This window comes from Aotus nancymaae, unplaced genomic scaffold (assembly GCF_030222135.1).
Source record: "Aotus nancymaae isolate 86718 unplaced genomic scaffold, 86718_ANA_hifiasm-v0.15.2.pri h1tg000062l, whole genome shotgun sequence".
In the NCBI taxonomy this organism is placed as follows: Eukaryota; Metazoa; Chordata; class Mammalia; order Primates; family Aotidae; genus Aotus; species Aotus nancymaae.
In genome coordinates, this window is record NW_026988476.1 from 25,100,421 (window position 1) to 25,244,599 (window position 144,179).

At 40.9% G+C, this 144,179-nt stretch overlaps 2 protein-coding genes and 1 pseudogene across 5 annotated transcripts; 1 reads left to right on the forward strand and 2 right to left on the reverse strand.

The window, feature by feature from the left end:
- Positions 1-39,792: 39,792 nt before the first annotated feature.
- Positions 39,793-48,528, forward strand: LGALS3 (galectin 3). Its single transcript, XM_012451007.2, has 5 exons — positions 39,793-39,814; positions 40,470-40,868; positions 42,784-42,872; positions 45,105-45,270; positions 48,229-48,528. The coding sequence occupies exons 1-5, from the start codon at positions 39,797-39,799 to the stop codon at positions 48,382-48,384; spliced, it is 828 nt and encodes a 275-aa protein (XP_012306430.2). The 5' UTR covers positions 39,793-39,796; the 3' UTR covers positions 48,385-48,528.
- Positions 48,529-51,852: 3,324 nt separating this feature from the next.
- On the reverse strand, positions 51,853-96,936 carry DLGAP5 (DLG associated protein 5). Of its 4 annotated transcripts, XM_064365887.1 has the most exons (21): positions 96,812-96,936; positions 94,021-94,256; positions 89,674-89,867; positions 87,158-87,220; positions 85,985-86,069; positions 85,426-85,548; positions 84,079-84,149; positions 81,048-81,322; positions 79,825-79,952; positions 79,224-79,350; positions 75,971-76,056; positions 74,410-74,570; positions 67,926-68,030; positions 63,744-63,963; positions 59,868-60,057; positions 59,043-59,096; positions 56,617-56,677; positions 55,731-55,977; positions 54,705-54,754; positions 52,313-52,402; positions 52,041-52,194 (listed from the first exon to the last, which is right to left on the reverse strand). In XM_064365887.1, the coding sequence occupies exons 2-20, from the start codon at positions 94,253-94,255 to the stop codon at positions 52,325-52,327; spliced, it is 2,553 nt and encodes an 850-aa protein (XP_064221957.1). In that variant the 5' UTR covers position 94,256; positions 96,812-96,936; the 3' UTR covers positions 52,041-52,194; positions 52,313-52,324. The 4 variants fall into 4 exon arrangements, with proteins under 4 accessions (XP_064221956.1, XP_012306427.2, XP_064221957.1 ...); XM_064365886.1 differs by lacking the exon at positions 52,313-52,402 and having other exon boundaries at positions 51,853-52,194; XM_012451004.2 differs by lacking the exons at positions 52,313-52,402; positions 59,043-59,096 and having other exon boundaries at positions 51,853-52,194.
- A 34,461-nt stretch (positions 96,937-131,397) lies between these two features.
- On the reverse strand, positions 131,398-132,229 carry LOC105716455 (large ribosomal subunit protein eL8-like; annotated as a pseudogene).
- Between the last annotated feature and the right edge of the window lie 11,950 nt (positions 132,230-144,179).

The window sequence follows — 144,179 nt, forward strand, 5'->3', positions numbered from 1 at the left end:
GCACTTTGGGAGGCCGAGGTGGACAGATCACTTGAGGTCAGGAATTGGAGACCGACCTGGCCAACATGGTAAAACCCCATCTCTACTAAAATACAAAAATTAGCTGGGCACGCTGGCACATACCTGTAATCTCAGCTACTCGGGAGGCTGAAGCAGGAGGAGAATCGCTTGAACTCGGGAGGCAGAGGTTGCAGTGAGCCAAGATCGTGCTGCTGCACTCCAGCCTGGGTGACAGAGTGAGATTCAGTCTTAAAAAAATAATAATATATATATGTATATGTATTTATATATATGTGTGTGTGTGTGTGTGTGTGTATATATATATTTATACGTATATACCATGGATTATCACACAGCCGTGAAAAGGAATGAGGCAGCTCTATATTAACCACCATGGAAAGAAGTCCAACCTATATTGTCAATGATAAAAGCAAGTTGGAGAAAATACATATAGCACAATCCCACGTATGAATTAAAACAATTTGTATGCACACACACACTGTTTCACAAGTTAGACTTCATAAAATGATAGAAAAACTTCTAGGAAGAAGGAGGAGGAGGAGGAAGAGGAGGAGGGGAGGGGGAGGAAGGTCTTGAAGGATACACACTCTACTATTATCAGGTTATTTCTGGGCAAGGGAGTGAAAGTGGGGGTCGGTGAGGAGGACTTTCCAATTTTGCCATATTTATTTCTCTGTTATTTAGGATGTACCAATAGTGCTTCCCTATAAAAACTATGGGGATGGAGTATGGAGGAGGCATGGAGGCACATTTAATGGGGATGTTAGCACAGCCAGAGGCTTCTAACATCCACAGTCAGGGCCAAGGGTGGGAAGCAGACGAAGAGTTGTGGGAGAGGCTCTAAGCTCCTGACCATGCATGACATTGTCCTTTTCTTGTTCTGTTTTCCCTTTCCTGGGTCTCTTTCCAAACCCAGGCAGCTAGAGAAGAACCCCTCCCTAGGAAAACCCAGAGAGGACAGCTTGGCTTGGCCCCAGGCCTTAGCAAGAAACCTCTTCTTTCCCCTAGTGCCCATTTCCTCAGTTTTTTTTGTTTTTTATTTTTTGTTTTTTTGAGACAGGGTCATACCCTGTCACCCATACTGAGTACAATGGTGCAATCACAGCCCACTGCAGCCTTGACCTCTTGGGCTCAACAGATCCTTCCACCTCAGTCTCCTGAGTAGCTGGCACTACAGGCACACAATGAGATCCCATCTCTACAAAAAATAAAAAATTATCCAGGTGAGGTGGTACGTGGTAATGTGTTGTGCTACTATATTACAATAGCTCTGATGTCACTAAGCAACATAGTGAGACCTCAAACTCCTGGACGCAAGTGATCCTCTTTCCTCAGCCTCCCAAAATGCTGGGATTACAGGCACATGCCACCTTGCCCAGCCTTCCTTGGGGTTCTCTTCCTGGGCCTTTTGCTATCACAGCAAACGATCTCCAGGGACTGAGGAAAAGAGGCTACAATAATTTGGCTGGCTTCCAATGGAGACCACTGTTGTTTTCTATCCAGACTCCTTAGAATTGCCTGGGGAGCTTTAAAAAAATATGTAAGGCTCACGTACAGTCATGCATCACTTATAAGAGACAGGGATGTGTTTTCAGAAATGCATTGTTAGGAGATTTCATCATTAGATGAACATCACAGAGTGTATTTACCTAAACTTAGATGATATTGCCTACTAAACAGCTAAGATATACTATAAAGCCTAATCTTGCTTCTAAGCTATAAACCTATACAACATGTTAGAGTACTGAATACTGTGGGCAATCCTAACACGATGGTCTTTGTGTATCTACACACATCTAAACAGAAAAGGTAATGTATTGTGCTACTACATTACAATAACTATGACCACACTAGGCAATAGGAATCTTTCAGCTCCATTATAATCTTATGAGATAACCATTGTATATGTTGTTCATTGTTAACCGAGATGTCATTTACGCTGCTTAGCATATAGACATATACAATGAAGTATGGAATAAATGTTTTATTTTAGCAAATATCCAATGCTGGATAAATAGAACATTTCTTTTATTCTGGAATGAGTGTAAATTGGTTAGGAACATTTTGAAAAGCAATTTGACAATACCAAAGTCTAAAATATATTTTTGTTTTTTTTTTTTTTTTGAGATAGGGTCTCGCTCTGTCACTCAGGCTGGAGTACAGTGGCATGATCATGGCTCACTGCAGCCTCGAACTCCCAGGGTCAAACGAACCTCTTACCTCAGCCTTCTGAGTAGCTGAGACTATAGTCACATGTCATGATGCCCCACTAATTTTTTTTTTTTTTGGTAGAGATGGGGTTTTACCGTGTTGGGCCAGGCTGATCTTGAACTCCTGGCCTCAAGCAGTCCTTCCATCTCAGCCTCCCAAAGTGCTGGGATTATAGGCATGAGCCCCCTTGCCCAGCCAAATATATTTTTGTACCATTTTGTTCAGCAATAAAACTTATCAGAATTTGTCCTAAGGAAATATATATATATATTTTTAAGACAGGGTTTCACCATGTTGGTCAGGCTGGTCTTGAACTCCCGACCTCAGGTGATCTGCCCGCCTTGGCCTCCAAAGTGCTTGAATTACAGGCGTGAGCCACCACGCCCGGCCTGGAAATATTTTTTAAAGAAAATGTGTGACAGTTGCTCTCATGATTCCTTTTATAATTGCTAAAAATTGGAAACAAATTAAACCTTCAACAAATGGCAGGTCTTACTACATTGGACATTTTGCAGCAATTAAACTGTAATGAAAATTTGTAACAATATGTAAAATATCCTGACAATGAACTTGTAACTTTCTTTTTTACTTAAGTGCTTTTGTGCTTTTATGAAAGTTCATTTCAAAGGAAAGAATAAGCATGCTTAGGCCTCATCCCAGTCTAATTAAATCAAAACTCGGGGAGTAGGTACTGGTCATTGGTATTTATTATTTATTTATTTATTTGTTTATTTTTTATTTTTTTGAGATGGCGTCTCACTCTGTTGCCCAGGCTGGAGTGCAATGACGTGATCTCTCAGCTCACTGCAACCTCCGTCTCCTGGGTTCAAGAGATTCTCATCCCTCAGCCTCCAGAGTAGCTGGGATTATAGGTGCCTACCACCATGCCAGGCTAAATTTTTTGGTATTTTTTGTAGAAATGGGGTGTCACCATGTTGGCCAGCTGGTCTTGAACTCCTGACCTCAAGTAATCTGTCCACCTCAGCCTCCCAAAGTGCTTGGATTACAGGTGTGAGTCATTGCACCCAGCCCTATTTATTTTATTTAAAAAAAAATTAGTTGCCAGGCGCGGTGGATCACGCCTGTAACCCCAGCACTTTGGGAGGCCAAGGCAGGCAGATCATGAGGTCAGGAGATCGAGATCATCCTGGCTAACACAGTGAAAACCCATCTCTACTAAAAAAAAATACCAAAAATTAGCCAGGCATGGTGGTGCACACCCGTAGTCCCAGCTACTTGGGAGCCTGAGGCAAGAGAATTGCTTGAACCTGGAAGGTGGAGGTTGCAGTGAGCCGAGATCGCACCACTGCACTCTAGCCTGGCAACAGAGCGAGACTCTGAAAAAAAAAGAAATTTGTTTTAACACAGCAAAATTTCATCATGAAACCTTGGTAGTTTTTGAAGTTCCCCAGTTAAAATGATCTAGGGGGAGCTTTAATTGAAGCCAAGGTTGCGAAACAACCATTAGCCTTGGATCCAAATAAGATCCCCCAGTTCAGCAGTGGCCCCATCTAGCTTGTTTGGATGGAGTTCTAAGTAGGGTACTAAATGGTCTGTTTCTCTAGCCTTGTCACCTGCAAATACCTCTCAGGGACTAGTGGGGCCAGTGGTGGTCCCAGTAGGAGGCTAATTGTAAATTTAGGATCATGGCCAAATGGATTTACATCTTACCACAGCCAGCAGCGGGTAGACTCATTAGGAAGTAGGTGTTAAAATAATCTAGGTAAGAGTCAGTGAGGGCTAGACGGGCGGGTCAGGGCAGCAGAGGAAGGCAGGCAAAGGCAGAACCTGCACCACTGAACACTTGAGCAAATCTAGGATCTACAGAGTGGGAACCAAATTCTGGAACGACTCTGGCCTGTCATGGAGGGGACCCAGCCGTACAGAGGCCCTGGTTGCTTGCCTGCTAGTGTCTGCACAGTCTTGCTAGAGGAGATAAAAGCAGAAAGCTTGGAGGGTTTGCCACTAGGAGATCCTGGCCAGAGATGCCGCTGTCTGTGGGGCTCTTTAGAGGAAGGTGCTGCAGCCAATTTGCTGTTGGACCAAAGGAAACAACGAAAATTGAATAGGAAAGAAAAGAGTCAAAAGAGCAAAAGAGGACCATCAGGAGAATATAATGATCCCTTTATGGCCCAACATTCTGATTACCTCAGGGGAAGAGGGACACAGGTGATACGGCATGACTGGCAAGGCAGCAAAGAGCCCCCTGCTCATCAAAGTCCTCCCCCCTGCTCCCTATTACCTGTAATTCCACCACTGGGTCCATTCTACTTGGATTACTAAGCATCACCCATTCATTATTGTCATATTCTAAAAGCAGACTCCCAAAAGGGCTAACAATTTGACTCAGCAACAATTTAGTGGAATTGGTTTATGATGCATTCAGCCAGTCTGAGTGTCTACTGAGAAGGAAGTCAGATACAGTAGAAACAGGAACTTGACAAGGGAACTAAGAAGACTCAATTCAATTCAGAAGTATCTACTAGACATTTCCTGGTCACCTGACAGGGTAGGAAAACAGAAAAATGCATGACACTGTCACCCACCTCAAGGAGCTTTTAGCCTTGTTGGGAGGAATTCAAGCACGCCAAAGCCACAGACAGAACAAGCAACTGCTTATTAAACGGCTAACACAGTGAAGGGCCAACATGAAGAGAAGAGCTAAGTGCCTTCATGTCCAAGAGCCTTTTCAAAAGCTCCCGTGACTGAACCACACTGACCCTTTTCAAATAAGCTATTACAACCCCACTGATCTCTAAATATTATCCTGGGTGTAACTTCCTGGTTCTAAGGAACCTTCGTTTCTACCCTGCACCATAGAGGTCTTGTCTTTGCATTACTGAGAGTCATTCACAAGCATTTCAGGGTGCGTAGGAGCTCACCTAACTTCTCTCTTTGTCCTCCCAACTCTGGCCACTTGCCACATCTTCTGGGTATGCTGAGTGATTTCACACTTACTAATCACCCATAAGACACATGGTTCCTGTCTACCCCCACAGTCACGCTCACAAAGAACCCTTGTGAGAAAACCTCATCACCTCCTGTCTCAGGCTGTCGCTGGAAGAGAGGACCGTAACCATCATGAAATTGGAAAAAAAGAAGGAAGATTTAGGCAGGGCATGGTGGCTAGCACCTGTAACCCCAGCACTTTGGGAAGCTGAAGCAAGAAGGATTGCTTGAGTCTAGAAGTTTGAGACCAGCCTGGGCAATATAGCATGAACCCATCTCTACCAAAAAAAAAAAAAAAAAAAAAAAAGAAGAAGAAAGAAGGAAAGAAGGAGAAGGAAAGAGGAAGAAGAGGAGAAAGAAGTATGGACCAGGTGCGGTGGCTCACGTCTGTAGTCCCAGCACTTTGGGAGGCCAAGGCAGGCATATTGCTTGAGGCCAGGAGTTTGAAACCAGTCTGGGCAACATGGTGAAACCCCATCTCCACAAAAAATACAAAAAGTAGCAGGGTATGGTGGTGTGCTTCTGTAGTCCTTGCTACTCAGGAGGCTGAGGTGAGAGGATCACCTGAGCCTGGGAGGTAGCGGCTGCAGTGAGCCATGGTCAACCACTGCACTCCAGCCTGGGCACAGAATAAGACCCTGTCTCAAAAAAAAAAAAAAAATGTATAAATCACAAGAGTGTATCTATTTATAAAAAATTATTGAATTGTATCCTTAGGACTTGTGTATTTCAATATATATAAATTTTACCTTTAAAAATGTGAGCAGGCCGGGCATGCTCATGCCTGTAATCTCAGCACTTTGGGAGGCCAGGGCGGGTGGATCACCTGAGGTCAGGAGTTCAAGACCAGCCTGGCCAACATGGTGAAACCCCATCTCTACTAAAAATACAAGAAATTTGCAGGGCATGGTGGCGGACACTTGTATTCCTGGCTACTCGGGAGGTTAAAGCAGGAGAATCACTTGAACCTGGGAGGTAGAGGTTGCAGTGAGCCAAGATTGCACCATTGCACTCCAGCCTGGGCAACAAGAGTGAGACTCCGTCTCAAAAAAAAAAAAAAGTGAGCAAATTGAACTTACTTTTAGCAGTGCTATGGACTAGTAATTCTGAAACTACATCCTGTATATTCTTGAGCTTAAGGGTAATGGGAACCAGATTTTTCACCGTTAGGAAAGAAGTTACAAATATGGAAAGTTTACTGCATCAGAAATGTAGTTAATCAGTAGGAATTCGTGTTTTCTAATATACATCTATGTCTCTATAGCTATTTCTGTGTGTGTATAATCTATTACCTAATCCTGTCTGCTGAGAGGGCCTACAAGCAATGACACACCAATAGGAATGAGCATGATGAGCACCCAGGTCTTGCTTTCCAAATGCCATTCTTCACTAAAGGAACCAGGGATCTTTGAGAAATGGCTTATTCCAAAGCTGGAGCAGGAAAAGCTGGAGAGGATTAACCTGAAACATCTTGGCCAAAATGTAAAGAAGTGCTCCAAGAAAAATGGGATGTTGTAAGGACCAGAAGCCAATTTGGAGAGGCCAAATCTGAAACAATTTAAGTATCAAAATAAATAATATTTGTAATGGGTCTTATCCCATTGAATAAAATAAGAATCCATATGGATATAAACAAATAAATGCAGTTTTTAAATAGAAATGAGGGGAAATCTCTTCTTCCTTCGTTCCTTCCTTCCTGCCCTTTCTTTCTCTCTCTCTTTCTTTCTTTTTTTGAGACAGGATCTCATTCTGTTGCCCAGGTTTGAGTGCAGTGGCACAATCATAGCTCACTGCAGCCTTGCTCTCCTGGGCTCAAGTGGGTTCTCCTCCCACCTTAGCTTCCCAAGTAGCTGGGACTACAAGCATGTACCACCATGCCTGGCTAATTTTTGCTTTAAATTAGTTTTAGAGACAGGGTCTCACTATGTTGCCCAGGCTGATCTCAAATTCCTGGGCTCAAGTGATCCTCCTGCCTTGACCTTTCGAGGTGCTAGAATTACAGATGTGAGCCACTATGCCTGGCAGAAATCTCTTCATTATGGTAGAATGCCAACTAATAAATATAGAAGGAATGATGGAGGGAGAAAATCATCAATAAATGCTAAAACTGGTGAGTACATGTTTGATAAGAAATAGGATATACAGTTGCAAAGTATGCTCCCACAAATTACTTATTTATTACAAGGGAAAATAATAACTCCACAGTGGCAGACACCACTTTAATAAAGTCATCAAAGCTTAGATCACTATATTGGCATAAACCAATATACAATATCCAATATCATGTGCCTTCCAGTAAGATGCTTGGAGAAGGAAATTAAATAGACGTGGCAACTGAATGCTATTGTGTGATCTTGGACGCAGGAAAAGAAAGTAAGAGCCCTGTCAGGGCAATGGATGAGATAGATAGTAGCACTGTATTAATGCTTAATTCCTGATTGTGTTAATTGTACCACATAAGAAAATGTAAGGGAAGGTAAGAGGATGTCTTTGTTCTTGGAAAATGCACACTGAAGGCCAAAGCAGGAGAACAGTTTAAGGCCAGGGGATTGAGACAAGCTTGGGCAACATAATGAGACCCCGTCACTAGAAAAAAATATAAAACTTTCCCAGGCACAGTGGCAAGTGCCTATAGTTCCAGCTTGGGAACTTGGGAGGCAGAGGCAGGAGGATCACTCGAGCCCAGGAATTTGAGGTTATAGTGAGCTAGGATTGTGTTACTACACTCCAGTCTAGGCGACAGAGTGAGACTCTGTCTCTAAAAAAAAGAAAAGCACATTTAAGTTTTTAGGTGTAAAGGGGCGCACTAGCTCCAAGTTACTCTTTTTTTTTTTTGAGACAGGTCTCGATCTGTTGCCCAGGCTAGAGTACAGTGGCACGATCATGGCTCACTCTGCAATGCAACCTCAACCTCCTGGGCTTAAGTGATGCTCCCACCTCAGCCTCCTGAGTAGCTGGGACCACAGGTACATGCCACCACATCCAGCTAATTTTTTTATTTTTGGTGGAGACAGGGGCCTCCCTATGTTGCCCAGGCTGGTCTCGAACTCATGGCCTCAGGCAATCCTCCTGCCTTGGCCTCCAAAAGTGCTGGGATTGCAGACATAAGCCACTGTGCCCAACCAATAATTTACTCTTAAATGGTTCAGTAGGCTATATATATATATATATGTGTGTGTGTGTATATATATATATATATATATCACACATACATATTTATGGATAGAGAATAAGACAAAAAAATGAAAACCATCAGTGACTCTGGCTAAATGATTGTAGGAATTCCTTCTATTGTTCTTGTAATTTTTTTGCAAGATTGAAATTATATCAAATTAAAAGGCCCTCCCCGAACAAAACAAACAGACCTATGAGTGTGGCCAGGAATCAGGCAACAGTTTGGCATGAGGAACCAGGAGGCCTGTGCTTCCTGCTGGGGCCAGAGCCAGCCCAAAATATGTCCACTCCAGGGCCTGCAGGAGGGCATGAATATCCACCCTGCAGGGTAGGCCTGGTTGGCAGGAGCACGTATTATGCAAATTCTGCCAACAACTAGACCACAAACTGGGTTGCAGTTCCTGGTAGAGCTCACGATGTCCTTAGAGCAGAGAGGCCTTACAGCTGTTTCGTGTTAGATGATTCACAGACAACGTGCAGCAAACGGAAGAATCATTGGTGAATGTGTGAATTGCACTTGTATTTTATCTCTTTTCATAAAAGTAATTATTAAGTCTGCTTTTGTTACAGCTCATTAATAAATGGAATGTATTTGCATTTTTGCAAGAAGGCCTGAATTTTTAACATCTAATACTCTTTACCAAAGAATAAGAATCAGTTAGTTTTCCCATTTAGCAAGAGTAGTAATTAACACATACACCTTCCCTAAGCAATTCTTTTTCAAAGAGAAGCATGCATTTAAAGAGAATTCATCAGTGTCTCTTCTGAGGCTGTTTATCCAGTGTCTGGCCTTTTGTCACGGCTCTAGAGCACAGGGGTCTCTTTTTCTCCTCCATCTCTTTTTTAGCCAGTCTCTGAGAATCCCTGAATTGCTAAGTATTATATGTTTCTTTCATTTTTACCCTCAGAAGCTTCATAGTCAATTTTTGATTTTTTGGCTTTGTTTTTTGAGCAACTTGGATGTCCCACACATCAAAGGCCAATTAGCTAAAAGACAGACTTCTTCACACAACTCCTATGTGATACCAATTGTCTTTTTCTCAAAGCAAGAGGAAGCCAGGTGGCCAGCTCTAAAACCAATCCCACCACGTAAGTTTTTCCTAACCTCTGACTTACACCTCTGGGTTGTGCCTGGTTAACCTTCTTGTTTTCCTCCTGGGGCCAAGAGTGAGCTGCTCAGGAATGAAACAGACAAAGCTCCACGTTCCTCTCCTGCCGCCTATGGGGAGCAGTTTTTAAACTCCCATCCCGGCTCATGCAGGGGCAGGGCAGTGCTGGCATAGGGAACACCTGGCCAACAAGGCTGAAAAGGCCCTGCCCAAGAAAGGCCTGAAAAACATTCATTAAAGCTAGGGCTGAGTCATTTGGGTGTGGAGGCTGTTGGGTCACATTCTTGCAACATAACAGGCAAACCGAGGACAGGCAGAGAACATCTAGACTGTGGATTCTGTAAAGCTTTTACAAGGCCAGTTCACAAAAGCATTCCCTACTCTGTGAGCGTGAAATAAAAGGTGAGTGCAGCCCCAGTGCCAGAACGCAAGGCCAATCAGCGCTATATAGGCTCAGCTTAGCCCTGGGCTGACTCTTAAGATCAGAGAAAAGTGATGGGGAAGTGACTCCTCAGCAAGTCTTTTCTAAGTTTCTGGTCTCTTCGAACTCCTAGCTGAACAGAATTTATCAAAGCAGAAGGTAGCTGTTCATACCCTGGATTACCCAGGCAAAGAGGAATGCATTGGAATTGAGATATTTTCAGGGCATGAGTGGTTTAGACCTGTGAAACTGGAAGACGAAAATCCAGGTTATTAGAGATCAGCAGCACCCGAGAGGCAGGCTTGCTGACACCTGAAGACTCGCAGACAAGTCTTGGAAGCCTGGCTTGTTTTCCTTGCAGCTTAAAGCCATTTATTTGAGGTCATGATGTGAAAGGGGACACAGAGCCCTGAGACCTAAATTCTGGTCCCTATGAGTAAATGCTTCTGATAGATCAAGTCGGGGAACCCACGCTGAAGAAGACTGAGACTAACACCTTGGTGTGATAGCCACACCTGTCTCCAAAGTGGACACACCGCCCCACCAGGACATCACCAATCTGACATTTAGCAATGAGACACTTGTTTTCACTCCTGTGGTCGAAGTATGGGGAAATAGATGCTTTCTGTCTTCTTGCCTTTGGCTATTTTTTCTCCTGCTTCCTGAGCTGGGCTGGGAGGGACAGAAAAGAGAAAAGGAGAAACCCAGGGAGGCAAGAGCAGTTTATTCTGTGTTTTGACACATATATGTTCTGCTCCTGTACTGGTGGAAGCAGGCCATAGGATGGCTGGTCTGCTCCACTCACATTCTGGTCATTTTCTCTACCAGGCAAGGATGGCTAGCATCTCCAGTTGTGTGGAATGTTTCTCTCAGGGGCCTGTGTACAATATCATTGATATCTGGAATGTATCATTCAAGCAAGGAGGGCCAGGTGTGGTTGTAGATGGTGAGATGAAAATTCATCTTTGCCTCTGGAAAAACAGTCAAAAGGTATGCCTTCCTGAAGGTGGGTATATCTTCTCTAAATCCAGCATATTGTAGAGCATTATGGTGTAGAGCTGAAAAGAAATCTAATATTTGGCTGGGGGCTGGCTAACTGTACTGGACATTTTAGCTATGTTCTCAATCCCCCACCATCTCTGAGGCACATAGCCTTTCACCTGTTTTACAAACAAGGCAACTGGAGCTGTGGATTTAACAAGGCACTAGTTGCAGGACCTCAGGTAACTGGCAGAGTTAGGATGTGAACCTCGGGTGGAACCTACTCATCAAGCCTGCGTGTGCTCCATGGGACCAGGCATTCTGTGCTTGACTTTCCCACTGGTTTGATATTCAAGTCATTTGTTCATCCCTTGCCACCTACCATTTCTTCAGTTTTCCACGATTTCTTGAAGACTGCCAGGAGTGATTGTGAGGTCACTGGTGATTTGAAGTTCATTTTTTAATATATTTGATTTGAGTTTTATATTTAAAAATACTTGAATTTCATTAAGAAAATTTTTTTAACTATAATTAAAAACAGACTGGGTATGCTGGCTAATGCCTGTAATCTCAACACTTTGGGAGGCAGAGGTGGGAGGATTACTTGAGCCCAGGAGTTCAGGAGTTCAGGACCAGCCTGGGCAATGTAGGGAGTCCCTATCTCTGTTATTTTTATTATTTTATTATTTTTAGATTTTAAAACTAGAGATAGGATCTCACTATATTGGCCAGGCTGGTCTCAAACTCCTGGGCTCAAGTGATCCTCCTGCCTCAGCCTCCCAAAGTGCTGGGATTATTGGAGTGAGCCACTGCACCCAGCCTCCATTATTTAAAAAAAAAAAAAAAATTTTTTTTTTTTTTAACCTGGTGGCTCATGCCTATAATCCCAGCACTTTGGGAGGCCAAGGTGGGTGGATCACTTGAGGTCAGGAATTCGAGACCAGCCTGGCCAACATGGTGAAACCCCATCTCTACTTAAAAAAATGCAGAAATTACCCACCCATGGTGGCAGACACCTGTAATCTCAGCTACTTGGGAGGCTGAGGCAGGAGAATTGCTTGAACCTGAGAGACTTGAGAGACCCTGTCTCAAAAAAATAAACAAATAAAAATGAAAATAAAAAAACTTAAAAACCTATAATTAAAAGCACAATGTGTAGTCGTGCTAGGTACCAAATTATAATAATGCTGGCACATAACTTTAGCTGGCAGTCTTTTGAGCGAATCTTGGATTGAAGCTTTCTGAGCCCTTCCTCCTTCCCTCCCTGCCTCTCTCCCTGTCCCTCTCTCTTTCACTGACTCATTCAGCTAACAGGACATTGAAATATAATTAATCTACAGCAAAATGCACAATTCTTAAGTGCACAGCTCATGAATTTTCCCACATATATACTGCATATAATTACTACCCATATCAAGATGATATAGACAAAGTCCCACACTCCGGAAAGTTTCCTTGTGCCCCTTTCAAATCACAAGCATCGACTGTTGTTACTATTCTGACTTCTAGCACCAAAAATCAGTGAGTGGTGCCAGTGATTTAGGAAGGTTATGGGTCTGCCCTGGCCTTTTCTATCTGTTCCTGCAGCAATGTTCGCAAGAAGACAACTGCTGCCCAAGCTCAGGATTTTTGGTTCATATTCTTGTCATGCCTGAGTTGTGCTATGAGGCTCTACTGCTTGTGAAAAGTTTTGAGTACTTTGTGTCTGACTTTTTATTTAGGACAAGAAATTCAATAGACTACTTTTTTTCTTTTTCTTTTACTTTTTTGAGATAAGGTCTTCCTTTGTCACCCAGGCTGGAATGCAGTGGCCCAATCTAGGCTCACTGCAGCCTCTACCTCCCAGACTCAAGTGATCCTCCCACCTCAGCCTCCCAATGACCACATCCAGCTAATTTATAAACTTTTTTTGCAGAGAGAAAATCTCACTATGTTGCCCAGGCTGGTCTCAAACTTCTGAACTCAAGTGATCCTCTCGAGTCAGCCTCCCAAAGTGTTGGGATTACAGGCACGAGCCATGACACTCAGCTTCAATAGTCTTAATAATTCACTTTGAAAGTTAAAAAATGTCTGGTATTCCTTTTTCAAATTGGATCAGTTTAAAGATCAGACAGATGACAAGGCAAGCTGTTTTTAAATATTTGTTTACCTTTTGCAACTAAAACAATATATGGAAGTAAATTAAATGCTGAGCTTGATAAAATATTGCAATGGTTATGCCTATATTTCAAATTTTGGTGTTCCATCAAAACGGTACTTTTTCTCATAGATTGACTGTATAAAAAGTGAATGCACCAGGCTCAGTGGCTCATGCCTGTAATCCTAGCACTTTGGGAGGCCGAGGTGGGTGGATCACCTGAGGTCAGGAGTTCAAGACCAGCCTGGCCATCATGGTGAAACTCCATCTTTAAAAAAAAAAAATTAAAAAAAAAAAGAAGTGAATGCTAAATGGATTTTAACTTAAATGTATATTCATAAATTATTTCTTTTGTGTTTTTATCTTTTTTTTTTTGAGACAGAGTCTCACTCTGTTGCCCAGGCTGGAGTGCAGTGGCGTGATCTCGGCTCACTGCAAACTCTGCCTCCTGGGTTCAAACAATTATCCTGCCTCAGCCTCCTGAGTAGCTGGGATTACAGGCACCTGCCACCACACCCAGCTAGTTTTTGTATTTTTAGTAGAGACAGGGTTTCACCATGTTGGCTAGGCTGGTCTCGAACTCCTGACCTCAGGTGATCCACCTGCCTTGGCCTCCCAAAGTGCTGGGATTACAAGTGTGAGCCACCGTGCCCAGTCAGTATTTTTAAATTAGAGTTCTTACAAGATTTATCTGAAAAAGCTATACTACTAAAAAAAATTGCAACCCACAACCAAGGACATAATTTGGCCCTTCAAGTAGCTGGATGAGCTTTTCTCAGCGTGAGGTTCATCTCCAGTTTACAATCTTCTTGACTGCCCTTGTTCCTTTCCTATCCTATTTGAAGTAAAATGGTTAACATTCCTTCACTTTCACCAGAACAGCCCTATTTGCCCTTTCCTTGTCTTTGTAAGCCTGGTTTTATAAAGCCCCTTTTGCAGGGGTGGGGACGGTTCATAGCATTGGAGATTGTCCCTTGTTCCCTGTAAGTGAAAAGTATTTTTCTGTTGTTTGAAAACAAAATCAAGACCATTCTCGAAAGTCATTTCCTGAAATAAAGCGTGGGAGGAAGCCATGGGCATGAGGATGAGTCATCAACAGCAGCACGGGGCTGCAGGCGTGAGTGAGCAGGGAGGCCTGGCTTCATCCTCCACAGGCTCAGATCCCTGAGCTGAGCAGGCCACTGGGGACCTCTGCCGTGAGAAGAGACCTACTGAGAGGCAGGGGTTGGTGGCGGCGGGGGGGCGTTGCTTCTGACCTATAGGATGGTGGTCAGCATGGGTAGATGGAGGCACAGGTGAATGCAGACAGGCCCTGAGTCTTAGGGCCACTCAGCTGCTGGAAAATGAAGTTCAGAGTTGTTTGGACTACCTAAAGTAGGATGGAACCTGCCTTAGCCCTGGTTAAGTAACATGCCAGAGGCACCTAAGCAGAGATGTGAACTGGACCATGGACTTCCCAGCCAGGACTTCCATGGAGGAGAGCCAGAGGAGAGCAGCGAGGGAGCAGAGGGCAGTTCTCCATCAGCTCAGGGGCCTCAGGCCCGAGATAAGTCCAGACTGCAGCTGTATTCTCTTAAAGCAATTGCTGAGTAGGAGAGTCTCCAGCCACTTGAAAACTGGGAGGAGGCTCTGAAAGGCTGCTGGGGGCAAGGTCCACAACTAGGGTAATCCAATTTCACCTCAGGCTGCATGAGAAATTATGACTCTAGCAGCCAATCATGTGGGCAATGAGAGAGTGGGAGAGAGATTTTCCAGATAAAAGTCCCACTAGAGCTTTTTTTTTTTTTTTTTGGGAGACAGTCTTGCTTTGTTGCCTAGGCTGGAGTGCAATGGTGCAATCTCAGCTCACTGCAACGTCCCTGCAACCTCTACCTCCTGGGTTCAAGCGATTCTTCTGCCTCAGCCTCACGAGTAGCTGGGACTACAGGTGCACGCCACCACGCTCAGCTAATTTTTGTATTTTTAGTAGAGACCAGATTTCACCATGTTGGCCAGGATGGTCTCAATCTGAGGACCTTGTGATCTCCTCACCTTGGCCTCCCAAAGTGCTGGTATTACAGGTGTCAGCCACCGTGCCCAGCCCACAGCTTCTAAGAGAAGAAATTAGGGAATTGGGACCATGAGAGGCCTGGTCCCACTCACAGTGTGCAACATCACCAATGACATACTCTAAGTTTTGCTACTGTGACCTGCCTCAGCAACATGGTGAGACCCCCTGTCTCTACAAAAAAATAAAAAATAAAAATTAGCCAGGTGTGATGGCACACACCTGTGGTCCTAGCTACTCAGGAGACTGAGGTGGGACGATCACTTGAGCCCAGGAATTCAAGGCGTCAGTGAGCTGTGATCACACCGCTGTACTCCAGCCTGGGTGAGAGAGCAAGATCCTATCTCAGGAAAAAAAAAAAAGATGGGACCAACTATATGGTAGACATATCTGTGTATGGGAGACACACCTGACAGCAATAATCTAAGCATTGCTGAGAATGACTCTGTATGGCAGATGCACTCTGTGTTCAGAGTGTCAAGCATGGTCAACTTGGAGATTCATTCCTTATCTATGAGGAACATCTGAGCTCTTGTCCTGCCCTGGCAGGTTGTAGAGGAGATCAAGGCCCTTTGTGTTGGGTTAAGTCAAGGTCGCCAGGTGGTGGTTGTTAGGGAGAGGTTGTTAAGTGAAAATGCTCTATAAACTGCATGTGTTTTGTCAAGTGGTGGCATTCTCCTGTCCAGCTCAGCTCCATCAGACCACTCTGCATGTAAGTGCCCTTCAAAAAACCCTGTGCTGGCTGTGTGCAGTGGCTCATGCCTGTAATCCCAGCACTTTTGGGAGGCTGAGGCGGGTGGATAATTTAAAGTCAGGAGTTTGAGACCAGCCTGGTCAACATGGTGAAACTTTGTCTCTACTAAAAGTACAAAAATTAGCTGGGCATGGTGGTGCGTGCCTGTAGTCTCAGCTACTCAGGAGGCTGAGGCAGGAGAATTGCTTGAACTCGGGAGGCAGAGGTTGCAGTGAGCTGAGACCACGCCACTGCACTCCAGCCTGGGCGACAGAGCAAGACGCTGTTTAAAAAAAAAAAATGGTGAGGTTGAAGGCTGATGTACCTTGAGCTGGAGACATAAGAGTTTACTTCAGTAGTAAAATGGACACCACCTGGATATAATTAGTATCAGGCCAGACCACGGATGATCCTAGAAATCCAGGCAGGTTGCATCTGGGGTGTTTGACTTTGGCTACAGATGAGTGTGCTAGAGAGCAGGATGGACACAGTCTGGAGGTAAAAGGGGCAGGTATGAGCAGAGAGTGCCTGGATGGAACACAGTGCAGGGACACTGCCAGGGACTGGGACTTGGGAGCCGGAGGTCATCCCTGGGAGGGCTGATGAGAGCTGAGCTTCTGACAGCAAATAAAAGGTGTTACTCTTTACTCAGTGCCTGCTGTGATGGGTTCCTTAGAGTGCTCTCTAGGGAACCCATTGCTTGCCATCCATCTGTCACCAAAACCTAAACTCTGAATGATGCCAAACTACTATCAAGGTCTCTCAGGGACACATGCCAATTCTCTCTCCTCCTGGGACCTAGCACAGTGCTTGCACAGAACAGGACTCGACAGGTATTTGTTGGGTAGAATTGCAAAGGAATTATCATTGTTATCATCCCATAGAGAACACTGCTTCTCTGCCTTCATGGATGACTTTTTTTGTGTCCTGGGCTTGAACTGTCTTCTAAATACTAGAGCTCTGTGGTTGATTATGTCCCTATTCTGATTTCATTAACCTAAATGCAGTTTTAGATGAAAGCCTTGATAAGCAGCTTCAACAACTGGTGACAGTGTGTGAACTGGCAAGCCAGCAGCGTTACTGTGCTTTCATCCCAAAACCCTTGAGGAGCACTGAGAACTCATCACTGTGGTGAAACAGTACCTGAGAATAGTCATGAGACTCGTTTGCTCCTGGTGCAGAGGAAGAAACTTACCAAGCTAGGGCTGGAGAAGCCAATACTATGGCAATGGCTTTTGAGATAAGAAAAACCCTTATTGTGAGTTGACTGGTGAGGACACAGGAGGCAACATTCAACTCTATTGTCAGGATCTGGGTGGTTGGGTGAAATTTTTGTGGCATTTCTAAGTAGTCCCAATCCCCTATAGCAGTGGGTCTGCTATGCTGGCAGTGCTAACAATGAGGAGGGTAAGTCCTTCCCATGGCACATACCAGGGCAGTTTTGACTGTGTGACATGCTCAAAGGTGAGGCTGGACACCCTAACAGCTGTTCAGCTGTCGCCGTAACAACTTAAGCAATAGTTAATTGGTTTGAGCTGTTCCCATGGTTACAAATCCAGCACTATTCTTTTTTTTTTTTTTTTTTTTTAATAGAGATGGGGTTTCATCATGTTGGCCGGGATGGTCTCAATCTCTTGACCTCGTGATCTGCCCACCTCGGCCTCCCAAAGTGCTGGGATTACAGGCACGAGCCACCGTGCCTGGCCAAATCCAGCACTATTCCTTCTCTTTTCATTTACTCTCTTCTACATATGCCATAAACATCCTGGTCCCTCCCACCCCACCTAGGGGTCAAGGGGCTCAGTTGCTGGGTGGGTCCACTCAAGGAGCAGTGTGAGGAGGAAGCTGAGTCCTGGGCTGGAGCTCTTGCTTCTGTGTGGGTCCCACTGTCATTTTGGCAGCCCTGACGCAGGTCGGGGAAGGTGGCTGGGGTCTGTTTGGAGCAGCATACTCTTGGGTTGAAGAGGGAATGTATGACTGCTAGGAAAAGAGTGTAAAGCACTTTCCCTTGGTAATCTCTCCATGAGCATGGATTTATTCAGAATCCATGAGTCCTGCTTATTCATTAACACTCACTAAAAGCTCCTTTGTTAGCACATAACCTGTTAACAAAGGCTGGCCCATTCCACTTTCGAGGCACATAGCATACAAAAAAAAAAAAAAAAAAAAAAAACCAGTAAGGCCGGGCGTGGTGGCTCACGCCTGTAATCCAAGCACTTTGGAGGCCAAGGCGGGCGGATCACCTGAGGTCGGCAGTTCAAGACCAGCCTGACCAACATGGTGAAACCCTGTCTTAAAAAAAAAAAAAAAAAAAAAAAACAGTACAAATGGGCCTGGCACAGTAGCTCATGCCTGTAATGCCAGCACTTCGGAAGGCTGGGGTGGGTGGATCACTTGTGGTCAGGAGTTCAAGACTAGCCTGGCCAACTTGGTGAAACCCCATCTCTACTACAAATAAATATAAAATAGCCAGGTGTGGTGGCACGTGCCTGTAATCCCAGCTACTCGGGAGGCTGAGGCAGGAGAATCGCTTGAACCTTGGAGGTGGAGGTAGCAGTGAGCCAAGATCATGCCACTGTACTCCAGCCTTGGCGACAGAGCGAGATTCCATCTCAAAAAGAAAAAAGTGCAAACAGCTAAACAACATTTTTAAATTGTGGTATATTTTAACGTTTGTTTTTTAAAATTAAAACTGTATAATTGAGCCGGGCGCGGTGGCTCACGCCTGTAATCCCAGCACTTTGGGAGGCTGAGGCGGGTGGATCACGAGGTCAAGAGATCGAGACCATCCTGGTCAACATGGTGAAATCCCGTCTCTACTAAAAATACAAAAAATTAGCTGGGCATGGTGGCGCGTGCCTGTAGTCCCAGCTACTCAGGAGGCTGAGGCAGGAGAATTGCCTGAACCCAGGAGGTGGAGATTGCGGTGAGCCGAGATCTCATGCCATTGCACTCCAGCCGGGTAACAAGAGCGAAACTCCATCTCAAAAAAACAAAACAAAACAAAACAAAACTGTATAATTGTTGTAACCGAGTGAGCTCGAAATCACCACTGAGACAAAGACTAGGCCAATTACAGGGTCTTTATTGCTGGTGGCCACGGAGGACTTGCGTCTCTCTAACCCGTGGCCCTGAAAGGAGGGTGTCAAGACCTTTTATGCCCGACCAACTCCTGGGCAGGGTGAGGGTGAGGGGCTTTGGACATTCCGATTGTTACTTAAGTGGTTCACAGAAGTCAAGATAAGCATTAGTTTACACATTGTCTGAGTAGGTAGAAATTACAGACCTTAGTTACTTATTACAAGTCTTAGTTTTTCTTAAAATGGCACAGGGGCCAAAATGGCGTTGGTTTGGACTGCTTGCCTGTCACATTAGGGTTACAGAGAGCAGTTTCAACAGAAAGCTGAGGTATGGTCAAGGTATGCAGTTTATGGGGCAATTACCATGTCACATAATGAATATTGCCTTTCCCTCCTATAGGTATAACTTTGCGTCTGAGTTAATAACCTCACTTGCAGATAGCTCAAAAGCCCATATTTGAAGCCCTTTATGAATATGGGGACCGGATCTATCCCCACCCAGGGCTGGTCTTTTGTCCCCATCCCCCGTTATCTCCCCTGCCATGTCATGATGCACAGAGGCCTGAACTGTGGCTTATTACGTATGGCTTAGACTAATACTGGACTATCCACTCCTGTTCAAACAGAGGAGACTCCCTTTGACTTCAAATTGAGCCTGGAGCTTTGATCTGCCCTGAGAATCTCACTCTCAGATGCAGGAGTCTGTTCTGGTCTAAAGCAACTCTCCTGGGTTGGGAAAGCCTTTCCTGCCCAGCAGACAATAAACCATGCTATTTGGCTTGAGTTACCCCTATGGTTTTCCCACATGTACTACAACTGTGGGAACACCCTCTATGTATATGCTTGGATATGCTCATCTGCAGCAACAGGGGAAGAAGGGATTCCCCAGGGAGCCTCTTTTGCTCAGACATGTGATGAATGCTTCTAAAGCCACAGAGTCAGGAATAGGAAGTGCTGTGATGTCCAAACACAAAAGCACATGATTTGATTTCCATTGTGATAATATGAGGAACTGTCAGCGCTTTTTTTTTTTTTTTTTTTCAAAAACAACAAAGAGACCTAACCCAAAACATGAATACATTTACTGAATTTTGGTTTTAGGAAACAATGGATCTGAGACTCATTTCTTTGGAATCTGCTTCTTCTACAGCTTGGGGTTTGTAGCCGGGGGTGGGGGGTATGGGGGGGTGGAGGGGTGGGGGACAGGGAGGGACCAAAACTGGGGCCTCCTGCAAGGCCAACCAACCCCTGAGGCAAAACCTTGCTGGGTTTCCTTACTAAGACCTTTTTTCTAAGAATTTCAAATTTGTTTTGAGAGACTTAAGGAGTTAGGACTTCCCTGACAACCCCCACAAAGAAAAGGCTTCTGTCTCTTGTGGAAGTGGAAAATCTGAGCCCTGTGGCCTGTTCCATGTCCTTGGTAGTAGACTGATTCCTGCCCCAGATTTCACTGACAGCTGAAAATGTGAAGAGATGCTGAGGAAGAGGGGGTGACACAGTTAGAGAGAGCGCTCTAAAGAACTTGGGAACCCAGAAAGTGTTCATGTGTAAAAATGCCTACCCGTCAGAAAAAGCAGATGAGAAGGAGCAGGCAGAATAACACAAGAGTCTCTAACATTGCTTAAGGAATAAAAATACTTCTTTTATATCAATTTCATCTTAATTACAAAGATGCATGAACGCAATGATGTAGCTGTCAATATTGTGTTTTCTGGCACACAGCTATGTCATTTTGTTTCCTCACAGGCTTTTAGCAAAGGAGAAACACTAAAAAAAATTAAATCTCAAGGGGAAAAAAGACACTAGTGGAAGGAACATTTTTTTCTTCAGACCAGATCACACTTGTATTTGAAAAAGTAGCACATCTCAACATACTTATCTTAGGAAGTTTCCACCCTCCCAGGAGAAAGCCTAGAAACTATGGCCAGTTACTTTGTGTTTATCTTGGGTGTTAGCTCTTGAAAGAAGATAAAATTATAATGGAAGTACCAGCCTATCATTAATGACTGAGCTTCAGAAACCCTGTCACATGACTTGCAGTGTGTCCTTCTAAAGGAAATAATGACCATGGCCTTCACTTCCTTACTTTGCCTTTAAGAGTAAACATTCTGGCATAGCTTTTATATGAATTCTGGGGAATTTGATCATGACTATAGCAGTTCCTTCACTCTTGTCTCACCACCCTTTCTCACCAGCTAAAGATGATTTTCTCCATCCCCTACCATCAAGAACATTGGCAGACTGGGCAAAGTGGCACAGGGTGTAATCCCAGCCCTTTGGGAGACTGAGGCAGGAGGATCACTTGAGACCAGGAGTTTGAGGCTGCAGTGAGCTATGACTATATCACTGCACTGCACTCCAGCCTGGGCCACAGAGAAAGATCTGCCCTGTCTCTAAATAAATAAGTAAACAAATAAATAAATAGAACATTGGCCCTGATGACTCCTTCATATCTAGGAAAAAGATATTCTGCCATTTATTCACTTTATTTGGCAGGTATTCATTCAGAGCCTGGTATTTTGCTAGGCACTGGGGATAAAAGAGTGACCAAAAAAGGACAGAGCCCCATTATTAAGTAGTAAGAATCATAGCAATACATATGAAATGACACTCCATGACAATCCTTTTTCCAAGAAGGAATCCTCCTTGTTCCTAGCTCATTCCTTCCTAACCCCCTTGTCCCTCTCCAGCTGCAGCCTTAACCCGTTCACCTATCCTTCTTCCTAGGCAGCAACATGCTCCGGTTTCCCCTTTTAACCCTGCCTCCAAACAGTCTTATCTTTCTCATCTTCTTTTTTTAAATTTTTTAAATTTTTGATACAGTCTCACTCTGTTGCCAGGCTGGAGTGCAGTGGCGCAATCTCAGCTTACTGCAACCTCCCGGGTTCAAGAGATTCTCCTGCCTCAGCCTCCTGAGTAGCTGGGCACGCACCACCAAGCCCCGCTAGTTTCTTGTTTTTGTTTGTTTGTTTGTTTGTATTTTATTAGAGACGGGGTTTCACCATGTTGGCCAGGATGGTCTCCATCTCCTGATCTCATGATCCACCTGCCTCAGCCTCCCAAAGTACTGGGATTACAGACTTGAGCCACTACACCTGGCCATTCCTCACCTTCTTTTTAGCCAACAAATCCTGTAAGTTGGCGGCCACTGGCTTTCTCCAGCCTACTGAAAATGCCCTCTCAGGACTGGCCGCAAGGGTCTCCCTGTTACTGAATCCTCACCGCAGCCTTCATCGTTGCTCCTGACCTCTCCACAGTGTCTCATGCCCTGACTACCTCAACCTGGAAACATTCTTCCCCCATCAGACAAGCCTGTCTTCTTTATCCTTATACCACATAGGGACTGGTGTTCCCCAGGTTCCGGTCTTGGCCCTCTTCTGTCTTCTATCCATTTTGGGAGATGGCATTGAGTTTCAAGCCTTCAATGACACCCTCCCCTACACCTCCAATTTGAGTGTCTCCTGAGCTCAGACCCATGTTTTCATGCCAGCCTTTATTCTTGGATGCCCTGTTGGTCTTCAAATCTGAAGATGTGCAAAACACACCTTATGGTTTCCAACCCCAACTCACTCTTTCTCTGTTCTTTGTCACAATCCACCGCATGACTTTCCATTCAGAGACTCATGGCAGAAACCTCCAAGTTGTCTGTGACTACATTATTTTCTACCTCATTGGGACATTCTATCTGCCATCATGTCTACCTGGAAATGTCTGTCACAATGAGAGATGACAAATAGATTTTATCTAATCTAGCAGCTGTGACCAATTGGCAGTGGCTGCCTGGAGCACTGTGTTGAGAAAGATTCTGAGGCAGCATCTGACCTCAGCAAGAAAAAATAGGGTGATTTGTTACCACCTCTGCCTTGGGTGGTGGAAGACATGCCAGGTATTTGCCACCTGGCTGCAAACTTCACCAGTAAGAACATGGAGATAAGTCCCTCCAGGTCCCATCGCCATTGCCCTGGGTTCTCTCTCAGAGTGTTGCAGTAACCTCTCTTGGTCTTCTCCTTTCTCTCTCTCTTCCTGTCCACTCATCCAGCCCTTGCACTATCCCTCTAGAGCAAATTTCTCATACTAGGTTAAAGCACATGGCATTAAAGGCCATTGAGAATCTGCCTACAGTACCCCTCCCTACCTCCATACGTCCTGTGTGCTCCCGGATCAGGTAGTATAGCATTGTGGTTCACAGCATGGACTTGAGGCCTTCCTGCCTGGTTTCAAACCCCAAATCTGACACTAACTAGTTGTGTGAACCTGATTAAGTTATTTGACTCTCTGTGCCTCTGTTTTCTCAGCAGTAAAATGAGAATATCTACCTCATAGGGTAGTTGTGAGCATTAAATGAGTTAAAGTATAGAAAATACTCAGAATATCTGTGGGCATATGATAAACCCAATGTCAATGTTCAGTCTTATCGCTACCACACCCACACCCTAATCCTCATTGGCTTTGGTCAGGCTGTTTCCATGGGCCCTGCCCCACCTTCCCCCCTCCCAGGAAGAACGAAGTGATCTTTGTGTTGTCCTTCCATAGCCTGTTTCATATTCTTCTACTCCAGCAGCTGTTGCATTGCATTGGAGTTAGTTGTTCATGTGTGTGTCTGATCCAACAGTTGGCGGATCCTTGAGGGTAGGGAACATGTCTTTCCTTCTTTTGTGTCCTCTCCTTTTTTTTTTTTTGAGATGGAGTCTCACTCTGTCACCCAGGCTGGAGTACAGTGGTACAATCTTGGCTCTCTGCAACCTCCGCCTCCTGGGTTCAAGCAATTCTCTTGCCTCAACCTCCCTAGTAGCTGGGACTACGGGCACTTGCCACCATGCCTGGCTAATGTTTTTGTATTTTTAGTAGAGACAGGGTTTCACCATGTTGGCCAGGCGGATCTTGAACTCCTGACCTCGTGATCCACCTGCCTCAGCCTCCCAAAGTGCTGGGATTACAGGTGTGAGCCACTGCGCCAGGCTTGTGTCCTCTATTTCTATTTCTACCAGAGTAGAAGTCTGAAAAGCAGTAGATACGATAATGTCTGAATGATGACATAATGAATAACTGGATGAATAAATGAATAAATGAATTAATGAATTGGCAGTAGAGGCAGAACAAGCACTGGGTGCCAATAATGGTTATAGTGGAAACTTGTTTATCTCCAAGGGAGATAATAAACAACAGTTTACTTCCTGGAATACTATCTCCATAGCAGATAAATTCTTTCTTGAATATATCTCCAGGAATCAGTTACCCAGCTCTGGCTTTTCCTTTGCCCCTAGAAAAGGCTTTTATCAACTTAAATGTAATAGAGTTCATTCTCATCTCTATAAACATAAAGTGCACTTTTTATGGCCTAGTTCCTCCCCCACCTGGAATTCTATGCTAGGTATAGAACAAACAGGAAGTTCTTACTTGATTCTTAGACCTCTGACCTTTACTCTCAATGGCACCACAAGCTAGTAACGCTGACGACTAACGCTGAGGATTTCATGATTGCTGCTAATGATAATGAGGCATTTGGAGAGCTCTGACTTGCAACCTGGATGAGAAGGAATTTAGCTCTTTTCTGAAAAATACCTGCCACCCTTTGCTGCCTCATGCTCCTGCTATGATTTAGATTGTGCATTTGCAGTCAATAGACTTCCACAGTTTATAGTAAACAGCCAGACTTAACTACACATCTCTTAGCTTCTCTCTGAGGTTTGCAACCTTGGTTCTGCCCTTGGCAGAAGCACGTGGCACGCCCTTCTAAAGTGCAGAGAGGGGAAAATTCTCCTCCATGTTCCCTGATTTTCTGCACGAACCAGATCTCCCCAGCTCATACCACAGAGATATTTATTATGGTTGCTGGCTAGCAGACGCATTGAAAATATGCGTGGCATGTTGCCAGTGTGCAGATCTGGAAGAAACAGGAGCTTGTCAGTCCTGTTCCACCACACCCTGCCACAGCCCTGGCAAGTCCCATGGGTCAGTTTGCGCCGTGAGTACTCCCACTCCATTGCAGGAGGTGCTTATCAATAGCGGCCCTGGCCTCCTCCCTCTGCTCTCTCTAACATAACAGGCTGGCAATGCCCAGAGAGGATTTTGACCATTTCAGTTTTAGTAAAAGGCTGGGGAAAATCCATATCAAGCAAGCCTATTGTTCCCGGGGAGAAAAAGAGTATGACTTTGGGGTAGAGAAAAGAGAAGGACAGAATCTACAGAGGAACAGGTAGGAAGCAGGATGACAGTCCTGGAGAATGCCATGGGTGGAGGCCGGGACATGGTGGATCCAGGCAAATCTGAGCTGACAGGGGGCCAGGATGAGCTGCCTTGCAGGGAAGGTGCAGCCTAACCCCAGCTTCCCAGGAAAGACTTCCCCCTGCATTGTGGGCGGGCAGTGTGGGATTCAGTGGGTGGGCAGTGTGGGATTCAGTGGGGAAATCCTACAACATGAGTCAAAAAGCAGTAACCATAGTGACAACACTGAAAGCCAGCTCTCTCTGGCTCACATCTCCACCAACAGACACAGGACCCAGCCCTTCACAGTCATGTGGGCTCCAGTGAGGCCCCATGCGGGTTTATATTTTGTATGAGGGCTTCTTGGTAGTCAGTGACAGAGACTGGCCTCAGCAAGCCTGAGCAGAATAAGGATGTGAAAAAGGGAGTTGGGCTGGATGCGGTGGCTCACTCCTGAGGCTGCAGTGAGCCGAGATTGTGCTACTGCACTCCAGCCTGGGCAACAGAGTGAGACTTTGTCTCAAAAAAAAAAAAAAAAAAAGCAAATAAGCTATAAGTCTGCCTTTCTTTGTGATCCAGGACACATGGCCCTCTTGCACAAATAACTCACAGTCTTCCTGCTCCCAGCTATCTCCAGACCCTTGGCTGATAGAAAACAAAATTCAAGTTAGTTCACTGCAACCTTGGCATCATCAGTACTGCACAAAGCCCTCTTCAGCACACAGCACAAGCCCCATCCTGTAAAATCCCCAGCAAGCCTTCATCTCCTTTCACTCAGCTCCTCTTTTGCTGGCCAGCCCATTACTGTCTTGCAACATATTTTTATACTTTCTCTAATAAATCTGCCTTTCTTTACCTACAACTGTCTTGATAAATTCCTCTTACCCCCACGCCACTTGCCCCTGATAGTCACTCACGGCTCAACCTGCAACAAGAATCAGAAAGAACTCCTAATGCAGCTGAGCATTTGGTTTCTCTCGCCTGAAAGCTTGAGTTTGGGACCCTGATGGATTGTGCATCAGTGGGTATGTGTAGCTGCCTCTGCACCATGTTAGCCTGGAAGCCATGCACACCCTGCCATGAGAAAGGAAGAGTAGCCGGGCGCGGTGGCTCACGCCTGTAATCCTAGCACTTTGGGAGGCCGAGGTGGGTGGATCACCTGAGATCAGGAGTTCAAGACCAGCCTGGCCATCATGGAGAAACCCCATCTTAAAAAAAAAAATTTTTTTTTTAAATTTAAAAAAATTAAAAAAAAAAGAGAAAGGAAGAGTAGAGAAAGCTGGTCTGCAGAGGTGAGTTGAGAAGCTGTATAGAGCGAAGGAACAAGGCAGAGAGAGTGCAGAATATTTAAATTCCTGAGGCCTGGTCTCACATCTGCATTTGGATTTTGTGTATTGCTCTTGCCCCCACACCCTTCCTCTCCTTTTCCTCAGATTCTAAATCCAGCGAATCCGACCCCAACTTCACCCAACACTTTTTTTTTGAGACAAGGTCTCACTCTGTCACCCAGGCTGGAGTGCAGTGGCGTGATCATGGCTCACTGCAGCCTTGACCTCCTGGGTTCAAGTGAATCTACCATCTCTGCCTCCCAAGTAGCTGGAACTAGCCCAATCCTCCACCCTCCCCTGCCCCAGTTAGGACTCCACAGTTCTCTCAACTCTTTTTAAGGTGAGAAGTCATGAAGTGCTAGCTTGGTTTTCAAGCCACCTTATGAGGATGGCAGGGAGGGGATTCTGAGAGAAGTGGGCGGGAGGTGCCCCATGGGTGTCTTTTCTGGCTCAGGTCCCTGTTGCCACTCATACTGCTCTTCTTGCCATTCCCACTTTCTCAGATCTTATTTAGGTCTCAGGTCAAATACCACCCCCTTGGAGAAATCTCTGTTGACCACACTTGCTGAAGTGACAATCAGCTCCTCCCCTGCCCTTCTCTGATATGAGAGGAATTGTGTCCCTCTCTCCTTGCAAAAAAATTCATATTGGTACCATCCTAGCCCCCGGTACTTCAGAATGTGACCGTATTTGGAGACGGGGTCTTTAAGGGGGTAATTATGTTAAAATGAGGTCTTAATCTATTATGACTGTGTCCTTCTAAGAAGAGGAGATTAGGACACAGACAGGCATATAAGAAGGACCATGTAAAGATATGGGGAGATGTACAAGCCAAGGAGAGAGGCCTCAGAAGAAACCCATCCTGCCGACATCTGATCTGGGACTTCTGACCTCCAGAATTGGAAGAAAATACATTTCTGTTATTTAAGTCACTTGGTCCCTGGTGCTTTGTCACAGCAGCCTTAGCAAGCTTGCACACTCTCTACCCCTTTCCCTGGTTTTATATTTCCTCAAGAGGCAGGTTAACGCTGTAGCGTGGTTAAGATCATAGCTCTGTGGTGTGGTTAAGAGCATAACCCTGGGTGTGCCTGCAATAAGGGCAGTAGTAGTGGCAGCATCTGTTACGTGCCTGGCGGGTGTGCCGAGCCCCATAGATAGGCGAAGTGACTGTGGTAGGAATGTGTTTGGTGTGCCTAGCGCTGAAGACAGGCCTGGGTTAGGCTTGAGGGACAAACAAGGAAGGTTAGGCTGAGGTGGCCAGGGCTGAGGCTGGGCTGGGGAAGGCGCTTTGCACCTGTGGTGGCACCTGGGACACCTCTTCTCCCTGGTGCTGTTGGCCTCCTCATCCCAGGCAGGAGGGGCTCCCTTCTAAGCAGGTTCTGGCTCTCACTCTGTCCCCCAGGGACTCTAGTTGCAACCCAGGTGGTAAGGCCTTGTAAACCATCATTGGGCACATCACTGCCACCAACCCTATTTCATTTGTTGACCAGGTTTTGGTGAGCCTGTTCATTCAGTGAGCTAGAAGGGGTGGATTTTGCAAAATAGTTGAGGCATATATTAGGCCCCCACTAAAGGCCTTGGATATGAGTAAGTATGTGCAGACAGCTGGGGCTAGAAACAGCGGACAGCCACAATCATTTTGTTCTAGAACTGGAAATTGCTTTGTCTTCAAGGTATAAATGGGTCCTCAGAGCACTCAGTCTCTCCTTCAGTCTGTAAGTCTGCCAGCCACCCAGAATCCAGTTGTTGGCACCAGAAAGACCAAATGCCCTGAGATCTGACTCAGCTCTTCACTTGTCACCCAGATGCGTTAACACCATGTAGACACAGAATTGCCAAACTTGCCTGGGCTCCCCAGGGTCCAAATGTGAAACCTGGAAAGCTGCCACTTTGCTCTTTTTTGGCTGTTCTGTATTCTGCCATCTACAAGACTTAATATCAAGATATTTTTGTTTATATTTCACAAGAACTTCAGCTTTTGTGAGACATTCTTTCCTTATCTGGCCCACTATAATGCTAATTTCTCGGAAATTTCTCTTCTCTTTTCTGGCTTGTTCCAGGTTCACTCGCTTTTTATATTTCCATAATTATTCTATTCTCCTTTCTCTTTCCTTTCTCTCTGGTTCTAGTTTCCTATTTAAAGATGACTTAGAAACTTTGCTCTGCTTTCTCCTCCAGTTACTGTCTTTCTCATTTCTGCTCACGCTTAAAGACTTTCCCTTTTTATTCTCATCTTCATCTCCTACTCTCTTCTGGCTCTAACTGAAGGTCTTACCCAGCTTCCTTCCTGACCTTCTGGACTGCCACCTGCTTTCTCAAAGTTCCTCCTGTCCCTTCTACAGAGATGCCTCTCTTAGGATCCTTGCTTTTATCAGGGGCTTACAATCTCTGCATCAGTAGAAGGCAGACAGTCTATTTGCTTGGGGGCTAACACTTGCCTTGTCCCTGATTTCAAACAACATATTGATCTGTATATAGAAGTTACTCAATGGTATCTTAATTGATTTTATTAGGTTCCTTTTTATGTTTATCTTAGAAGAGGTATATGACTTTGAATTGGGTAATAAAGAGCCGTTTATTGCATGGGTACAAATTATAAGTTCCCAGGCACACCCTGATCATAGCAGGATCCTTCTGTTAGCTTCATGGGGCATGAAGTTGGCACCAAAGTATTTGTGGGGATGTGCAAGTAAGGAAATGAAGCCAAAAGGATGTCTGATCACACAGTCAGGTGTAACCAAGCCCACTAAGTAGCCAGGGCGTGAACTTTGTCTATCCCTGAAATGACCAAAGATTGACCAGAAGAAAAGGCACAAGTGTGATTCATCCCTTGCCTCCACAGCAATACTTTTGGCTATCTACTTTTCTTATTACCAGTGGCTAACCCTCTAAGGTTACCACGCCTGGACATGTGGCCTCATGATTCAAAGTCTTAAGATTTACAGCATTTTCCTTGGAGACCAAGGGCATTCCCGTGGGTGATACTTTTTTAATACCCAGAGGTTAGTCATTTACTATGGGTGATCCATTCAAGTAAACTGGTTGCCAGGCTACCTCTTCAGGTGAGAGTTCATATTCTCATAACTAATCCCCAGCCACACTGTGACTTCTATGGGCAAGCCTAAAGGGGACAATGGTTGCAGGAACAGTGCCAGCCACTAAGACACTTTCAAATTTATCCTAGAGAATGCTAAGACAGCTTCTCAATTCCATCAAATGAGTCCTTCACAGGAACATTTCCCTAGGCTGAAAAACCGTGTGAAATAATTTATCTTTATGTTATTAATTAATTGGTTACTATAAGGGTTACAGGAATTATTTAGGAACCTCATACCTGGTTTTCTCCATAGTTTACATAAGCCAGTCCTTGCAAAGATTCTTCCCCGCCTCCTTAATTTTTTTTTTTCCTCAGAGATCCTTGTTCTGACCTGCAAGGATTCTTTGGCCTGGTGCTTTTCCAGATAAGGTGTAAGAGTCAGGATTTCTGGATTGTGTTGCTAGACATGAATGAGCTTGGATAAGTAAATCACTTTCTCTTTTAGTCTGTTTGGGCTTCTGTAACAAAATATCATAAACTGGGTAGCTTCTAGGCAATATACACTTATTTCTCACAGTTCTGAAGGCTGGGAAATCCAAGATCCAGGTCAGCAGATTTGGTGTCTGCTGAGGGCCTGCTTTCAGGTTCACAGAGGGCATCTTCCCGCTGTGTCTTCACATGGTGGAACTGGCAGGAGGTCTCTCTCCAGCCTCTTTCATTAGGGCACCGATCTAATTCATAAGGACTCTGCCCCTATGACCTAATCACCTCCCAAGACCTCCACCTCCTAATACTTTACCTTGAGGGTTAGGATTTCAACATATAATTTTGCCGGGATATAAACATTCAGACTATAGCACCCCGATAGTAAAAATGAGATAATAATACTTATCTCTTTCTTCCAACAAAAAGATAAGGTGAAGTTAAAAGGAGAGTATATATATATAATGTGAATTTCCTGTGCAAAATGTGTTTAAGAGTTGTCCAATTAATTGCTTCATAAGGAAATTGCTTTGAGACTAGGCCTATTGATCTAGAATAAGTAGTCAATTTGTAGTCAGTTCCCTAGGGAACAGACATTGAACAGATTTTTGGTTTTGTATTCTACAAATAAAGCAACCTATTAATTGAATTCCCCTCAGTTAATTCTTCACTCAGGTGACTCTGGAGAAGGCGGGGGACAGACGCGGCCGCAGCCCAGGCCCCAGGAGCGCCGCGGAACCGAACCGGGGCGGTGGAAGTCACGCCCCTCGCGCTCTCCCCGTCTGGAGCGTCCCGGTCGCCCCCGCAGCGGCGGCTCGGGGTGTCTGGCGGGCGCGGGGCTCGCCCAGTTTGGTCCGGGGAGAGGCCGGGCTGGGCAGGGGCGTCGCCCCGCCTCGGGAGAGGCGGTCCGGGCGGGTCCCGGCATATATGAGGCTCGGAGCCACCGCCCCGCCCGCGCCCGCACCTCCTCGCCTGCAGCCGTCGGGAGCGAGCTAGCGAGTGGTGAGCTGCGCGGGGCGCGGGGGACGCGGCACCGGCCAGGCAGGGGCGAGGGCGCCCGGGCGCTGCTTGGGGCGCGGCCCAGAGGGCGATCAGCTCCCCAGGACTGGGACGGGGCGCGGGTGGAGAGTCCCACAGTCCGTGCTCTGCCCTCCGGGTGCGGGGAGGCGGGCAGCGATCTGGGCCCGGGGCGGTAGCCTTTGATTCTCGAGGGCGCTGGCGCTCGGGGAAAGCTGGCGGCGCCTTCCGAGACCCACACACGTCCCCGGGGCGGCAAGGGCCACTCTCTGCGGAGCCTCGGGGCCTCCGCCGCCGTCGCACCTTCGCCAGCTGCGCTCTGCGGCCCCGGGGTGAGCCCCACCCGGTGACGAGCCACCGTCCGGTCGCCGGAGTCCCGACAGGTCCCGCTGCGAGGGGAAGCGGAGGGGCTCGCCGCGCAAACAAGGCGTCCGCTCCGGCTTCTCTAACTGGGATCGAAGTCAGGTCACCCTTCCCCGGCGCACGGCCGCGGGGGAGCCAGGGGACTTGCCAGGACTGTGTAGGGCGCCTCCCGGGACCCACAGCTTGGCTGGCTCGGCCCCTTTTCAGCATCAGCTGAGGCTGGATTTAGAGGAGATCTCGCTGTGGAGCGCGAACGAGTTCTTCCACCAGGACCAGCTGCGGCCAGGGCTGCAGCTGCTCTCTGGTTGCTGACCCCACAGAAAATGGTGCTTGCTCCATGGCCTGAGTGGGCATGACCTGGCTTAGCAAAGACTACAAACTCTTAGCTTTTATGAATCAAATGCCCCTCCCTGCCCAGACTGTGCCGAGGAAGTGTTGGGTGTGGCAGAATGTTGGTCCTAGTGTGCAGAACCCTGGAGGGGGGCTTCTCAAACATGTTTGCGGGTTTATTCTGAATGATCGGGTGCTCAAATAAAAACGCTAAAACGATTGCACTCTGAGAAGTACGAGCTCGGTGCTGGGGAGTCGGGGACGCGTGGGTTGAGGCTGGGACTTGGGCTTCACCCTTACCGTCAAGTTAGCCATTCCGATTCCAGACACTGTGGAAGGTTTGTAAAGTGACTCTGGGAGTTGGGTTGCTGCACAACGAGGACACCTGGACCTCAGTGACCCAGGCTGTTTCTAGGATTCTGGGAAAGGAATGGGAGACAAGCTCAGTTAATTCTGAAGAAATGAGAGTGATACAATTAACTACTTGGGCACAGAGCCTGGGAAAAAGCTTTCATCAGCTCCCAAAGTTCTGATTTGTTTACCTCAAGTTTATAAACCTTTCACACTAGGAAACTACGCGTTTCCATAAAAGTTAAAGTCGAATAAGGATCATTTACTTTTCTACATCAGTAGTCTCCCGTTTAGACATGGACTTTCAATCTCAGGGTAGGCTCTCTCATTCGAAGGATGATCATGCCCCATCCTTGATCCCTGGGAGACTTGAGTAGCTTCCGAAATTCATAACATTTAGAGGTGACATTTAAAATCAGCACATAGTCCAGATTCTGGGGAGAAGTTTGATTGCTGGTCCTTGACTATGTAGCGCTTAGAAGTGCTAGGAAGATGCCTCACTAAGTTACATAAGAAGCAGAAGAGGACAAGAATTGCCTGAAAACTCATTGTGTGCAAATATAATAGGTGTCTGGCTCTGCTAAGGGCTCTTTAATCTATGATAGTTCGCTGTGCTACAAATATGCACAAGTACTTTATAAAGACTTTTCACTTAGTGAGGTCAAGAGGCCAATGGTGGTCTCAGGTATAATTTAGGTACCTTTTTACATAGAACCCTCATTAGCCAAACTCTAAACCTTATCTGCAGCCAAGTCCTATGTTCATGTAGTATGCCTTCAGAATTTCCTGTTGACCTTAAATGCCAAGGGGCTTGTGAACTTACGTACTTGATACTTGTGTTAACTGATCTCAAACATAGCCCTTCTTTCCTGTGATCATTTGGGACACAGGCTCCCACTCAGGACAGCTGGGTAGCTCCGTGTGTCTGGTGCCTGAACTGGATCTTCTCATTAAATTCTGAGTGGGTAACCTAAGAGCCAGTCTAGGCAGTGCTTGCTGTATACTTACAGTTTGCTATTGACTAAGTGTCATGTGTTCTCTTTTGACCTCTGTTCAGCTTTTCCTTAGTGGGAAAAGTCAGTCACTGAGAAGCAGAAAGTAACTTTAACTTCCTTGATGCCAGGGAGCTATGATGAGAGAGAAATCCTAGGAAAGGATTTCTTGATTCCAACTTGGCATCACTGAATTTGTCTTTTTAAAATGGACTTTCCTCAAGTCCTGCTCTGTGTTTTAGCAAGGACAGGAAGTAGACTGGCTCTTGTGTTACTTGAGGAGCAGTGTGGGGCAGTGCCTAGGGGCTTGGGAAATAGTCTACTTCTGTTATGGCTTGTGTATAGGTCAAGGACCTTTATGAGCACAAATTTCAGAAGTGTTCCTGGGAATCTGAACAACCGGACTGATTGCTGGGTGGGCCTAGAATAGCACAGAGCAGTGGATAGCTACTCTTTATTAAAGGGAAAAGCTACCAATTAATAGCCAATTAAAATGGTCTGTATTCTAAGTCATGTTTAAATTCCTTATTCCAAAGCTACACTGAACTGCTTACTGTAGGTGTTTACAAATGTGGAGACCCAGATAGTATTTCTCTACTTTTAGTTTATTCTTTGAAGTGTTTTTTCCCCGCCTCTGGCTCTTCAAAATTTTCTGATCCTGAAAACATCAGGATGGAGTTCACATATCTGTAGTGTTTGTAGAGTAGGAAGATTTTTGACATTTGATTGTATGTCTCTCTTTGTAAACTACTCATCTGAAAAGAAAAATTCGGGCAAACAAGGATATTTATCTCAATAGATGTCTTTTTTGTTTTTCTGAAAGTTTTGAGGTTGATAATCTTGATTTCGAAAGAGCATCAGTTATAATGCTTTTCAAAAACGAAATCTGATGGTTGGAAGTTGACATAATCAAAATGGTGCATACCCAATTTTTGGAAAAGTACACTTTGTTGGTTAAGATGTGGTTATAATTAGCAAAGTGACTGTACAAAATGGATTATATTCAGTATTTGGTATTATTTTGTGCTCGAATGAGTCACCCAGATAGTTTTCTGACCAAAAACACTATAGTTTTAAAAAAATTTGTTTACAGTATCGGTGTGTTATGTAGTTACAGATGAGTAAGTCAGATAATTAATTTCCCAATGAAGTAATTAACACTTTCAAAAGACTATACTTTAAAATTTCAAAGTGTAAGGTTTTCTATTGGTATAGAATGAGCCTGAACAAGCAGTAAAAAGCCATGAGGGGTACTCCTTCATCTGCCAGTCACAGGATGACTTTGGGCCACCATGTTAGCTCTCAGAGCCTTAGTTTCCTTATGGTGAGAATACAGTAGTCTCCCCCTTGTTTTCAGGGGTTGCATTCCAAGACCCCCGTGGATGTCTCAAACCATGGATAGTACTGAACCCTATATATACTGTTTTTTTTTTTTATCTGATAACCAAGTCTGTTACTTAGTGACGAGTGGGTGAGTAGCGTCTACAGTGTGGATAGGCTGGACAAAGGTATGATTCCTATCTCAGGTTGGACAGCGAAATGGCAGGACAGTGCAAGATTTCACATTTCTCAGAACAGTATGCAGTTCAAAACTTATGACATTGAGTGAAGTGGCCTGTGCCTGAAGTCTCAGCTACTAGGGAGGCTGAGGTAGGAGGATGAACTGAGCCCAGGAGTTTGAGTCCAGCCTAGGCAACATAGCAAGACCCCACCTTAAAAAAAAAAAAAGTAAAAAAGGCCAGGCGAAGTGGCTCACATCTGTAATCCCAGTACTTTGGGAGGCCAAGGTGAGTGGATCATGAGGTCAAGAGATCAAGACCATCCTGGCCAACATGGTGAAATCCCATCTCTATTAAAAATGCAAAATTAGCTGGGCATGGTGGTGCACACCTGTACTCCCAGCTGTTTGGGAGGTTGAGGCAGGAGAATCACTTGAACCTGGGAGGCGGAGGTTGTAGTGAACCGAGATCGCTCCACTGTACTTCAGCCTGGCGACAGAGCAAAACTCCATCTCAGAACAAACAAACAACAAACAAAAACCATGAATTATTTCTGGAATTTTTCATTTAATATTTTCATACTGTGGTTGACCTTAGGTAACTGAAACCATGGAAGAGAAACTGCAGAGAACAGGCAACTAGCTACTGTATTAATTTTTTCCTGTCATTCTTATAAAGTTGTCATCATAACTAAAATAAAGTATGGGAATGTGCTTTATAAGCTGAAAAGCACCACACGAATGGCAGGTTTTGTTCTAGTGGCTTTGTCTAACGTGTCGAGACACAATCTGAGGTGGTGTGTGAAACAGTGGAAATGCAGTGAGATCTGCTTTGTTTCCCAAACTATTTGGTTAGATTGGAAAATAAACTAAACATGTTTGAGCCGAGGCTTTGAAAAGAATAAATATTAAATTGTGGAAATGCCCTCTTTATTTGAATTTCTGGTTGCAATCAGCCTTTAAACACATCTTAATTTGAATAGACTTATGTTAGGACCAGGCAAATTCAGCTAGTTTTAACAATGGAAACTACCTTTTTGGTTTCTGTTGACCCACTTCTGTACATTCATGTAGGGATACACATGCTTACTAGCTAGATTAGTGGTTCTCAACTAGCCATGATTTTGCTCCCAGAGGATATTGGCAATGTCTGAAGACATTTTTTTTTCTTTCCTTTTCTTTCTTTCTTTCTTTCTTTCTTTTTTTTTTTTTTTGGTAGAGACTGGGGTCTCACTATATTGCCCAGGCTGGTCTTGAACTCCCGGACTCAAGCAATTCTCCCCACTCAACTTCCCAAAGTACTGGGATTACAGGTGCGAGCCATCACACCTGGCCTTGAGACACTTTTGGTTGTCACAAGTTGGAGTGTGGTGTGCTTCTGGCAACAGATGAATTGAAGCCAGAAATGCTGCTGAACATCCTATAGTGCACAGGACAGCGCCCTGAAGCAAAGCATCTGACCTGAAGGGTTTACAATAAGCTCCTATGCAATGAAGACATTTACAAGATCAAAATGTTGATAACATTGTTGCTGGGTCTCTGATATTTTGCCTTGGGGTGGAAGAAGAGTGTGTAATTAAAGGAACTAAGCTTTCTGCCCACCTTGAAGTTCAAGGTTGATTACTACTGGCATCCAAAATGAGGGAGACTTTCTTTTCTTGAATTAAAAATTTCCCTTTCTTTTCCTTCTCTGTAACAACTCTTCTCTCAAGTTCCCCCTGCAGTAGCAGCACAGTTTCCTTCCATAGTAGCGTGGCAGTCTTTTGCAGAAGGAGGCACATACAGAGGAGCTAATGACTTTTGCTCTAAAAAGCCAAGCACTATAGGATGTAAAGGAAATGAAAGATGCAGTAACCTCTGGGAGTCACCAGGACTTCCCTGTCAAGCTGCCAGCAGTTCCCTAGGTTGGAAAATGGGCATGGTCATAACCTAACCACTTCTGAATAGGTTTCAGAATGACCATGTTCAAAAAGAGATGTGTGGTTAGATGCAGTGGCTCATGCCTGTAATGTCAGCACTTTGGGAGGCTGAGGAGAGGATCACTTGAATCAGGAGTTTGAGATCAGCTTGGCAACATAGTGAGACCCTGTGTCTACAAAAAAATAATAATAAATAAATTAGTTGGGTGTGGTGTTGTGTGCCTATAGTCCCAGTTACTTGAGAGGCTGAGGTGGGAGGATCACATGAGCCTGGGAGGTGGAGGCTGCAGTGAGCCCTGATATCATGTCACTGTACAACAGAAGACCCTGTCTAAAAAAGAAAAGAAAAAGAGATGTACAAAAATATTTTAGTCAAAGGTAATGTCTATGATATAAATAATAGCAGTATAGTACAGGATGAGCATCTGCAATGTAAAAGTCTGAAATCTGAAATGTTCCAAAATCCCAAACTTTTTGCATGCCTGCATGATGCTCAGAGGTCATGCGCTAAAGAAATGCTCACTGGAGATTTTGGATTTTGGCTCTTCAGATTAGGTATGCTTAATTGGGTATATGCACATATTCCAGCATCCCCACCCCCCCAAAAAAAACAGAACTCAGAAACACTTCAAATCCCATTTTAAATAAGGGATACTCAACCTGTATAAAATATCCAGTGTACGTAAATAAAGCATATGTTAAGCCCTAGGAGGAGCTCTGCCTGTTTGAGTTTTACAAAAAAAGTAATACTTTGCGCCTTTCTTTTCTTTTTTTTTTTTTTTTGAGACGAGGTCTCATGCTGTCACCCAGGCTGGAGTGCAGTGGTGCAATCACAGTTCTCTGCAGCCTTCACCTCCTAGGCTCAAATGATCCTCTCACCTCAGCCCCTTGAGTAGCTGGGACTACAGGCATGTGCCACCACACCCAGCTAATTTTTGTATTTTTCATAGAGACAGGGTTTTGCCAAATTGCCCAGGCTAGTCTTGCACTCTTAGGCTCAAGCGATCCACCCACCTTGACCTCCTAATGTGCTGGGATTACAGGCATGAGCCACCACGCCCAGCCAATATTTTTCATTTGGATCACGTAGTGGACATTTATTGGATCCCTTGGGGACAATGTCATTTCTAAAAGTGATTGAGTAAATATTACAAAGGGGCAAATCAAGGAGAAGGATATTCTGATTGTTTCAAGGTCCAGGTAATTCAGGTCATGGCACAGGTGATCCTGAGCTTAGGAAGAACTCACCCATGCCTCAGGGGCCCAGCTGCCCTCCTCCCCTCATGGCTGGAGCACCTGCAACAGCTGCGAAGCATCTGGTGCTTTTGGAGACTTGACCTGGGAAGGAGCAGAAGAAAGCAGGAATGATGTCTATAGACCACCCCTTGTGGCAGCTTTGGGCAAGGCAAACCTTCTTTGGTAGCATCCTACACCCAAATATGTTTTTCCTTCACTTAGCTTGATTTGTTGTAATGCCAAATATTTTATTTGGAATAACAAGTACCTTTAAAAAAAAGCACATACAAACCTCAGCTGCCCTTCGAGGCTTAGCTCCAATAGCACATTTCCTTTCCTTCTTAGAAGTAAGCTTCTTTGGGAGGCTGAGGCCAGTGGCTCACCTGATGTCAGGAGTTCGAAACCAGCCTGACCAATATGGTGAAACCCTGTCTTTAAAAAAAAAAAAGAAGAAGAAGTAAACTTTCTGGATTTGAAGTCCTGCAGCACAGTCTGACTCATAGCATCCGTGGCTTGTTATTTCACATTTCCATGGATGCATCTTATCTGCCTTGCTAGACTGTGAGCCCTACAGCTTTTGTTTTGTTTTTATTTTATAATTTTTTTTTTTTTTTTTGAGATGGAGTTTCGCTCTTGTTACCCAGGCTGGAGTGCAATGGCGCGATCTTGGCTCACCGCAACCTCCGCCTCCCAGGTTCAGGCAATTCTCCTGCCTCAGCCTCCTGAGTAGCTGGGATTACAGGCACGCACCACCATGCCCAGCTAATTTTTTGTATTTTTAGTAGAGATGGGGTTTCACCATGTTGACCAGGATGGTCTCGATCTCTTGACCTCATGATCCACCCTCCTTGGCCTCCCAAAGTGCTGGGATTACAGGCATGAGCCACCGCGCCCAGCCCTATAATTCTTAACCTTTATGGGTAAATAGCAGGGGTGTGTGTGTGTGTGTGTGTGTGTGTGTATATATATATATATATATTTTTTTTTTTTTTGAGATGGAGTCTCACTCCAGTCACCCAGGCTAGAGTACAGTGGCATGATCCCAGCTCTCTGCAACCTCCACCTCCAGGGTTCAAGTGATTCTCCTGCCTCAGCCTCCCGAGTAGCTGGGATTACAGGCGTGTGCGACCACGCCCAGCTAATTTTTGTATTTTTAGTAGAAATGGAGTTTCACCATGTTGGTCAGGCCAGTCTCAAACTCCTGACCCCATGATCCACCTGCCTGGGCCTCTTACAGTTGTGAGCCACCATACCTGGCCAGGTATATATATTTATGGGGTACATAAGATGTTTTGACACAGGCATGCAATGCATAATAATCACATCATGGAAAATGGGGTATCCATCTTCTCATTTAGCTTTTGTGTTACAAACAATCCAATTATACTTTTATTTTCAAATGTACAATGAAATTATTGACTATAGTCAACCTGTTGTACTGTCAAATACCAGGCCTTATTAATTCATTATAATTTTTTTAAAATCATTAACTACCCCCACCTCCCACCCTCCCTGACTACCTTTCCCAGACTCTGGTAACCATCCTTCTACTCTATATCTCTGTGGGTTCAATTGTTTTGGGTTTTAGATCCTGTGGCCCCTTTGACCATGCAGATCATGGCCTATTCATCTTCACACCTAGAGGAGTCTAGGTCTGTGTCTGGATTGTCTTTTCTATCTTAGTGGGAATCAATCAACACTGCTTTTCTTAAAAAACCCAGAGGAGGGGATGGGGCTTTTAGTGGGGACAGAGGGTAGATGGGCAAGATGAACACACCAAACCCTTTATATGGGGTGGTGGAAAGAGTATAAGGAAGGAAAGCGAAGAAGAACCAAAGAGAAACCATGATTGTTAACATTTTTCACCTGGAAAAGGGACAGGATATTTTCTTTTTCCTCTGCCTCCTCCTCCCTCATGCATTGTGTGGCCTCTTGGTCTTAGGATTCAGAGCACAAGCTAGTGTGATGGAAGTTTTAGGGTTCAGCGATCTAGCTGGAAAGTATCCCTGCCCTTGAAGAGACGTTTGTGTGATCCCACACTACTCACTTAGGCATAATGCCCAGAGAGTGACTAAAGCTGCCCAATAAACTAGTGGTAAAGTTCCATTTAATGGAAATCGGTGAAAGCTTTTAGGATCAAATGATAACCTCTGTCTCTTTCTTTCCCTCAGGAAAATGGCAGACGGTTTTTCGGTAAGTGTTTTATGCCTGTTTTCTTGCCCTCAATCAACTCCACATGGTTGAGGGTTGGGGATTTTGTTTTTACCATGACTTTTCCTTTTCACTCTCCCACTGCGTGGCTTTCCCTGGACTCATTTGTCCAATGAGAGCTTGCGAGCTGGAGCCTTGTTTTTCCAGCAGCAGATTTGGGAAGAAAGCCAGGCAGAGCGAGGCCTGGGATACACTCACAGTAATCCTTTCACCAAAAGGCCCCGGGCAGAAGGGAATGGACTCTGCCGGCAGGAGCTGAGAAATCCTCTGAGTAGAGGGAAGCGCGGTACAGTCTGGGCATCCTGATGTCTGTGATTGTTTTTCTCATGGTGATTAAAAAGTATGAACTGTAAATAGAGGAGTGTTAGCTCCTGACTTGAGCTAATTATGAAAATGCAGCCCTCCCTGATCTGAGATGTTGGGAGGCAAGAATAAAGTAAAAAAGCATGTATAATCCCAATATCTAGTTTTAGTCTTTGAAACTCAAAACTATTAATAAGTGGAAAAAATTTATTGATATGCATGTAATGCCTTCACCATATTCCTCTCCTTCCTAGATCACATATTCCCATTTTCCTGAAAATTCTGCTTTTGAGAATGCTTTCTGTCCTGTAATTGCTTATGTCTTTCTTTCCAGCTCAATGATGCGTTAACTGGTAACCCAAACCCTCAAGGATGGCCTGGGCAGTGGGGGAACCAGCCTGCTGGGGCAGGGGCCTACCCAGGGGCCTCCTATCCTGGGGCTCACCCCGGGCAGGCACCCCCAGGCCCCTACCCTGGACAGGGACCCCCAGGCCCCTACCCTGGACAGGGACCCCCAGGCCCCTATCCTGGACAGCGACCCCCAGGTCCCTATCCTGGACAGGGACCTCCAGGCCCCTACCCTGGAGCACCTGGAGCTTATCCTGGAGCACCTGCACCTGGAGCCTACCCAGGGCCACCCAGCGGGCCTGGGGCCTACCCACCTCCTGGACAGCCAAGTGCTCCCGGAGCCTACCCTGCCGCTGGCCCCTATGGCGCCCCTGCTGGGCCACTGGTGAGATGGCATTCCTCCTTTCATGTATTTGACATGCAGAGGGCTTCAGGGAGACTCTGCGCTTTAAACCGGTGGCTTAGAGCCACTACTCAAGGGCCAGCCATGGGTGTGAGTTGGTAGAGTCGAAAAATTAAGTGTTCATATTGAGTTTATTGTGTGTGGTTAGTATGAACAGAAGGTAATGCATATTTTGAAGGCATTGATAAAGCTGCTTATGAATATAAATCAAGATTGTTGTAATGGAGAACATGTTGGTTATTAACAAACACTGAGTACACGTCAGTAATATGCATCTATATGGATGATCTCATTTAACCCCATCACCACCTTATAAAATACTGTTAATAACCCCATTTTATACATGGGGAAACAGGACAATAGAGAAGTGATATAATCTGTCCAGGATCTTTGAGCAAACATGTAGAGGAAACAGGGTAATCTGGTTTTGAAAAACCTTCTAAAGATAATTTTGTGATCTAAAGGTTGAATTTTCATGCAAATTAAAATGTTTTAGCAAGTGAATTCTAAATGTAAAACATAATTCTGTGGGGGATCCAGATGCATCTCAGCCACAAGATCCTTTCTTTCCAGATTTATAATCTAGTTGGATGATAAAACATATAATAAATTTGAGGAAAGAGCTAAGTAACAGTGTGTGATTAGAGCATTTCAGAACTATGCAGAAGATGATACAGGGAGCACTGTCGCCTTTTAGGTCAGTTTAGAGTAGAAAGACTTGGGGGAGTGGGTGGCATTGAGTTGGGCCTAGACTAGAGATGGTCAGTCAATTGCAGAGAGAGGGGGACATGAAGGCTGTGGAAAGGAGCAGGTAGATGTAAAAGAGATTACAGAGGAAGAACCCCAGAATCTACTGATTATGTCTTACGAGTCACAGATGACTCTGACTTTTCAAGGCGGACCAAGTAGAGCCATCAGCAAAGCTTCAGCCCAAACTGGGAACTCATTAAGAGGAACTGATGGGGGAGGAGGCAGAGGAGACCATTCCAGTTCACACTTGTTGAATTTGAGGCACTAGTAACAAATCCAAGTTGGAGGAAGTACAGGGCTAGTACACATCAGGCCTAGAAAGAAAAGATTTGGATAAACTGGGTGTGGTGGCTTCTGCTTGTAATCCTAACACTTTGGGAGCTGAGACAGGAGGATTGGTTGAGTCCAAGTTGAGTCCAAGAGGTCGAGGCTGCAGTGAGCTATGATTGCGCCACTGTACTCCATCATTGACAACAGAGACCTGGATTTTTGAGATCCAGTCTCAAAAAAAAAAAAAAAAAAAAAAAAGCGATAAACCTGGGGAGAACCCTCAAAAAGGGAAAGAAAAGAGGCCATAAATAAATAGAGCTTTGGGGATATTCACAGAACCTCGAATGTAGATGGTCAATAAACATTTGTGGAATGAACCTCACAGTATTAACTAAACAGTGTTCATTGTAGAAATATTGAGTATCTGCCATGTGCAAAGCACTCTGCTGGAGCCATGTGAGTACAGAGCGTATGAGAACCCACAAGCCCAGAATGTGGCATGATGCTTGCCCCAGGAAGCAGAATAACCACAGTGAAGCATGTTACGTGACAGGACCTTAAGAGTGATACAAAATGTTAATGTTGATCACAAGATCTAGCTTAAGCCTTTCCAAAAAATAGTCAACATGAATGAGTGCAGATTGAGATGGCCGTAGTGAGACTTATTGATGGTTTTATTTTCAGTTATTATTTGTGCATGTAGGGAGCCTTATCTCTTTGGACCCTGGGCAAAGTGGCCTGAGAGCCTCGACAGATAGCAATATACTAGAGTTATGTTTTTCACACATATTAATAGTGATGGAACTTCAGCAACATCATTTTCTTTCCCCACAGAAACATGCTCCTTATTGACACATATGTACTTGTTCATTCCCAGGTTGTGCCTTATAACCTGACTTTTCCTGGAGGAGTCATGCCTCGCATGCTGATAATAATTCAGGGCATGGTGAAGCCCAATGCAAACAGGTAAGGAAAGCAAAATTAAGCCTACCCTATTTGTAGATTGGTTTTTGAATAAAGAAAAGCCTATTTTGAATTGTTTTTTCTTGCCCTGTCCTATGGTGCTGTTTTGAATTTTAGTAAGATTTAAAAAACTACATATTTAGAATCTTGGCTATACTGTCATATAGGATTATCCCATAAATCCATATGTATTCCCAAATAATTTTGCTAAACATCAGGGGCAGTCATAGTAAACGGTAATGCACCTTATTCTATAGTTTGATATGTATTATATCAGCTAATCCTCATGGCTGAAGGCAGGATAAAGAATATTGCTCTTTTTATAGACAAAACTGAGGCTCAGGTTCTACAGATGATCAGTGGCAGCCCTGGGAACCTGTCTTTTTAGTAGATACTATTTGCTTACAGGTTTGGAGATTCTACAAGTTAAAAATGTCATCAAAATAAATCAATCTTTGCTATTGGAAGTGGTTTGATTGAGGCGGACTAGGATAGGGTGAGGCTTTATTTAGGAAAATACATGCTTAATTATAGCTGTACTGGGCCACTTGGCCCTGGTTGTCAACACTGGTTATGTAGTACTTACATATCATACAAAAAAGCTGGCCCTGTCCTGAAGCCATCCAGGATGCCTGCCCCTGAGGTTAGTGAAACTGTGTTTCTAGGTCTTATGGACGGTACCCAGATGATAAAAATTCAAGCCATGTACACAGGTTTATGCAAGAATCCATAAATAGTCTCAGTGTCTGTCACCTTGCTCCACATCCTGTCATCAAGAGATGGACTCTGCTTCTGATCTGATAATTTTACATTCAAATGCTCATCCACTCCACCTCAGCCAGCCTCCTCTGGTTCTGCAATGGTAGTCACTACCCTAAGCCAACCTGTCTTTTCACACAGCCTAGACAATTTCTGTAAGCAAATAACTTCCCCACACAATGCCTGTCTCACAGCAAATTACAAAATATATACATCCTCTGCCTATGTCCTTATCCGTATTTCCTCCTAATGTAACACAGAACCCAGCACACTTTATCCTGTGCACACAGCATTCATGATTTATTAATATTTGCTCTCCTCCTCCCACAACGCCTAACACACACTGAATACCCAGTGTGGTATCCTCGTCTTATTAGAGTCATTTCACTGGAAAATTTAGTTCTAATAATGCTAGAGATGTAGATTGAGACTGGCAAATTAAAACTAATTCTGGCTGAAATGGTTAATGGTAGTAAACTAAAAAAACTGTTGCTTAGTCCTGCAAATTCTGTATGACAAACTGCATAGAAAAAAAGTGTGCTTAAGGTGACAGAGATGACAATATCTACCTTTCCAATGCAGAGAAAATAGAGTCGTATATTTAGTCAAATACAAATTCTATTGCTATTTTTTCCTTACAAATGTAAGCACTGGAAGATCATTTGTGGTTGAATGTGACTGTTACTGGGTGAATCAAAATACACAGAGAATCTTTGTTAGTTGGTCCAGAGTGCAGACCTGGTTTTAAAATAAGAACACATGCTGATGATTCTGATGTTACTGCTCTATAGAGCACACTTTGAGAAACTCAGGGATGGGGTTAGTCAGAGGACTGGTGTTGGCATTAATATCTAGGAAGAAGGAACAGGGTCAAAAAGTTAAACTAGCAATTTCATTAGTTCCAGCTCACATCATAGAATGTTTAACATATTTACTGTCAAGACTTTACAACTTAACATGATATTGAATATTAACTACATTATCTCATTCATGCTATTTTAGAGGAACTAGGACTTCCACTTAATTATGAGGAAGCCAGTATTTGGTGGCTGTCAACTACATAGCTGGCTTGCCTTTATCAGGTATTGAAAGCAACCTGGAAGACCAGGAAACAGATAATCATTATCTATAGTAAGGCATAAAGTATCCTCAGAGTGGCTCTGTAAGAAAACCTCAAAGGGTTTTCATGAGTCTGTAAAGAGGGCATTATAGATGAATGGAAATATGATCAAAGACAACGAGGCAAAAAAATTCAACACATATTCCTTACCTTTAGATTTTATGGTAGTACATAGAATATTGGGCCTAGGATACTTTCTAGTTTGAACCCATTCTGATTTATTTGCTTTCCATTCAGAAAAATTTCCTAGGTACTGTATTATGAAGTTATTTGCTTTTTAGAAAATTATATGTTCTTCATTTGGTACAAATGTACAGCTTTAATCATTTTAATAACTGGTCTTTGGTTTAAAACAGAATTGCTTTAGATTTCAAGAAAGGGAATGATGTTGCCTTCCACTTTAACCCACGCTTCAATGAGAACAACAGGAGAGTCATCGTTTGCAATACAAAGCTGGATAATAACTGGGGAAGGGAAGAAAGACAGTCAGTTTTCCCATTTGAAAGTGGGAAACCATTCAAAGTAAGTTATTGCTACTATTTTATATTGATAATGTGTATTTCTCATGAGGAATCACTCTAAAACCACAAAACACTTGAAATGAGTTTTTATCACCTGTCCTAAGATATGCCCAGCCAGTGTATCTTCTCCCTGCTCAGGGGACTAGGCTCAGCAGGCTGAGAACATGGCCAGGAGTGGCACACTCCCCAGTTCCTTACAGGCACCTCGTAATCATCACTGCTGCCACCCCTCTGAGTTTCAGTCTTTCTAAAAATGAAAAGAATATAATTTTTAACAAAAAAGGCAGTGTCTTTATGGTACAGGTGTAGTGTACTGGTTAAAACAACATAGTTGGCATAGAAATCAAAACTAAATGTTTTTTATTCTAAAATTAATGTTTTATAAAAAGTTTGTAAGTTTTTTTTTTTTGAGACAGAGTCTTGCTCTGTTGCCCAGGCTGGAGTGCAGTGGCATGATCTCGGCTCACTGCAACTTCCGCCTCCTGGGTTCAAGCAATTCTCCTGCCTCAGCCTCCCGAGTAGCTGGGACTACAGGCATGCACCACCATATGTGGCTAATTTTTTGTATGTTTAGTAGAGACGGGGTTTCATCATGCTGGCCAGGCTACTCTCAAACTCCTGACCTTGTGATCTGCCTGCCTCAGCCTTCCAAAGTGCTGGGATTACAGGTGTTAGCCACCTCACCCGGCCAAAAGTTTTTAAGTTTTTAAATTAACAAAGTTTCCTATCTTTTACTCCTCATCCTCACAAAGGTTGCGATTTAATGAGTATCTTCCCAGTATTTTCTGACATACAGCACATTTTTTATTTGTAAGCACTGCTTCAGCAAATATTTATTAGGTCCACAGCACTGGGTTAGGGCTGATTGTAGAGTGGTCAATAAAACAGCTGGACTGTAAACTCAACAGCAGGGGCAAATAAGGACCACAGTCTACATTTGGTGGACATCTTTTCATATCGAGTATTGTTACTTAAGAGCATTTTTTTTTTGAGATGGAGTCTTGCTCTGTCACCAGGATGGAGTGCAGTGGTGTGATCTCAGCTCACTGCAACCTCCATCTCCCAGGTTCAAGCGATTCTCCTGCCTCAGCCTCCTGAGTAGCTGGGACCACAGGTGCACGCCACCACTCCCAGCTAATTTTTGTACTTTTAGTAGAGATGGGGTTTTACCATGTTGGCCAGGATGGTCTCGGTCTCTTGATCTCGTAATCCACCTGCCTCAGCTTCCCAAAGTGCTGAGATTACAGGCGTGAGCCATGGCATCCGGCCAAAAGTATTTCAATTTTAGATATGTGATAAATTAACTAGTACCCTACTGATGAAAATTCAGAGAATAGAAACAAATCTGGAAACATTTTGCTAAAATTCTGTAATAACTATCCTCATAAATCTTTGCTTCCTAGAAGCAAATCTTCTAGAAATCTTTAATTATTCACATTTATAATTGAGATATTGCCAAATTGCTGCTTCCAAAAAGATGTAAGGGCCGGGCGCGGTGGCTCATGCCTGTAATCCCAGCACTTTGGGAGGCCAAGGCGGGTGGATCACGAGGTCAAGAGATCGAGACCATCCTGGTCAACATGGTGAAACCCCGTCTCTACTAAAAATACAAAAAATTAGCTGGGCATGGTGGCGCATGCCTGTAGTCGTGCCATTGCACTCCAGCCTGGGTAACAAGAGCGAAACTCCATCTCAAAAATAAAAAAAATAAAAAATAAAAATAAGATGTAAGGATGGACATCCACTAACTATTGGAAGAGTAGATTTCTCCTACCCGTGCCAAAACTGATTATCATCAATCTTCACAACATTTGCGAAAGGAATTCTACTTTTTTTTTTTTTTTTTTTGAGACAAAGTCTCACTCTGTTGCCCAGGCTGGAGTGCAGTGGCATGATCTCAGCTCACTGTAACCTCTGCTGCTCAGGTTCAAGCAATTTACCTGCCTCAGCTTCCTGAGTGGCTGGGATTACAGGTACCTGCCAACATGCCCAGCTAATTTTTATATTTTAGTAGAGACAGCGTTTCACCATCTTGGCCAGGCTGGTCTTGAACTCCTGACCTCATGATCTACCCGCCTCAGCCTCCCCAAAGAGCTGGGATTACAGGCATGAGCCATCGTGACTGGCTAGGAATCCTACTTTCGTGTTTATTTTTTTAGATGTTTTAGGCCATACCAAAACTTTTGGTTGAGACAGGGTCTCACACTGCCACTCAGGCTGGAGTACAGTGGTACAATCACAGCTCATGGCAGCCTATCAACCTCCCATGCTCAAATGTTCCTCGCACTTGAGCCTCCTTAGTAGCCAAGACTACAGACATGTGCCATGCCTGGCTAATTTTTGTTTTTTGTAGAGATGGGATTTCACTATGTTGCCTAGGCTGGTCTCAAACTCCTGGGCTCAAGAGATCTGCCTGCCTTTGCCTCCCAAAGTGTTGTAATTACAGGCGTGAGCCACCACACCTGGGCTCTTTTAAGTTTTTATGGAGGTAAATTCTTAGCCTTCACCTTACGACTTCACTTATGTAACCTAATAAATTTGTTGCTTTAAAAAAAATCTGAATAACTTGGAATTTTTGCTGTAGTTACTTTCTCTGGATCTTAACTGGTCCCACAGATGATAAAGATGAAATGTTGGATATCCTGAGCTCAGGCCAGACTGGTTTGAAATAAATTAATGGGCATTTTTTCCCCTTTATTTCAATTGACAATTTGTTTCTATCGTGCACACGAAATACGTATATATTGGGCGGGGCGTGGTGGCTCAAACCTGTAATCCAAGCACTTTGGAGGCCAAGGCGGGCAGATCACCTGAGGTCGGGAGTTCAAGACCAGCCTGACCAACATTGTGAAACCCCGTCTTTAAAAAAAAAAAAAAAAGTATATAATGTGGAATGGCTAAATCCAGCTAACTGACATATACATTACCTCATGTAACAGTTACGTATATGTCATTTCAGATACAAATACTGGTTGAATCTGACCACTTCAAGGTTGCAGTGAATGATGCTCACTTGTTGCAGTACAATCATCGGGTTAAAAACCTCAAGGAAATCAGCAAACTGGGAATTGCTGGTGACATAGACCTCACCAATGCTTCATATACCATGACATAATCTGAAAGGGGCAGATTAAAAAAAGATGGAATCTAAATCGTACCTATGTAAAAGCTTCATGTTCACTGTGAGTGAAAATTTTTACATTTATTCATCAATATCCTTCTTGTAAGTCATCTACTTAATAAATATTATGCTGAGTTACTTGTCTTATTATGTCATTTAATTGGAGTTTATTCTAGATAATGCATAATGGAAAAAATATGTAGCAATATTAATACTGCATTAGGGCCTCAAGGTTTCCTATACTTGTTAAAATATTTGTCTTAAGGAGAAAATAAATACTACCTCAAAATTATCTCTTCCAGAATTTCATAAAAAGTAAGATGTTTCAAGGAAATTCTTCTCTCATTTTCTTAAGGAAATATAATAGGTTCAGGAAATGAGAATAGCAGAAAGAAAAAGCTTACCTATAGATGACCTATGACCCATAGACAATTATTGTTAGGAATCTGGTATACTTCTTGACTGCTTTTTAATCCTATTTTCTAAACTATAGTTCACTACTTTCAAAGCAGTAATTTGACACCACTATAGGACCATCTCCCTGGTTTTTATGAATTTTTTCTTTTGAGATGGAGTCTCGCTCTGTTGCCCAGGTTGGAGTGCAGTGGCACAATCTCAGCTCACTGCAACCTCCGCCTCCCGGGTTCAAGGGATTCTCCTGCCTCAGCCTCCTGAGTAGCTGGGATTACAGGTGTCTGCCACAGCGCCCAGCTAATTTTTTGGATTTTAGTAGAGACGGGGCTTCACCATGTTGCCCAGGCTGGTCTTGAACTCCTGATCTTGTGATCCACCCACCTTGGCCTCCCAAAGTGCTGGGATTACAGGCGTGAGCCACTGCGCCTGGCCTCAAATCTCTTATAGAGAAAAAGGGTATCTTACATAGTTAGCTTTCAAAATTTGTTCCCATCATCAACATTCTTACCCATGACTTTCTACCCTTATTACCAGCAAGCCCAAAGATTAATAAAATTCCAAAAGCAGGATGTGGCAAAACCACTTCATCTTATATAAGACCAAAATTTTTTGAAATGGAGTCTCACTCTGTCGCCCAGGCTGGACCACAGTGGCACGATTGCTGCAACCTCCACCTCCCCAGGTTTAAGAAATTCTCTGCTTCAGCCTCCTGAGTAGCTGGGATTACAGGCACCTGCCACCATGCCTGGCTAATTTTTGTATTTTTAGTAGAGATGGGGTTTCACCATCTTGGCCAGGTTGGTCTTGAACTCCTGACCTCGTGATCCATCCGCCTTGGCCTCCCAAAGTGCTGGGATTACAAGTGTAAGCCACCATGCCTGGCCCAAAATATTATTTTATACAATATGATCTTTTGAAATCCATTAAATTAGTAATTGTCACAGGTTGGGTTTCCCAGGAAGCAAAGAGATTAGAACTCAAGAGGGAGTGTACCTGCAATCAATACCTGTGGGGATGGGAAAGAATGTGATTGGGTCAAGGAAGAAGTTGAGCAGCAATAACTTAGCCTACCCTAAGGGAGTTCTGAAGCTGGGATTATTCTTCAGAGCTGCAACGGGGCCAGGCCTTTTTCTATCCCCACTTTGGTCAGTCACTGACTATAGGACACCTGGGGAAGAGAATGTAACCTGAGGTGAAGTGGCTGTCTTCAGCTGAGGCAGCACAGTTCTCACAAGGGATGACAGCAGAGGGCTGCCTGATAGCAGCACTTCCTGCAGCTCAAGGAGTAAGTCCTCCATCACTAAAGAGGGATGTGGGGAGCATATCATAGCATATTTCAAAAAATTCCTTACCCTAACATTCTGGTCTTGACTGCTGTCTTATTAAATGGAAGAGCACAGCTTTGGAAAAAAGTGAGAACTTGGATTACACAAAATTACTTAAATCCTCTGAGCCTTGGTTCCTTTGTCAATAAAGTGCAGAGAGCTCTTACAGGGTTACTGTAACACTAAGTAAAATATTGTTTGCAAAGGGACTGTCAAATAGAAGGTCTTCAATAAATTTAAATTCTCATTCTTGGCCAGGCATGGTGGCTCACGCCTGTAATCCCAGCACTTTGGGAGGCCGAGGTGGGTGGATCACGAGGTCAGAAGTTCAAGACCAGCCTGGCCAACATGATGAAACCCCATCTCTACTAAAAATAAAAAAATTAGCGGGGCACGGTGGCAGGTGCCTGTAATCCCAGCTACTCGGTAGGCTGAGGCACGAGAATTGCTTGAACCAGGGCGGCAGAGGTTGCAGTGAGCTGAGATCGCACCACTGCACTCCAGCATGGGCGACAGAGTGAGACTCTGTCTCCAAAAAATAAAAATAAAAAAAAGAAAAAGAAATTCCCATTCTACTTTGGTAGAAAAGAACTCGTTTCTTTTTTTTTCTGACAATACACTGCATTAAGAACTCTTACTCTATCCTAATTTTCCTGATACCCAATAATTCTAGACTCCAATAGCCAAGCACTTTATCTAGTAGGGGACACTGATGGTTGCCTACCCAACATTCCATTCCCTGTTTCCTAAGAGCCATGGTTTTATTCAGGTGTGAGCCCAGATTCAACAGGGAATTCTGATTAATTTAAGTCAATCCCCTGCGGACTCACTGATCTGCAGATGGGGATGTGGCATTAGTTCGTCTAATCAGGCCAAAGGGAAGGACATATCTTTAACTGCCACTAGCAGCCATCTTATGACCCCAAAAAGACTCAGTTGTAAAGGAGAAGCCAACATCAAGGATAACAGAATGAACTAGGAATAGAAAGTTAGACCTTGATGTCCTCACTGAGCTATTGATTATAAAGTACCTATTGATTATAAAGAATCACCCTGATAACCTGTGAAATAATAAATTTCCTTACTATTAAGCCAGTTAAGAGTCCATTACTTGTTTGGGTAATTCAAACAAGCCATGTAAGAAAAAGAAATATACATAAGCTAGGGTTTTCTAATGGCCCAGGGCCATGAACAGCTGAAAGCTTTCTAAACAATTCAGTGATACATCTTATTAAAGACCATATTTACTGACATTGTCTTATTCTGATCTATTTTTGAAAGCAAACATTTTATTGTTGTGTTGCATATTGCTTTGTATAAACTGTAAATCTTGAGTTTCTCTGTAGCAATCTTTTACGTGACTGATACATGTTTTCAAAAGAAAAAAGCATTTCCTTAATGGCTCTTGGCCATGCCAATGAAAAATGAAAACAAAAAGGATTCAATGGGCACCTCTAATGATTGAACTGTTTGAAATCGCAGCATGTTAAACTGACTTCAGAATCCAGAAAGCTCATCTAAAGAAACTCAGAATACTGTGGAAAATGTAATACCCAAAGCTGTTCAACATTAACAAATTTAGGAGTTCAAACTAAGAATAAAGTGTAAAAGGATGCAAATATTTCTGTCACAGGTTAATATTCCAATTAAACTAAAGAATGTTTATAAGCTCTAAGTAAGTATACTTAGCCTTAAGCTTATTCCTTTTAAACAAGAGGCAAGGCACAGTACATTTTTTATTCTGTGTTGTTAATGTACAAAATATTCCTACTTCCCTTGAGAAAGAGTATATCTAAAATACACTTTGATGAACACAGAATATCAAAGCATCATATGATACTATAGAAGTGAACATAAATATATTTTTTCCAAAATTTCAACAGTCTAAAGAATATATAAGCATTAATAATATGAAGGAAAATGTTTGGATTTATTTTTAAATTCAAAATTCTTCTGGTTGTAGAGGTGAAAAAGTAATCAGGTTACCACCAAAAGAAATGTGTCTGGTATGTTCCTGATGTCTCCTCTCCAGCTGAGCAAATGGGTTGCTGCAGTTTAGACCTGGCTAGAGAACAAATCCAGAGAAGTCAATAAAGTATCCATCAAGAGTTTCACAAATTCTTCAACATTGCTATAGTGAATTAATTAATAATATAAATAAACCGGGTGTGGTGGTGGCACACCTGTAGTCCCAGCTACTCAGGAGCTGAGGCGGTAGGATCACTCGAACCCAGGACTTCAAGACCAGCCTGAGCAACATAGCAAGATCCCATCTCAAAAACAAACAAAAAGAAACATGTAAACATTTTCCCTATGTAACAATAAAATTATAAACAACATAATGATCATGTTACTTTCCAGCAGATCTTATTTTAAACGTATATTATAGTTTTTTAAATTGGAAAGGTATATTCAGAATACATGTCTAAAAATATGAGTAATATCTATATGAACTCAAGTATGCAGGATGAATAAAATTGAGATCATATCTTAAGCCACTTACATAGATTCCATAAATCCTAAACCATTTAATAGGCCTTTTACTATTGTGTGATCCTGCTGGGATCCTTTTCTTTTTACTCCCTCAAGCCCTGCTTCAAGTTCAAATGATCCTATTGGGGCAAGCAATACTTTGGGTCTAAAATAGACATCTAAATACTAATATTTACAGAAGTGAAAAAAAAATAGACTAAATAAGGTACTAAGATTTATCAATGAGATAATATATAAGATAACTGTGATGTACTTTTAATGACATTACTAATATATTAAAACAAAATATGCTTTGGTAATCTCTAGATTTACTTATAACAATATATATTCTCAGACTCAATCATTCAGAGTTCGATCTGGGAACAGGGTTAAATCAGGTTTACATAAGTTGGTCTTATGCTAAAAGTACTGATCCTCTCGGTCTCAGTTCATGATTAAAGAAGGCTAAGACCAAGAAAGAATGGTATATGGGTCACATTAACACATTTCATTCGGCTCCTGAGACACAGGGCAGCACAGAGCCTGACCACAAAGAAGCCAACTTTGAAAAATAATGAAAGCCAAGATATACAAGGGTCTTTAAGGAATAAATGGCTTAAGGAAGCTAAGTATTTGCCAGGCTTCAAGTAGTTAACAAAAATTGTAGCTGTCTGACCCTATACTTGCTTTATGATTGAGTTTCTTATATTCCGAGATTAAAGATAAGTAAAACCAAGGCCATTTCCTAATCTATTCTAGTAGTTAGTCCCAGAAAATTCCAAGGTGAGGCTATAAATCAGAGGTGTAAACAATAAAAGAATCACTTGATGAGCCAGGCATGGTGGCTCACGCCTGTAATCCCAGCACTTTGGGAGGCCGAGGAGGGCGGATCACCTGAGGTCAGGAGTTCGAGACCAGCCTGACCAACATGGAGAAATGCCATCTCTGAAAAAAAAAAAGAAAAAAATAAATTTAAAAAAAATCACTTGACTAAGAAAAATGACAAATCCCTACTCCAGATTATTGAAATAAAAATGTTGGCTGGGCGTGGTGGCTCAAGCCTGTAATTTCAGCACTTTGATTATCCCAGGCTTTGTAATCCCAGGCTGAGGCGGATGGATCACCTAAGGTCAGGAGTTTGAGACCAGCCTGGCCAACATGGTGAAACCCCATCTCTACTAAAAAATATAAAAATTAGCCAGGGATGGTGGCAGGTGCCTATAATCCCAGCTACTCAGGAGCCTGAGGCAGGAGAATCACTTGAACCTGAGAGGTGGAGGTTGCAGTGAGCCAAGACCACATTACACTTCAGCCTGGGTGATAAGAGTGAAACTCCTTCTCCCGCCCACCTCCCCCCCCCACCCCGCCCCCGCAAAAAAAAAAAGGTCTGTGGTAGGGCTGAAACCAATGCTATAAACAGTAGGAAAGATAGCACTATTTAATTCATGCCACAGTGCCAGTATCAAAGCTATGAATCAGGCAGTTCTTCCTAATGTGGAATTTGCAGTTAATAAGGAATTAGATTTCTGAAATCATATTTTTGGAATATAATACATTCATATTATACCCTAGAGATGAAATGTACACATTGTATGCCTATGTGCACCTGTACCTACATATAAGTTAAGATGGGAGAGAGAAGAGCTTTTACAGAAGGCTTCACAAAAGGGCTGTTTAAACTAGCATTAGAGGCAAGAGGTCACCATAAGTAAAAGCAGGGAGTATCCACTTAAAATAGCAGAATATAAATAACCAATGATGACTGAAGGTGGGATAGACATTATTTCCCCAGAAGGGCAGAAACTTTGCCTTATATTTTTCTTGAATCACTTAGAAATATATTCAGATATTCAAGTATCCCATTTGTCAGAGCAAGTTTGATAGAAAAACCATATAGAGAAACATATCTTCAGGGTTTAATACTGAAACATACTATAAAGTATATAAACAGCAATTTTTTTCTCCATTTTGTGAAAATGAATAGTAAGCAAAACAATGACAAGATATGTTTTAAGCCTTGTACACAAATAGAAAAGCAGTATTCATTTTATTAGACAAATTTAAAATATAAAGGGACTTGTCAAATTAAGTTGAAAGACTTACTGAATCAAGAAGGTGGCATTCAGTAATGAGACTTTTATTATCAAGTAGTACTGAAAAACAAAAAAATTAACTTTTTAAAGAATATTCTCACATTCAAGAGTTGTTATAAATGGAGACAGCCTTGAAAAATATGAAAAGCTCCACGTATCAAATGCTAAGACAAAAATATAGACCATTTTATGCTATAACATTTTTAAAAATGTAGTTAAATTTCTTGGTTAAATTCTTATCCTTAACTTTAGTATAAAAGGAGTCTTTGGCCAGGCGAGGTGGCTCACACTTGTAATCCTAGCATGTTGGGAGGCTGAAGGTGAGGGGATCACCTGAGGTCAGGAGTTTGAGACCAGCCTGGACATCAAGGGGAAACTCTGACTCTACTAAAAATACAATAATTAGTCGGGCATGATGGGGGGGCACCTGTAATCCCAGCTACTCGGGAGGCTGAAGCACAAGAATCACTTGAATCCAAGAGGCAGAGATTGCAGTGAGCTGAGATGATGCTACTGCATGCCAGCATAGTTTACAGAGTGAGACTCTGTCTCAAAAAAGGAGTCTTCTGTAAACAAATCTCAGCTTGTAATATTTAAAGGTACCCAGGAGATGCTGATGAAGAACAGGTGGAGGACATTAAATGTCTGGCCAAGGTTATAACCTTTTGTTTTACCTTAGGCCCTATCTAGACCAGCTATAGAGAAATTGATGAAAATAGCAGGCGAAACTGGCACACATTATAACAAAAATATAGGAGTCATTTCCTATTACAGAACAATCACAACAATATAGGAAGAACTAGGCAGTAGGGAAGAAAAATAGGATATTTTGAAGAAAGATTTGGGGATATGTGCTGAAAAGAAGGAGAAATAAAAAAATGCTTGAGGGAATTTTTCTAATTCAGGGTCTTCACTAACAATGAAGAACCCAAACAGTTAGGTCTAATGTAAAATGGACCTTATAGGATAATTTATACCTTAATCCAAGTTTATTTCTTTAACAAAGCCTCATTTAAATATATTTTAAAGATCTCACCTGACTGAGAAATTTTCGTTTCCTCTTGTTCTAAGATGTTATTTTGTGAAGGTATATTTTTTTCAGGGCTACTCATCAAAACATCCTGTGATGTAACTGAGGAATTCAATTCCATTCCTTTCACAACATCTGAAATTCCTTCTTTTTTGTTAGTATTAATATCATCTGCTACTCCACCAGCAAGAAGAGGCAAACTCATTCTCTCACTGGGTAAACAATCCATCTTCAAGTTTGTCTTATTTACATCCTAGAAGTAAAAATGGCATTATATTTAATTATCAATTTAATAACTTGGAACAAATTTTAAAAGTCTTGTTGCCATTAGGCATAAGAAAAACAGAAGGATGACGTCCTGGACACAGCCTTAAGAACACTGTAAACCCTACTCTCCTGCTTCTTGAACGACTGGTTCAGATAATATAGAAATAGTATGAATGAAGTCAAGTTTCTCAGCAAGTATCTATACTCTAGCTCAGAGACTGGCGAACATTTTCTGTAAAGAACCAAACAGTAAATAGATTTGTGAGTCACAGGGTCTCTGTCATAAGTACTCAACTCTACCACTGTACTGCAAAAGCAGCCAGACAGAATACATAAACAAATGTGTGGCTGTTACAATAAAATATGACTTGTAAAAATAGGGGCCAAAGTATACTGATTTCTGCTCTAGTTCACTGGTTTCATATTCATCCTGATATGAGTTGAAGAATGCAAAATGACACTATGGTTTTAAACAACCCAAATGTCATTGAAACAAGAACCACCATTCTATATGACTGATTTAGATTTCCAATGGAAATTCTGGGGGTTGTTTATGAAATTACTTTATATAATGTATGAACATATGACATACTGGGCTATCTAACCACATTGGAATTGTACTTACATGGTTTTCTTCAATTAAATCTGGTAATACAGGACATGGAGTATCTTCTACTATGCTGTTCCTAAAGAAGAAAAAAAGTAGCATTACACTCATAATTAAGCATATTGTTATCGTTTCACTTGTGTTTTGAGTCTATCCTTTATGGCAGCAATTAATTTAGGGAATGGATCAAACATGGAGCCTGGTGCAAGATCAGGCCTAATCCAGAAACATTGGTTGTGGACTACAGCTACTGCAGAATATCCTTACAAACTAAATGCATTCTTCCCCAGAAAGCTCCAAGTCTGTTACCATGGTAGTCAGTCAGGCTCAGGTGGGTCCACCAGCAATACTCTGAATCTCAGCCAACCCAAAGCTATGTACTAGAGAAAAGTCAAAAGGAAGGTGACTTCTGGAGACAGAAGCAACAACTCAACTATTTTCTAGCTGAAGTTAGCCATATTTACTTGTTACTTGTTAATCCCTGAGCTGGAGTACAGGTACCTGCTGAAAAACTTGCCTTCAATCATACTATTTCTATAATATTATCTGAACTAACCGTTCAAAAAGCAGGACAGGAGTAGTTACGATGTTCTTAAGCCTGTTGCTTGTTAACAAGTAAATGTAGCTAACTCCAGCTAGACAATCATTGAGTTAGAATACAAGGTAATCTAATCCTGAAGTTCTTAACTTGTATCTTATTACAAATACCTGTCTTGGCCAGGCGCAGTAGCTCACATCTGTAATCCTAGCACTTGGGAGGCCAAGGCGGGCAGATCAGGAAGTGAGGGAGATTGAAACCATCCTGGCTAACATGGTGAAACCCTGTCTCTACTAAAAATACAAAAAATTAGCTGGGTGTGGTGGCATGCGCCTGTAGTCCTAGCAACTTGGAGGCTGAGGCAGGAGAACTGCTTGATCCCAGGAAGCAGAGGTTGCAGTGAGCCAAGATCATGCCACTGCACTATAGCCTGGGAGACAGAGCGAGATTCCACTTAAAAAAAAAAAAAAGAAAGAAAGAACATAAAAGCAAAAAAAAAAAAAAAGAAATATGTCTCCACTTTTTCCAAGTTGCTTTTTATAAAAAAGTATGCTGGGGCCTGGTGCGGTGGCTCACGCCTGTAATCCCAGCACTTTGGGAGGCCGACGTGGGCAGATCACGAAGTCAGGAGTTCCAGACCAGCCTAGCCAACATGGTGAAACGCTGTCTATACTAAAGATACAAAAAATTAGCTGGGCGTGGTGGCACGCGCCTGTAATCCCAGCTACTTGGGAGGCTGAGGCAGGAGAATCACTTGAACCCAGGAGGCAGAGGTTGCAATGAGCCGAGATCCCACCATTGCACTCTAGCCTGTTTGACAGGGCGAGACTCCATCTTAAGAAAAAAAAATTTAAATTAAAAAAAAAGTACTTATGACTCAAATGCAATTATGAATCTTCTCAGCAAATAGTAGACTATAAGATACACAAAGTAAAGTAACTAGCATGTAAGAAATGACAATAAATTAGTATTTTATAATCCATGAATTTCTAGAACACCTAAAATATTTTAGTCTCCATAAAGGCTAAATATACTTATATTAAAAATCAGAAATCTTATTTTACTTCATTTTTGAGATGAAGTCTCACTCCGTCATTCAGGATGGAGTGCAGTTGCACGATCTTAGCTCTGCAACCTCTGCCTCCTGGGTTCAAGTGATTCTCCTGCCTCAGCCTCCTGAGTAGCTGAGATTACAGGCACCCCTGAACACGACTAGCTAATTTTTGTATTTTTTAGTAGAGATGAGGTGTTTCACCATGTTGGCCAGGCTGGTTTCAAACTCCTGACCTCAAGTGATCTGCCCACCTCGGCATCCCAAAGTGCTGGGATTACAGCTGTGAGCATTGCACCTAGCCAAAAATAAGAAATTTTAAAACTCATTGCATGAAATATTTGAGTGTTTAAGAACAAAAACTTTCATTTGCCTTGCCTTTCTTCCTTTTCTCCTTCCCTCCCTTCTTCCTTGATTTATTTATATAACTTCATTTGCTGCGATGCCTGAATAGTCTATGCTGCCTCATCTTCAGATTAGCAATAAGCCCAATAGTCTTCTCTTGGCAGAATACTGTCATTTTATTTTCTACTTGAAGTATCTTTTTCCCATCAGACTTGGTATGCATTTATGTTCCAGTAACAAGGACTGTTTGGGTAACTTTGATGCATTTGTGCAGAGGCAGTACTGTATAGTAAAAGAATGCAGGCAGCATATGGTTGCCCTGAATACAAGCTGAATTTAGGTAAGTTACTAACTTTTCAGGTTTTCTCACTTGAAAAACAAGTATCTAGTACCTCATAGGATTGTTGCGAGAATAAATGAGATGACACTGATAAGAACAGAGAATCGGCTGGGCGTGATAGTTCACGCCTGTAACCCCAGCACTTTGGAAGGCTGATATGGGTGAATTACCTGAAGTCAGGAGTTTGACACCAGCCTGGCCAACATGGTGAAATCCTGTATCTACTAAAAATAGAAAAATTAGTTGGGAATGGTGGTACATGCCTATAGCCTCAGCTACTCAGGATGCTGAGGCAGAAGAATTGCTTGAATCTGGGAGGCGGAGACTGCAGTGAGCTGAGATTGTGCCACTGCACTCCAGCCTGGGCAACAGAGTGAGACTCCACCTCCAAAAAACAAAAACAGAAACAAAACAAAAAAAACCCTAAAAACAAACAAACAAAAAAACCTAGAATCATATCTAGCCCATAATAGTTGTTCAGTACACATTAACTCCCCCTTCAATACACTCTGCCATCTGTCAAGACAACAATCTCAAGGTATTTTCTACAAAGGCTGGTAAAAAGTGTCTATCTCTCAACCACCTTGGGGAAGCATTAGCACTGCTGCTTTGCAGATGATGAAAGTGAAGCTAAAGAGAGTTAATTACTTGCCCTAAAGTTGCATAGCTAGTAAGTCAGTCACAGAGCTCTTCTCAGCTCAGAACTATTGAGCACCAAAGCTGCAGTATGTTTAGCACCGAAGGATACCATGTTGCGTCTTTACTTCTTAGTGGTGCAGAATTTACTTTGCCCATCTAAACATGACCATTTAGTATCCTGAAATCTTAAGCTTTAGTTTTCTCTTTTATAAAAAGGGAGTATTGACTATATGTTGCAGGGTCATTAGGAAATTTAATTAAAAATGTATGTCTGGCACCTTTTACCAGCTTAACAATCTGAAACAATATTTAGTATCAGCAACTGTTAAACTCTTAATAACATGTTTAAAAAATACCTGCTTTCAGGAATATTCAAAAATAAAGTCTTCTTCACATGTTCACTTTTAGTATTCTGAGAATCGGCATTCTCTGGTGATGCAGTTTTTCGTGGAAGGCCCACCTCATTTCTACTCTGAGATACAGCTTTGCTGACAGACTTAGGTGCTCCATGTCTTTGAGAAGGACATTCAGAAGAGACAGAGAGTCCTAGAAGATGAGAGAAATCACCTCAATACCAAATAGTTCTTTCGCTTTTCATTATAACTAGGAATACAGTGCAAATCCTATCAATTAGCCTCTTTCTCCTGTCAAATAATGTCTGTTAAAGACAAATGCCTGGGACTTTCTGATAAAGACAGTATTGAACATCCATATTAGATGCTGTTTCCTTTTGACATCTCACTACTTTGACATGAACAGAGATAATCTATTTTCTTTTTTTCTTTTGAGACAGAGTCGCACTCTGTCACCAAGGCTGGAGTGTAGTGGTGTGAACTCAGCTCACTGCAACCTCTGCCTCCCAGCTTCGAGCAATTCTCCTGTCTCAGCCTCCCCAGAAGCTGGGACTACAGGTGTGTGCCACCACGCCTGGCTAATTTTTGTATTTTTAGTAGAGATGGAGTTTCACCATGTTAGCCAGGCTGGTCTTGAACTCCTGACCTCCATGATCCACCTGCTTCGGACTCCCAAAGTGCTGGGATTATAGGCGTGAGCCACTGTGCCTGGCCTGAACAAAGATAATCTTTTTTTTTTTTTTTTTTTTTTTTAAAGACAGAGTTTCACTACGAAGCAGGTAGGATTACAGGTCTCACCACCACGCCTGGCTAATTTTTTGTATTTTTAGTAGAGACAGGGTTTCACCATTTTGGCCAGGCTGGTCTTGAACTCCTGACCTCAGCCTATTTTCTTCTGAGACAGAGTCAGTGGTGTGAACTCAGCTCACTGCAAGCTCTCTGCCTCCCAGCTTCGAGCAATTCTCCTGTCTCAGCCTCCCCAGAAGCTGGGATTACAGGCATGAGCCACAAGCCCAGTCAGAGATCATCTTAAAAAGCAGAACTCTACAAGGACAAAATAAACTAAATTTAGAGACAGCAACAATCACAAGAACATTTTGGAAGCTCTAATGTAGATTGTTGGGTGGGACTTTACTTAGCAGACTAAAGAAAATAAATTCTAAGCCACCAATTAAGAAAAATGAGAATCAACCCAGTTTCTACCAAATAACCCCTCAAAAGAATTGGTGGCTCCAAGTACCTCTGCAAGTGGAGATGAAAATGGAGCTAAACACAGAAGGACTGGCTCAAAGTCAGTTTAAACAAGTAGAGCTTAGATTCCTTTCCTCATTCTGCAGAGCAGAGTAACTGTCACCACCCACTCCCCATCACCAAAAACAGAAGGGTCTCTGGTTTAGAGGATACGAGACACAGTTGAAAGACAGGGTCCTGCATGGAATAAGGGAAATAAGTGAGTATTTACATATAAAGTGTTGAGACACTTAGCTTTCTTCCCCCACATAGCTCTTGAAAGGCTGGCAGCCAGAATTATACCTTCCAGGAAGCAGATGGAAAGCATATTCTCTGGGGAATCTGAGTAGACTATGAGAAAAGTCTTAAATGCAGTGATGTGTAGGCTCCCAGCATGATGGCCCAGTTAACAGTAGGGCCCCCACAGTAAAGGTCCTACCGAGGTGTACAGAGTTTTCCAGTCAGCTTTTTAGTACCCTATTCTTAACCATGTACAGGCAGTGAGAGATCACCAGATTCCTGAGGACAGCTTCTCAAACAAGAGACACAAACCAAAAACAAACAGATCAAAGTACCCTGAAACAAATACTATAGTGGATGAAAAAAACATAAAAGCTATCATTAATATCCTTAATGATACTGTATTGTCTTATCTTTAATGATATTAATGATATCCATAAATCCATATCATTAATATCATTAAAGACAATATACTTATGAAACAAGTGCAGAATGCTATAAAATTAACATTTGTGGGAATTAAAAACATGATAGCCAGCATGAAAGTTGAGGAAATCTCCAGAAAGTAGAAGAAAACAGTCAGTACAGGAAAGAAAAAATTTAAAAGTCTTCCAGAAGAAAAATATGTTTTCGAAAAGATCAAATCTTGTCAAGAGAGATGGTAACAACAAAAGACTCCAATAAGAATTGAAAAGCAGTTCCTTCTAGAGACTGGCAAATGGAATCAGAAGGGCTTCTTCAGAAACTGCTGTTTTGTAATAAGCCTCATATAAACTATGTGCTCTGTAACTAAAACTCAATTTTAAAAGATCAATTTTTGCCATAAACCTTAATCTCTCTATCTATAAGGACTGAGTTGAGTATGTGCAAGAACAGAGAATGATGAGCTCATAGCTACAAAAACCACTAAGATCCTTGACAAGCAGTAGCATGGGGCCATGTTATTAGCAGTAGTGGAGATGCCTGGGTATCCAGGGAGTGCAGCTGCTTAAAGGAAACAAAAGTGCACAGATTTGATACCTAAGCCGACAAGGAAGTTACAACATTCATGAAGATCACTGTCAATATCAGATAGCAGGTATTAGAGAACAATTTAGGTTTACTTTAACTTCCTGGTCGATATCTATGGCTTATAAATAATATAAATTGAGATATTAAAAACAATCTGTGAAAAATAGCTATTGACAAATACAGTTAGAAAATAATTTAAAAAAATGATTTCCTGAAGTATTAAAAACTGCTTTTGGCTGGATGCGGTGGCTCACACCTGTAATCCCAGCACTTTGGGAGTCCAAGGTGGGTGGATCACCTAAGGTTGAGAGTTTGAGACCAGCCTTGCCAACATGGAGAAACTGTCTCTACTAAAAATACAAAATTAGTGGGCATGGTGGAGCATGACTCTAATCCCAGCTACTCAGGAGGCTGAGGCAGGAGAATCGCTTGAGCCCGGGAGGTAGAGGTTGCAGTGAGCTGAGATCGTGCCATTGCATCACTCCAGCCTGGGCAACAAAAGCGAAACTCCATCTTGAAAAAGAAACAAACTGCTTTTATTGGAATATTTTTAAATTGGAAAATTAGTACATTTACTGCCTTTCAAAAAGATCTGAGTAAAACTTTTAATACGAATGCAAATAAAATCAAACCCACCTTGCATAAACTTCCTTTTATTTTTTAGAGATAGAGTCTTGCTCTGTCACACAGCCTAGAATGATAGGGCATAATCATAGCTTGCTGTAACCTTCACTGCTGTGCTCAAGTGATCCTACTACCCCAGCCTCCCAAGTAGCTGGGACTACAGGCATGTACCGCCAGGCTCAGGTAATTTTTTATTTTTTTTGTAGAGGGGGGATCTCACTAAGTTGCCCAGGCTGGTCTCAAACTCTTAGCTTCAAGTGATCCTCCTGCCTTGGCCTCTCAAAGTACTGGGATTAGAGGCATGACTCAACACACACTGCATGTAAGCTTCATTTTAAAGCACAGATAGAGAAATGTGATAGCTAGATGCTCAAGTTTCCTTTGTATTTTAAATTCTAACCAAACTGCTACCTGACTTAAAGAAAATCACCTTACTTCTTCACGCTTCCATCATTTATCTTACCTCTTGGTAGCCTGTGCCCTTTCTCACAGACTGTAGGGTTACGTAGTAATTACAGATGTGAAATCACTTAGAAAACATAAAAGCAATCTTAGAAGACATATCACACTTCAACTAATCTGATCATACCCACAAAAATGTGATTTATATGTGTTTGTGAGTAAGCATAGTCTATTTTCTAAAAATCACAGAAAAACTTTTATCTCTTCATGTAAAAAGTATTTTTCACCTTATACAAGCCCTCATCCATCCCAAATATTTCTCAAGTAGTCTCAGCAAAAACAAAACAAAGCAAAACAAAAACAAACACTAACCTGGGAATGATTTAACAGGGCTTTCAACTCTGAAAAATCCAGCATCAAACACTATTTTATCAATTTCCTTTGGTATTACAGAGGCTACTGCCTCTGCATGTTCTTCCTGCTTAATTCTCTCTCTCATTGCTTTTTTTATGGCAGCTAGGCGATTTCTAGCTGCAATTCTTCCAGTATCATCCTGTTTTGGTTTACTCTCTATACCTGAGACAACTTTTTTCTGCAAAGAAAAACTGACATATAGTAAAGCTGCCCACTATCATCTTACAAGAAAAACACACCACAGATATACACAAATTCATCACTTAAAAATTTAATTTTTAAAAAGAAAAATAAAGTATACATAAAATATTTCACATTCATCATATTTATCAAGTTCCCAGTATGTGCTAAAAGAGTAAAAAGGTAAAAGACAGAGTTCCTGCCCTCAAGGAGTTTGCCACTTAGTGAAAGAGCTAGGGAAGGACAGTAAGAAGTATCTATGTCCTGTTAAGAGATAAATTTAGGGGGCATCCTTCAGATTATAACCATGATACCCTAAAAAAGAGAAAAAAAAGTAAATAAAAAAAGAAAAACATTAAAAGAAAATAAATAAGGATGACACAAAACCAATCATCAGACACCAGAAAAAGTTGCAGGAAGTAGCACCTATGCTGAAATCACATTTCTTCAAACTAAAAGATGGGGTGAGGCAAGGGGTAAATAGATGTTTCCAAAGCCAGAAATGAAAGAAAGCAACGTGGAGTTGGTGAGAGATAAACAATAGCTAGATTATAACATCACCTGCATGTAACAGTTTTTAAGAAAGTCACAATTTATACAGAGGATGAGGGAATACAGAGTTATTGGTGATTTTTAAGCAGAAGATAACATTATCAAGCTAGTGTTTTAGAAAGATCACTCAGACTAAGGAGTAAGACATGGAAAAAGGTGGACAGATTCAAGAGATATTTAAAAGGTAGAAGTGAGAGAACTTACTGATCTACTGGATGTGTGTGGGGTGGAGGTGGTGAAATAGAGAAAGGAAAGAACCAAAAGAGATATCGAGACTTCTATCTTGAACACCTGGTGGGATGGTAATAGCATTATTTGAGACAGGGCAACACTGGTGTGTGTGGAGATGCAGTCAGTTTGGGATATATTGATTTTTAAATATATTGAGTCATGATATATAGAATTAGAGCTTAGTAAGTATGGTCTGAAATACAGACTTGGGGATCATCATAGGTTGGGTAAGATTGCACAGGAAAATTATGGAAGGAAAGAAGAGAGTAGAGGTAGAAATTCTAAATATCAAAAACATTTAAGGGATAAATGGAAAACAAATATGCAAACATGACTGAAGAATAGGCAAAGAAGTAGAAAGGAAATCAGCAGAATATAATTTCAAAAATAAGAAAGTAAGCTCAGAGGCATGGTGGCTCATGCCTCTAATGTCAGCACTCTGGGAGGCTGAGGCAGGCAGATCACTCGAGGCCAGGAGTTCCAGACCAGCCTGGTCAACATGGCACAACATCGGCTCCACTAAAAATACAAAAAATTAGCTGGGCGTGGTGGCAGATGCCTGTAGTACCAGCTATTTGGGAGGCTGAGGTGGGAGAATTGCTTGAACCTGGGAGGCAGAGGTTGGAGTGAGCCAAGATTGTGCCACTCCACTCTAGCCTGGGCAACAGAGCTAGACCCTGTTTCAAAAAATAAATGAAATACCAAAATAAAAATAAAAATACAAAAAAAAAAATTAGTTGGGTGTGGTGGCACGTGCCTGTAATCCCAGCTACTTGGGACGCTGAGACACAAGAACAGTTTGAACTCGGGAGGCAGAGGTTTCAGTGAGCCGAGATGATGCCACTGTACTTCAGCCTGGGTGACACAGCAAAATTCTATCTCAAAGAAAAAAAAAAACAAAAAAGAAAGAGGCCAGGTGCGGTGGCTCATGCCTGTAATCCCTGCACTTTGGGAGTCAGAGGTGGATGGATTATCTGAGGTCAGGAGTTCGAGACCAGCCTGACTAACATGGTGAAACTCCATCTCTACTAAAAATACAAAAAATTAGCCAGGTGTGGCAGTGCGTGCCTGTAATCCCAGTTACTTGGGAGGCAGGAGAATCGCTTGAACCCAGGAGGTGGAGGTTGCAGTGGGCCAAGTTTGTGCAATACTGCAGAAGAATTAGATTTTTAAATTTATTTTTATTTATTTTTTGTAATGAGGTCTCACTCTGTCACCCAGGCTGGAGTACAGTGGCATGATCTCTGCTCACTGCAACCTCTGCCTCCTGGGTTCAAGGGATTCTCCTACCCAGCCTCCTGAGTAGCTGAGATTACAGGCGCCTACCACCATGCCTCCCTGGCTAATTTTTTATTTTTAGTAGAGACAGGGTTTCACCATGTTAGCCAGGATGGTTTCAAGCTCCTGACCTTGTGATCTGCCCACCTTGGCCTCCCAAAGTGCTGGGATTACAGGTGTGAGCCACCACACCTGATCTAGAAGGGTTAGATTTTAAAATTAAGTGCATAATAACTTAAGCAACTAGTGGACTAATAATCTAGATAACTATTCTAAAATTATAGAGAGGGGAATACTGAATTGCAACGAGTTAGAAAAATAAAGGAACAAAAATTAATAGAGTATAGACAACATTTTAGGATGCTTGTCAGTGACTGGGAAGAAAGAAAAATGGGGGTATACATATAATTAAAGGGAGAAGCAGACACCACAGCTTTGTTTTAATGTAAAGAACAATAAGACACTTAACATGTTTACGGACTGATAGAAGAAAGGGGGGAAGAAACAAAACAGACTGACGGAATGAGGGATTAATAAATAAGAGGTAGTAGGGAGTGGTATTCAAGTATAGTATAAAAAATTAGCTTTATTTGTTGATAATCTTAACAGTAGCCTATAAAGTAGAAGGAGAGAGACACCTGCTGATAACAGGCAGAATTACAAATCTCTATAAGACATAGCCCTGATCTATCTGCATCACTGATATTAATATTTCCAGTACTAAATCCTTAATATGAAATATCCATGGTAGCTTTAATAATGTAGAATCCTTCACTATTTAGTAGTTCTGAAATCCATTCAATTAATTTAATCACTGTCCTCAGGGTCCTTGTTTTGAGACTTTATTAATAAAAAGATTTATTTTGAGACGGAGTTTCGCTATTGACCAGGCTGGAGTGCAATGGCACAATCTTGGCTCACTGCAACCTCTGCCTCCTGAGCTCAAGTGATTCTCCTGCCTCAGTGTCCCGAAAATCTGGGATTACAGGGATGTGCCGCCACTAATTAGTGCTCAGCTAATTTTGTATTTTTAGTAGAGACATAGTTTCTCCATGTTGTCAGGCTGGTCTTGAACTCCCGACTTCAGGTGATCCACCCAACTCGGCCTCTCAAAGTATGGGGATTACAGGCGTGAGTCACTGAGCCTAGCCTAGTAAAATATTTTTGAATAAGGTTTAAAAAAAATACTTTAACAAGTTAAACTCCTAAGATAGAATTCAAGACAGTTTTTATTTGGATTACACAGTATAACAGAATACTTATCTAGACAACCTGAGTTTATAACTACATGCATCTTTATCAAATCATAAAATGGACAATGCTCAGTTTGAAAAGTGTGCACCCAAGCCAAAAACTTTGAATTCAAAAACATTACTAGAAAAATAATTACTAGAAACAGATAAGAACAAAATCTATCATGTTAACAAAGCAACAAGGATAACAGCGTCCATTTCATATGACTGTTTTAAGGATTCACTAATATATATAAAGTACTTGGAATAATATTTGGCACATACTAAGCATTATGTAAATGACCTACCACTATTATTATATCAAAATGTATAAGCACAGTTTAAAGAACGAAACACTCATGTATCCACTATCTGATAATTTAGAAGCCCTCTTGTTACCCCAATTCAATCACAGCCCCTCCTTTCTTCTCTCTAGACATAACTATCCTAAATTTTATGTTGATCAATTTCCTTGCTTTCTTCAAAAGTAGTCAGTACACTGTAATGTACAGACTTAATTTTGCAAAATAACGAGAAACCTAAAGCTAAATGTTTTTAGAACTTAAAAACAAGAAATTAGAAGAATCTGTATTAGAAATTTGGATGTATGTAGAACAGTCCCTTAACTAGAAAAAAAAAAATTCAGATATAAAACCCACATACTTACCCTGAAGACATTTTTGTTTGTATTTTTATTCACATTATTATCGACTTGCCACCCAGATTCCTCAAGTTTGGTCAGATTGTTGAATTTGTGGATTACATCGTCTATCTGTTAATAAAGCACAAGTTTATCAGACTAATGTTAACCATATTTAATTTATAAACTAACGAGCTGAAGATTAAAAAAATTGAGGATGATTCAGAAATGATGAGTTATTAAAATTGGACTGAGTCATTCTCAATTTAGTGTTCCAATCAAGAATTTTTACGGTAAAATTGTTCATTGTTGTCTTTCGTCTTACAAACCTCCAAAATCTCTATAAAGAATCACATATGAATAACTCTCCTGGATTATTTTTGACCAGAATGGTAGAAAAGATATCCTAAATGTTTTTGTTTCTTAAATTACACAATGTGAACACAATCTCTCTCTATATTTTTATTTATCCATTCCTCCACTGAAGGACATCTTGGTTGTTCCCATGTTTTGGCAATTATGAACAAAGCTGCTATACTGCTAAAAACATCCGTGTGCAGGTTTTTATATGGACATGTTTTCAACTCATTTGGAGTGCAATTGCTGGATCGTATGGTAGGAGTATATTTAGTTTTGCAAGCAAATGCCAAACTGTCTTCTAAAGTGGATTTAACATTTTGCATTCCCACAGCCAGTGAATGGAAAGTTCCTATTGCTCCATGCCCTCCCCAGCATTTGGTGCTGGCAGCGTTTTGAATTTTCACTGTTCTAGTAGGTGTGTGGCAGTATCTCTCACTGTTGTTTTGTAGTTCCCTAATGACATATGATGTTGAGCATCTTTTCATATGCTTATTTGCCATCTGTATATCTTCTATAGTAAGGTATCCGTTTAGGTCTTTTGCCCATTTTTAACTGGGTTGTTCATTTCCTTATTGCTGGGTTTTAAGAGCTCTTTGTATCTTCTGGATAATAGTCTTTTATCAGATAATCTTTTGCAAATATGTTCTCCCAGTCTGTGCCTTGTATTTTCATTTTCTTGACACAATCTCATTTTAAAAGATTCAAATATATTTAATAGGATGGAAAGGTAATCTCCGTCCTTCTGACACTTCCAGTCTCCTACAAAGAGTTAGCCATTGTCAACAGTTTGGTACCATGCTTTGAGTCTCCATGCTATACACTTATACACACAAATCCTGTCAGCTTTGCTCTCCCTTAAAAATATGTAAATGTCTCTGGACACTGTGGCACATGCCTATAATCCAAGCTACTTGGGAGGCTGAGGCATGGGGATTGTTTAAACCCAGAAGGTCGAGACTAGCCTGGGCAATAAGGCAAGACCCTATCTCAAAGCAAAAAGAAAAGTAAATGTCAAAGGACTCAGAATTACACTCATGGCCAATTGATTTTCAACAAAGGTGCCAATACAATTCAATGGGGAAAGGACAGTCTTTTCAACAAACAATGCTGGGAGAATTGGGTATCCACAAGCAAAAAGATGAATCTAGATTCACAATCTTATACCACATACAAAAACTAACCAAATGGATCATTGACTTAACTGTAAGTGCTAAAACCATAAGACTGTTAGAAGAAAACACAGGAGAAAATCTTTGTGACTTGTGGTTACATAAGAGTTCTTAGACACGGTGTCAAAATCACAACATAAAAGAAAAAAATCTGGCCAGGTGCAGTGGTGCACTCCTGTAATCCCAGCACTTTGGGAGGCCAAGGTGGGTGGATCACTTGAGGTCAGGAGTTCAACACCAGCCTGGCCAAAAATTCAAAAGATACCATTAAGAGGATTAAAAGTTGAGCTACAAACTCAAAGAATATTTGCAAATATTTCTCATAAGGGACTTTTATCCAGAATACATAAAGAATACTTACAACTCAATTAATAAAGACAAATTTAAAAATGGGTGCAAAAGATTTACATAGACATTTCAGTAGAAGATGATACATGAATGACGAATAAGATCATAAAAAGATACTTAATATCATTACTCATTAGAGAAATTCAAATCAAAACTACAATGAGGTCAGGCATGGTGACACTTGTAATCCTAGCAGTTTGGGAGGCTGAGGAGGGTGGATCGCTTGAGCTCAGGAGTTTAAGAGCAGCCCCTGGGTAACATGGCGAGACCCTACCTCTACAAAAAAATACAAAAAGTAGTCAGTCATGGTGGCACATGCCTGTAGTCTCAGCTACTTGGGAGGCTGAAGCGGGAGGGTCATTTGAGCCTAGGAGGTGGAGGTTGCAGTGAGGCGAGATTGTGCCAATGCACTCCAGCCTGGGTGACAGAGTGAGACCCTGACTCAATAAACAAACAAACAAAAACCAAAAAACCCTACAATGAGGTATCTCACACCTACTAGGATGGCTATGCAATAGGTTCCCCGTTATCTTCAAGGAATCTGTTCGAAGACCCTCAGGGGATGCCTGAAATGCAGATAGTACTGAACTCTATATACATTATGTTTTTTCCTATACATACATACCTATGATAAAGTTTCATTTATAAATTAGGCATAGAGATCAGCAATAATAATCAACAATAAGATAGAACAATTAGAACAGGATTCCATAATAAAAGTTATGTGAATGTGGTCTCTCCTCTCTACCAAATATCTTATTGTACTATACCTGGCGTAACTGTGGCAAAACCACAGAAAGCAAGACCTCTGATAAGGGGGGACTACTATAATAAAAAAGACAGACAATAACAAGTATTAGTGAGGATGTGAAAAATAGAACACTCATACATTGTTGGTGGGAATGTAAAATGGTTTAATCACTTTGGAAAACAGTTTGGGGAATTTCTTAAAAAGTTAAACAGGCCAGGCACAGTGCTCATGCCTGTAATCCCAGCACTTTGGGAAGCCGAGGTGGGCAGATCACAAGGTCAAGAGATCGAGACCATCCTGGCCAACATGGTGAAACCCCATCTCTACTAAGAGTACAAAAAATTAGCCGGGTGTGGTGGTGAGTGCCTGTAATCCCAGCTACTCGGGAGGCTGAGGCAGGAGAATTGCTTGAAACCGGAAAATGGAAGTTGCAGTAAGCCAGGATCGCATCACTGTACTCCAGCCTGGCGATAAAGCGAGACTCTCTCTCAAAAAAAAAAAAAAAAAAAAAAAGTTAAACATAAATTTACAATATGACCTAGCAATATCTAGGTATCTATCCAAGAGAAATTTAAAGATATGTACACACTAAGATTTGTGTGAAAATATTCAGATTATTCATCATCACCAAAAAGTAGCAGCAATCTAAATGTCCATCAACTGTTGAATAGTGATAAGCGATGGAATATCACATACAATGGAATACTACTCAGCAATAAAAAGGCACCAAGTACACGGGGCAAGCTACAATATGCATAAAACTCAAAAACATGGTAAATGAAAGAAGCCAGATGCAAAAGACCACATAATGTATGATTCTACTTATATGAAATACCCCAAAAAAGGAAAATCTCCAGAGACAGTAAGTGGATTAATGGTTGCCTTGGTCTAGGAGTAGAAATGGGGATTGACTGCAAACAGGCAGGAAGAACCTTTTTGTATTGATGAAAATGTTCTGGCCGGGCGTGGTGGCTCACCCCTGTAATCCCAGCACTTTGGGAGGCTGAGGCAGGTGGATCACTTAAGGTCAGGAGTTCAAGACCAGCCTGACCAATATGGTGAAACACCGTCTCTACTAAAAATACAAAATTAGGTGGGCATGGTGCTGCATGACTATAATCCCAGCTACTAGGGAGGCTGAGGCAGGAGAATGGCTTGACACCAGGAGGCAGAGGTAGCAGTGAGCCGAGATCACGCCATTGCACTCCAGTCTGGGCAACAAGAGCGAAACTCCATCTCAAAACAAACAAACAAAAAGTTCTAAACCTGGATTATGGTGATGGTTGCACAATTCTGTAAATTTAATAAAAATGATTGAACTGTTTATTTCAAATGAATAAATTTTATCATATGTAAAAGATAGCTCAACGTAGCTCTTTTGTGTTAGAAAAAAAATGCCCAACCTGAAGTCGCTCCCACTAAGCCAAAGCTGGGAAATGAGCATTAGTCAGGATAATGACTACAGCCCGGGCGCAGTGGCTCATGCCTCTAATCCCAGCACTTTGGGAGGCTGAGGTGGGCAGATAACTTGAGGTCAGGAGTTCGAGACAAGCCTGACCAATATGGTGAAATCTGTCTCTACTAAAAATACAAAAATTAGCCAGGTGTGGTGGCGGGCACCTGTAATCCCAGCTACTCAGGAGGCTGAGGCAGAGAATCACTTGAACCCGGGGAAGCAGAGGTTATGGTGAGCCAAGATGGCGCCACTGTACTCCAGCCTGGGTGACAGAGCGAGAATCCATCTCAAAAAAAAAAAAAAAACAAAAAAAGATAATGACTATAAACAATGTATACATATCATACCTTCAAATCCACAACTTATAATGATACAAAACCCCCACAGAATCAATTGGTCAGACTTGAAGAGTGTTAGTGAACCAACTATTAAATATATAAAAACTAGTAAATATATAAAAACTGATCAGAAAGTAATGCTTGCACTGTTATGACTACATAAACACTATTCACATCTGGGCCATACAGCTGCTGAGATTCTGTTTCCTTCCTCACAACGTTTTCTTTAGACTTAATATTGGTTTTTTTTGTTTGTTTGCTCAGGGTTTTGGCTTGGTTTTTTGAGACAGGGCCTCACCTCTTTCTGGGAATGGAGCCCACTCTCCTCTTTTCTTGGGCAACTCCCTCATCTTTATGAGAGACATTCTCAGTTTCCTGAGAAAGGGTACGTGGAAGAAGGTGAATGAGATCTTGGGTGTCTGAAAAGGACCTTTCCACCCTCACACTTGATTGGTTTGGTACAGAACTCCGGATTGGAAGTTAAATTCCCTCACAATTTTCAGGGTATTGTTCTAGCTCATAATATTGCTGCTGAGAGATTAAGGTGATTCTAACCCTTTATGCTACATATAAAATTTATTTTCTTTCCCTGGATGCTACCCTCTTCATCCCAAGAGTTATACGACGGTATTTAATGATGTAAGTTGCTGTGGGTCTACTCTGATTCTCAGTGCTAAGCACTCAATAGGCTCCTTTATTGTTCACTTGCTCCTTAATTTCTTTTTCTGTTCTCTTTTTCTGGAATTGCTATTATTTGGCTATTATATTTTATGGACTGGCCCATATAATTTTCTTATCTAATCTCTTCTGTCTTACAGTTTGTACTACAGGCATGTACCACCATGCCTGGCTAAGTATATTTTCTGTAGAGATGGGCTCTCACTGTTGCACAGGCTGGTCTTGAACTCCTGGGCTCAAATGGTTCTCCCACCTCAGCCTCCCAAAGTGCTAGGGTATCAGGCTTGAGCCACTGTGCCTAGCTGAGATTTCCTTAACTTCATATTCTACCTATTGTATCTTACATTTCTGTTCTCATATTGCTTAACTTCAAAGAGCTATTGTTCTCTGAATGTTCTTTTTTTAATAGGTACTTTTATTTGACAGATGAAATGTCCGGTCTCTTTGAGAATATTAATACTTGCATTTAAAAGTCCATCCAAATAGCTTTCTTCCTACATGTCTGCTTTGGCCTTTTTCTTCTAGGTTTAAAGCTTTCTTTCTTTTCTTTTTTTGGAGACGGAGTTTTGTTCGTTTCCCAGGCTGGAGTGCAATGGCGTGAACTTGGCTCACTGCAACCTCTGCCTCCTGGGTTCAAGTGATTCTCCTGCCTCAGCCTCCCAAGTAGCTGGGATTACAGGCATGCACCACCATGCCCAGCTAATTTTATATTTTTATAGAGACGAGGTTTCTCCAGGTTGGTCAGGTTCGTCTCAAACTCCCGACCTCAAGTGATCTGCCCGCCTCAGCCTCCCAAAGTGCTGGGATTACAGGCGTGAGCCACCATGCCCAGCTAGGTTTGAAGCTTTCTTCAATGTCTATTGTTGGCTGTTGGTTCTTAAAATGCTATTTTATATGCTTATTTCTAAAGCAAGTTCAAAAAGCTAGAGTCACCTTCCCCCATACCTTTATTGTTCTTCCGAGTGATTTCTTCTATCATAGCACTTTCTACATTAGAGTTATATTTTGTATCTCAGTCACTAATCAAACTACAAATTCCTCTGGGACAGGGAACACACCCTTTTATCAACTCCTAATACGATGCCGTAGACACAACAGGAACTCAGTAACTGCTAGCTGAACTCAACTACCAAAAGCCAGTTGACTCATTTCTCATAGGTCAAATCATTATAGTCTATTCAAGAGTTGAAAATAATCTCAGTTTTCAACCCACAAAGAAATTATCCTGACAATATGTGGGAGAAGAGGACATCAGCCATAAAATTTAGATTGTGTTTTATAGTTTATAAAGGTGCTTTATAACATCTAATTTATATTACAGGTACCTAAGCAGCTAATATTACCCCATTTTACTCCTGCTACTTAAAAAAAAAGTCCAAAGTTAATATATTTGAAATATTTAACCACATACCTGAAAACTAACCATATCCCAAAATCCATCCAGATCTGTACAGGTAGTCTCCTTTATACCTTGTTTATATTCGCAATCATTAATTAGTCCTTCAAACTGTTCGAACCTTTCCTTCATGAGGAGTCTTGTTTGCCCAACTGTTGTGCGAATAAGATCTTTAGCTGAAGGAAATAAGAGGTTTTTTAAAAGTAAAGGACAAAACAGACATTCATTGCAAGTCAGCCCACCAGTAAGACTTCACTCCAAATATCCTAGGACTTACAGATTGTTAAAGCAAAACAAAAAATATCTACCACAAAACTTTGTCATACAAATACTGAGTATTAACTATTTGCTTCTATTCCTGCTCAAAATTAACAATATTCACTCTCATACCTATTGCTATATACTAAATAACATTCTCCCTCTCCTTGTACTTTATAAGAACTCTCTGTCAGCTGAATGTAGTGGCTCACGCCTGTACTCAGCATTTTGGGAGGCCTAGGTGAGTGGATCACCTGAGGCCAGGAGTTTGAGACCAGCCTGGCCAACCTGGTGAAACTCTGTCTCTACTAAAAATATAAAAAATAGCTGGGCATGGTGGCAGGTGACTATAATCCCAGCTACTCAGGAGGCTGAGGCAGGAGAATCACTTGAACCCAGGAGGTGGAGGTTGCAGTGAGCCAAAATCATGCCACTGCACTCCAGCCTGGGCAAAAAGAGCAAGACTCTGTCTTAGAAATAAGTAAGTAAATAACACAACTCATTGCAAATAATTATCTAAGAAGGACCTCATACTGACAGAATATAATTTTTTCTAACAACTTCCCCAAGTAAGTCAGATTTAAAAACTTTTCAGAAAATCTTTTCCATATTTATTTAAGCAATTTTCTTTTTCTTTTTTGTTTTGAGACAGACTCTCGCTCTGTCACCCAGGCTGGAGTGCAGTCGTGCAATCTCGGCTCACTGCAACCTCTGCCTCCTAGGTTCAAGTGATTCCCCTGCCTCAGCCTCCCAAGTAGCTGGGACTACAGGCATGTGATACCATGCCCAGCTAATTTTTTGTATTTTTAGTAGAAATGGGGTTTTGCCATGTTAGCCAGGATGATCTCAATCTCCTAACCTCGTGATATGCCCGCCTAGGTCTCCCAAAGTGCTGGGATTACAGGTGTGAGCCACTGTGCCCAGCAATTTAGGTAATTTTCATTCAGAATATATTTTTGTACAAATAATAACAGATGTTGACATCACCCATGAAGTCATATCAAAAAAGCCAATAATATTCACTGTTATTTGCTTGGTTAGAAAAATGTCTAAGTTAAAGGAATGACAGTCAATATTCTAATTACTTACATCTTTTTAAGTTATATACCACTTTAGCACACGGATATTAGGGAATATATATTGAGATAAAAAAAATTCTTGCTTTACTGTAGACATCAGGTTAAAAAAGAAAAATTCTTGCTACTTTGAATAATAATGAAAATATAAAGTTAGGCAATGCTATATTTTTATGTTTCAGAGAAACATAGCCATAATAAAAGAAGCAAAGCAAAGACAAAAAATATAAATGTTCCCTCACCATCATCTGGAATGTCCAAGTCAAGCTTCCTGTCCCACTTCAGGCAATGTGAAGTTAATTTCTCAGTTTCTGACTGGAGGATATTTCTAAAATTATGACATACATTTCAGTTCTACAAGTGATTTTCACACTAGTATCTAGGTATTAGCTAATATTATAATATATAATATTAGGAAGTTATAAAAGGTAGGCACAATATTAATTTCCCAAAGTTGATACTGATTTATAAACCATGATATATTAAAATCCATAAATACAAGTTGATACCTTGTGTATATACATCCTTTTCTACACCTGAAACTTATGTGGATGGATAATGCCAAGAACCTATTTTTTAAGCTAACATTTCTAGTTTGTTCTGTTCTTATTCAGAGGTTGATCAAAGTCAGACATTCCTAAACATGCATTAGATTCTCTGCATTGTCCATGAAACTAAAGCCAACTCAACTGTCAAGAGTAAATTAAAGCAAAAAACTGTTAAGTCCAGAATTACAGTGATAGGGCCTCACAGATTCTAATTATTAGGCTTTGCTTGCTTAAAGGTAGTGGTTCTCACTGGGCCAATTTTGCCCCCCTCTAGGGAACATTTGGTGATGTTTGGAAATATTTTTCATTGTCATGACTGGAGGAGTGCTATTGGCCATGGATGCCACAAAACATCCTACAGTGTATAGGATATACACCCACAACAAGTATACAATCTAAAATGTCAATAGTATCAAGGTTGAGAAATCCAGGCCTAAAAAAAGTTTAATCTGTGTCTATGTGAAAAGTATCCTAGCATGCAGAGAAACTGGAATCCTTGTACACTGTTGGTAGAAATGTAAAATGGCAAAGCCACTATAGAAAACAGTATGGTAGCTCCTAAAAATTAAAAATAGACTTGCCATATGACTCAGCAATTCTACTTCTGGGTATATACCCAAAATAATTTAGAAGGGTCTCAAAGAGGTATTTGTACACCCATGTTCATAGCTGTTCACAACAGTTAAAACATGGAAGCAACCCAAGTGTCCATGACAGACAAATGATAAGTAAAATGTGGTATATACATACAATGAAATATTATTCAGCCTTGAAAAGGAAAGTTTGACACATGCTACAATAATGAATGATCCTTGAGGACATTATGCTAAGTGAAATAATCCAGTAACAAAAAGACAAATACTACATAATTCTACTTATATAAGATACTTAGAGGAGTCAAAAATCATAGAGACAAAAAGTAGAATGGTATTTACTAGGGGCTGGGGGAGGGAGGAATGGTGAATTATTGTTTAGTAGGTACAGAGTTTCAGTTTTACAATGAAAAGTTATGGAGATGGATGGCAGTGATGGTTATACAACATTATTAATATATTTAATAGCATTAAACTGTACACTGAAATGATTAAGATGGTAAATTTTGTAGATATTTTACATAAATCTACAAACTTGAAAAAAAAAAAAAAACTCTCCAAACCCAGAGATTAAAAACAACTCAACAAAAAATCAAAAGTTATCTTAGCAGGAAAAACTGAAGAAAGACTTTGTTTCTTTTTTTCTTTTCTGAGATAGTTTTGCTCTTCTTGCCCAGGTCGGGGTACAATGGCATGATTTCAGCTCAATGCAACCTCTGCCTCCCAGGTTAAAGCAATTCTCCTGCCTCAGCCTCCCAAATAGCTGGGATTATAGGCACCCACCACCCCACCCGGCCAATTTGTGTATTTTAATAGAGGTGGGGTTTCACCATGTGGCCAGGCTGGTCTTGACTCCTGACCTCAGGTGATCTGCCTGCCTCAGCCTCCCAAAGTGCTGGGAGATTATAGGCATAAGCCACCACGCTTGCCCAATTTTCTTAAAAAAAAAAAAAAAAAAAAAATTTAGAGCCAGGAGCTGTAGCTCACATTTGTAATTCCAACCAGCACTTTGGGAAGCCAAGGCAAGTGGATCACTTGAGCCCAGGAGTTCCAGACCAGCCTGGAAAACATGGTGAAAACCAATCTCTACTAAAAAAGAAAAAATACAAAAACAATTACCCGGGCGTGGTGGCATCCGCCTGTTATCAAAGAAAATAATTAAAATTTAAAAGATAAATGAAAATCACCTAACGTCAGTTTACCCCCACTATATTAAGGTTAAAAAATTTTAGTTTTAGTTTTAAATGTCTAGATATTAATATAAAATTCTTACACTAGAAACCAACAGACATAGACCCAGCTCCTCAGGAGGCTGAAGTAGGAGGTTGGGAGTTCAAGGCTGCAGTGAGCTAAGATTGAGATACTGCACTCCAGCCTGGGTGACAGAGACCCTGTCTCAAAAAAAAAAAAACAAAAACCAAACCAAAACAAAAAACTTGAGTTGTTTATATTCAACAACACAGCATGACGATTAATGAATGAGAAAGCAGAAACGGTTTAGCTCTGACATTATCTAGTTGGTCAGATATCTCAATAACTTAGTTGAACAACACAATGGATTTAGCTACCTCTAAAATCCCTTATAATGCTAAAATCCAGTGCCCTAAAAAAGAAATTAAGCTGGATGCAATGGCTCATGTCTGTAATCATAACAGTTTGGGAGGCTGAGGCAAAAGAATCACTTAAGCCTGTGAGTTCAAGACCAGCCTGGGCAATATGGTAAGACCCTGTCTCTACGAAAAAATAAAAAACAAAATTAGCTGCCCACTGGTAGGAGGATGGCTTGAGCTCAGGACGCGCAGGCTGCAGTGAGCTGAGATCATGCCACTGTATTCCAGCCTAGGAAACAGAGTGCAGCCATTTCAAATAAATAAATAAATAAACAAAATAAAATAAAGTCATTCTCAAAAAAGATACGTACAATACAACAAATGAATAGTAAAAATATAGTGAGATACTTCTCATCTATTTGATTTGCAAACAGAATAGTGTGTATTGTATGCTATTGTCTGTATTTTTAAAAAAGAAAAATTGTGTATGTTTGTATTTGTCTACATGCATTAACTATCCATGGAAGTATTCACAAGAAATGAGTAACACTGGCCTTCATTAAAGGTTCAAATTATGCAGTTGGGACACAGTGCTGAGAAGGAGACTTCTCACTTGTACCTTTTGAATTAGGAACCACACGAATGTACTAGTTATCAAAAAAAAGAATTAAAATTTAAAAGATAAGAGAAAATCACCTAACGTCAGATTTCCTCCCACTGTATGAAGGTTAAAAATTTTCAGTTTGGGTTTTACATGTCTAGATATTAATACAAAATTCTTACACTAGAAACAGACAGACATACCTGAAATATGGCACATCATGGTAGGGCTGAGATATTTGACCTTCATTTGTTTCAAGTGATGAGACTTCTTTTATTGGAAGGTCATTTGAATCTTTAGTGGTAGCTTCATTTTTATTTAAAACATGTTCTATAAAGAAAGTCTTAACATATAAATTTCAAAGCAACAATTCCTAAAATGACAGCCCCTAAAAAGAACTTTTAAAAATCCTTCAATTTTTTTCCATGTTTAATTTTAAAATTTTATTTCTGTCTCAATGACTTCATTCACATTTCCCCTAAAGTAGCTCTGAATATTTTTTTCTTTAAATTTACATTTATTTCCCCTTTTCTCTGTATTCTTCACTCCAATTCTGTCTTCAGATATCTTTACCCATGCCTTCCCGTTTTTTCTGACAGTGAGTTCATATATGACCCTTAGTTCATATCCGCAAATGATACGGTGAAAAAGGGCTCTAAACTAATCTGACAATTAATAATCCAGAAAAGTAAAAATTTAAATTACTATACCTGAAAGTAAAAGATGTTTTGTATTATTAATAACATTAGTCTAAAAAATAAATACATTAAATTAATAAATAAATACATTAATTAAATACTATACCTTCATGACCAACAGTCAGAGGACCCAAAGGACATTGCAGTTTATTTGAATCCTGCTGCACTGTCTTGGTAGAGTAAGTTTTACATTTTTGTGCCAAAATTTCTTTTGTTGCTTCTTGAGACTTATCACTAAAAACAATAGCAAAAATATACTTCATGAAACATGAACTCTATATATCTAATTTAAGGGGTTTCAAAGTTGTGTCACTTTTTATAAATCTGGGCTAAAAAAGAAATTCTTCTTTTTTTAAAAAATGTGCATTCTGGAGGGGAGAAAATTTAAACACCTATAGTGTGAATGTCCATCTTTACTAATTAAGTGTAATGAGATTCAAATATTTTGAAGACTTTTTTTTTTTTTTTTTTTTTGAGACAGAGTCTTGCCCTTTTGCCCAGGCTGGAGTGCAATGGCCCGATCTCTGGCTCACTGCAACCTCCACCTCCTGGGTTCAAGCAATTCTCCAGCCTCAGTCATCCAGAGTAGCTGGGATTACAGGCAAGTGCCACCGTGCCCGGCTAATTTTTTATATCTTCAGCAGAGACAAGGTTTCACCATGTTGCACCAGGGTGGTCTTGAACTCCTGACCTGAGGTGATCCGCCTGCCTCAGCCTCCCAAAGTGCTCGGATTACAGGCGTGAACCGCCGCGACTAGTGATTTTGAAGATTTTTTAAAATTTTTATTTATTTACTTTTTTTGGTGCCATGACTCGGATGAAGATTTCTTAACAGAACATAAACACTTAATAGTCTTAGATGCTGCTGAGCAGTTTCTAGTATATTTGCTGCCAGCCAGTATTTGCAAAACGATCTTGCCTTTTCTTTTAAAGGTTCCAACTGATTTTTCCTTTGTTTTACAAATTAATCATTTTTGTCTCCAGAAGCAGTTTTTCTAAATACTGAGCCAGAAAAAAATGAGGAAAAAGTCTTATCTGAGCTACAGTATTATAACAATTTTCTTATTTTGAAAAATGTTATTTTGTTACGTCACTTATTAAAAACAAAAAAACCCCAAATTGTATAGTGAAAATAACAATGCATAGGAAATATAGAAACTGTCAAGTACATTATTGTACCTTCTGAAGAATTTTTTAAAAGAAAAAAATTTCATGGTTCATAACTAACATAGTTCAATAGCTAAATAACTTTTTAAGAGCACAGGCTAAATATAAGAAAGGCATTTATTACCCATCTTAGCAAAGGACTTATTAATATTACATTCTTACACTTCTGTTTTTGAAGGAGTCCAGGTGTAACTGGGTGTCAAAAAAGCATTGGCACTTCTGGGAGTCATAGGTGTTACTTGATAGGTCTTGAGACCACCCAGTGGCTGAAATGTAAAATCTTTAGGTGCGAAGGAATTCTTCCCTTTCATTTTTGCAGAATGTATTTCAGGTAAGTTTTCCATTTTTGATAAGACTCCATCTGGATCCATTCCATTTGTTGCACTAGTTTGTGAATCCAAAGTATTTTCTTCACTATCGACTTTACAAGAAATACCCTAGGATGTGAGTTGACAAAGTAAGATTTCTCTCTTCTGAGGATATATTCAACCAATTTTTATATGTCTGAAAACATGACGACTGAAATATATGTACTACGTACATAATTTGAGAGACAAAAACAGATACAATTAAGTATATACATGGAATCAGAAGACTGGTTACGCTAAACCATTGCTATTCCCCAGGAATAAAGAGAACCAATTCTTACTAAAAGACTAATGTCGGCCAGGCGCGGTGGCTCACGCCTGTAATCCAAGCACTTTGGAGGCCAAGGCGGGCAGATCACCTGAGGTCGGGAGTTCAAGACCAGCCTGACCAACATGGTGAAACCACTTTTAAAAAAAAAAAGAAAAAAGAAAAGAAAAAAAAGACTAATATCTTTTAGAAATTACAACAAATTAAAAGATAATGGAAAATTAATATGGTAAAACTTATTCAACAAACATAGACCTTTTTACTTAAATTATGTTGATAATTACAATGGTTTAATATAAAAAATCTAACATTATGGAATGACTATTGTTAAGGACCAAATCCTTTACTTAAATAACCTTAGTTTATAAGTAACTTTACCACAAGAGCAATACTTTTCAATGTGACACAAAAGATTAACCATAAAAAATACAAAGCATATTTACTATTTCAAGTCAACTTGTTACTTGGTATTTAAATATAATTTCTAGAGGTTTCTAGGCTTCTGATTTTTTTTTTTTGAGACGGAGTTTTGCTCTTGTTACCTAGGCTGGAGTGCAGTGGCGTGATCTCAGCTCACTGCAACCTCCGCCTCCTGGGTTCAAGCAATTCTTCTGCCTCAGCCTCCTGAGTAACTGGGATTACAGGCATGCGCCACCGTGCCCAGCTAATTTTTTGTATTTTTAGTAGAGACAGGGTTTCACCATGTTGACCAGGATGGTCTCGATCTCTTGACCTCGTAATCCACCTGCCTCGGCCTCCCAAAGGCTGGGATTACAGGCGTGAGCCACTGCGTCCGGCCAGCTTCTGATTTTTAATAAGATTATGAATTCAAACCCAGGTATTTCAACCTGGACAAAAGTTTAAGTAGTAACACTGTTGAGGCTAGCATGGCAGTCAAAGCAAAAATTAGTGATAACCCTTAAGGGTAAAATAAATCTGAAGGGAGGACCTATAAGGTCCAGCTGCTTTATCTTCGAAGATTCATTGTATGTTTCCTTTCTTGATCTGTGTTTGATTTTTTACTAAGAATCTAGCTAGGTTACTTAATCTTTGTTATTTTTTTTTTAATTAAGAAATTACACTGGTGGGGAGCAGTGGCTCATGCCTGTAATCCTAGCACTTTGAGAGGCCAAGGCAGGTGGGTCACCTGAGGACAGGAGCTCAAGACTACCCTGGGCAACATGGTGAAATGCCATCTCTACCAAAAATACAAAAGTCAGATGGGTGTAGTGGCACGCAGCTATAATCCCAGCTACTCGGGAGGCACAGGCAGGAGAATCACTTCAACCCCGGAAGTGGAGGCTGCAGTGAGCTGAGATGGCACCATTGCACTCCAGCCTGGGCAGCAGAGTGAGACTCTGTCTCAAAAAAAAAAAAAAAGAAATTATACCATAGATTTATAAGCCAAGGGGTCCTCAAATGGGGCATATTTTTTTGAAGACCTTATTAGAAACCATTGCAGATGCTGGCAGAAATTTTAGTTTATTTAATTCTTACAACTACTCTATGTAGGTATTCCATGTTAGGAATAAGAAAACAAACTCATAAATTACATAACTTGACCAGGGTTATATAGCTAATTGGAAGCAGAGAGAGTATTCAAACCTAGGCCTAAATGAATCCAAAGTCAATGCATTTCACCCCACTCCATCCTATGTGTTGGCTAATTCCCACATAAAGGTTTCTCTCAGCTGTGTTTTTATTATTTTTCTCCATCTTCTAACCAAATTATGCTTTCCCTACATATAAAACTCTGAAGGGCACACTGGCTCACATCTGTAATCCCAGCACTTTGGGAGGCCAAGGCAGGTGGATAACGAGGTCAGGAGTTCGAGACCAACCTGGCCAATATGGTGAAATCCCGTCTCTACTAAAAATACAAAATTTAGCGGAGCGTGGTGGCACGTGCCTGCAGTTCCAGCTACTTGGGAGGCTGAGGCAGGAGAATTACCTGAACCTGGGAAGCAGCGGTTGCAGTGAGCTAAGATCATACCACTGCACCCCAGCCTGGGCAACAAAGCGAGACTCTCTCAGAAAAAAAAAAAAGCTCTGAAAATAAGATACCTGAAAAACAACAAGAACAAATCCTCTTGATGCTTTCTTATGGTCTGGGAAGTTTTTTATTTATTTTTAATTTTATTTATTTAAATGGAGTTTAACTTGTTTACTCAGGCTGGGGTGCAATGGCACGGATCTTGGCTCACTGCAACCTCTGCCTCACAGGTTCAAGCGATTCTCCTGCCTCAGTCTCCCGAGTAGCTGGGATTACAGGCATGCAACACCATGCCTGGCTAATTTTGTATTTTCAGTAATGACCAAGTTTCTCCATGTTGGTCAGACTAGTCTAGAATTCCTGACCTCAGATGATCTGCCCACCTCGGCCTCCCAAAGTGCTGGGATTACAGTTGTGAGTCACCGTGCCTGGCCTGGTTCAGGAAGTTTAAACATACATGTAGGTTAACCTCCTGAAGCAGTTCTGTATGTTTAATTTCAACTTTATGAAAGTAGCAATGAGATTTTCAAAGCATCTAGAAGTAAAAAGATGTTTATTCTCTACCTTGTCAGGTTTTGTTTCTATGTTTTTGGCAGGTCTTCCTTTATTTGGCACCTTTCTTTCTGGTTCGTTTTCTAAAATAACAATAAAATAAAATATTTTACTAGATAGAAATGCTACATTAAAATACTAGATAACTTGGGAAAGGAAAAGAAGCAACAGGAGGAATACATGTTTTGAAGGATTTTTATTATAAAAAGCCATATTATAAAAGAGGTTAAAGCCGGGCGCAGTGGCTCACGCCTGTAATCCCAGCACTTTGGGAGGCCGAGGCGGGTGGATCACGAGGTCAAGAGATCGAGACCATCCTGGTCAACATGGTGAAACCCCGTCTCTACTAAAAATACAAAAAATTAGCTGGGCATGGTGGCGTCTGCCTGTAATCCCAGCTACTCAGGAGGCTGAGGCAGGAGAATTGCCTGAACCCAGGAGGCGGAGGTTGCAGTGAGCCGAGATCGCACCATTGCACTCCAGCCTGGGTAACAAGAGCGAAACTCCGTCTCAAAAAAAAAAAAAAAAAAAGAAGTTAAAAGCAAATGGAATTTCCTGCCAAGTACAGACCATCTGTTTTCAAAGCCAGAGTGTTTTACCTTTTCCCTCTGAATACCAAATACAGATTAAGTATCCCATATCCAAAATGCTTGAAACCAGAGGTATTTTAGATCTCAGATTTTGGAATATACACATTATACTTACAGGTTCAGCATACCTGATACAAAAATCTAAAATCTGAAATACTCCAATGAGCATTTCCTTTGAGCATGACCTTTAAATGTCATGTCGGTGGCTCAGGATTTTGGATGTTTTGATTAGGGTTGCTCAACCTGTACATATTTATTACAGACAATTAGAAAAATACAAAAGACTGCAAAGAACAGCAACGAAAAATCACCCAGATTTCATTACTCAGTTGTCACGTAGGGTATGGTTTTCCAGTCCTATATCCACATAATCACTAAAAATACTGTTTTTTAGAATTGTGATCCTACTGTACAGAGTTTGACCTGCTTTTCTTTGCCCACTTAATATATCATGAACCATGTCATTAAGTGCTCTTTTATAATATTGTTCTTAATGGCTACATTGTATTGCCCCAAATAAATGAACTATGATTTATTAGGACCACTAATTTTTCACTTTGAAACACTGCTTATACCAATTCAGGTCTTCAATGTTTGGGCATCCATGATTTGCTAACTGGATGTCAAAGCACAGAATCTAGTTTCAGCAATTACAATTTCCTGTTTCCTTCTCTCCTACTCAAAGTACTTGTTGATTTTTGAAACAGAATACAAAAACCTCAAGGACCAAAGATTGTAGTTCAGTAACTGATCAAGGAATAGTTCTTACCATTAGCAGCTCTTGTGACTGGCTTTCTTGCTGTGGTAGATGAGACTGTTCTGGGAACCTGCTTTGCCGCTTCAGTAGCTGATCGAGTCATTCTCAATGACGTGGGCATTACAGGCTGCACAACTGTGCGGAAAATAAAAATAATCAAAAGTACTTTGTAGTTATTAAATTATGGCTGTGAAGCCGGGCATGGTAGTGCATGCCTGTAGTCCCAGCTACTCAGGAGGCTGAGGCGGGAGGATCACTTCAGCTCAGAAGTTTGAAACCAGCCTGGGCAACATAGTGAGATCCCGTATCTAAAAAAACTATAAAAATCAGCTGGGCATGGTGGCAAGCCTGTAGTTCCAGCTACTCAGGAGGCTGAAGTGGGAGGATCACTTGAGCCCAGGAGGTGGAGGCTCCAGTGAGCTATGATTGCGCTACTGCACTCCAACCTGGGCGACAAGTCTGTCTCAAATAAATAAATAAATAAATAGATTCCAGTTGACCTTCTGGACACTTAAAAAAGTTATGGCTGTGGTAGCTTTAGAGAATTTATAGTAATTGCTAATATTCCTACCTTTTTTCTCTTTGTCTGACACTTTCTTTTCAGAAGTTTGTCTTTGACCAGGTCGGACTGCTTGAACATCACTGTCATTATCAATCTATTTAAGAGATTAGGTGCTATGTGATTTAATTGCAAAATGAATCAAACCACCACATTTTTAATCCATAAATTGATTCCTCATCTGAAATATGATCATTGTAAATGATCCAACCAAAAAAAAACTACTACCTCAAATAAAAATGAGATAAAATAAAAAAGCTTTCCATTAAGCTTCCAAAAAAGCTTACATCCTTTTTCAGAATCACAGATTTTAGAAAATGCAAATAACCCAAGCTATTAAAAACTACTAAATATAACTTGCCTTCTGAAGGTTTTTAAACACTCCAAACATGCTTTCACTTCAAGAGATTTTAATTTTGCCTAGAAAATGCTTCTCCTGGATGAAAAGCTCTTTTCCATGGTTCTCTCCTCCACTTCCATAATGACTTTACTCAAAAGGCTTTCATCTCAGAGAGGCCTTCCTTGACCGCCCAATCAAAATTCTACCCCACACCTACTTCTAGTACATACCATCTCCCTTTTTAAAAATCTCCTCCATAATACTTATGATCTTCTGACATATTATGTTTGGTCTTTTTTTTAACTGCCTTACATGTAAGTTCCACAAAGACAGGAAATTTAGTTTATTATTATATCCAAAAGCCCACAATGCCAGAAACATCATAGCAATGCAAAATATATTACATATGCATACATGGAACTTAGCTTCCTTTCCTGATAAAGAGGCATACTATTTCCCTTTGCCCACTTCACTTTTAGTAACCCTCCTAATATCTTCATTACAGCATTGTGAAGACCCATAAGTTTATAACACCTACCCTGTGTCTTTTCCTTCCCATCTGCATTTCATGCAGGTAACTTGAATGCATAACAGGAACCCAGTAAACAAAACAAGAGTGTGACACAAAGACAGTTTGCCATGGATCTCATAAGGAATGTTGGAGCAAATATTTTAAGTGAAATTACTCTACATCACCATACCAAAAACAGTGACTTTCATACCTGTTAACTCTAGTAAATTAACCATTATGTTTGAATCTGATATTAGATTAAAAGTGAATTTATTCACTCTGTAAAAAAGTACAATTTATCATTTTAGTAACAATTATCTACTATCAACTATACCTTAGTCTGCTCCATCTGGTCTTTGGCCTTTGACCTTGTAATCCGTACAGAAGATGGAATAGCCTTAGAATATTCAAAAGAAAATAAACTTTAAAAAAAAGAACTGGCAAATATGAAAAAAAAAGAAAAAAGAAGTGGCAAAGGTTTACTTCCATATCTTATTACAAAATAAAGTTCCCTTTGTAAAGTTAAATTCTATCCTTAATCCCTTATAGTTGCAAAAAGATACTCACTCACTTAAATTCCTATTTTTTTCTGGTTCTAGCCTGATTTAAATTAAGTTAATAACTTCAAAAATCACTCATATTTCTCAGTGAGAAAGAAATTTCAAACCACATTTTCCAAGTATTGTAATCCTCATTAATATGATTAACTAGACAATAAGAATGCCACAGATGAGCAGATTAGAGTATTAGGATCTTTGTTTTCTATTTATAAAAAGCTATCTTACAGCTTTCCTAGTTTTGAGTTTTAACAATTTTGATTCTCATAATTATGCACTTGTCCACTGTCCATAAGAAAACAGAGACTTAGGCTGGGAGTGGTGGCTCACGCCTGAAATCCCAGCACTTTGGGAGGCCGAGGTGGGTGGATCACGAGATCAAGAGATCGAGACCATCCTGGTCAACATGGTGAAACCCCGTCTCTACTAAAAATACAAAAAATTAGCTGGGCATGGTGGCACGTGCCTGTAATCCCAGCTACTCAGGAGGCTGAGACAGGAGAATTGCCTGAACCCAGGAGGCGGAGGTTGCAGTGAGCCGAGATTGCGCCATTGCACTCCAGCCTGGGTAACAAAAGTGAAACTCCGTCTCAAAAAAAAAAAAATAAAGAAAAAAAAAGAAAACAGAGACTTGATCACAAAATGTGGAAAACTCTATTAAGAGAAAAAATGATTAAAAAGTGATAAGATATTTACTAAGTCTGTAAAATTCCTTAAGAAGCCTTCTTTAGAAGGCAGACTTCTCTAGATTAGAAACCATTTTCTTCTAATCAGTGAAAACCTAGTGCTAAAAACTAGTCTTTCCTCTAGAGTGGATAAAGAAAGCAGAATTCATCAATGGCTACCATATAAATAGAATATAAAAACAATGATTGGTGAATCTTATTATTTAATACCATGATGTACCTCTGTTTCTATTTAACACTTTTTAAATAGTTGTTTGGAGTTTAAACCAGTGATTGGTATCCTACATGTTCTTGAAAAGCCAGCTTAAATCTAACCCTTTCCAAGAGTAGTTCTTTGTCGTTCCTCCAAACAGAAACAATCTCTCCCTCCTCTCATATAGAATATATTTATCTACATCTTGCTACCTTGAATTGTATCCTATTAGTTTTGGTCTCTTCCATATTATACTAAGGTTATACCAGAGTAAATAACCAAGGATCTGTCCAATGAATCAGTGAGATTTACAAGGCCAAGAATAATATTCAAGTTTTACTTAAATCAGGAATGTACATACAGTCAATGAGATCATCAGTGACTACAAATGATCAGTGACTACAAATTTACAATCTAGCTGCTTTTGTTCAAACTTTATCCTTCCTGACTCACTGACCAGGCTCTCCTTTAGATTACTCTGCCTTTAACCTTCTATCCTTTTAGTTCTCTTGCCTCTCTGCCCAGTCCTCAGCCTGGTTGGTACCTGACTTCTGCCCACCTAAAGGTGCTCTCTAGAGCCCACTTTTTCATAATTTTATATATCCTTATTGGAATGGTCTCAGTCCTACAGCTTAAACTCCCATCCATACTCCCAATATTATATCCTAAATCTACATCCTAGCACCAATTTCCATCTTGCTTTCCAAATTTTTACTCACTGGTATCTAGATGGTCTATACAAATTTAAGATTTTTTAAAAGGTTATTAGCATGCACCCACTTAAACCTGTTCCTTTTCTTATTTCTTTTAGCAGCAGCATAATTTATATGGTTAATCAAACTAATAGCTTCAGAATCTTCTCTCTGCTTTTTCAATTTCCTTTACCCCTCACCATCTACTCGGCCACCAGTCCTGTCAAATGCCTTTCTTTAGATGTCTTACACCTATCTTCTCATTTAAAAACCCACTGCCCCTTTCCACCTATTCTAGCCCACCTATTCCATTACAGTAGTCTCACAATTGGTCTCCCTATCTATAAATGCTTCCCTTTCCAGACTAAAATCTTTAGGGCTATGGTATTTTCCTGAATTATTAATTTGACAGTGGCACTACCCTTATTTAAAACTTCTCCTGATTCTTCATAACCTACAGGATAAACACGAAATTCTTTGCATAACATTGTTCAACCTGGTTCTACCCATTTGCCTAGTTTTATCCCATCTCAACTTACCTACAGCTATCTCAAGAGACCTGATTTTCATTCTTCTGAACTACTATTATGTCACTCCCACCTTCTACCAACCACTTAAGTAAATAAAGAGACTAAGGGAAAGGGGTTATTTTAGTCATTAATGTCTTGAAGAAAATTCCAAATAAAAGAAACTATTCCTTTTTATTAAGACACTAAATTTACCTTTTTTGGCTCAGCTTTCACAACATTCTGGTTTGATAAAAGAAAACAAGGCATATCAGGTCTATAACGACCCACTTTAAATATTCCTCGTTTAGCTTTATCTCTCTGCTCTTTCAATTTTTGAAGTTGCTTTTCTTCTTTGTATTTTTGGAGCATTTGTTTTCGTTGATCACCCAGAATAGTTTTCATTGACTCTAGGCAGGAAAAAAACCAAAACAGCACAATATATAAAACATTTCAGATGAAAAATTGTACAAATGTCTAAACAATTATTTTTGTGTCATTTCAACTGCTTCTAAAAAATGCTTTCAATAAGCCAGGCACAGTGACACATCTGTAGTCCAACCTACTGGGGAGGCTGAGGCAGAAGGATCATTGGGCCCAGGAGTTCAAGTTCAGCTTGAGTAACATAGCAAGACTCCTCCACACAAAGGAAATGCTTTTAATATTTCCTGTTAATTCTTTAGCACTCTAACCACAAGTTATTTCAACCCCTAGTCTTTTAAAATTTGTATTCATTTTGCCTTCATGTGTTCAAATATTAAATGCTTGCTATGTACTAGGCATCTATTACTTCACTTTTAAATTAATTAACTTGTATGATAGCCAGCATCCAAGCTGACCTCTACCAATCCTCACTTCCTGGTAATCTTGCCCTGTGTCATCCCCTCTCACACTGAATAGGGCTGACTCATGTGATCAAGAGAGTATTACAGGAATAATGGAATATGACTTCTAAAACTAAGCCGGGCACGGTGGCTCACGCCTGTAATCCCAGCACTTTGGGAGGCCAAGGTGGGTGGATCACGAGGTCAAGAGATCGAGACCATCCTGGTCAACATGGTGAAACCTCGTCTCTACCAAAAATACAAAAAATTAGCTGGGCATGGTGGCGCGTGCCTGTAATCCCAGCTACTCAGGAGGCTGAGACAGGAGAATTGCCTGAACCCAGGAGGCGGAGGTTGCAGTGAGCCGAGATCGCGCCATTGCACTCCAGCCTGGGTGACAAGAGCAAAACTCCGTCTCCAAAAAAAATAATAATAATAAAATAAAACTAGGTAGTGTTTGCCTTGCTCTCTCTTGAAGAGTCATTTGCTCTGAGGGAAGCCAGGTGCCATGTGGGGCCTTAAGAATACTTAAGCAGTCCTACTGAGATGTCCATATGACAAAGAACTATGGCCTCCTGCCAAAAGCCAGCACCAACTTGCTGTTCATGAGTCCATCATCCTGGAGGCAGATCCTCCAGTTTCAGTTAAGACTTCAGATACACCTCTGGATGACATCTTGGCTCAAATTTCTGACCCACAAAAATTGTATTAAATAATCAATGTTTATTGTTTTAAGCTGCTAAGTTTTGGGATAAATAATACAATTATAGGTGCTATTTATTATAACAGATATACTCCATTCCTTCTCATCTATTCAAGGACATTCTTCCAGCAACTTATCCTCTCACTTATCTATTTTTTCCTCTACTGAACTGTTGCCGTCACAAAGCTACAAACATGTAGTAATTTCTCTAGTCCCATTTAAGGCAAAATTCAAGAGAGTTATCTGTATTTCCACTTTCAACACTTTTTTTTTTTTTCAGACTGAGTCTCGCTCTGTCACCCAGGCTGAAGTGCACTGGTGTTATCTAGGCTCACTGCAACCTCTGCTTCCTAGGTTCAAGCAATTCTCCTGCCTCAGCCTCCCTAGGAGCTAGGATTACAGGCACGTGCCACCATACTCGGCTAATTTTTGTATTTTTAGTAGAGATGGGGTTTCACCATGTTGCCCAGGCTGGTCTTGAACTCCTGACCTCAGGTAATCCACCCACCTCAACCTCCCAAAGAACTAGGATTACAGGCATGAGCCACTGCACCTGGGCTACTTCCAACACTCTTTACAACCCCTCTCTTATTTTGAAAATTATAAAAAATTTCTAATATACAATCAGAATTATAATGAACCTCATATGCCTATTACCCAGATTCAATGATTATGAAAATTTTCCTGGAGTTGTTTAAAACAAATTATACTTAGAAGATTTCATCTCTAAATACTTCAGTATATACTTCTAAAAAACAAAGACATTTCCTTTCATAGCCTTAACACATCATCATCACACTAAACAAAATCAGCAGTAATTCCTTGTTATCTATTAGAGGGTCCAGATTTAAACTTCTCTATTTGCTTCAAAGAAGCCTTTTAAGCCATCTATTTATTTAAGTCAAGAACCAAGTAAGATCTACATATTTTATTTGGATGTCCTTTTTTTTTTTTTTTTTGAGACTGAGTCTCGCTCTGTTGCCAGGCTGGAGTGCAGTGGCACAATCTTGGCTCACTGCAATCTCCGCCTCTGGGTTCAAGCGATTCTCCTCCCTCAGTCTCTAAAGTAGCTGGGTTTACAGGCACACACCATCATACCCAGCTAATTTTTGTATTTTTAGTAAAGATGAGGTTTCACCATGTTGGCCATGATCTCCTGACCTCATGATCTGCCCGCCTCCCAAAGTGCTGGGATTACAGGCGTGAGCCACCATGTCTTTTAAGTCTCTTCATACAAAACAGAGCCTCCTCCCCACTCTTCATGCCTTGTCTTACTGACAAAAGGTAGTCAGTTTTCCTACTGAAATGTCCTGCAAGCTGTATTTGTTTACCATGTTTTCTATAAACTAGAAATTATATCTAAGGGTTTGATTATACTCACCCATTCTAATCTGAGTTTCACTCCCTGAATCTCACTCCACCAAACTATTCATCAAGATCACGAATGACTTCCACAGTGGTGAAGTCCAAATTCTCACCTCTCATATACTGGATCTAACAAGCAATACTAATATAGTTAATCAGTCTCTCCTCCTTGATATGCACTTTTCCACTTGGTTTCTAGGATAGCACATTCTTCTGGTTATCCTTTTGCATTACTTTGCACTGTTCCCTGGTTCTTTACTAGTTTTCCCTTGACTTTTCATATTTTAATATCAACTAAATTACTGCAATAGTCTACTTACTGCTCTTCCTGATGCCATACCTACTAACCCACAATCTATTCTCAACACAGCAGCCAAAGTGATCCTTTTTTAAGGGATAGGATCTCTTTGTGTTGCCCAGGTCTGAGTACAGTGGCTATTCACAGGCACCATCATAGCACACTAAAGCTTCAAACTCCTGAGCTCAAGATCTTCCTGTGTCAGCCTCTGGAGTAGCTGGGGCTACAGGCCTGGCTCCAAAGTGATCCTTTTAAAACACAAATCAGACTAAATAAACACTCATTAATGGCCTCTTATTTCAGAGTGAAAGCCAATGTCCTTACAATGATGGTCCTTAGGATTCTATGCAATCTGTCTCCCTTGTTCATTCTTTTCTAACCAGTTATCTACTTGATTTCTCTAAAACATCAGGCACACTCCCATCTCTAAGCCTCTGCAAATGGGAAATAAAGGATATTTTAATAGCATATTGACATAGACTTCTATTTGAAAGATTTTGGTTAAGAAATGGAGTATTTGAGAGGGCAAGCGTACAGGCCAGGCGATGACTTAGGAGGTAATACTACTACCCATTCTCAGAAAAAAATTTTGGTTCTTTCTGTCACTCCCTATTTATCCTAGTGTTATTTCAATGCCATCTAGCTCCTAATGCCTGCTATATGAACACAACAAATAGGAGTATGGTGACTCCTGACTAAAGTCATTTCTCAGTTTCCTTTCTCTTCTCTGTAGCATCCTTTGCCTTCTAAGACGCTCTATTTTCATCTTTTTCTGAGATTATTCCTTTCTCCTTTAGTTGGTTCTTTTCATCCTAATGGTCCCAGTCCTTCTGGGGAAACTGCAAGGATGAATTCTTTGCTGTTTTCTTAGTAATGTTTCCATTGACAAAGTACTCATTTCATGTATTCTTTATTCTATTTATACATTTCTTATCAATTTATCTAGTCAACACTTATCTTATCCAAGCTCCATAAGAACTTTAGGATTTCTATAAGGCAATATGGATAACAAAGTGTTATAATATTCCATAGGGATGGCTTTGCCTAAGAGACAATAGTTGTAGAAAACAAGTTATTAAGGAGCCAGGCGCCATGGCTCATGCCTGTAATCCCTACACTTTGGGAGACTGAGGCAAAAGAATTCCTTGAGCCTAGGAATTTGAGGTTACAGTGAGCACACCACTGCACTCCCGCCTGAGTGACACAGTGAGACCCTGCCTCTTGTATTTAAAAAAACAAAAACAAAAAACAAACCAAAAAAGAAAAGTTATTTAGAACAGTATTTCAAAACTCTTCTGGCCAGGGTTTTTTACTCACAAAGGCATTAAACCAACTATTATTCGCTCTTAAAATTACAACAGATCTTTACTTACTTGGCTTGACATTGGCCTTTTCTGGAACAAGCTCTTGAGATGTCTCATCTAATTCAACAAGAATTCTACCTTCCAAGGTTGGAATATTTATATCTTTCAAACCAAAGTGTCTATTTCGTTCATATTCCTTATGTCTGCTTTCTTTCTGAGACAGTGATTTTCTGTGAGCAATTTTAGTTCTAATCATTTCAGTACTTAAATCCTTCCTATGTCGACTGGCAAAATGTGAAGACATCCTGTCAAGGAAAAGCACAAAACCCAACTTACATGAATTTTCATTGTTTAAAAAATTAAGATTACAGTTCATCTCCTGTCCCACTTCAGAGCCTTCTGAAGTAAAATATGAAAATGCACAATGAAATAATTATGTAACACTGAAAAGTGGGAAGGAGATTATCAGAGCATAGGAAGCCACAATCTGTTTGGGAGTTTTAAATAGGAATTTGCTTGACCAATGAAGAGAAAGCCAAGAAGCTATAGTACAGAATAAAAGAGGCTCTGGGCTTACCATAGAGAATACCGCAAAAAGAAAAGCATGAACTAAAGGTGAAAATAGGGTAAGTAAGTGAAGAACTGTGTATAGAATGGTTTCCTTACCCATGATGATGAATGCACGTGGTCTAACATTTCTTCAAAAGCCAAAAAAAACCAAAAACCCCACACCAAGTGCCTCCTAGTCATGTAGGGACAATCAACAGGCAACTGGATACAGATAGTTGGATAGAGAGGCACAGGGAAAGGTATGTGGAAAGGAACAAGAAGCTTCCACGTTCTCTCAGGTAGCACTGCTGGTTAGGAACCTGCATGTGTTCACCTATCTAGAAGCTCTCAAAACCCAGGTTTTTTTTTTTTTTTTTTTTTTTTTTTTTAATGGTAGCTTCATTACATACACAGGAGTGAGTAAATCATTGGCCATTGGCGATCAAATCAACCTTTAGCTCCTCTCCCCTCTGCAGAGGTTGTGAGATGGGGCTGAAAGTCCCAACTCTCTAATCCTGGCTTGGTCTGTCTAGTGACCAGCCCCAATCCTGAAGCTATTTAGAGGCCTCCAGCCATCTGTCAATCATTAGCATACAAAAAGATATCCAAGGATTTTAGGAGTTTTCCAGAAAACAGAACAAGACCAAATATATAGTTCACAATAACCGTATCACTTTGCTCCATTATTTTCATCCATACAAGAACAAGAAATCATATAGTTTAGGCCCGCCCGGTGGCTTAGGCCTGTAATCCTACCACTATGGGAGGCAGAGGCAGGAGGACTGCTTGAGCCCAAGAGTTCGAGACCAGCCTGGGCAACATAGCATGACCCCGTCTCTATAAATTTAAAAAAAGAAAAGCCATACATACATACACGCACACACACGAGATCATATAGTTTACTTGGCACAACCTTTTTCTAGGAAAGATCTATATTCAAGCAAAACAAAAGAGGACAAAAAAGACGACGTCAGTGGATCCAGCTGGGGAGAACAAAGAAAAGTGGAGTTTGAGGGGTCACCAGTGTAGCTGGTACAGAGAACTATCAAGCCAAACTGGAGAAAGGGTACTGATCCTCAGAAGTCTTGGCAGTTAAAAAAAAAAAAGCAGGGGGAAGGGGGGAGGCTCTGTGATAGACACACTATGGTATATTCTTCAACGAGAACTAAATCTACTAGAAAACTCCAGATAATGGAAAAATTGGCACAAGAAATGCAATAAATTGTTACATGATTCTAAGCAATCAACAAAACATAAAAAATGAGAATCTGGGCTGGGTGCGGTGGCTCACGCCTGTAATCCTAGCGCTTTGGGAGGCAGAGGCGGGCAGATCACCTGAGGTTGGGAGTTCGAGACCAGCCTGACCAACATGGAGAAACCCCGTCTCTATTAAAAACACAAAATTAGCCAGGTACAGTGGCGAGTGCCTCTAATACCAGCTACTTAGGAGGCTGAGGCAGGAGAATCACCTGAATCCGGGAGGCAGAGGTTGCAGTGGGCCAAGATTGTGCCATTGCACTCCAGCCTGGGCAACAAGAGCAAAACTCCACCTCAAAAAAAAAAAAAAAAAAGAGAGAATCTGTCTGACCTGCATGTTAATAACATTCAGCTCTAAGACCCAAGGGAAATGACAACTGACTGTGCTTTTTATCAAGAACTCTCTTCCACTATTTGTTATCTCCGGCAGTATTAATTTGCTAAATGTTGAAGAACGACTAAGACTTATGTATTAGTTATTTTAAATACGGGATAGCACTATCCACAGCAATAGAGAGAGAGAAAGAGCGAGAACATTAAAGGTATAATTATCAGAATAACCTGAAAGGCAGTTACTATTATCGCTCTTGAACAGATGAAGTAAATTAACTGCTCACATTAGCATAGCTAAAAGCTGGTAGAGCTGGGATCCCAAGCCAGGCAGCCTGGCTCTTGACACACACCTAAATTTTGTTTGGCTGAGTGGCGTTTCCTCCAGCTTGCAGGGCTAGAATCGTTAATTTTGCATGACTAGATATTCTCAACCGGGCGTTTTTAGTTGTCATGGGATCTGGGAAGAGCTACGGGAATTTATTGTCGGAGCTAGGGATGCTAAACGTCCCTCGACGTGAAGAATAATTTCACCCCAAATGCCAATTACGCCCCGGTGGTGAAACGCTGACTAGTACATAGGTCACGGCAAACAGACTGATTCTTCTGGAGACTCGCGTTATCAGCTTCTGGAAAGGCAAGGTAACACGGTCCTAGAGGAGCCTGCCTCTGACTGGCTCCCGCTCGCAGCCCCCGGTCCTCAGACCCTTCTAGACCCACCTACCTGAGGCACCTTCTAGCGTGAAACCTCAAACCAAAAGTAAGGAACACTTGACCTGGACGACCACCGCCAACTCCGAAGCAGGAATCCTCACAACCCGAGCCTCCACGAAATTCAAACTTGCAGCACTAAGCCTCTGATTGGAGGGACTTTAACCAACACTTCCGGGGAAGATCCCGCCCCTTCCACTCGACGAGGCTTGCGATTGGTTTGCTCCGTGCGACATTTGAATTGATTGAAAGGTGAAGGAACAGTTCAAAAGATGGGTGCGGGAAGGAAAATAGGCGGGACGACCACGCAGGATTAGAAGGGGTGGAGCGGTGGAGGCGCTCCTGTCAGGTAAAGTGCGGGAGCGGGCAGCGGAGCCCGAGAGGTGATGCTGGGTCCCTGGCAAAACTGGGCTGCGGGAATCTCCCCCAAAGCTCGCAGTGCTTTTTTCTTTCTTTCTTTCTTTTTCTTTTTTTGAGACAAGGTCTCACTCTGTCGCCCAGGCTGGAATGCAGTGGGCCACTGCTCACTGCAGCCTGGACCTCCCGGGTTCAAGCCATCCTCCCACCTCAGGCTCCCGGGTAGCTGGGGCTATAGGCGCGCACCACCATGCCGGGCTAACTTTTAAAAACTTTTGTAGAGACAGGGCCCCACTACGTTGCCCACGCTGGATTCAGGGCTTTTTAATATCCTTGTTTAGTCACAGAATCCAGCAGACCTTCCTAGAATCTTTTCTTTACTAGACATTTTAAACAAAAGGCTTACCCCAGTTATCTCCTTACATCATTTAGTGTTACTTTTCAACGTCACCAGCCCCCCTCCCCCTTTTTTTCTTTTCTATTCCATTTTTTGTTGAGGTGAAGTTTTTGTACAGTGAAAATAATAGCATTTTCTCCCCACTGGACAATTTGATGAGTTTTGGTAAATGTAAACACCTGTGTAACTACCACCCAATCAGGACGTGGAGCATTTCCATCACTCAGAAAAGTGGCCTGTGTCTTTCCAATCCTTCTCCCACCGCATCAGCAACCACTCCTCTGATCTCTAATGCCATAAAAATGAAAGTGATAGGTACTCTTTTGGGTCTGCATGAACCAGAAGCTAGTAGTTTTTGTTATTGAGAGGCATTCCATTGAAGACTTTATGCATTCACCAGTGGACAGCTTTGTATTGCTTTCAGTTTTTGGCCATTATGAGCAAAGTTGCTGTAAACGTTCTTGTACAAGTTCTTGTGGGCATATTTTATTTCTCTTGAGGAAATACAGGAGTGGAACTTCTGGGTCATTCTGGGTATGTTTAACTTAAAAAAATTTTTTTTTAGAAGCAGGGTCTCTCTGTCCCCTAGGCTAGAGTGCAATGGTAGAATCATAGCTCACTGCAGCCTTGGCCTCTTGAATAGCTGGGACTATAGGCGAGCTCCATCACCCTTGGCTATGGGTGTGTCTAACTTTATAAGGAATCACCAAGCAGTTTTCCAAAATGGTTGTACCATTTTACTATTCCCACTAGCCTTATATAAGAGTTCCACTTGTTTCACATGCTTTCCAGCATGTTCGGTTGTCAGTCTTTAATGGTCACCTTTCTGGCTGGGCACAGTGGCTCATGCCTGTAATCCCAGCACTTCGAGAGGCCGAGATGGGCAGATCACGAGGTCAGGAGTTTGACACCAGCCTGGCCAATATGATGAAACCCTGTCTCTACTAAAAATACAAAAATTAGTCAGGCATGGCGGTGCACACCTGTAGTCCCAGCTACTCAGAAGGATGAGGCAGGAAAATCACTTGAACCCGGGTGGTGGAGGTTGCAGTGAGCCAAGATCCCGCCACTGCACTCCAGCCTGGATGACTGTGAGGCTTCGTCTCAAAAAATTAAAAAAAAAAAAAAAAAAAACACATCAAAGAAAATTGAGTATCCATACCCTCAAGCCTTTATCCTTTGCATTACAAACAATCCAATTCTACGTATACTTTTAGTTATTTTAAAATGTGCAATTTATTATTGACTACAGTCCCCCTGTTACATTATCAAATACTAGTCTTAGTCATTCTTTCTAATTTTTTCTTACCCATTAGCCATTCCCACTGATATGGTTTGGCTGTGTCCACACCCAAATCTCATCTTGAATTATAGCTCCCATACTCTCCACATGTTGTGGGAGGGACCTGGTGGGAGGTAATTGAATCAGGGGGGCAGTAACCCTCATGCTGCTGTTCTCCTGATAGTGAGTTTTCAAGAGATCTAATGGTTTTATAAGGGGCTTTCCCCCATTTTTCTGGGCACTTCTCCTTGCTGCTGCCATGTGAGGAAGGATGTGTTTGCTTCCTCCTCTGCCGTCACCAGCCTTGCTGAACTGTGAGTGAATTAAGCCTCTTTTCTTTATAAATTACCTAGTCTCAGCCGGGCATGGTGGCTCACGCCTGTAATCCCAGCACTTTGAGAGGCCGAGGTGGGGAGATCATGAGGTCAGGAATTCAAGACCAGACTAGCCAATGGTGAAACCCTGTCTCTACTAAAAAATACAAAAAATTGGTTGGGCATGGTGGCTCATGCCTGTAATCCCAGCTACTTGGGAGGCTGAGGTAGGAGAATTACTTGAACCAGACCTAGGAGGTGGAGGTTGCAGTAAGCCAAGATAGCACCACTGCACTCCAGCCTGGGCTACAGAGTGAGAGTCCATCTCAAAAAAATAAAATTAAAATTAAAATAAATAAATAAATAAATTACCCAGTTTTGAGTATGTCTTTATTAGCAGTGTGAGAACACACTAATACACCCCACGCCCTTCATGTTCTCCACCCCTCACTACTGTTCCTATCCTCTGATAACCATCCTTATATTCTCTATCTCCATGAGTTCAATTGTTTTAATTTTTAGATCCCAAAAATAAGTGAGAACGTGATGTTTGTCTTTCTGTGCCTGGCTTATTTCACTTAATGACCTCCAGTTACATCCACGTTGTTGCAAATGACTGGATCTCACTTTTTTAATGGCTGAATGGTACTCCATTATGTATGTGTACCACATTTTCTTTGTCCATTCATTTGTTGATGGAGACTTAGGTTGCTTCCAAATCTTAACTATTTTTTTATTTTTTATTTTATTTATTTATTTAATTTAAAGATGGGGTTTCACCATGATGGCCAGACTGGTCTTGAACTCCTGATCTCAGGTGATCCACCCACCTCAGCCTCCCAAAGTGCTAGGATTACAGGCGTGAGCCACCACGCCCAGCCAGATCTTAACTATTGTAAACCGTGCTGCAACAAACATAGGGGTGCAGATATCTTCTTTAATATACTGATTTCCTTTTTTTTGGGTAAATACCCAGCAGTGGGATTGGTGGATTATGTGGTAGCTCAATTTTTACTTTTTCAGGAACCTCCAAACAGTTCGCCACCGTGGTTGTACTAATTTACAGTCCTACCAAGAATATATGAGGGTTCCTTTTCTCCACATCCTCACCAGCATTTGTTATTGCTTGACTTTTGGATAGAAGCTGTTTTAACTGGAATAAGATGGTATCTCATTGCAGTTTTGTGTTGGTTTTTTTTTTCCTCCAAACCTAGTCTTGCTCTGTCACCCAAACGGGAGTGCAATGGGGCAATCTTGGCTCACTGCAACCTCCTCCTGAGTTTAAGCAATTCTTGTGCCTCCCAAATAGCTGGGACTACAGGCATGTGCCACCACACCCAGCTAATTTTTGTATTTTTTGGTAGAGACAGGGTTTTACCACATTGTCCAGGCTGGTCTTGTACTCCTGACTTCAAGCACTCTGCCTGCCTCAACCTCCCCAGGTGCTGGGATTACAGGCATGAGCCATCATGCCCACCCAGATCATTGTAGTTTTGATTTTCATTTTGCTGATGATCAATGATATTGAGCACCTTTTCATATGCCTGTTTGCCATTCATGTGTCTTTTTTTTTTTTTTTTTTTGTGATGGAGGCTTGCTCTGTCATCCATGCTGGTGTGCAGTGGTGTGGTGGTGTGATCTCAGCTCACTGCAACCTCTGCCTTCTGGGCTCAAGCAATTCTCCTGCCTCAGCCTCCCAAGTAGCTGGGATTACAGCTGCGCACCACCACGCCTGGCTAATTTTTGTATTTTTAGTAGAGATGGGGTTTTGCCATGTTGGCCAGGCTGGTCTCGAACTCCTGACCTCAGGTGATCCACCCTCGTTGGCCTCCCAAAGTGTTGGATTACAGGGGTGAGCCACCACACCTGGCCTTGTGTGTTTTCTTTTGAGAAATGTCCATTCAAATCTTTTGCCCATTTTTAATTGATTATTAGATTTTTTTTCCCTATAGAGTTATTTGAGCTCCTTATATAGTCTGGTTATTAATCCCTTGTCAGATGGATAGTTTTTTTTTTTTTTTTTTTTTTTTTTATGGAGTCTCACTCTGTCACCAGGCTGGAGTGCAGTGGTGAGATCTCAGCTCACTGCAACCTCTGCCTCCTGGGTTCAAGCGACTCTCCTGCCTCAGCCTCCTGAGTAGCTGGGACTACAGGGACCACCACGCCCAGCTAATTTTTTAGCATTTTTAGTAGAGATGGAGTTTCACCATGTTGGCCAGGGTGGTCTCAATCTCTTGACCTCGTGATCTGCCTTCCTTGGCCTCCCAAAGTGCTGGGATTACAGGTGTGAGCCACGGCGCCCAGCCCAGATGGGTAGCTTTAAAATACTTTTTCCTATTCTATGGGTTGTCTCTTTACTTTGTTGATTGTATCCTTTGTTGAGCAGAAGCTTTTTTTTTTTTTGAGACGGAGTTTCGCTCTTGTTACCCAGGCTGGAGTGCAATGGCGCCATCTTGGCTCACCGCAACCTCCGCCTCCTGGGTTCAGGCAATTCTCCTGCCTCAACCTCCTAAGTAGCTGGGAGTACAGGCACGCGCCACCAGGCTCAGCTAATTTTTTGTATTTTTAGTAGAGACCGGGTTTCACCATGTTGACCAGGATGGTCTCGATCTCTTGACCTCGTGATCCATCCGCCTCGACCTCCCAAAGTGCTGGGATTACAGGCGTGAGCGACCACGCCCGGCCTTGAGCAGAAGCTTTTTAACTTCATGTGATCCTGTTTCTCCATTTTTGCTTTGGTAACCTGTGCTTGTGGAGTATTACTCAAGAAATTTTTGCCCAGACCAATGTTCTGCAGCGTTTCCCCAATGTTTTATTGTAATAGTTTCATAGTTTGAGGTCTTAGATTAAAGTCTTTAATCCACTTTAATTTGATTTTTGTATAAGGCGAGAGAGAGTGGCCAGGGGGTTAAGTTTCATTCTTTATTCTTCTGCCTATGGATATCCAGTTTTCTCAGCACCATTTATTGAAGAGACTGTCTTCTCCAATGTATGTTCTTGGCACCTTTGTCAAAAATGAGTTCACTGTAGGTGTGTAGATTTGCTTCTGGGTTCTCTATGCTGTTCCATTGGTCTATGTGTCTGTTTTTATGCCAGCACCAGGCTGTTTTGGTTGCTGTAGTTCTGTAGTATAATTTGAAGTTGGGTAATGGGATTCCTCCAGTTTTGTGCTTTTTGTTCAGGATAGCTTTGGCTCTTCTGGGTCTTTTGTGATTCCATATAAATTTTAGGACCTTTTTTCTATTCCTGTGAAGAATGCCATTGGTATTTTGATAGGAATTGCATTGAATCTGAAGATTGCTTTGGGTAGTATGAATATTTTAACAATATTGATTCTTCTAATCCATGAACATGGAATATGTTTCTATTTTTTTGGTGTCCTCAATTTCTTTCATCAGTGTTTTACAGTTTTCATGATACAGATCTTTCACTTCTTTGGATGTTAATTTCATTTTATTTTGTGGCTACTGAAAATGGGATTACTTTTTTGTTTCTTTCTTTCTTTTTTTTTTTTTGAGACGGAGTTTCGCTCTTGTTACCCAGGCTGGAGTGCAACGGTGCAATCTCGGCTCACGGCAACCTCCACCTCCTGGGTTCAAGCAATTCTCCTGCCTCAGCCTCCCGAGTAGCTGGGACTACAGGCATGCGCCACCATGCCCAACTAATTTTTGTGTTTTTTAGTAGAGACGGGGTTTCACCTTGTTGACCAGGATGGTCTCGATCTCTTGACCTCGTGATCTACCTGCCTTGGCCTCCCAAAGTGCTGGGATTATAGGCATGAGCCACCGCGCCCGGCCCTGTTTCTTTTTTAGACTGTTCACTGTTGGCATATTTAAATGCTCCCGATTTGGCATCATGCAACTTTACTGAATTTATCAGTTTTAATAGTTTTTTTGGTAGAGTCTTTAGGTTTTTCCAAGTAGAAGATGATATCATCTGCAAACAAGGATAATTTGACTTCTTCCTTTCCAATTTGGATGCCCTTTATTTATTTCTCTTGTCTGATTGCTCTAGCTAGGACTTACAGTACTTTGTCGAATAATAGTGGTGAAAGTGGGCATCTTTGTCATGTTCCAGATCTTAGAGGAAAGTCTTTCAGTTTCTCCCATTCAATCTGATAATAGCTGTGGGTCTGTCATATATGGCTATTATTATGTTGAGGTATATTCTTTCTTTACCCAGTTTTTTGAAGGTGTTAATCATGAAGGGATGTGGAATTTTATTAAATGCTTTTTCAGCATCAAATCAAAATGATCATACAGTTTTTGTCCTTCATTCTATTAACAGGATGTATCACATTGATCAATTTGCATATTTTGAACTGTCCTTGCATCTCTGGGATAAATCCCACTTGGTCATGATGAATGATCTTTTTAATGCATTGTTGAATTCGATTTACTAGTATTTTGTTGAGGAATTTCACTTCAATATTCATCAGAGATATTAGCCTGTAGTTTTCTTTTTTTTGATGTGTCTTTCTCTCATTTTGGTATCAGGGTAATACTGGCCTTGTAAATTGAGTTTGGAAGTATTCCCTGCTCCTCTATTTTTTGAAATAGTTCAAGTAGGATTGGTATTAGTTCTTTTTTAAATGTTTGGTTAGGTCTGGCATGGTGGCTCACGCCTGTAATCCCAGCACTTTGGGAGGCCAAGGCGGGTGGATCACCTGAGGTCAGGAGTTCAAGACCAGCCTGACCAACATGGTAAAACCTGGGTTCTACTAAAAAATACAAAAATTAGCCAGGTGTGGTGGTCCATGCCTGTAATCCCAGCTACTCAAGGGGCTGAGGCAGGAGAATCACTTGAACCCAGGAGGTGGAGTTGCAGTGAGTTGAGATCAAGCCACTGCACTCCAGCCTGGGCAACAGAGCGAGACTCTGTCTCAAAAAAAAAAAATGTTTGGTTAAATTCAGGAGTGAAATCATTGGGTTCAAGGCTTTTCTTTAATGAGAAGTTTTTTTTTTTTTTTTTAATTATTAGAGCTTTGATCTCACTACTTGTTATTGATTGTTCAGGTTTTAGATTTTTTCATGGTTCAATCTTGGTAGGTTGTATGTATCTAGGAATTTGTTTCTTCTAGATTTTCCAATTTATTGGCATGTAGTTTCTCATAGTAGCCACTAATGATCCTTTGAATTTCTGTTATATCAGTTGTAATGCCTCCTTTTTCATCTTTGATTGTATTTATTTTGGTTTCTCTTTCTTTCTTAGTCTGCCTAAAGGTTTGTCAATTTTGTTTATTTTTTCCAAAAACCACCTTTTTGTTTAATTGATCATCTGTATTGTTTTCTTCATTTTAAATTAATTTATTTCTGCTCTGATCTTTGTTATTTCTTTTTTCTTTTTCTTTTTTTTGAGACGGAGTTTTGCTCTTGTTACCCAGGCTGGAGTGCAATGGCACGATCTCGGCTCACCGCAACCTCTGCCTCCTGGGTTCAGGCAATTCTCTTGCCTCAGCCTCCTGAGTAGCTGGGATTACAGGCACGTGCCACCGTGCCCAGCTAATTTTTTTTTTTGTATTTTTAGTAGAGACGGGGTTTCACCATGTTGACCAGGATGGTCTCGATCTGTTGACCTCGTGATCCACCCACCTCGGCCTCCCAAAGTGCTGGGATTACAGGCGTGAGCCACCACGCCCAGCCCTGTTATTTCTTTTTTCTACTAATCTTGGGTTCAGCTTGTTTTTGCTTTTCTAAGTTTTAAATTTTTTTTTTCCTTTTTTGATGTAGACACTTATAGCTATAAATTTTCCTCTTAGGACTGCTTTTGCTGTATCCCATAAATTTGGTATGTTGTGTTTCCATTGTCATTTATTTCAAGAAAATTTTCAATTTACTTCTTAATTTTTTCATTGACCCCTGGTCATTCAGGAGCATATTATCAAATTTCCATGTGTTTGGCCGGGTGTGGTGGCTCACGCCTGTAATCCAAGCACTTTGGAGGCCAAGGCGGGCGGATCACCTGAGGTCAGGAGTTCAAGACCAGCCTGACCAACATGGTGACACCCCGTCTTTAAAAAAATAAAATAGAATAAAATAATAAATTCCATGTGTTTATATAGTTTCCAAAATTCCTCTTGTTATTGATTTCTAGTTTTACTCCTTTGTGGTCAGAAAAGATGCTTGATATTGGTTTTATTTTTTGAATGTTTTACACTTGTTTTGTGGTCTATTCTTGAGAATGATCCATGTGTTGAGAAGAATTTATGTTCTGCAGCCATTGAATGAAATGTTTTATAAATATCTATTAGGTCCATTCGTTCTATAGTGCAGATTAAGTCCAACATTTCTTTTTTGATTTTGTGTCTGAGAGGTCTGTCCAATACTAAAAGTGGGGTGTTGAAGTCTCTAGCTATTATCGTATTGGGGTTTTTCTCTCGCTCTTTAGCTCTAGTAATATTTGCTTTATAAATCTGGGTGCCCCAGCATTGGGTGCTTACATATTTATAATTCTTATATCCTCTTTATCATTATATAATGATGTTACATGATGATCTTCTTTGTCTATTCTCATAGTTTTTATCTTGAAATCTATTTTGTCTGATATAAGTGTAGTTATTGCTGCTATTTTTTTCTTTTCAGTGGCATGGAATATCTTTTCTTCATCCTTTTATTTTCAGTCTATATGTATCTTTATAGGTGAAGTGTATTTCTTTTTGTGTATCTGTTGTATATTTTTCAATTTGAGGTTATCATTAGGCTTGCAAATGCTATCTTATGACCTATTATTTTATTGTTTTTTTATTTTATTTTTTCTCTTTTTTTATTTTTTTTGAGACGAGGTTTTTACCATGTTGGTCAGACTGGTTTTGAGCTGCTGACCTCAGGTAATCCACCCACCTCGGCCTCCCAAAGTGCTGGGATTACAGGCGTGAGCCACCGTGCCTGGCCGTGACCTATTATTTTAAACCAATGACTACTTAACACTGATTGCACAAACACACAAAAAGAAAACTAATAAAAACTCTACACCTTTGTTTTATTTACTTTTTAACATTTTGTTGTTTCTCTTTATGTCTTATTGTACTGTCTGTATCTTGAAAAGTTGTTGTAGTTATTATTTTTGATTGGTCCATCATTCACTCTTTCTACTTTAAGAGTAGTTTACATACCACAATTATAGTGTTCTATCTACTATTCTGTGTTTTTCTGTGTGCTTACTATTACCAGTGAGTTTTCTACCTTCAGATGATTTATTCTTGCTCATTAACATGCTTTTCTTTCAGACTGAAGAACTCTCTTTAGCATTTCTTGTAGGACAGGTCTAGTATTGATGAAATCTCTCAGCTTTTGTTTGCTGGGAAGGTCTTTATTTTTCCTTCATGATTGAAGGATTTTTTGCTTGATATACTATTCTAGTGTAAAGTTATTTTTTTTTCCTTCAGCACTTTAAACATGTCATGCTGTTCTCTCCTGGCCTGTAATGTTTCCACGGAAAAGTCTGCCGTCAGACATGTTGGAGCGCCATTGCATGTTATTTGTTTCTTTCTTCTTGCTGCTTTTAGGATCGTTTCTTTATCCTTGACCTTTGGGAGTTTGCTTATTAAATGCCTTGAGGTAGTCTTCTTTGGGTTATGTCTCTTTGGTGTTTTATAACCTTTCTTGCACTTGAATGTTGATGTCTTTCTGTAGGTTTGGGTATCCCTTTAAGACAAACTTTCTACCCCTATCTTTTTCTCTACCACCTCTCAGCCAATAACTCTTAGATTTGCCCTTTTGTGGCTATTTTCTAGATCTTGTAGGTGTGCTTCATCCTTTTTTAATTATTTTTTCTTTTGTCTCATCTGACTGTGTATTTTCAAACAGCCTGTCTTCAGGCTCACTAATTATTTCTTCTGCTTGATCAGTTCTGCTATTAAGAGGCTAAAAATGGGCCAGGCACAGTGGCTGATGCCTGTAATCTCAGCACTTTGGGAGGCCAAGGTGGGCAGATCACTTGAGGTCAGGAGTTCGAGACCAGCCTTGCCAATATGGCAAAATCCCATCTCTACCAAAAAATACAAAAAGTAGCCAGTTGTGGTGGTGTGTACCTGTAATCCCAGCTACTTGGGAGGCTGAGGCAGAAGAATCACTTGAACCTGTGAGGCAGAAGTTGCAGTAAGCTGAGATTACCCCCCTACAACCCAGCCTGGGCAACAGAGGGACACTCCATTAAAAAAAAAAAAAAAAAAAGAGGCTGAGAATGGTGGCTGATACCTGTAATTTCAGCACTTTGGGAGGCCAAGATGGGAGAATCACTTGAGGCCAGGAGTTCAAGTCCAGCACTGGCAACATAGCAAGACCCCATCTCTACCTAGATAAATAAAAAAAAATTAGCTGGGTATGGTGGTGCACATCTGTAGTCCTACTACTTCAGAGGCTGAAGTAGGACCATCAGTGAGCCCAGGAGTTTGAGGTTACAATGAGCTATGATCACACTACTGTACCCTAGTTTTGACCAAAGAAAGTGGGACCCTGTCTCAAAGAGAAAAAAACAGAACAAAGCCCAGAAACAAAAACAAAACTATTCTGCCATTAAGAGACTGATGCATTCTTCAGCATGTCAGTTGTATTTTTTGACCTTAGAATTTCTGCTTTTTAAAAATTATTTCAGTCTCTGTTAAATTTATCTGATAGAATTCTAAATTCCTTCTCTGTGTTATGTTGAATTTCTTTGAGTTCCCTCCTAACAGCTACTTTGAATTCTCTGCCTAAAAGTTCAAATATCTATGTTTCTCCAGGGTTGGTCCCTGGTACCTTCTTTAGTTCATTTGGTGAGATCATGTTTCCTGGATGGTGTTAATGCTTGCAGATATTCATTGGTGTCTGGACATTGAAAAATTAATTACTTATTGTAGCCTGCACAATTGGGGCTTGTTTTTGGCTATCCTTCTTGGGAAGGCTTTCAAGGTATTTGAAGGGACTTGTGCCCCAAGCCTAATAACGCTGTGGCTTTTTTGGACTTGTAGAAGTACCACTTTGATGGTCTTGGAACAGATCTGGAAGAATTCTCTGAATTACAGGCAGAGACTCTTGTTCTTTTCACTTACTCCAAAATAAATGGAGTCTTTCTCTGTGCTGAGCCATCTGGAACTGAGGGCTGTGACCCACTGTGGCCACCACCACTGGGATTGTGCTGGATCAGACCTGAAGCCAGCACTTATCATGGCACTGACTTCCCACAGGCCCCAGGTGTTCCCAGAGCTGGGCTGTCTGGGAGCCAGGGATTGGAGTAAAAAATCTTAGCAATTTACCTGATATTCTATTCTACTGTGGCTAAGCTGGCATTCAAACCATAATACGAAGTCCTTTCAACTCTTCCCTTCCCTTTCCACAAGCAGAGGAGCCTCTCCTATAGCCACCACCACCACCACCAGTCCATAGGGGTTTCTGCCAGGCCATGGCTGATGTTCACATAAAGCTCAAGCACACTTCTGTCAGCTTGTGATGAATGCTGCTAGGCCTGGAACTCACCCTTCAGGGCAATGGGCTCCCCTCTGGTCCAGGGCAGATCCAGAAATGCTGTCCAAGAGCCTTAGTCTTGACTCAAGGACTCCACCAAGAACCTTCTTGGTGCTCTACCCTTTGTGGCCAAACTGGTACCTAAGGTGCAAAACAAAGCCCCCTTAATGTTTTCCTCTGCTTTTCTCAAATAGAAGGAATCTTTCACTTTAGCCACCACATCTGGGAATGTGGTGGGTCACGCCTGAAGCCAGCATATCTCAGGGCCCAAGGCCCACTGCATACTCCCTGGAATCACTGCTATTCAGGGCCCAAGGACTGGTGAATCCTGCTGGGACTGGGTCCTTCCTTTCAAGACAGTAGGTTCCTTATTGGCCCAAGGGGTATGTCTAGAAATGTTGTCTGGGAGCTAGGGCCTGGGATGGGAGCCTCATGACTCTGCTCGGTGTCTTATCCTACTGTGGCTGAGCTGGTATCCCAGATGCCAAGACAAAGTCCTCTTTACTCTTTACTCTCCACTACTTAAACAGAAGGAAAGAGTCACTTTTGTTGCAAAGAGCCGCACTGCCTGGGGTTTGGGGAGGGATGGTGCAAGCACTCCTTTAGCTGTGCCAGCTGGTGTCACTCTAGGTCATTTACTATGCTAGTTCACTGGCTGTAAGCTAAGCCTAGCACTAGGAGTTGCCTAGGACTTGCAGTCTTTGTGTTCTAGACTGCCTTCCAGGTTTACTTAGGACCCTGGAGCACTTCAGCCTGCTGTGGGTACCTTGCTAAGAAACTCAGTTCCAACCGCTAGGTGATTCCCCTCTGGCTAGGGCTGGTCCAAATGCTCCCTCCATGCATGGATGCTGGCTGAACCCAGAACAGCTTTACTCTCTGCTGCTGCGACAGGGCAGCACTGAATACAATGTAAAGTCCATCAGTCACTGTGCTCTCCCTCCCCAAAGTGCACAGATTCTCTCTCCATACCACATGGCTACTGGTAGAGGATGGGGAGGGATGGTGTCAGCAATTCAAGACTGTTTCTCCTGCCTTCCTCAATGCCTCTTTTGGTAATATGAAGTTAAAACCAGGCACCATGATTGTTCACCTGATTTTTGGTTCTATATGCAGATAGTCATTAAAATTTGGTGTTCTGATGGGAGACAAATGGTGTTGGCTTCTATTTCACCATCTTGCTCCCTTTCCCCTCACTACTTATTTATGTTATCATTTGCTTATATCAGGATGGATTCTTGGAATATTTATTTTATAATTTGGGTTATACTCCCATACTACTTTATTTTATTGCTCAAATTGTTCCAGCTATAGCCATTGGCAGCTCTTTCAGTTTGTTCTTCTATCACTTTGACATATTCCCATCATTGTACAGTTTTTTTGTTTGTTTGTTTGTTTTAGCACTTTCTTACTCTTTGATACCACAAGATGCTCATAACTCATCTTATGCGTTTTCCTGCCACAGTACTAGAATCAGCATTTTTCCAAGGAGTTCTTTTTTCTTTTAGAAAGCAAGATCTGATCTTTAAGTGAGCTTCTTGCTACTAGGGAATCTATCAGCTGAAAGAATGAGAAAATATACCTCTTGATACTAATATGTGTGTGTGTGTGTACAGATCTATAAATATTGCATACATAAATATTTGTCTCTATATTAAGCTAATCATGAGATTATGTTGATGTCTCCAACTTGAATCTATTGTCACATGGATTATTCTAACTGTCTCTTCTTGCTTATCTGTAACCTTCTATTCCAACAGTGGGAAACCCCATTCTGATTGCCTTTTCATTTTCTTAACAGCATCATTGGTGAGTAGACAATTTTGTCTGATGAAATCCAATTAGCATTTTTTAAATTTTTATTGCTTTTTTTGTGTGAAATATTAGGGATTCAAATATTTTGCACTTTGTTGAATGTAAAATGGTTTTTTTTTTAGAAAGAAAGACAAAAAAAGAATGAAGAAGAGGAAGAAAAAGGAAGAGAAAGAGAGAGAGTGGGAGTATTGCTTTCTTGCCCAGGCTAGAATGCAATTTAGTAATGGGTATTGAAAACCTCTTTTATACCAATAATTATACTTAATGATGTAGACAGGAAGAAATAAGGGAAGAAAATAACAAACAAGCAGCCAACCAATATTTCATTTAAACCTATGAAATGCTATACGATTACTGAGGAGTGATTTACTTCCAATTATGTAGTCACTTTTGGAATAGGTGTGAGGTGGTAATGTATGTTTTGTGTATTTTAAGTGGAGAGTTCTATAAATGTTTATTAAGTTTACTTGTTCCGGGTCTGAATTCAAGTCCTGGATGTCCTTGTTAATTTTCTGTCTCGTTGATCTATAGAATCGTTAGCTCTTCTTGTTACATTGATCCTTTTGCCATTATGTAATGTCCTTTACCTCTTTTGATCTTTGTTGCTTTAAAGTCTACTTTATCAGAGGCGAGAATTGCATCTCCTGCTTTTTGTTTATTTGTTTATTTGTTTATTTTTACTCTCTGTTTGGTTGGTAAATCTTCCTCCTTCTCTTTGTTTTGAGTCTTTGTGTATTGTTGCATGTGAGATGGGTCTGGATGCAGCATACCAATGGGTTTTGGCTTTTTATCCAATTAGAATATATATAAGTTTAATACTGGCATTTGATGCTAGCTGGCTGTTTTGCACATTAGTTGGTGTAAATTTTTCATTGTGTTAATGCTCTTTGCTTTTTGATATATTTTTGGAAAGGCTGATATTGGTTGTTCCTTTATATGTATAGTGCTTCTGTCAGAAGCTCTTGTAAAGCAGGCCTGGTGGTGGTGAAGTCTCTAAGTACTTGTTTGTTCGCAAAAGATTTAATTTTTCCTTCGCTCATAAAGCTTAGTTTGGCTGGATATGAAATTCTGGGTTGAAAGTTCTTTTCTTTAAGGATGTTAAATATTGGTCCCCACTCTTTTCTGGCTTGTAGGGTTTCTGCTGAGAGATCTGCTGTAAATCTGATAGGTTTCCCTTTATGGGTAACCTGACCTTTCTCTCTGGCTGCCCTTAGTATTTTCTCCTTCATTTCAACCCTAATAAATCTGGCGATTATGTGCCTTGGGGTTGGTCTTCTTGAAGAATATCTTTGTGGTGTTCTCTGTATTACCTGGAGTTGAATATTACCCTGCCTTGCCAGGTTGGGAACGTTTTCCTGAATGATATCCTGAAGAGTATTTTCCAACTTGGATTCATTCTCTTCGTCACATTCAGGTACATGTATCAAACGTAAATTAGGTCTTTTCACATAGTCCCATATTTCCTGGAGACTTTGCTCATTCCTTTTTATCCTTTTTTCTCCAGTCTTGTCTTCTCGTTTCATTTCACTGAGCTGGTCCTCGACTTCTGATGTCCTTTCTTCTGCTTGATCAATTTGACTGTTTAAACTTGTGCATACTTTGCGAAGTTCTCGTGTTGTGTTTTTCAGCTCCATCAATTCACTTATATTCCTCTCTAAATTGTCCATTCTCGTTAGCATTTCATCAAACCTTTTTTCAAGGTTCTTAGTTTCTTTGCATTGGGTTAGAACAAGTTCTTTTAATTCACAGAAGTTTCTTATCACCCACGTTTTGAAACCTGCTTCTGTTATTGGAACACACTCGTTCTCCATTAAGCCTTGTTCCGTTACTGATGAGGAATTGTGATCCCCTGTAGAGGGAGAGGCATTCTGATTTTGAGTATTCTCTGCCTTTTTAGGCTGGTTTCTTCCCTTCATTATATATTTATCCCTCTGTCGTCTTTGTAATTACCGACTTTCTAACTAGGTCTCTGAGCGGACGTCCAACTTTTGATTCTCAGCGCCGAAATCTGAGCAATCCACTGCGCTGGCCAAAACAGCAGTGTTAAGATTGATGGTGCTTTTCTGCCCAGGAATCTCCGGACTCTGCATCAAGAACTGCTGCACTAAGGCGCCAGCAAAACCGCTGCGCCGGCCACAAGAATCTCTCTGGCAACCCGTGGGGCTCCTCCGCTGGGAATCTCTTGGTCTGTGAGCAACAAATATTCGTCTGAAAGTGTGGTGTCCTCTTGTTCTCTGCGCTTTCACTGGGAGCTACGTGCCCGAGCTGCTAGTGATCAGCCATCTTGGATCTCTCTCCTTTATTGCTTTTTTTTTGAAATAGTCTCTCTTTGTTGCCCAGACTGGAGTGCAGTGGTGCAATCTCCGCTCACTGCAACCTCTGCCTCCAAGGTTCAAGTGGTCCTCCTGTCTTAGCCTCCCAAGTAGCTTGGACTACCGGTATGCACCTGGCTTGAACCTGGCTAATTTTTGTATTTTTAGTGAAGAAGGGGTTTCACCATGTTTAGTCTGGTCACAAACTCCTGACGTCAAGTGATTTGCACACCTTGGCCTGCCAAAGTGCAGGGATTACAGGCATGAGCCACTACTCTTGGCTTAATGCTTTGTTTCCTAAAAAATGTTTGTGGCCAGGCTAGGTGGCCCACACTTATAATCCTAGCACTTTGGGAGACTGGGAGGCAGGAGGGTTAAGATACTCTCCCAAATCTGTGTGTGGCATCTCTAATCTTTTCTCACATTCTTTACACATTCTTAAGCACTACATATAATTCTTTACATATTCTCAAGCACTACAGATAAACAAAACAGGTTGGTATGGCTGTTTGTCAGTCAAGTTCCCTCTACAAACTTTTAGGTGTTTTTTGGGGTTAACTAATTATAATACTTGACTGCAATAATACATGGCAGTATATGGTGACTTACACTTGTAATCTCAGCAACTCAGGAGTTTGAATCAGGAGGATCACTTGAGGCCAGATGCTCAAGACTAACCTGGACAATATAGTGAGACACCGTCTCTACAGAATGTTTTTTTAAAGTTTAGCCAGGTATGGTGGCACACACCTGCAGTCCTAGATACTTGGGAGGCTAAAATAAGAGAATCACCTGAGCCTAGAAGTTTGAGGCTGAAGTAAGTTAAGATTGCATCACTGCACTCCAGCCTTGGTGGCAGAGTGAGACACTGTCTTGGGGGTAAAAAAGAAAGAAAGAAATACAAAACAAAGCATTGTATATGGAAAGAATATAACATTGCGTGTTTACTATTTAACAACAAGGATGAGGTTGGCAGCCTTGGTGAAAACAGTTTCAGCTGAATAATAGTGGCAGAAACCATACTGCATGAATTAAAGCTTCACTGGGTATTACTTAGACACAAAGAGTATAATTGAGGAATCAGAGTATTAGGGACGGAAAGAACTCTAAAGATTAATGACTTGTACAAGATTCCACAGCCAATTAAGTAGCAGAGCCAGGACTCAAATCCAAATCTTTTAATCTTTTATTCTCATTTATTTTTAAATGTATTCTTCCATTGCTTCCTGCCTCAGGCCATATCCATCATCCATAAACACCAGTTTAGAATAGATGCATTGCCCCAGAATTTTCTGTTTTCTTGATATCTTGGTGTTTACCTTGTAACTTCGCATTTTTTCCCCCTGTAGCTCCTCTGAAGTTAATCTTGTGGTAGGAGCCAGTAATTTTACAATGTCAGCATTTTGGTAGGAAGCAGAACTAGGACTAATTATCTCATTTAATCCTCCCAACAAGCCTAAATGGATGAGAAAATGGAGATGCAGAAAACTTGCTTGATTAGTTCGTTTTCACGCTGCTGATAAAGACATACCTAAGATGGAGTAATTTATAAAGAAAAAAAGGTTTAATCAACTCACAGTTCCACATGACTGGGGAGGCCTCATAATCATTGCAGAAGGTGAAAGGCACATCTTATATAGTGGTAGACCAGAGAGAAATGAGAGTGCCAAGTGAAAAGGGAAACCCCTTATAAAATCATCAGATCTCATGAGACTTATTCACTACCACAAATGGGGGTGTCTCCCAGTGGGAGATAATTGAGTCCCTCCCATAATACATAGGCATTATGGGAGCTTCAATTCAAGATGAGATTTGGGTGGGGACACAGCCAAACCATATCACTTGCCCAGTGTAAAGTTATTTTAAACCACATCCCTTTGACTCCAAAGCCTATGTGTTTTTCCATTCTCAAATCAGTGTTGAAACAAGCCATGTTTCCAACCAGGAAGATCATGGGATGATGGATATGGCCTGGAGCAAGGGGCAATGCGAGAATAAATTAGAAAAGAAATAATAGTTTGGCTTTTACTTCTCTGTGCCATTTTCTTGGTACACTGTGTCTGCTCCAATATAGCTGCAACTAAAATCCCTAGGAGATAGAGAGAAATAAAAATAGATATTTGAAGGTGAACAAATATCTTTGTAATATTTGTTGTTATTTGAAAACTCCTAAGGCCAAAGGGGAAGGAGAACATATATTCATGAAACCCTAGAATTAAAGTCTCCGGATAACATCAATGTACAGAAGGCAGGGGTAAGGAGAAAAGAAAAAGATAAGGGGATGCACTAGTTTTTGTTTAATTAGGAACTTTTACATATATAATTTTTTTAAGTACAAAACAGGAAATGTGGGACAAATTACAAATTAAGAGAATAAAAAACATTACAAATATATCAATAAGTACAGTAAGTATAAATGTCAGTAAACCCACCAAATTGGATTTTTAAATTCTGGATGTATGTTATTTATAGGAGATATGCCTAATGCACAAGGGCATAAGGATATAAAGAGTGCAACAAAAGGGGGTGGTATATACTAAGTTAGGCAAATACTAACCAAAAGTAAACTGGTACATTGTTAGGGATGAAGAGAGTCATGGTACAATGGTAAATGATTCAACTCACCAAGCTAGAAAAACTTGACACATGTATGCATCTAATAAAACAGGGTGACAGTACATGAAGCAAAAATGTACAGAACTTCAGAAAAAAAATGATAAATTCACCATTATGAGATCAACACATTTCTTTCATTATTGTTAAGCTAAACAGACAAAAAGCAAGAATACAGCTGGGCATGGCGGCTCATGCCTGTAAGCCCAGTACTTTGGGAGGCTGAGGCAGGTGGATCACGAGGTCAGGAGATCAAGACCATCCTAGTCAACATGGTGAAACCCCCTCTCTACTAAAAAAATACAAAAATTAGCAGGGTGTGGTGGTGTGTGTGCCTGTAATACCAGCTACTCAGAAGGCTAAGGCAGGAAAATGACTTGAGCCCGAAAGGCGGAAATTGCAGTGAGCCGAAATTGAGCCACTGCATCCTAACCTGGCGACAGAGCGAGACTCCGTGTCAAAAAAAAAAAAAGTAAAAAAGCTAGAAAGAATATATAGGAAATCTGAACATGACAATGAGCAAACTTGGCCAAATCAGAATCAGAGATTACATATTTTTCTCCAGCACACATGTAACAGTTACAAGTGATTACACACTAGGCCATCGAGAAAGCATCAACAGCTTCAAATAATAAATATTGGATTTATTTAGAAATTAAGAGCAAAAAGATAAGTTTAAAATCCCTATTAAATAACTCAAGTTGTTTTTAAACGTAACTCTTGAGCCGGGCGCGGTGGCTCACGCCTGTAATCCCAGCACTTTGGGAGGCCAAGGCGGGTAGATCACGAGGTCAAGAGATCGAGACCATCCTGGTCAACATGGTGAAACCCCATCTCTACTAAAAATACAAAAAATTAGCTGAGCATAGTGGCGCTTGCCTGTGCCATTGCACTCCAGCCTGGGTAACAAGAGCAAAACTCCATCTCAAAAAAAAAAAAAAAAGTAACTCTTGAGTTTAAGAAGAAACTATGATGGATATTTTAGAAATACTTAAAACTGATAATCAAAGCAATGTAATTCAAAACTTGTGGGATATATGAAAAGTGGTGCTTTAAGGAAAATGTCAAGATTTAAATGCTGATATTAGAAAGAAGAGGCCGGGTGAGGTGGCTCACGTCTTAAGTCCCAGCACTTGTGGGAGGCTGAGGTGGGTGCATCACTTGAGGTCAGGAGTTTGAGACCAGCCTGGCCAACAAGGTGAAACCCTGTCTCTACTAAAAATACAAAAATTAGCTGGGTGCAGTGGCAGGTGCCTGTAATCTCAGCTACTCGGGAGGCCGAGACAGAAGAATCACTTGAACCCAGGAATTGAAGGTTGCAGTGAGCAGAGATTATGCTGTTGCACTGCAGTCTAGGAGACAGAGTGAGAATCAGTCTCAAAGAAAAGGCTCCAAATTAATGAACTATGTATCTGTCTTAGACACGTTTTTCTGTTATTAGAAAAATAACAGAAACGCAAAGAAAATATAAAGAGACAATAAAAGAAACAACAGAAAGCAGCGAAATAGCAAAAATACAATGAGAAAATTAACAAAGTAAAAAAACTGCCATCGTTTTCCTTTAAAATCATTTTGAGGTTTTTAAAAAAACATTTCTTTTCATAAAATGTGAAGTCAACATGGGGTTTGTTTTAACATTAAAGTTGTATTTTATCCCCAAAATCTTCAGTTAAGGTAGATGCTCCAGAAGGAAGCCCCATATTTATCCTAGAAAGAGATATTTTCCAGTGTGAGAAGCACAGAAGATAATCTGATTTCTTACAGACCTGGTAGAGAAAGAAGTGAATACAGAAATAAAGAGAGATTATATAATTTTTCTCTCTTCACTTTCTTGTATACCTTCATATTTTGGGCCTATCTATAAAAACCACTACACAGAATCTGCTCCTACAGGTCTGTTGTTTCTTTTACTGTCTGTTTCTATTTTCTTTGAGTTTCTGTGATTTTTAGTAGAGACTAGGTTTCATCATGTTGGCCAGGCTGGTCCTGAACTCCTGACCTCAGGTGATCCACTTGCCTCAGCCTCCCAAAGTGCTGGGATTACAGGCATGAGCCACCATGCCCAGCCAGGCATCCTAACCTCAGGTTAAACACTGGTCCCTGGCCAGGTGGTGGCTCACAAGTCCTGCCTACTTATCTAGAGCTGGCCTGTACAGTTCCAATGTTCTGACTGAAAATCCACTTTCAAGAGAAGTAGGATGATCTCTTCATTCAGAGAAAGACATCTAAATACAAGTGTGGCCTTATTCGTTTAACTACAACAAGATAACCATATTTCAGTAGAATTTAACAGTCTCAGTAGTCAATGGAGAAAAATGCATATATATATATATATATATATATATATATATATATATAGTCAGGTGGAGAGGTTCAGATATGTAGTATCATCTCTTTCATTATAGTAAAATGTTTAAAAATTTTGGCCGAGAGTTGAAGCTGAATTTCAGTATTGGCCATACCATTTATTAGGTATTTATCTAATTAAATTACATTAATTAGGAAAAAGAAAATTATGGTTATAAGGAATATAGTCTGTTTACAGTATTTTTCACAAAATTACTAACTAGGCTTTTCTGACATAGGAATATATGTTTCTTAACAGTGACTTAGTATAATTGTTTCTTTTAACAAATTCATAAACCATGTTGATACGTTTCAACAGAAAAGACAGGGATCGAAGGAAATAAAAATGTTGACCCTCTGGAACAAAAACAGTTACTGGATTTCTGTGGAACTGGATTTGTCTACATTATTTTTAAGTTCTTCTTAGTTATACTGAGTAATGAAATTGGCAAAGAAAGCACAGTTAATTTAGCTGAGATTTTTACCATCAAAAGGACAAATTCTTTCCAATTAATGAAACGTCTTTAAGTTAATAAGTATAGGTATGAAAAATTATTGCCCTTTCTATAAATTTTGTGTGTTATTATACATTCTAACCTAAAATAAGACCTAAAATCTTATTCTAGGCACGTGCCTTTAGTCCCAGCTCCTCGGGAGGCTGAGGCAGGAAAATTGCTTGAACTTAGGAGGCAGAGGTTGTGGTGAGCCGAGATCACACCAGTGTACTCCAGCCTGGGTGACAGAGTGAGACTCCATATCAATTAAAATACATCTATATCTATATCTGTATCTACATATATATCTATATCTATCTATATCAGCAGTTATTATAATTGTAGAAACCCTGAAATAAAAAACTGTCAAGAAAGAAGCTGTGGAAAAGAGGTCAGAATGCCACTTTAAAAACAAACAAAATTACGGCCGGGCACAGTGGCTTACACCTGTAATCCCAGCACTTTGGGAGGCCGAGACAGGCGGATCATCTGAGGTTGGCAGTTTGAGACCAGCCTGACCAACATGGAGAAACCCCGTCTCTACTAAAAATACAAAAAATTAGCCACGTATGGTGGCGCATGTCTGTAATCCCAACTACCTGGGAGACTGAGGCAGGAGAATCACTTGAATACGGGAGACGGAGGTTGCAGTGAACCAAGATCAAGACATTGCACTCCAGCCTGGGCAATAAGAGCAAAGCTCTGTCTCAAAATAAATAAATAAATAAATAATACACACACACACACACACACACACAAAATTCCATTATTATGTATTTTAGTGAAGATGAATATGCTTATATAAAAGAAAAAGCTATAAACTGGTGATATTCTATGTGGCAGGGAAATTATGCCAAAATCATATTTATCACATTTATTCAGTGTGTGTATGTTGAGTTATTTTTATATAGTTGGTGACACTGTAAATTAATACGATCCTTTTGAAAAGCAATTTGGCAGTATGTGCCAAGAGCTATGAAAACTTCAGAGTCTTTTTGGCCCCCAAATGCCATATCTGATGATTTATGGTAAAAGTCATGTGTAAGTGGATGGGGCAGTTCAAACTCATGTTATTTGAGGGTTAACTGTCATTTAAATTTAAAACTGGTATGTGTTTTAAATTCAGTTATTGGAAAACTCTTGAGTATGTTGGAACAACTGGAGTATGTAAATCTACATTTCCAACTGTAATTTCACTTTTTCAACTGCGAATCTTCTAAATACAAAGCAAGTATTTCCCATGAAAATCTAAAGCCCAAATTGATATATACTATACTGGATTTAATCATATTTTCTTTCTTTCCTTCCTTCCTTCCTTCCTTCTTTCTTTCTTTCTTTCTTTCTTTCTTTCGAGACAAGGTCATGCTATGTTGCCCAGACTGGTCTCAAACTCCTAGCCTTGATCCTCCTGCCTCAGCTTCCCAAAGTGCTGGGATTACAAGCATCAGCCACTGTGCCCAGCTGTATACTGGATATCTGAGACTTGGTACAAAAGAAAAGTAAGTAATTTAACATTTTTATATTGATTTCATGTTGAATATTCCCAGCCAGGAATATATCCCTTACTAGATCAAATGACATGATTATTTTTGTGATTCTGATAATGAAAGGTTTGAATAATTTCCTTTTCTGAAAGAATTCATGCTCGTTACTATTGCTGCGTCAGGCCAGGTACAGTGGCTCATACTTGTAATCACAGAACCTTGGGAGGCTGAGGCAAGAGGATCACTTGAGCCCAGGAGTTCAAGACCAGCCTGGGCAACATAGTGAAACCCCATCTCTATGAAAATTAAAATTACCCAGGTGTGGTGGTGGGAGAATTACTTGAGCCCAGGAAATTGAGGCTGCCGTGATCCAGCCTGGATGACAGAGTGAGGCCCTGTCTCAAAAAAAAAAGAGCAACAAACCAATATCAATATGTATCTATATAGATAGATATTGATATTGCTTTGTCACTCGCTGTTTTTTGTTATTGTTTCCTTCTAGTTGTTTTCCAAGTATTTCTTCTTGGGTAAATTACTTATTCATCTGTATAAAGCTAAGGATTTATTCAAAATGTGAACATTTTTGCAGATGCTTATAATATGAAAAGGAATTTAATAGTAAATTTTAAAATTGTAGACTAAAGATAAAGCAGACCTTTAAAGAGTTAAAGTCAGTTTTATTCAGAAATCTTACTGAGGATTATAACCTGGAAGAGTTTCCTAGAGAATGTCTGTCATACTACTCCAATGCAGCATTTCAGTTTACAGTTTTTATACATGCAGTGAAGATACAGTGTAAAAAAATCACAGTAAATCTTGAGTGCAAGAGTTCCTTTGGTTCCAGTTTGCAGGGGCATAATCTTGCAACACCTTGGCAGGCTTTATCTTATGTGTCAGAAAAGGCAAGGACCAAGGTCATTTATCTTTTTTTTTTTGACATGGAGTCTTACCCTGTTGCCCAGGCTGGAGTGCATTGGCACGATCTCGGCTCACTGCAACCTCCACCTCCCGGGTTCAAGTGATTCTCCTGCCTCAGCCTCCTGAGTAGCTGGGATTACAGGTGCCCACCACCATGCCCAGCTAATTTTTTGCATCTTTAGTAATCTTTAGAGATGGGGTTTTACCATGTTAGCCAGGCTGGCCTTGAACTCCTGACCTCGTGATTTGCCTGCCTCGGCCTCCCAAAGTGCTGGGATTACAGGTGCGAGCCACCGCACCCGGTGGTCGTTTATCTTTTAAGGAGTATAGTTTCTGAGGCAAGAGACTGGGGGGCTATGTGCTCTATCCTGTTTATCATCTTTAAGGCATTCTTTGGAGAGCTGCATTTTAACAGTCAGGAGACTGCAAAATTATACTGGCAAGCAAACATGGCTCCTTATGCTACTCTGTTTCATAAAAGCCAAGATCTAGTGCCCATGGGCATATTTTAACATTAAATCTTTATTAAGTGTATCTTATAAATATTTATGAGATAGTATGTTGGAAAGGAGGTAGTGTTATTTATTTTTAATTAAACTAATTTTTGTTAGAAAAGTATTACATTTGCATAATATAAAGATAAGGATAAAAAACTTAAGTGAAAAATAAAATCTCCCTCCTCTGTTCAGCCATCTACTCCCCAATCCCTAATTCAGTTCCCAGAAATCACCCCTGTTAAGTTTCTGCTTTCAGTTTAACCATACTTATCTACGTCAAGTTTTATCAGGTTTACACAAAATCTATTGATTTTCCACTATGAAAGATTAAGAATTTAACATGACCTACCTACCCTTCCACCTCTGGATTTTTTTTTCTTATTTGTATATTTTTTCTTCTTCTTGTTTCTTCTTCTCTTCCTCCTTCTTCTTCCTTTTTTTTTTGAGACAGGGTCTTGTTCCATCACCCAGGCTGGAGTTACAGTGGCGCAATCATGGCTCACTGCAGCTTCAAACTCCTGGGCTCTAGTGATCCTTCCACCTCAGCCTCCTAAGCAGATGGGACTACAGGTGCGTACAACCACACCCAGCTAATCTTTAATTTTTTGTAGAGACAGGGTCTTACTATGTTGCCCAGGCTGTTCTCAAACTCCTGGCCCCAGCAATCCTACTGCCTCAGCCTCCCAAAGTGCTGGGATTACAAGTGTGAGCCACTGTATGACCATATATATATAATTTCCTAGTAGGTGCTTTATTCACTTTAAACAATGTATTTAAATGTTTAATTCTTCATTTATCACATTTAATATGGATTGAATAAACCACAATGAAAGATTACTATCCTTCTATCTACTTCTCTTCCATCTGCCTCTCAATTTTTCTTATATTAATACATATCTGAATAATATTTACGATATTTATATTTCTCCTTTTCCCTTTCTCCATTGAAGCCAGTAACTGGCTCTGAGTTTTATCATATCAGAGAGGTATGGGACAGGAAGGAAAGCTGAATTAGTCTGTACAGTTTTTCCTGGATTTTGTTTTCTGTAAACCTAAATTCATTGAGGAGTACAGGATTGAAGGGAGGCAGGGTGGTGACTGGGAGATGCAGGAGGTGGGGAGAGGCTTTTCTAGAGATTCCATGAGAGTGGGTGGTGGTGAAAAGGTACGCAGGATTCAAACATTGCTCCATGGTGGATCCAAGGAGGAGGCTCAGAAGGGTCAGACCTGCCTGCTATCTGGGGAAGGAAGGTCCCTAGCACAGGGTTCCCAAGCTCAGCCAAGACTCTCATGCCTCAAATAGGGCCCCAAAAGTCCCCAAAGAGCAGAGATTTGCAGCATGGGAAACAATCACTCGTCGAGGCTCTGTTACCTGGGAATAGAGATCACTCATGATGGGAGGGTCTCCCTTTTCTCTGATGCTTTCCTAACTATGTGCCATTGATCAGACCCAGGGAGGGCAGCATAACCCCTAGGAATGTCTGTGATTACCTTTCCCATCAAGCAAGACCTAACAGGGAGGTCTGGGGAGAAAGAGAGTATTTTCTAGATGCAGAAATTAAGTTGAAGTACAAAAACTAAGGTGGAGAAGCCTTGAGAAACATCGCCCCATCACCCCTCTGTGCCATCCTTCCTAATATTCCGCTGTCCTCCACTCTTCTTTTTCCTTATATTACTAAAGTAAAAAGACAGGAATGTAAGGTCTGACCACGCCATGGATGGCATGGCGACCCCACTGAACTGCCTGCACACCTCTGGAGAGCCTTCTGGAATTAGATAACCTGAAATGGCTGTAAGAAGGTAGAAAGAGGAAGAAATGGTCAACCCCTGCTGCGCCTACTTAACTCTGAGACATTTTCTATTGTTTCTTATTCTGGCCTCAATTGACAAGGCCATTGAACTTTGTAACCGACTGACCTTGGCCAACCTCTTAAGGCCACACCCTACAACACCCCCCACCAGCTTGGCCAACCTTGTGACTCCACACTCTACAACCCCCTCCTAGCTTGCAAAAAACCGCCAACTGTAACTTCTGTAACTTACCACGGCCCACCCAAGAACTATAAAACAACTCCTATACCACTGCCTTCCACTGAGGTCCTTTTCGGCCTCAGCCTGCCTGCACCCAGGTGAATAAACAGCCATGTTGCACACACACACACACACACACCACACACACACTAAGGTGGTATTTCTTGCACACTTGAATTTGTTGAGATTTTACATGTGATTCTTTAATATAATTATTAAATATCCTATGCTTTGGGTATTGTTACACCTGAAATTGCAAATCAATAGATAGCACTTATGAAAATATTACAAAAGTATTATTCACTGTAAACAAATATTGCCATTGGACTAAGCTAGAAGGAAACTTAATCTTGTGCCATTAAAACTTTGCCTCTGAAATCTTTCCTTCATTTGTTTCTGGTTCTACTTAGCTGCCGCCATAATTGCATAACCTGATGCCTTAGATTCCTTCTTTTGCACTGAAGAATTTCCTCTAGTCATGTTTTTTCACATAGGGAGCTTGAATAGTAAATTTTTTTACTTTCTAAATGTCTTTGTTTTGTCCTCATGCTTAATTAATAATAATGCTAAGTTCCAAAAATTTTTTCCTTAGACCTTTGAAGATATTACTCTATTTTTTCCTATATTCTCACCTACTTTTTGCCCACTTGCTCTAACATTGATTAAGGGGTGTGAATTGAAGTCTACCTCTAGGGTATTTCTAGTTCTCCTTGTAATTCCTACAATTTTTGCTTTGAGTGTTGATGCTATGTTATTTGGTGTAAAGATATTATAACTTCACTGTGATATCTAGTTTAATGCTTTTTTCTTTTCTTTTTTTTTGAGATGGAGTTTCCCTCTATTGCTCAGGCTGGAGTGCAGCCCACTGCAACCTCCACCTCCTGGGTTCAAGCAATTCTTGTGCCTCAGCCTCCCAAGTAGCTGGGACTACTGGCCCGCACCATCATTCCTCGCTAATTTTTTGTGTTTTTAGTAGAGACAGGGTCTCACCAAGTTGGCCAGGCTGGTCTCAAACTCCTGACCTCGGGTGATCCGCCCACCTTGACCTCCTAAAGTGCTGGGATTACAGGTGTGAGCCATCGCACTCAGCCTCCAGTTTAATTTTTTTTTTTTTTTTTTGCCCAGATTCTGTGGTTATTCCAAGTCTGGCATTCATTTTTCTCTCAGGCCCTAATTCTCTCTCCAGGAAGTGTCTTTTGTGAATTATACTGAAGGTTGCTCCACAGCCCACTCCTCTCTTCGAGTTTTCTGATGCTAAACCTGGAGCTTATCTCAGGCTTTCTTGGAAAGAAACTGGCTTGTCTTTGGTGTTCTGAGATTCAATTTTCTCTCTTTTGATTTTTCTGGAAATTCAAACCTCTCTGTGTTTTACTTTCCACATAGTTATCAACATTTCTGATACACTGATGATACTCTAATTGTTTTCCACTGTTACGTGTTTGTACTTTATTTATAAAGAAACTGTCTTGGTTACTTAATGTGATTTTTAACCCTTAAAAAAGTGGAGATGTATACATTTGTTAATAATGCCATGAAAGCATTTTCTTTCTCTTGAGGAAAAGTGAATTTCTTATCAGAATATCTGGCTGACCCTATAATTTAAATTAAAAGAAAATTTTGGAGAAACAGAAAACAATAACTGTCTTGAAGTTTCTGTGGCAGGTATGGAATTAATCATGTGTGTACAGTCTACTGCAGCTTGACCTAGAACCTTTCCTGTGAGAGATTCTTAATAATAAGCTCTGTATCCATAGGAATAAAACTTCATTTAGTGGCTCATTCATTTATTTCTCCCCTCTCTGGGTCTTCAGCATGCATTGTATGTGCATACTAAATCATTTAATCATCTTTATACTTTTCCTTAATATTCATTAAGCTATCAATGCTTGGGTTCTCTTTTTTCCCTATCCTGAAAATATAAAATACTGGAAAGACCTGTTTGAATAATGTATCCTTAATGAGCATTAAAAAATTTCAGTGTACAATTTAAGATATACTGTTATATAGCTATTATAGAATGCCATAATTCTAAAGGGAATTATAGTAATTTATAGTCAGAATACAGTTCATAATGAAAAATATACCAATAAGTTCAGAGATTTGAATAAACTAGTTGCATGTAATTTTATTCTCATACTTTCTTTCTTTCTTTTTATTTTTTTTGAGATGGGTTTTTGCCATGTTGCCTAGGCTTGAACTCCTGAGTTCAAGCAATCCACCCGCCTCGGCCTCCCTAAGTGCTGGGGCTACAGGCATGAGCCAGCCCATCTGGCCTGTTCTCCTACTTTCTATACATTACCAACCTCAAAACATTTTACAGCTGGTGGTTAATAATACTTGAAATATCTGCCAACATAAAATGCAAGTAAAGCTAACATAGGCTATTATATAGTAGACCGTGATATATTAATGGAGATACAAACCTAGTGCTGAAGCTTTGTCTAAATCAGAGTAATAAGATACTCCTGGATTTCTGAAGCTATTTAACTACCTCCATTCTCTTCACAAAGCGAAAAGGAAAATAACACTGACAGAAGGTAGCCAGTGCTACAAAAGACAACAATACTGTCTATTCTAAACAGATAAAATGTAGCGATTTCACATTTTAAAAAAGACACCAAAAACAGTTTTCTCCATTGCTTTTGACCAACTACTTCTCAAGTCAAAGCCCCCCCTCCCTTGTCTGCCCTTCAGGGTGATACCCAAATTCCAGCTCATGGAAAGCCAGTAGTAATCTGGACTCCATCTTCCTCTTAAGCTTTATTTCCTAGTAGGCACTCTCCTGCTGGACATGTTTTAACCACATTGAACTTCCTTCTCTCTGCTAATGGACAGGTCAAGTTTCCATTCCCCATACCTTTTTCATTATCTTCCTTCTACTTGAAGAGTCATTCCTTACCCTTGTTGCCTTACACACACTTATTCTTTTTTTAAGACTAAATCCAAATAATATTTTTTGGGGAAAGTCTTACAAAGAATTAACATTGACCTTTCCTGTGTTTACGAAATATGTTGTGTCTTTATTGCCATTAGATTGTACTGTATTTCAGAGATTCAAGTTGGCCTTCTGGACTTGAACACCATGACTTTTACAAAAATCCAATGTTTAAATAAAATTCATATTGATGCAGGATTTTTTACTCCTCAGCTCAGCTAGATCTGAGTTATTGTCTCGTAACCAGGAAAAATTAGGCACAGGAACATCAAAGAGTGAGTGGAATAGAATTTATTAAGTGAAAAGGAAAGCTCTCAGCAAAAAGAGGGGTCCTGAAAGCAGGGTTGCTGGTTGTCTTCCTTCACAGTTGAGTACAAGGGCTTCTAGGTCCTCTGATGGAGCTGGGCTCCCTATTTGCATAGGGCACCAATTCCTGGCGGCTCTACCCCATCCTTCCAATGCACATGCGGGTCCTTAGTCTGATCCACTCCACTTGGTATATTTCCTTACTGTGCATGTGTTAAGGGATGGAATTTTTCACTGCAGGCATGTTTAGGCAACCCACCTGTGCAAGATGACCTTGGGGAGTTGAGGGTTCTCCAGGGACCCTTCCCTATATGCCTAGGAGAGTTCTCTGCCTCCTGCCTCTATCAGTATTCTCATGTCAATTCCAGGCTGAAATCATTTTTTTCTTCATATGCTAAATATACAAGTAGAAAGTTATATAATCAATTTAATTGTAAACATGTGATGTCATTATGTACATGATCTTAAATTATCCTTTTGGAAGAGAAGATGTTTTCTTTTTTAGTAGAAATGTTAGGTTCTCTGTTTTCATTGTTAACCACATCAGAATCCATATTATCACTTTTCACTTTGGAAATCTATTGCAGTACAGCAGACTCACCATGTGGTGGCATCCAAATGCCCAGAAACCAACATCATTCGGCCCAGTATTAGACACGTGTTCAAAAATGTAGGCAGTCAGCTTTCTAGTAGGTAGCAACAGGAAATAAAGAGTGATAAGACAGTCATCTTAAAAGGGTGCTAGAAATGTTCTACATTTTGATCTGGGTGGTGATTACATAGCTTGTAATCCCATTTACTCAGGTGGTTGAGGTATGAGAGTTGCTTGAACACAGGAGGCAAAGGTTGCAGTGAGCCAAGATCATACCAGCTTGTATAATTCCTACTCAGTCAGCAGTGAATGAAGATTACTATTTACTCACATCCTTTCTGCCTCTGGTATTTTGTTTTGAGGTTGTATGTTTTTGATAGTAGTGTAATTTGTCAAACTTTGCTTTATGACTCCTAGCCTGTATGTGTTGTGGAGTATGTGTGTGGGTGGTCATGTTTAGAGATTATTTTTGTCTTGTTTAGTTTTGGTAGTAATTGGCTATTCCAGTTTAAGTCGCAAGTACAGTTTGTTTCACAATGATGAAATTAAAAGAGAATATTGCAAATAGCCCAGAAATCTAGTAATCCTGCAACAGGATTTTATTTATATTGTACAATACTTTGCCTGCCAAGTATTAAGAGAGGCCAAAAGTTAAATTCAGAAAACCATGTTTGGGAAACTGCGCTAAATACTGTATGTAATAGGCAGACATATTTCATTGAGAGTTTTTGCTCATTGTACAGAACTGGGTTATCTAATGCAGCATTAATTATTGTATCAGGTCCAGGGTACACAGTTAATCTAGTAGGTCCCAAACTGTTGTTTCTTTCCCCCATCTTCCTCCTCCTCCTTTTGAAATAATGTTGACTTTTTCTTCCTTATCAGCTCAGCCTTAAAGTCTTGGGAAAATCTTAGATGTAACATAGTTCAGGCTAAAAATGTTTGCAGTGTAAGCTTGTCGAAGGCATTAAACTCTGTCATTCCATCCAGCTAAAACAAACTAAAACTCCAACCTCTAGGATACCCAGATGTGATGTCTTTGGAGCTGTCCTGTATTTAAAAAAAACAATAAATTACAGAGTGAGGAAGGAATGTAGCAGGTGTGGTAAATCAGGAATGGCTTCTTGGCATAAACTGATGATGTGCTTACTTTTGAAACAAAGAGATGTTTTATCTTACACATTCAACCCTTTTTATAAGAGATATTTTGTAAAGTATAAGAACTAACAATAGTTTTCCATACTATTCCCGACTGTGAGGGTAAGGATCAATTTACTTCATTATGTATATGTACCTAAATGAAGAATTTTTACCTTGAGATGATTATTCCTCCAATTTATGTGTGAATTTTCTTTTCTTTTTTTTTTGGATTAAGTCCTTCATAGGGATAGTCATTTAGTTTTTCAGTTTTCACAATTTTTAGAAGATAGGACAATCTTTAAACTTTTTGGGCCAGAAAAAGTTTAAAGATTGTTTTTCTGAAACAGAGTCTCACTCTGTCACCAAGGCTGGAGTGCAGTGGCGCGATCTCGGCTCAATGCAACCTTGGCCTTCTGGGTTCAAGGGATTCTCCTGCCTCTGCCTCCCAAGTAGCTGGGATTACAGGCACCCGCCACCACGCCTGGCTAATTTTTGTATTTTAGTAGAGATGGGGTTTCACTATGTTGGTCAGACTGGTCTCAAATTCCTTACCTCAAATGATCCACCCGCTGCGGCCTCCCAAAGTGCTGGGATTACAGGTGTGAGCCACCCCACCTGGCCTTACACCTGGGTTTTTAAATAAGAAGCATTTAAAGAAAACAAGTAAGTCTTCACTCAAGACACATGGAGAGACATCCCTAGTTAATGAAGCCTTCTCATACCCTTAGGATAAAGTATTCACATCCTATTCTTTCCTAGGAAACTCCAAGGCACTCTTGGTTACAACTTGTGCTGCAACATCTCTCATTTGTGTATTACCTTTTGATTCTTTAATTATTGGCACTCGCTGTTCCTGAAGTAGGTGTGTGCCATTTAGCCTCTACCTGACTCCCTGATCCCTGATTTCTGCCTTCCCGTGACTTCAGCTCTCAGGTGAAATGGATAAACTCAGATGTGAAGTGGGAAATGACTACTGCTTTTGATGATGGAGATGTTAGATTTAAAGTGGCTGCTTGGGAAGCAAGCATTTGTGCTAGACAAGAAGGTTAAGGTTCTTCAAGGCCGTTACTATTCTCAGCCTAGAAATAACATTCTACAGAACACTTAGTTTGTTTCAGGATTGACTTCACAAGTCTTCTTTCTGATTATTTAAATCTCAACATTAATGGTCCATTGTTTTTTGTCTCTTTTATTATATACTGACAGAACTAGTCAAAGCTTTGCAAATCTTTTCAGAGGATATGAAGCTACATGAAATTTTTCATTCAATTGCTGAGTTTGACTATTATAATAGAATATCACCTATAAGTAGTGAGGCCTAAGACTTAAGCGCTAGACACAAAGAGTAATAATTAGTATATTAATATATCTTGTTTGTATGTCCTACAAGATATTAAGTGGTTAATTTATTAGCTTAAGAAAAATACTTCATTGTATTATAATTGTCAAGGAATGTATTTATTAGCTTAAGAAAAATAATTCATTGTATTATAATTGTCAAGGAGTGAAAATATTTGCTAAAAGCATTGGCAAAGTTATATTCTGTAAATTCTTTTACGTATGAAATGTAAACATACATCAGATCCCAATAGGCATAGGCCTTTTAGGAAGTCATAAGTGATCAAGAACAAAAATAATTTGTTTATTTACTTGTTTGTTTGTTTATTTAGAGATGGGGTACTGCTTTGCTCTACACTCCAGACTGGAGTGTAGTGGTACAATCATAGCTCACTGCAGCCTTGACCTCCTAGGTTCAAGCAATCCCCCAACCTCACTGTCCTAAGTAACTAGGACTACAGGCACACACCACCATACCTGGCTAATTAAAAAAAAAATTGAAGATATGAGGTCTCACTATGTTGCCTAGGCTAGTCTCAAACTCCTGGGCTCAAGCAATTCTCCTGCCTTGGCCTTTCAAAGTGTTGGGATGCCAGGTGTGAGCCACTGCATCTGGCCAAAAGTCATTTAATTTTACAATAGATGTATTAACAAGATTCAAGCATGAGTTAATTATTCATCCCTGTTTCAGATGTTATCCTGGTAAAAAAAATTTCTCAGCACATATTGACTTTATTTTGAAGGAAAAGGAGTATAATAAAAGCTTTTAGTCCTGCAAAGAGCAATTTCAGTCAATGAATTTAATAGTGTAAATTATTTTTACTATCATCTTTGATGGTATATGGAAAAAGTTAATAGATCCTCTCTTTTCACATCTGGAACTTATAAATCAATCCTGGTTAGTAGCATACTTTCTCCATGCTTAATGATAACTCATAGCAGCTAGGGGTTGGTATTAATCTCTTCCTGATTAGAGAAGCACATGCCACAAATTCTTATTCTGCATGAGAGCAAGGTGTTTTATCCATTCCTCTGATTCTTCTCACCTTATTCTCTATGAAGCAATCCGTAACGACTTTACTGTTCATCCCACAAAGTACGAGTTGATAGGAGAATTCGATTTTGTGGTGGAGAGCCTGGATTTGAATCCAGCCTCTAACTAGCTGTGTGATCTTAGTCATGTAACTTAATCTCTGTAAGCCTTAGATTAGTCTGCATACAGTCATTCTAGTTACCTCACAAGACAGTGGTGATGATTAAATGATGTAATACATGGGAAAAGCATCATGCAAATACCTTTTGAAAAAAACTTTTTTTTTTTTTTTTTTTTTGAGACGGAGTTTCACTCGTTACCCAGGCTGGAGTGCAATGGCGCTATCTCGGCTCACCGCAACCTCCGCCTCCTGGGTTCAGGCAATTCTCCTGCCTCAGCCTCCTGAGTAGCTGAGATTACAGGCACGCGCCACCATGCTCAGCTAATTTTTTGTATTAATAGAGACGGGGTTTCACCATGTTGACCAGGATGGTCTCGATCTCTTCACCTCGTGATCCACACGCCTTGGCCTCCCAAAGTGCTGGGATTACAGGCTTGAGCCACCGCGCCCGGCAGAAAAAAACTTTTAATTATTGAAAATTTTAATTCTTAGTTCGAGAGAAAATTATCTTGTACCCACATGTACCTATCACCCAGCCTCAACAATCATCCATTCATGGCCAATCCCATTACATCTATATCCCACCCAGTTTCCCTTCCTTCCTCAAAAGGAATATAAAACAAATTCCAGACATCTCCCTGCTTAAGTATTTTAGTGTGTGTTTCTAAAAGGTAAAGTCTTTTTTTTAGGCATAACTATAAAACCATTATCACACTTAAAAAATTTAACAAATATCCAGTAAGTGTCTGTTCCCCAATTGTCTTGTAAAAATTTTTTTTGAAGGAAAATTTGTATTGTTTTCATTATTTTTAGTACAGAAAACTCAACGGTGTACATTTAACCCAGTTTAGTGGCAAGTTCTTTAGCCTTTGCCTTTTCAAGCTTGGCAATGTGAGCCACAGACTTGGGACCCAGGACATTGCCTCCCCAGTGACTGCGGATCTCATCATATCTGTCATTGTAATTGATCCTCATAGCTTCCATCAACTTAGCCAAAGTGCCTTTGTCTTTTGAGTTAACCTGTGTGAAGGCGACAGTGGCGCAGGTCTTCCTGTGGACTAGACATCCCAGTCTTGCCTTCCCCTTGATAATGCAGTAAGGGACTCCCATTTTATGACACAGGACAGGCAAGAAGATAACCAGCTCAATGGGATCCACGTCGTGTGCAATCACCACCAGCTGAGCTTTCTTCTTCTCCACCAAGGTGGAGATGGTGTTAACTCTTGCTGGAAGGACAGGAGGTCTCTCAGTGGGGACATCCTCTTTGCCAGCAGCTTTCTTCTTGGCCCTGGGCCAACAGCCTCTGCTTCTTCTCCTGCTTTGTCTCTGGTCTATACTTGTGGGCTGATTTCAAACTCCTGAGCTCAAGCTATACCAGCTTAAGTAGCTGAGTAGCTGTTTGGCAATCCAGGGCCTGGGTGAACTGGTTAATTGCAGGAGGCACTTTCAGCCGCTTATAGAGGATGGCTCTCTGTCGCTGCAACCTGATACAGCGGGACCATTTCACAAAGCAGGTGAGGTCTCTTTTGGGCTGGATGTCCTGTTCAATGCCAAAATTCTTAGGCCTTTTCTCAAACAGGGGATTCACCACTTTCTTGGCCTCCTGCTTCTTTACGACAGCAAGGGCTGGAGCCACCTTCTTCCCCTTGGCCTTCTTTCCTTTCGGCATCTTGGGTGGCGGGAGGAGAGACAAAAATTTTTAAATAATTATTTTATTTTCAGCCTGGGCAACACATGAGACCCAGTCTCTGCAAAAAAAAAAAAAAAAAATTTAAATTCACCACAGATGAGGCACTGTGGCTCATGCCTATAATCCCAGCACCTCAGGAAGCCAAGGCAGGAAGATCACTTGAGCTCAGGAAATCAGCCTGAGCAATACAGCGAGACATCATCTCTACTGAAAAAATCTTTTTAAAAATTAGCTAAGAGTGGTGGCAGGCACCTGTAGTCCCACCTACTCAAGTAGCTGAGGGGGGAGAATTGCTTGAGCCCAGGAGACTGAGGCTGCAGTGAGCTGTGATCGTGCCACTACATTCCAGCCTGGGTGACAGAACAAGATCCTGTCTCAATAAATAAATGAATAAATAAAAATTATGTGGGCATGGTGGTATGTTCCTGCAGTCCCAGCTACTCTGGAGGCTGAGGCAGGAGGATCACTTGAGCTATGATTACACCACTGCATTCCAGCCTGGACAAAAGAGTGAGATACTACCTCAAAAAAAAAAAAAAGAAAACAATTACTTGGTTTGACTCAGGATTTAAATAAGGTCTACATATAGCTTTTGGCTGATCTGTCTTTTTAGTCTAATCTATAACTACACTGTCCAACATTGTAGCCGCTAGCCATGTGTAGCTATTTAAATTCAAACATTAATTAAAATTAAATCAAATTTAAAATTCCATTTCTCAGTTGCAGTAGCCATGTTTCTACTGCCAAATAGCCACATGGATAGTACAGGTACAGAACATCTCTATCATTGCAGAAAGCACTGTATGACAGTGCTAATCCACAAGTCTTTCCCTCCCTCCATTTTATTCCCTCAATTTAATTGTTGAAAAAAAAAAACCAAGTAATTTGTCTTATAGAATTTCCCACATTCTGGATTTTACTGGTTGATTCCTGTGGTGTCATTAAACATGTTCCTCTGTCCTATGCATTTTCTAGAAATGGGTGGTTAGAGTTAAGAGACTAAAAAGCTTCACCCTTTTTGTGATCTCAAGTTCAACGATGTGATCTTGAGTGTGTAACTTGGAGTATTAGTTCTCTCATATGTAAAATGGGTACCTATTTGTTGTAAAAACTAAATGATATAATTGATACAAGGGCTTAGCTTTGCACATGGATTCAGCATATATTAGTTATCATTTGCATCGTTATAATTGTTATTAGATAGTGATTCTCAAATCCCAGTCCAATTATATTTTCTGAATACATAAAAAATTAAGTTTTCTGGAGACTGTAATTCAGTAGGTTTGTGGCGCCCTAAAATCTTTCTGCCAGATGAGGTATTGTGAGTTGCAGCTACTCAGGAGGTTGAGGCAGGAGAATGGCTTAAACCTAGGAGTTCAAAGACAGCTTGGGCAACACAGAGAGACTCTGCCTCTTAAATAAAAAAGTAGAATTCTTAGATGATTCTAATGCATTTGTGGATTTGGAAATTGATGGCTTTGTGATGTATAAACTTGACTAGGCTGAACTACAGTCCCCAGAAGCCCCTTTCTAGTATATTTCCTATTTGAGTGAATGGCAACAGATCTCTTGCAAGAGTTGGAAGATGAAAGGAAGGCAGCAGACATTTTGTATTGTAGTATACACAGACTTTCTTTCAGTTTTTCTATCAAATCTAATCTGAGTGCTACCATGAAGGGATTTTGCAGTTGTAAAGTCCCTAATTAGTTGACTTTAAGTTGGTAAAAGGGAGATTATCCAGGGTGGCCCTGATTTAATCAGTTAGAAGGCCTTTAAATTAGGGCTTTTCCAAGACCAGCTGTGCTTACTAGTGAAGTCTGTCAAATATTTAAAGAAGAACCAATTCTTCACAAATTTTTCTCCTCTGTAAAAGAGGAGAAAACACTTCCCAAATTATTCTGTGAAGCCTGATGCCAAAATCAAAGACAGCACAAGAAAAAAACTAAAGACTAATATCTGTTTTGAATATAGATGCCACAATTCTCAGTAAAATATTAGCAAACTGGATCCAGCAGCACATAAAAAAGGATTATACACCAAGACCAAGTAAAATTTATCCCAGGAATGCAAGGCTGGTTAACACCTGAAATCAATTGAGGTAATAAACTATATAGTAGAGTAAGGGACAAAAACCACAGGATCATTTCAATAGATGAAGAAAAAGTATTTGACAAATTTCAACAACTCTTTATAATAAAAGCAATCAACAAACAAGGAATAGAAGGAAACTTCCTCAACCTAATAAAAGGCATTTATGAAAAACCAGCAGCTAACATCATACTTAGTGGTAAAAGATTGAATGTTTTCTTCCTAAGATGAGGAACAAGACAAAAATGTCCATTCACCACTTCTAAGCAACATTTTACTGGAGGTTATATTCAGGGAAATTAGACAAGAACATTAAATAAAAGACATCTAGATTGAATAGAAAAAAGTAAAAATTGGCTGGGTGCAGTGGCTCACGCCTGTAATTCCAGCACTTTGGGAAGCTGAGGTGGGTAGATCACCTGAGTTCAGGAGTTTGAGACCAGCCTGGCCAACATGGCGACACCCTATCTCTACTAAAAATAGAAAAATTAGCTGGGCGTGGTGGCAGGCACCTGTAATCCCAACTACATGGGAGGCTGAGGCAGGAGAATGGCTTGAACCTGGGAGGCGAAGGTTGCAGTGAGCTGAGATGGTGCCATTGCACTCCAGCCTGGGTGACAGTGAGACTCTGTCTCTAAATAAATAAATAAATAAATAAAAATGATCTCCTTTTGGAGATGACATGCTCTTGTATGTAGAAAGCCCTAAGGGATCCACTAAAATCCTATTAGAACTAATAAAGGAGTTCAACAAGGTTTTAGGATATGAGATCAGTATACAAATTCAGTTGTATTTCTGTGTTTGCAGTAAATAATCAAAATGAAATTAAGAAACCAATTGCATTTACATTAACATAAAAAGAATAAAATACTTAGAAATAAAAAGTGTAAAGCCTATATTATGAAACCTACAAAACATTATTAAAATAAAATTTAAAATACCTACATAAAAAGATACCCATGTTCATGTATCAGAAGATTTAATATTGTTAAGATGACAATATTCCACAAATCAATCTGCACATTCAATGCAATCCCCATCAAAATTTTGGCTGCACTCCAGATGAGGTAGCCTGAATCGCAGCTACTCGGGAAGCTGAGGCAGAATTGCTTGAACCTAGGAGTACAAAGCCAGCTTGGGCAACACAAAGAGAACCTGTCTCTTAAAAAAGAGAATTCTGGGCCAGGTGCAGTGGTTCACACCTGTAATTCCAGTACTTTGGAGGCCGAGGCAGCCAGATCACCTGAGGTCAGGAGTTCAAGACCAGCCTGACCAACATGGAGAAACCCCGTCTCTACTAAAAATACAAAAAATTAGCTGGGCATGGTGGCGCATGCCTGTAATCCCAGCTACTTAGGAGGCTGAGGCAGGAGAATTGCCTGAACCCAGGAGGCGGTGGTTGCGGTGAGCTGAGATCGTGCCATTGCACTCCAGCCTGGGTAACAAGAGTGAAACTCCGTCTTAAAAAAAAAAAAAAAAAAAAAATTAGCCAGGCAGGGTGGTGCGTGCCTATAATCCCAGCTACTCAGGAGGATGAGGCAGGATAATCGCTTGAACCTGGGAGGTTGAGGTTGCGGTCAGCCAAGATTATGACATTGTGCTCCAGCCTGGGTAACAAGAGTGAAACTCCATCTCAAAAAAAAAAAGAATTCCTGACTGGGCGTGGTGGCTCACTCCTGTAATCCCAGCATTTTGGAAGGTCAAGGCCAGTGGATCACCTGAGGTCAGGAGTTCAAGACCAGGCTGGCCAACATGGTAAAACCCCATCTTTACTAAAAATACAAAAATTAGCTGAGCATGGTGGTGTACACCTGTAATCCGAGCTACTCAGGAGGCTGAGGCAGGAGAATTGCTTGAGCCTGGAAGGTGGAGGTTGCAATGAGCCAAGATCGCACCATTATACTCCAGCCTGGGTGACAAGAGTGAGACTCCATCTCAAAAAAAAAAAAAAAAAAAAAAAGAATTCCAGCTGCCTTTGTTACAGAAATCAACAAGCTAGTCCTAAAACTTATGTAAAAATGCAAGGGACCCAGAATAATCAAAACAATCTTTAAAAAGAACAGAGTTGGAGAACTTACACTTCCTAATTTCAAAACTAACTACAAAGCTATATAATATGGTGTGGTGCTGACATAAGATAGAACTATACATCAATGGAATATAATTCAGAGTCCAGAAATAAACCCTCTTACATTTATGGTCAATAATGATGCTAAGATAATTAACGAGGGAAAGAATACTCTTTCCAACACATGTGATTGAGACAACTGGATATCCACATATAAGAGAATGAAGTTAAACCTTCAACATCACGCTGAACACAAAAATTATTTCAAAGAGAATTATGGATCTAAATATAAGAGCTAAACCTATAAAACACATAGAAGAAAACACAGGAGTAAATTTTCTTGATCTAAATTAGGGAATGATTTGTTAAATATGACACTAACAACCAAAGTGACAAAAGAAAAATGTATCTGTATAAATTGGACTTCACCAGAATTTAAAATTTTTGTGCTTCAAAGAATATCGTCCAGACATTGAAAAGACCACCTACTAAATGGGAGAAAATATTTGCAAATTACGTAGTTGATAAGGGACTTGTATTTAAAATATATAAATAACTCTTACAGTTCAACAATAAAAAGACAACCCCATTTACAAAATGAACAAAGGATTTGAGTAGATATTTTCCAAAAAATATATATGAATAGCCAGTTAGCACATGAAAAGTTGTTCAACATCATTAGTAATTAGGGAAATGCAAATCAAAACCAAAATGAGATACCATTTTACATCCATTGAGATGGTTAAAAAGATTTTTAAAAATATACAATAACAAGCCAGGCACAGTGGCTTATTCCTGTAATCCCAGCACTTAGGGAGGCTAAGGTGGGCAGATCACTTGAGGTCAGGAGTTTGAGACCAGCCTAGCCAACATGGTGAAACCCCATTTCTACTAAAAATACAAAAAGTTAGCCGGGCGTGGTGGCACGCGCCTGTAATTCCAATTACTAGGGAGGCTGAGGCAGGAGAATCACTTGAACCCAGGAAATGGAGGTTGCAGTGAGCTGAGAACTGCACTCCAGCCTGGGCAACAGAGGGAGACTCCATCTCAAAAATAAAATAAAATAAACAATCACAAATGTTGATGAAGATATGGAGAAATTGGAATCCTTATTGGTTGCTAGTAGGAATGTAAAATAGTGTCACTATTTTGGAAAATAGGTTGGCACTTCCTCAAAAATTAAACATGGAGTTACCATATGACCCAGCAATTCCACTCCTAGGTATACACCCAAAAAACATGAAAATTATGTCCACACAATAACTTTTACACAAAAGTTCAAAGCAGCATTATTCATAATAGTCCAGAAGTGAAAACAACTCAAATATCTCTCAAATGATGAATGAATATCATTTTAAATGTGATTTTTTTTTTTTTTTTTTTTTTGAGAGAGTGTCTCACTCCGTCACCAGGCACCAGATTTTTTTTTTTTTTTAGACGAAGCCTCGCTCTCTTGTCCAGGCTGGAGTACAGTGGTGCAATCTTGGCCCACTGCAACCTCTGCCTCCCTGGTTCAAGTGATTCTCCTCCCTCAGCCTCCCGAGTAGCTGGGACTACAGGTGCGTGCCACCACGCCCGGCTAACTTTTTGTATTTTTAGTAGAGACGGGGTTTCACCGTGTTAGCCAGGATGGTCTCGATCTTCTGACCTTGTAATCTGCCTGTCTCGGCCTCCTAAATTGCTGGGATTACAGGTGTGAGCCACCTCACTTGGCCTTAAATGTGATATATTTACACAATAGAATATTCAACAATGAAAAGGAATGAAGCACTGATAGACGGTACATTGTAGATGAACTTTGAAAAACATTTTGCTAAGTAAAAGACCACATATTCTATGAGTCCATTTATAGGAGTTGTCCAGACAGGCTAATCTACAGAGGCAGAAAGTAGTTGACTATGGCTGGGAGTGTGAGGGTTGGAGGATGTTGATAGGAAATGGGGAGTATATGCTAATGGATACAGGATTTTTTCCTGGGATGATGAAAATGTTCTAAAATTGATTGTCATGATGGTTGCACAACTTTCGTAATATTCTGTCATCAACTGAATACTTTAAATAGGTGCATTGTATGGTATGTGAATTATATCCCAATAAAGCTATTGTCTAAAAAGCAGAGAGAGAAGGGTTACATCTCCCCTGAGCTCAAGAGACTTCAAACAGCAGCTGGACTTGCAGTTGCACCCCCTTCCTCCTGGATCTTCCTTCCTGACTGCCTGTGGACAACAGGCTTTAGTCCTTTCCCATAGGGTTCCAGCCTGTTCGTGATCTTCCTTTGCTGACCGCCTTGCTCTGTGGATTTCAGGCTTGCTTAGCCAGCCCCATCATTGTGTAAGCCAATTCCTTGTAACAAACAAACTTGTTCTGTCATACTGGTTGAAATCTGTTATGGAAACCAGTGTTCAAGAGTTGATCTAAATATTTATCTCAAGAACTTGGGGTAGGTATCTAGTTGAGGATTTAGGGACCCATGGATTCTGCCAAATATCAAATCACCATTCACTTTTAGAATGATTGTTGATGAGGCTTTGGTCAGAGGGAATAGCAATAGTTTGGATTGGAAGAGCACCCTCCAGTGAAATCGTGTTGATTCTTTCCTCCTCCAAGGTGAAGAGCTCTCTTTCTTCTTGACCATGAGCTTAATTGTTAAGTTCAGTGGGTAAAGTAAACAAAAAGCTGAGTATTATGGGGGACCAGAGAACCTTTATTGCCTAACTTGATGTTTCCCCTGCTCTGGAGAATCATGCATTATTTATTTTAACACCCTTGGTTATATGCATGCTCTCACTCCTCTCAAACACTGTAATTGATTAATGAGTTTGGAGAAGATAACAGCCAGGCATAGCCTAGCCACATCCTCTTTCTTTCTCTGGGAATTGAGCTTTTTGCAGGGAGCCCACACTTCCCTTTGCTCTACCATTCCATGTTACTTATACAGTAAGTCCTCATGTAATATTGTTAAGTTCTTGGAAACTGACTTTAAGTGAAATGATACATAATGAAACCAGTTTTACCATGGCTAATTGATATAACAAGAGTTAAGTTTCTATGGCATAGTTCTAGCATAAAAACATCACCGAACTTCTAAATAAAGACCTAAAACACTTCTAACATTGAACATTAAAATAAATGTGAGCTAGGGTCAGGTGCGGTGGCTCACACCTGTAATCCCAGCACTTTGGAAGGCCGAGGTGGGTAGATCACGAGGTCAGGAGTTTGAGACCAGCCTGACCAACATGGTGAAACCCCATCTCTACTAGTTACAAATTAGTTGGGCATGGTGGCCCGCGGTTGAAATCCCAGCTACTCGGGAGGCTGAGGCAGGAGAATCGCTTGAACCCAGGAGGCGGAGGTTGCAGTGAGCCAAGATCATGCTATTGTACTCCAGGCTGGGCAACAGGGCAAGACTGTGGCTCAAAATAAATAAATAAATAAAATAAAATGTGAGCTTACCATATATTAAGAAAGATTAATAAAGACAAGCAGGGTAATTATTTACCCAATTTTTGATGAATCAGTGAGTGATGGCAGTATTGAGATTATAGGCATGAGACACTGCCTCCAGCCTATACTTTATCTCATACTTTATCATTTGATTCAGAATTTGAAAGGGATAATAGTTATTGGCCCCCTCAGAGACCTCAGCATGAGACAGTAGAAGAAGCAATTTACAAAAAAGTTTTGGACGTGCACAACAGTAATGCCTAAAATAATAATTAAATTCTTAGACTTTTTTAAGAGTCAGAAGGGATCCTGGAGATAATCTAGCAGCTAGATTCTAACCCATAGAGGTAAAGTAATGTGTCCAAAGCTACCCAGCCTTCTAGTGACAAATCAGAACTACAATCCAAATTTTCTTTTGGCCCACTGCACTTTCCACCATGCCCTGCTGCTTCCTTAATATGCTGAGACTTTTAAAAATATCAAATTATGCAATTTTTTTCTCATTTTATCTGTTTCCCTAAGGATCAGACTTTTGTCATTGCTATAAACAAAGAAATAAATGCACTTCAGGTTAAATAATTTTCTCATGGCAACATGGCTTATCAGAGGTAGCTCTGGAAGTGAAACATAGTACTCTAATTTTAGTTCAAGGCTGTACTTATGAGATTTATTTTTTCTGTCAAAATGCCAAACTGAAATAAATAGAAGAGTGGGACACCATGGAAGTAGAGTCGCTGTGGCGGAGGCTGTGGTTTATGTATTAATTCAGCCAACGATCTCTGGTTCCTTTTCTGGCATGACGTCACAGTATGTTGTGAGATTAAAATTTCCTCCAAAAGAATTGAAGGAAATAAGTAGAATGGGGTGTCACTGCCTAACTCCCAAAGCCTGTGATCTTAATTAACTCTGATGTTGACTACCTCCCCAGATCTGTAAGGTGCAAAGGTAAACTTTCAGACAGTAAAATGAAAGTTTAAGCAAAATTCTAGAAGCAGTTAACTTGCACATTATTCATTAGAGTAATAGAATTTAGCACTTGTATATTATAAGTTTCTTTAAATAACCGTCCCTCAGTTTTATTGCTGGAAATGCAGTAATGTGAAAGATACACATTAGGCTGCAATTAGGACAGCATAGACAATTACTTTACAAACTTGTAATCTGTTAATGAAGCCATTACTCTGAGTTTCTACAAAATCTACAACTGAATTTGATTTGATTTCTAACCAAACATCTTTAATCTTACTTGCTTTCCATGCTGAGAATTAAATCATTCATTCATTCACAAAATAGTTTTTAAGCTACTGCAAATCAGGCACTGTTTCAGGCATTGGGAATAGCGCGATAAGTAGAACAAAGTTTCTGACCTCACTGAACAGAAGGTAGTACAAAATAATAAGCATAATAGAACCCCTTAGTTGCTGCTGTTACAAATAGGCACAACTCCTGTTTAATAAAGTTATTACACTTGTGTCCTTAAAAAAGAAAATACTATGGTCAAATAAGTTTGGGAAATTATGCAACTATAGTCCCTTTTTAATGCTTCAGAATATGCATTAGCTTATTAAAGACCTTACAATATTACACAATAAAGAAATCTCTTTGACTTATTTGACTACTTAAATTTCATTTTTCTCTTTTGGAATAGTGCTTCTTAACATCTTGTGAATGAATGTTTCAAGAAGTCATTTTTAGAAAATACTAAATTGGGGGCCGGGTGCGGTGGCTCACGCCTGTAATCCCAGCACTTTGGGAGGCCGAGACGGGTGGATCACGGTCAAGAGATCAAGACCATCCTGGTCAACATGGTGAAACCCCATCTCTACTAAAAATACAAAAAATTAGCTGGGCATGGTGGCACGTGCCTGTAATCCCAGCTACTCAGGAGGCTGAGGCAGGAGAATTGCCTGAACCCAGGAGGTGGAGGTTGCAGTGAGCCGAGATCGCGCCACTGCACTCCAGCCTGGGTAACAAGAGCGAAACTCCATCTCAAAAAAAAAAAAAAAGAAAAAAAAAGAAAATACTAAGCTGCTGCAGGAACTCATTATTATACATGAGATAAGGAGCTAATATCCAAGTCCCAGACTATTCAATAACAAGAAAACAAGTAACCCAAGAAAAAATAATGGGCAAAGGACTTGAATAGCTATTTTTCAAAAGAAGACATGCAAATGGCCAATAGATATATGAAAAGATGTTTGACAATTCTAATTATCAGAGCAATGCAAATTAAAACCATAATGAGATGTCACCTCACACCTGTTAGATTATACATTATTGAAAAGATGAAAGACAGCAAGTGTTGATGAGGACGTGGAGTAAAAGGAACCTTGTACACTGTTGGTGGGAATGTAAATTACTACAGCCATTTTGGAAAACAGTATAGAGGTTCCTCAAAAAACTAAAATATAATTACCATAAAATCCAGCAATCTCACTAAGGGGTGTGTGCACAAGGAGAATCAAATCACTATGCTGAAAGAATGTCTCTACTTCCATGTCCATTGCGGCAGTATTCATATTAGCCAAGATATAGAAGCAACCTAAATGTTCATCAACAGATAATGGGTTTTTTAAATGTGATGTATATACACAATGGAATACTACTCAGCCTTTAAAACAATAGGGAATTCTATCATTCGTGACAACAAGGATGAACCTAGCGGATATTACGTTAAGTGGAATAAGCTAGGCACAGTGTATGATCCACTTAAAAAAGTCTAAATCTAAATCTAACGAATCTAAGTCAAACTTCTAGAAGTAGAGAGTAAAACGGTGGTTACCAGAGTCTTGGGGACGGGACAGCAGGTGAACAGGAAAGGAGAGATATTTGTCAATGGGTACAAAGTTACAGCTAGATAGGAGGATTAAGTCCTGGTGTTCTACTGCATGGCAAGGTGACTATAGCCAATAATAATATATTGTATACTTCAAAAGAGCTGAAAGAGAGGGTTTTTAATGTTCTCACCACAAAGAAACAATAAATATTTGAGGTGGTAGATATGCTAATTACTCTGATGTGATCATTCCACAACTTATAAATGTATTGAAATATCACTTTGACACGAGGCACGGTGGCTCATGCCTGTAATCCCGGCACTTTCAGAAGCTGAGGCAGGTGGATTGCTTGAGCCCAGGAGATTGAGATCAGCCTGGGCAACATACCAAAACCCCTCTACAAAAAATACAAAAATTAGCCGGGCATGGTGGTGCATGCCTGTAATCCCAGCTACTCAGGAGGCTGAGGCACGAGAATCACCTGAGCCCGAAAGGTGGAGGCTGCAGTGAGCTGAGATGGTGCCACTGCACTCCAGTCTGGGTGACAGAGTGTGACTCAAAAAATTAAAAAAAAAAAAAAAAAGGAGTATCACTTTGTGCTCCATAAATAATACAATTATTACTTGTCAATTAAAAACAAAATAAAACTAAAACCAAAAACCAGAAACCAAACCCTGGAATTTTGGAATCAGCCATTTCTCCCAAGAAACCCTGGTTTCTTCTAATGGGAAATGATATTTCAAGACCACAATGTAGTCACTGTTTCTACGCCTTTTCAGTGAACCAAACTGCATACTGTCTTTTAAATTGTCTTATAAATTGTGAACCCAGGCCGGGCGTGGTGGCTCACGCCTGTAATCCCAGCACTTTGGGAGGCCGAGGAGGGCGAATCACGAGGTCAAGAGATCGAGACCATCCTGGCCAACATGGTGAAACCCTGTCTCTACTAAAAATACAAAACCATTAGCTGGGCGTGGTGGCGCATGCCTGTAGTCCCAGCTACTTGGGAGGCTGAGGCAGGAGAATTGCTTGAACCCGGGAGGCGGAGGTTGCAGTGAGCTGAGGTCGTGCCACTGCACTCCAGCCTGACGCCTGGTGACAGAGTGAGACTCTGTCTTTTTTTTTGAGACTCGCTCTATTGCCCAGGCTTGTGTGCAGTGGCACCATCTTGGCTCATTGCAACTTCTGCCTCCCAGGTTCAAGCGATTCTCCTGTCCTGGCCTCCCAAGTAGCTGGGATTATAGGCATGCGCCACCATGCCCAGCTAATTTTTGTACTTTTAGTGGAGATGGGGTTTCACCATGTTGGCCAGGCTGTTCTTGAACTCCTGACCTCAAGTGATCCACCCGCCTCAGCTTCCCAAAGTTCTGGGATTACAGGCATGAGCCACCTTCCCTGGCCTGGTTTTATACATTTTAGGGAGATATGAGACGTCAATGTGTGTAAGATGTACATTGGTTCAGTATGGAAAGGTGGGACAGCTTGAGGTGAAAGCAGGGCAACTCAAAGCAGGGAGGAGGCTTCCAGGTCACAGGTAGGTAAGATTCAAATG

Coding starts and splice junctions, on each gene's coding strand:
- LGALS3 (XM_012451007.2), top strand. Junction 40,869..42,783: donor GCGCCCCTGCTGGGCCACTG/GTGAGATGGCAT, acceptor GTTCATTCCCAG/GTTGTGCCTTATAACCTGAC. Junction 45,271..48,228: donor AAAGTGGGAAACCATTCAAA/GTAAGTTATTGC, acceptor ATGTCATTTCAG/ATACAAATACTGGTTGAATC.
- DLGAP5 (XM_064365886.1), bottom strand. CDS start 94,255: ATGTCTTCACATTTTGCCAGTCGACATAGGAAGGATTTAAGTACTGAA. Junction 81,323..84,078: donor TAGAAACAAAACCTGACAAG/GTAGAGAATAAA, acceptor CTCACATCCTAG/GGTATTTCTTGTAAAGTCGA. Junction 74,571..75,970: donor CTTGGACATTCCAGATGATG/GTGAGGGAACAT, acceptor TATTTCCTTCAG/CTAAAGATCTTATTCGCACA.